The sequence below is a fragment of the Vombatus ursinus genome, unplaced genomic scaffold (genome assembly GCF_900497805.2).
Source record: "Vombatus ursinus unplaced genomic scaffold, bare-nosed wombat genome assembly UNPS02014798.1, whole genome shotgun sequence".
Lineage (NCBI taxonomy): Eukaryota > Metazoa > Chordata > Mammalia > Diprotodontia > Vombatidae > Vombatus > Vombatus ursinus.
Genome location: NW_020954576.1, coordinates 83,024,182 through 83,168,360, shown reverse-complemented (window position 1 = coordinate 83,168,360; position 144,179 = coordinate 83,024,182). Strand labels below are relative to the sequence as shown.

Genomic DNA, 144,179 nt, shown 5'->3' with positions numbered 1-144,179 from the left:
CAAAGACCATATTTTTTCATTTCTTCATGTCTTCAGGACTTAGCACAGTGCCTAGTACACAGTAAGTACTTGACAAATGCTAGAGGTCTTTGCTCTTCCTGGAAGGGTCCTTCACTCACCTGTAAATACTCAGACTAACAAGTAATTGTGTATAAGACAGGTTTCACTTAACTGGGAAGAAAATACAGACTCTGCTGCCAACATAGAGGATCTTGACAGTCAGGAAAACTATCCACTCCTTCCTCAGCAGCATCAAGAAACCCTCTTTTTCCAGGGATCCCTTAACACCTATTCATGTACATGACTCTGTACCAGTGAAGGCATACATCCAGTAATGAACTATAGTGTATACTATTCCTTCCATGATTCTAGGTTCTCCATCTCCTCTCCTAGCTTCTTTCACTGATATTCCCTCTACCTCCTTTCCTAACTTCTCTCAATGATGCTCTTTCTCTCTTGCCAAGCCTCCATCTGGCACCATATGATAGGATCACAATCTACCAGGGCTGGTCTCCACTGTTCAACATGGGTTAAGAGTGTGTGTGTGTGTGTGTGTGTGTGTGAGAGAGAGAGAGAGAGAGAGAAGAAAGAAAAGAGAAAAAGGAAAGGATGGGGGAGAGAGGAGAGAGGAAAGAGAGGAGAGAGAAGTTACATGACTCCTTTTAGAGTAGGAAGTCTTCCAGTGGAAAGAGCACTAACTCTGGAGTCAGAGAACCTTGGTTCAAATCCTGCCTTTAATGTTTATTGTCTATGTGACCTTGGGAAAATCATTTAACCCCCTGAGGTTCAGTTTCCTTATCTGTAAAATGAAGCAGTTGGACTAAATGCTCTCTGAGGTCCCTTCTAGTTGAGATCAATGATCCTATGATCTGTAAATTTGGGATAACAGCAATGTTGTGAGGGTCAAATGTTGTAAATTGTAGAGCACTAAATATCAGTTATTATTGTTGCATAAAGTTAATCAGTTAACTGAGGCTTTTCTATGTACCTGACACTTTAAATTCCTGAATCTTCCTCTTCTAAGGCAAAACTTTAGGGCCTCTTTAGTCTTGTTAGGGCCTTACTATTTGTTGTTTGACCTTCATTTTCAAAGAAGACCAGTGATATCACGGGGTGATGTCTTGACTTTAGAGTGAACTGGATTTAAGTGAGGCAGAGTTGCACAAAGATGTCAGCCTCACTCTCTCTTCCTTAGCCATTGAAGTCCAGCGGCAGGACAAAAGTCAGGAACCAGTGATGGTCCAGGATGCAATGGGGACCTTGGTGTCTTTGATGTTTGCCCAAGTTCTAAGCACTCCAAAGTGCCTTCTTCAGCCACCTTCGTGGCTGTTGGAACAAATTACTCTCATCTGCCCATTTGGCCAGGAAGTCTTCACGTGCTTGTTGTAGACATCCCCCTCACTCACCTAAGGGTTTGAGGCTGTCAGTTATCCTCCACCTGGTTTAGCCTGTCTTGCAGTTTTACCAGGGTGTGGCTGCTGTGCTGTTGGTAATTAGTGTGGGGGAGGGGAAGGGGGTTCCCTTTCCAAATTCATTTACATTCGGGTTCTCTCTATTGGCAGATGATGCTCCTATCAGAAATGGATTTCTGTATTGATTTCTGAGTAAGACTTCTGGAAATTGAAATCAGGATCCCGAGGGTTAGATCCTTTTTGTTTTTTGCTTTGTCTCTAATGTCACAGAGACAGACCTCCCTCCGTCAAGGCAGCACAGTATTTTGTAGCATGGGGAGGGAGACGCCCTAGCTACGGAAATAGTTACTTCCAGCCTTGGGACTTGGGTCCTCTTAGAAAACCTGAAACCCACCCAGGAATTGTCCTCCTCCGCTGCTTTCCTCCTCCCACTCTTTCCCCTGACTACAAGTCAGCTTTCTCTAAAGTGCAATGTGGCAACTCTGCCTAGTAGACCAAGCCAAGCAAGCCCAGGACGCCCATTTAAAGTGTTGGCAAGAGCAGGAATTCCAAACAAGCTGCCGCTTGGATGGAACAGGAGGGCAGCCTGGACGCTAAGAAAAATGTTTTCAAGGTCTAGAAAATGTGGCCGTTTGGGGTCCCTCCTATCTGGGAGTAGAGGGCTCGGCTCTGCCTATTCCTTAGACAGCAGATCCTTCATAGGACCCAAGAAGGCATCTGAAACCAGAGCATCCCGTCAGGGGGCGATCTGCGGTTAGAAGGGGAGCTAAGTAATTGAAGGGCTGGGGCAGACTTCTTAAAAGCATTTAGCAAGGCTAATACGTCCCAGTTGAAATACACGCTGTCTTCCTATTACAGAAAGGGAATTCAATAAGTAGTCTTCTGGCATCCTTTGAAGGGTATCGATTTCGAGGGAAAACTGGAAAAACAAAGTCCCACAGAGCATAGCAGGAAAGATGAGATGGGACCAGAACTGGCACCTTTAAACAAAAGAGCATTCTAGGTGCCTGATCCTTCAGGGAGTGTGGGGGAGAGGTGTGCAAAGGATGGCGGCTGAACTGCCACATCAGGACTAGAAGGGAAAGGCTGGTGTCACAGAGCTTCCAGGAGCCCTCAAGGGACAATGGGAGACGATGGTGTGCTAAGTTCAGTGTCTCGTAGCTCCAACCCTATACCAGAGTGCCTTCTGGAAAAGCTGGATGACAGTGTTGACTCTCCAAGGACCAGAGTTCAAATCCCACCACTGCTACTTACTACCTGTGTATCTTAGGAGGTAGTCTTTTAATTTCCCTGGGCCTCAGTTTCCTTATCTGGAGTTGGACTAGGTGACTTCTAAAGCCCCTTCCAGATCTAAATCTATGATCCTCTGACTTGGGAGTAGGGTGGGATTCTTGCCAGTTCTGGGGGTGGGGAGAGGTAGGTATAAGTATACCCATATGTCTTGTTTAATCTCCTAGGATATACATTCCCACCCCTTCTCAGACATGGTGAAAAGAGCAAAGGATTGGCAGTTAGATGACCTGGGATCTTGTCCTGTTTTTTTATCACTTTCTAGGTATGTGACCCTCTTAGGTTCTCTGTTTTCACACCTATAAAATGAAAGGGTTTAAGCTCTGTTTAGGGCAGCTAGGTGGTGCAATGGTTAGAGTGCCAGACCTGGAGTCAGGAGGACCTGAATTCAAATGTGACCTGAGACACTTACTAGCTGTGTGACCCTGGGCAAGTCACTTAAAGCTATCTGCCTCAGTTTCTTCAACTGTAAAATGAGTGGAGAATGAGTGGCAAATCACTCCAGGAGCTTTGCCAATGAGGTCACAAAGAGTCAGACACGACTGTACAACAACAAACATGTGTTCAAGTCTGGACTTTCTGGAGAAAGGCATAGTCACACTTTGCTGTGAGGCACACAAAGATTAGATGTTTCATTGACAGTCTCACATGTCAGGATTTATGAAATCATAAACTGTTAGAACTGGAAATCTCTTTAAAGACTACCTAATCCAACCCTCTTGTCTCAGGGATGAGGAAACCGAGGTCCAAGGAGGTAAACAGTGACTAAGGTTTTGTCAGTAGCGAAGCTGGAATCCAGATCCAAATCCCCTGACTTTCCACTAACTATGCCAGAGAGGCCTCAGACTTTCATGTTTTCATATCAATCAGTGAACCAATCAATAAACATTTATTAAAAAACCTACTATGTGGGCAGCTAGGTGGATAGAACACTAGCCCTGGAGTTAGGAAGACTTGAGTTCAAATCCAGCCTTAGACACTCACTAGCTAGGTGACCCTGGGCAAGTCACTTAACCCCTCTTGCCTCCCCCCAAAACCCCCTACTATGTGCTATGCAGCATCTTAGATACATGGGAGGGGAATGGCATAATCTCTACATTCTATTGGGGAAGATAACATGTGCACATTTATATTAATATACATAAACATATAATTGTATGTATATATATGTATATATATATTTAATACAGATAAGGATAGTGATTGGATGTATAATTTCATTGGTTCCTGGAACACTAGGATGAGGAAACTCCTTTTGCCGATATAGGTTGGCACCTTCTCTGCAATTTATAAATTTAGAGAGCTACCTAGAGCATTGAGAGCTAAGTAATTTGCTCAGGGTCACACAAGTTAGTATATGTCTGAGACAGTACTTGAACTCAGATCTTCTTGCCTTCCTGACAATATCTCTATGTACTATACTGCCTCTGTATATATAGAAAAAATACATTGTAATTTTTGAGGGGGAGTTACTGACAGATGGGAATTGAGGGGACTTATCCAGGGTCACACAGCTAAGGCAGGATTTAAACCCAGGTCTTCCTGGTTCCAACTCTAGCACTCTATCCACTATACCACAATGTGTTCCAGGTGTAGGGAACAACCTGTCCAAAGATATGGAGATGAGAAATGACATGTCATTATGAGGAACAGCAAGGAGGACAATTTGGCTGAACCAAAAAGGGCATGAAGGGAAGAAATTTACAATAAGGGTGGAAAGGTGGGGTAGTTAGGTGGCACAGTGGATAGAGCTCCGGCCTTGGAGTTAGGAGGACCTGAGTTCACATTTGGCCTCAGACACGTGACACTCGCTAGCTGTGTGACCCTGGGCTAGTCACTTAACCCTGACTGCCTCACCAAAAGGCCAAAAAAAAAAAATCAGGGTGGAAAGGTAGGTTATGAGACCCAAGTAAGCAAAGTATTACTAGGCTCAGGTGGTACCATAGGACCTTTTGTATCAATGGTATTCTAGTAAATGCCTCTGAAAAAAATGTACTTGTGACATGCTTTTAAGTTTAATCTGTATTATTAAAACTTTCTCTATCACTTTCTTATATTTAGACAATCAACAAAACAATAAACAAATATCAATAATGTTAATATTATCAATATTAACAATAATATGAATAAATTATGTTATATATTAAATAAATAGTAAATCAAGCCCCAATTTGTAGCATTTGCAGATTTCTGAGGTATAAATATTTGCGATGAGAATTTCACAATTGGCTCAAGGTACAGGCTGTCTCTAGTATCCCCTTGTCTGGTACCCACCTTGCTACTTTCCCAGCCTTTCTCACTGGTGCCTTCCCATAGATACCAAAGCTCAAGGCTGCCTCTAACAATAAATCATATCCTGGAAGAGCTTCATCTCCTTCTCTTTGGACTCTTCAAGGCCTCCTCAAGGCAAGCTGGAAATGGGTTGCCTAGAATTCTAGCAGGAAATATGTGTCAGATTTAAGGGGGAAAAAATTACAACATGTATTTCCTCATCCATCCTTTTTGGGGTCAGCTGAGAGTGGTAAACAGTGTATGCTCTATGCAAGTGGAAATTCCCGAATGGGATTGTTTCTCTTTTAATTGGTCGTGGGACCGAAAGGATATCCTGGCATTAATCTGTGAGGCCTTCACTGACTGCTCCAAGTCTATTCTGGATGTGGTGATAGGCTGGGATATATGGGTACTGTGTAGTCATTATGCCTCTCAGACCAAACCAACTCCTTCTCTAGTCCAGGGCTGAAATAGCATAATCTGATAATAACAGAACCAGCAGTGGTGGGAATAATATAATAAATTTTCATTGCTTCAAAAGATGAATTATTTCACTAGTATTGGTGTTTTTCCAATTGCACAAATCAAAGATCCTTCCAATTCAATTTAAGTCAACGAACATTTAAAATATTTTTTTTTTGGAGCCCAAAGGAACTTCATTTTATTTTTTTTATAGGAGTTTACATTCTTTTTTTAAATAGATAATGTTACATTTTAAAGTTGTCAATATGTGACCCACAAGGATCCTTACATATGGATTAGTGGCCCCCTCATTTTTATTTGAACATTTTTTTTTAAACATGTGTTTTTAAAACTTTGGGTTCCAAATTTTCTCCCTTCCTCCCTCCCCACCCACCTTCATTGATAAGGCAAGCAACTAAATATAGGTTATATATGTGCAGTTATGCAAAACACTTCCATAGTAGACATACTGTGAAAAACTAACTCTATTTCCCTTAATCCTATCCTGCCCTCCCATTTATTCTATTCTTTCTTTTGACCCTGTCCCTCCTCAGAAGTATTTGTTTCTGATTACTCCCTTTCCCAATCTGCCCTCCTCTCTATCATTTCCCTACTCTCTTGTCCCCTTCCCCCTCTATTTTTCTGTATGGTAAGACAGATTTCCACACCCAATTGAGTGTGTATGTTATTCCCTCCTTAAGTCAAATCCTATGAGAATAACATTCACTCATGCCCTCTCACCTTCCCCCGTTTCCTCTCCACTGTAAGAGCCTTTTCTTTTCTTTTTTTTTTTGTGGGATAATTTACCCTGTTCTACCTCTCCCTTTCTCCTTCTCCTAGTATAATCCTCTCTCACCCCTTAATTTTATTCTCCAGATATGACCCCTTCATTTTCAACTCACCGTGTGCCCGCTATCTATCTATCTATATCTATATATAAGTATATATAATTTTTTCCCCTCCAACTACCCTAATACTGACAAAGGTCTCATGAGTTACAAATATCATCTTTCCATGCAGAAATGTAAACAGTTCAACCTTAATAAGTCTCTTATGATTTCCTCTTTCCTGTTTACCTCTTCATGTTCCACTCGAGTCTTGTATTTGAAAATCAAATTTTCTCTTCAACTCTGGTCTTTTCATCAAGAATGCTTGAAAGTCCTCCATTTCACTGAATGACCATTTTTTCCCCTGAAGGATTATACTCAGTTTTGCTGGGTAGGTGATTCTTGGTTGTAATCCTATCTCCTTTGCCCTCTGGAATATTATATTCCATGCCCTGCGGTCCCTTAATGTAGAAGCAGCTAAATCTTGTGTTATCCTGATTGTGTTTCCACAATACTTGAATTGTTTCTTTCTGGCTGCTTGTAATATTTTCTCCTTGACCTGGAAACTCTGAAATTTGGCTACAATATTCCTAGGAGTTTTCCTTTGGGGATCTCTTTTAGAGGGAGATTGGTGGATTCTTTCAATTTCTATTTTGCCCTCTGGTTCTAAAATATCAGAACAGTTTTCCTTGATAATTTTTTGAAAGATGATGTCTAGGCTCTTTTTTTGATCATGGCTTTCAGATAGTCCAAAAATTTTTACATTCTCTCTCCTGGATCTATTTTCCAGGTCGGTTGTTTTTCCAATGAGATATTTCACATTGTTTTCTAATTTTTCATTCTTTTGAATTTGTTTTACAGTGTCTTGATTTCTCATAAAGTCACTAGCTTCCAATTGCTCTATTCTAATTTTTAAGGAAGTATTTTCTTCAGTAATCTTTTGGACTTCCTTTTCCATTTGGCCAATTTTGCTTTTTAGGGCATTCTTCTCCTCATTGGCTTTTTGGACCTCTTTTGCCATTTGGGTTAGGCTATTTTTTAAGGTGTTATTTTCTTCAGTATTTTTTTGGGTCTCCTTTAGCAAGCTGTTGACTTGTTTTTCATGATTTTCTTACATCACTCTCAGTTTTTCCTCTACTTCTCTTACTTGCTTCTCAAAATCCCTTTTGAGCTCTTCCAAGGCCTGGGACTGATTCATATTTTTCTTGGAGGCTTTGGATGTAGGAGCTTCGACTTTGTTGTCTTCTTCTGGTTGTATGTTTTGATCTTCTTTGTCACCAAAGTAAGATATTATAGTCTGACTCTTTTTGCGCTGCTTACTCATGATCCCAGACAATTACTTAAGCTTTAAACTCTTTGTTAAGGTAAAAGCCTGCTTCCAATGTGAAGAGTGTACTGTCCAAAGCTTCGGGGGTTTGTACAGCTGTTTTCAGAGGTACTTCTAGGGACCTGTAAATTTTCAGTTCTTCCAAGGTGGTATGATAAGGGGTGAGGTATTTTCTCTCCACCGCCGCAACAAGCTCCACCAGGCCAGCGCTCCTCCTTGCCCCAGGACCGCCCCTCAGAACTGTGACCCAGATCCAAGTGCAGGCAAAGCAAGAGATTCCTCAGCCCTGGCAAAGAGATCCTTGCAATTCCCCTCTGATCAGCTACTCGATTCCCCTTTAGTCTGTGGGCCAGAAGCTCAGGAAACAGTCACTGCCCCAGGCCACATCAGAGACTTGCCGCTGAGACCTAGCTCCTCTCTCACCGCAGTCACAGACTTTTCCCACTGACCTTCCATGTTGTCTTTGGCGTCCCTGGGTTGAGAAGTCTGGAAACTGCCACAGCTGCCCGCGATTCAGTCCTCTGAGGCCTGCTTTAGGGTCACTGCAGCCTGCGCACCCATGCCTGCACTCCTCTCCCCTCCCAGTGCGATATACCTTTCTGATCAACCATTCAGGCTGTCTTTGGCTGGAAATTCATTTCATTCTGTCTTTTTGTGGGTTCTGCTGCTTTAGAATTTGTTTAGAGCCATTTTTTTAGGTATTTGGAAGGCTTTGGGAGAAAGCTCAAGACAGTCACTGCTTTCCCTCTGCCATCTTGGCTCCGCCCCCAAATATTTAAAATATTAAGAAACTATTATGTATAAGGCAAGAGGCAGCCTGGTAGTGTGGCTGAGGACTAGCTTTGGAGTCAGAAAGACCTGGGTTCAAGTCCTACTTTGGACATATATGGTTATCCCTTCCACATTGCAACTTTCCCTATTGGAATTTCAACGTATCAGGGGTCGGCATAAGAAATTCAATGGAAATTTTGGGGGAGTTTTGCAGAAGCCACAGATGACATGTGAAAGCAAGGAGATAGCAGATAAGTTTAAAAACTCAGAAATGCATAAAATATATGTATAATATATAATACCAATGTATTTTATCTTTTAATACCGTAATAATTCAGTCTTCTCTGGTACAAAGGTAGGGCAAAAATTTTATGCATATTTTCCAGATTGTGGAGGGGTGCCATGCTCCTAACCTCTGAGATGTGGAAGGGATAACTGTATCGGTTGTGTGACTGTTTACTGTGGTCCCTTCTATATGTGAACCTCTCCATCCCTTTCTTATGTTGGTTGTCTTTCTCTGAGTGCTCTCCAGCTTTGAGTTGTCACTGAAGCCCTCGGTCCCTCCTTCCCCAGGTAACTTTCTAAGATTCTAACTTATAGTCCAATGCCAATCTACACTGCTGAAAGGAGTTTCCACACTGAGAGATCCCGATGAAATCACAGATGAAATCTTTCCACTGACCCCCAATGTACGACATACTTTGTCAGGGACAAACAGACAAAGATGAAATTGTCCCTGCCCTCAAGGTACTTACATTCTACCTTAATAGGCAGTCTTTATGAGTTACTGCTGGTCAATAACCTTCTGGTGATGGGCTATTCCAAACTCAGCTAGAATGGGCCTTGGTTTGCAGGCCAGTTTCCATACTGGAGACCTTTCCAGCTTGGTAAGACCTGCTGAGAATTTGTGCTCTACTTGAATGGCCTTTAGGAACTCAGGCTTATCTCGAAGGTGCCAAGAGGCATTGGAGTAGGAATGATGATAATTACCATTATCAATAATAATTAGTAAAATAATAGATGGAGAACCCCCTGTTACAAATATACCCCCAAAATATCCTCTGGAATTCAGCAAATAAACCATATTGGCATTGCAGGGTTTTACAGAGATAATTGCTGCCTACAATCTCAGTCAGGCACATAAGAACAACATTTTAAACAGATGCTGCCACACTGAATGCTCATAAATTCCAAACTTAGTGGAATGACAGCTCCCAAAATAAAAGCAACGTAGGAAGAGAAATCAAAACCACGTGGGACAGGAAATAGTACATATCATCCATCCTGTCCATTATTGGAGTTGTACCAAAACAAGCTTCCAATGAATCTACAGAAGATGAGTTTACATCCGAGCATTTTCATTCAATTACAAAAACCCAAAATTACCCCAAGCAATTATCCACCTGCACAATAGTCTGCCAAATATTAGATATAACAGAACAATAATAGGAAAATGATTTGTCCTGGGATCATTCATATCTGAGCTCCGTGGAATGTGAAAAGGAAATGAATGAGAACAACAATTATGCTTATACAGGATTTGATACTGGGAGGAACACCCATATTGAGGAAATCATGGAGTTTTTGAAGTTTTAGAATTATGATTATTTCCCTTCCCCCCTCTTCAAGTAATGTTGTCATCCCATTAACTATTTAAGCCCTCAGGGAGAGGAGGGTTTTTCTTTGTCTGACAGGTGGCAGTGAATACTGCTGGTGTCCTAGCCACTAAGAGTCTAGGTTCAGTTCTGCCTCTCAGACTCATTGTTGCCAATTTATCCTTGGTTTTCGAAGAGGACCAATGACATCATGAGGGTGATGACTTGCATGTAAATACTAGATATGTGACCCCAGATAAATCAGTTTGTATCATGCAAAGACCGTTGTGGAATGAGAGGACTCAGGGTTCAGATCTTGCCTCTGATGCTTATCTGTAAACAAGAGGTGTGGCTTAGATGGCCTCTGAAGAGCCTTCTGGTTCTAGATCTGTGATTCTATGAGTGACTAAATCTTAAGTAGCTGGCAATCTCTGTCAGTGGAGGGAATTTCATGCCAGGAGATCCCCAGCTCAAAATCACAGTCATGTATATTTGCAAATGACAAAGTATTTTCTTCACAACTTTTTGAGTTGGTATAAAACTTATCACTGACATTTTAGAAAAAAAAAACTTGAGCCTTAATCTAAGTAACTTGCCTGCACACACACCTCAAAAAGTGGTAGAGACCCATTTGAACCCAGGACATAGTATCATAAGCACAGAATTGGGAGAGACCTTAGAAGTTATCTAGACCAACATGTTTCTGAACAGAAATCCACTATAAAACATCCTTAATGAGTGGCTCTCTGTTGTCTCGGGAATCAAATACAAAATCTTCTCTTTGCCTATTAAAGCTCTCTGTAATCTGGCTCCTTCCCATCTTTCTAGGCTTCTTACTCCTTACTTACATCAAGTTGATTTCTTGCTGTAGACACTAGTTGGGAAGCATAGGATTAGAACTGGAAAAGACTTTGGATTTTGTTATATAGAAACTGTAACCTGACTTACCTAAGTGTCTTATCAAAGGTCACATAGTTAGAAAGTAGCAGAACTAGCTTTCAAACCTGTATCTTCTAACTTCAAACATCAGGCTCTTTCCAATACCGCAAGTTGCCTCATTGAAAGGGCAGCCCAATTTCCCAAATGCTGCCAAGCCTTCTTTCCTACTGCTACGTAATGGTTGCTGAAACACATACACACACACACACACACACAAACACAATATACATGTTTACCTATTACATATCTTGAACTAATTTGGCAGCTTGCCCAGTGAATTGAACGCCAATGTCTGGGCAACGTGAATTTTTTTTTCCAGTTTGTTTTTCCATTCTGAGTGACTAGAACAATTTCTTTCACATTTCTTTGGATTGCAAAGAACCACAGATGAAGAGTTGCAATGAACCTTTGTCCAACTCTCATTTTACAAATGAAAAAACTGAGGCCCAAAGAGGTTAAGTGATTTGCCCAAGTCACTGCACAGGTGGTAAGTGGCAGATTCAGGAATTGAACTCTAGTCTCTGGACTCCAGTCCAACACTCTTTCCACTGATTCATGGTGCCCCCAAATAGGAAGTTTTGCAGCATGTCATGACTCGACACAATTATTACTATATTACCTGCAAACAGGATCATTTAGACAAGCTCTCCACCAAAAGAGAATCCTTTTGTTTGGCCTTTGGTCATCTTCCATGACACTGGGGAACATATTATGGGAGACTATCTCTGTTTTATGACTCATTTTATGTCAACATTCAGGGGACTCTTGAATGAAGTTATCTCTATCTGTCACATCTTCTATAATTTTAATTTGTGTAGAGGAGATAACCTTGTTCAAGATTTCATTTGGTTCTACTGAGCCAGATGCTTTACAATTATTTTCTTTTCTTTTATTGTAGACTGGGTCTCCTATCTCACCTAGGCTGGATGTACAGTGGTCACTCATGGGCCTGACCCCATCATTGATCTACACAGGAGCTTTGACATTCTACTTCCTACCTCATCAACTCATGCCTCGTTAAGCAACTTGATGGTGTCCACACCCTCCAGTCCCCTTCTAGAGGCCCTCCATCTTGGTGCTTTACCTAGTAAGGACAGTTGATCAGCTTTAGCTCACTGTAGTTAAAAACTCATGAATTCAGGTGATCCACCAGCCTAAATAAGCTTCCCAAGTAAGCAGGTCAGGGATCATAGCCTCATACCTCAACATCTGGCTACCAAATGCTTTTTATTATTTTTAAAATTAAGTTAAAAAAATTTATAGTTATTTATCACAATTTATTTTGTAGTCATAAAATGCCAGCAAAAGAATAGACTGAGTCAGCCAGTCAGGCTGGACAAATACTTGATTGTAGCCATATTTTCATGGCCAATGGGCAGCAGCACTGAATTCCTTCCACCTTCTGGCAGAACTTTGTTGTTATTGTGGTGGTGGTGGTAGTGGTGGTGTTATGTCTAACTCTTCATGACTGAATTTGGTGTTTTCTTGGCAAAGATACTGGAGTGGTTTGCCATTTCCTTCTCCAGCTCATTTTATAGATGAGGAAATTAAGGCAAACAAAGTTAAGTGACTTCCCCAGGGTCACACAACTAGCAAGTGTCTGAGGCCAGATTTGAATTCAGGAAGATGAGTCTTCTTGACTCCAGAGCCGGCCCTTTACCCGCTGTACCACCCAGCTGCCAAAACTTTGTTATACAAGGCAAAAGGAAGGGCAATTTTGGATAGTGGTTTGAGCCATGCAAGAATAACCACAAATGATAGAATAACAGGTGTACAATAAATATCTGATTGCTGAATCTTGGGTTGGGAAAAGCAGAAAGAGAAATTAAATACCAGGACAGAAGGCAGTGATTGAAAGGCATTTGCAAGTTAGAATTTTTTTTTTTAAATTATATGAGAAATAGATCTTTTACAAAAAGTCTCCACACTTGCTCCTTTTGTATGGGGTCAGCAGAGTCCAAAGATAAACCTCCTTTTTTCAAATCTGATTTCACTCCCTTGACTACATTTGAGGGAAAATTTGAGGGAAAATATCTTCTAAAGCTCTGGAGTTTAGAAATGATCAACAAACAATATTTATTCCATACCTCGCAAGGAAAAGCTAAAGTGAATATTATTGTAAAGCTTTCTTTTTAATTCAACTCTATACAGTAGAACATAAGTGCCAGTCTCCACCCCCAGATAACCACAACAATGCTGATCTTATCATCATCAACCTTAATCCATTCATCTTGTTTCCATTTTTTTTTTATCATGATACACAATGGCATGAGAAACTAGATCTTCCTTGAAGTGTTAGTACCGCTTGTAGGTCATAATAACCATGGTCATTAGAGGCTACAATTATCAGGAAAAGAAAATGTTTTTTATTTAGCTTCCTTCTGTGAAACACTGTTTTGGCTAGATGTCTTTGCTTGTTTTGTCTTCTAGATCCTTGATTTTTCATCAAAAGAGACTGTTTTTTCCCTAGAGATTTTGATATACATAGTTCTGATACATCCAACATAAGAGGAAATTTAACATCCTTAAGACTTTGAGCATTCACATATTCCTTCTCTTTGTAAAAAAAAAAAATCAAACCATCTGAATAGTAGGGTAAGTAGACAGCACATCTTGGAAGATTTTATGTACAAAGCACTTCTTTGCCATGCTGGGGACTGCTTAGTAATTTCTTCCTCAAGTCTCAAAGTCCTGTAAAAAAGACATTTGGCTTCTTAATTGAGAAAACAGCTGAACTGAGGCTTATTTCCCTTTCCTATGGCGACGTTCTCTTCTCCAGCTTCTGTACATTTCATAATAATTTCAAACTGAACATCAAAGTACTGATCAATTAAACTTTTCTTTTAAGCAGGTGCTGCTGCTGCTGGTGCTGGTGATTCACCTTCTCCATGACAGATTTGTTGTTGTTCTTCAGTCATGTCTGACCCTTTGTGACCCCATTTGGGGTTTTCTTTGCAAAGATACTGGAATGATTTGCTATTTCCTTCTCTAGCTCATTTTTTTAAACCTTTTTTTTTTTTTTGGAGAGGCAATGGGGTGAAATAACTTACCCAGGGTCACATAGCTAATAAGTGTCAAGTGTCTAAGGCCAGATTTGAACTCAGGTCTTCCTGAATCCAGGCCCAGTGCTCCATCCACTGACCGACCAGCTGCCTCTTTCTCTGTAACAGAATCACCCTCTAAAGCATCCGGTTTTTCTTGCAGCACTCTACATTCATTGGTCTCCTGATGAAGATACTATTCTTGATCACCTTTCTCTGCAAACTGTGGGAAAGTCATATGTAAAATCTGCAATAGGTGGGATTCTGGAAAAGTTTCATCTCTGGAATTTAACAAATCTCTGAGGGTTGCAGTAATGTAGCATGTGGAGACCATTTCTTTTGAAGCTTGCAGGCGTCGACATAGAAATGGCATCTCTGATTTCTGGCACGGATGGTTACTCTGAGCCATTGCATGCTTGAAACAAGTGTAACCACTGTAGCATTTGTGTAACAAGCCATACGGTAGTTCCTTAGCAGATGCTTGCTGTTCTGTCATGTCTTCTATCAAAATGGTGCTAGCTACAGGTTACTTAGGAAAGGCACCTGCTGAGCCCATCATTAACAGAGGCAAATCCACTCTATCCTGATGTTTCCCCAAACATCATCCTTCAGAGTACATCCTTTCACCAGCATGCTGGACTCCAGTCACTGCAAAAAGCTGAGTGCTGAATACCACCAAAGGTTCGTCAGTATTCTGCTCTTCCCAACAAACTTCTCTTTTCCTCATTTTACATTAGCTGAGAAGAGTAACATGGCTGAAGGAAGAAGTAGAACGGTAAGGCCAGGCCAGCTGGCTACTGAGGAGTGGAAGGAAAAGGAAGAGAAGGAGCAGAGGAGGAACAGCTGCAGCTGGGGATGTAGCCATCTGGCTCGGCCTGGGTACCAAGTGCAGTTAAATAAAATCAATGAACGGGGGTAGCTAGGCAGCACAGTGGATAGAGCACCAGCCCTGAAGTCAGGAGGACCTGAGTTCAAATTTGGCCTCAGACCAAACACTTGACACTTACTAGCTGTGTGACCCTGGGTAAGTCACTTAACCCCAATTGCCTAAAAACAAACAAACAAAAAAAAATCAATGAACAATGGATGGAATAGGATCTCATAATTTCCACGTCTTTTAGTCCGCTTGTGTGGCTATAAAGTTGCAATCTGCTGTGGAAATCACCTATGAAAGCCTTCCTATTCTCTTTTCATGTTTTTATCAAAGATGCCTATCATGCATGCACAGACTGTTCTCATAAAGATTTTATATATATAATCTATATATCTATATATGTATATATAGATATATAGATATATATAAAAGAAGGTTCACAAGCGCTTGTTAAGTACCTATGCTGGGTCAAGCAACTGTGCTAAGTGCTTAGGGACACAAAGAAAGGCAAAAACACAGTCCCTGCCTTCAAGGAGCTCACAGTCTAATGGAGGAGACCATGTGCAACTATGTACAGATAGACTACATACTGGATAAATTGGAGCTAATCTCAGAGGGAAGAGAATAAGAGTATGGAGGAACAAAGCAGATGAATATTGATGTCTTCTCTGTCACTTTAAAATTAACAACAGCAACAGCAGCATTATCTGTAATCTTTCTCTTTTAGAATGCTCCTTGTTGTGGACTTTTTTCTACATTAATATTTTAGTGCACTTGTGGTCTCATTAATGTGCTTACTTGGTCCAGGGGTACAGATTGCAATCTATCCATGCAACTTTCATTGAGGTTCTCATAAATTTTCCATGAGGAAGTGCAACCAATATACTGGGGACCTTGTGGTAGATCAAGAGTTCTTAACCTTTTTTGTGTTGTGGCTGGGGGGATGGAGGTGCCTTTGGCAACCTGGTGAAGATTATGGAACCTTTCTCAGAATCGCATTTTTAGGTAATTGAAAGAAGCATTCATTTAAGTTCAAGGTTAGTGAAAATAAAGATGGATTCTTCCTCCCCTTCATCTCATCCAAGTACAAAGACCCCTTGAAATCTATTCATGGACTTTTTTGAAATCTGTGGATCCCAAGTAAGGAATGTGGGCTCGAGGTAACAATATTTCAAGAATACCAATGGGACACCAAAAACTACCCATTAGTTGTCTCTTAGTCTTGGTAAGTGACTGGTGCTTTGCTTTTTTTTCTTCCGGTCATACATCCCTTTCCTAATGTCCTTTACAGCTACACAATTCTTCATGTGATGTGTCACAACCTGCTCATGCTGACCGTGACCTTCTCCATTTCTCTTTGGATGACTCTTAATTTTAAATCTTCAAAGAATGTGGTATTACATGACTTGTAGCTTCATTTGTAGCTGGAAAATGTTTAAATGTCAAGAGTTCATTTTACTGAGAAACTTGGAATCCTGAAAAGTTTTATATAATTTCTCAAAGAGAATCAATTTGTCTTGTCTACCTCCTCCTATTCAATTCTGGGCCTAGTCCATTGCCCATTTGTCTATCTAAGATAAATGTCCTGATGGAACACTTCAATAGATTGTCCATCCAACGCTATTGGATGAGTTGGGGGATGGGGCGGAGGGCCGGGGGAAGAAGTTACAGCTAACTTCAGGAAGGTAATCCCCAGAGAGATTCTTTAACTTATACAACATATGAGGTGGCTGCCAAGAGTTAGTGGCCCTGTCTGCTGAACCCCTCCTTCTAGTTTCAGTAAATTATCAACTGCTCATTTTTCTCAGCCTGACCTTATGATACCCCTGACATTCCAGATTTAAATCATGTAGTCCATCTTCCCTGGAAATTGGAGCTGGAAAAAGCCCTATTTAAATCAGATCAATTGGCTTGTCCCCCTGGGCCAAAACTAGATTATTCCCTGCTGCTCTGAAAAACTTGTTGAATGTTGGAAGGGTGGGGGCATGTTTTATCATCTTGAAAGCATTCCTCTGAGGGCCAGGAATGATGCTTTGATTGCCATGGAGTCATTGGGGCCACAGAAAGCCATAGAATCCTCAGGCTGAAAGAGAACTTCAGGCTGCTGCCATTCCTGATCCAGGAACTTCCCAAAGACTATTCCATAGGACCCAGGCATTCCGTGCTGTGAATCAGGTTTCTACAAGAAAGAGTTAATGCTAGTGATATTTTTCTTGTTAAAATATTAAATATGAAATAATGTGCATCTCAAAATTATCTTAATATGACTTTTTTTCATTGTAGAAGCAGATTTAATTTCTTTTTTTATTTAAAATTTAAGATGCTCCAAAATTTCCCTACTCCCTTTTTTCATGGTTGTGTTCCTGTATTTATAGATGCCCTCAATATATTTAAATCCCTAAAGAAACATGTGACTGTATTAGTCTAACATTAAGAAGGGTAACTGGGCCTATAAGGCTGAAATGCTATACCTATTCCTTTTCCCTTAAGGGGTCCATCTGCTTTGGACCCATATGTAAGGCCTGGACCTGGCTCAGTCACGAAGGGAGCCTGTTCTTAGCAAAAGGGTTAGGCGCCCTTTTCTCACAATCTTTGGTTTGTTATATACCCCACCCTGGCATTCTGTGAAAAAGCTGCTCAAGACTTAGGTCTGGATTCATGTCAAGCCCCTCTCTACAAAGGGGCAGGTAGTCAATGTACAATATAAATCATATATGAGACAGATATTTATTTCCTACAGGCAAAAAAATGCCAAAAGACACAAAAGACTCATATCATACATTGAACAAAACTTAACTAGTCAGTAACTTCTAACATGCAATATATGTCATACTCTGCTGGGAGGTGAAATCATAAACCCTGAAACATAATCAGATTGTGGAACACCAAACAAACAGTCTACATTTCAAATCAGCTGTGAACTGTCCAAACAACTCCCAGTCTATATCTTTTGCCAATCTTGGCCAGGGCTTGGTTTGGGTCATTTTTTCTAAGAGTACTAGAATAATGGCTGAGGACTTCAAAAGTACAGACATCATTGACTGAGGAGCCTGGTCCCCAGATCTCTTGACCGCAAAGATTTTCTCCAAGTCTGGACACTTTCAATCACTGATATTCAGGGAAAAAAAGATATACAAGAAGCAACCACAAACCAGGATCAAGCATACCAAAATGTCCACTTGACGAAGACACAGAGGCCAGTCACAAGTGGCTTCATTGTCCACCCAGCTGCACCCCTCTAGATTTCTCTTTGATTGAGTACTTTCTCTTCTCCCAATTTTTTCAGCTTCCTTTTGTGTATTGTCTCCTCTTATTAGACTGTAAGCTTGTTGAGGGCAGGGACTGTTTTTCTCTTTCATATTTGTATTTCTAATGCTTAGAGCAGAGACTGGTATACAGTTGTTGTTGTTGTTTGTCCTTTGTTTTTTGAAGAGGACCATGACTTAAGGAAGGAGATGTCGTGACTTGTAAGTGAATTGGATTTAAGTGAGAAAGTTCTGTGCAAAGTCACCAGCCTCATTCTCTCCTCTGGAGCCATCTGTGTCCACTGGCAAGATATAGATTAGGATGACTGGATATGGCCTGGGATGCAGTGGGAAGCCTTGACCTTTTTGAGCTAAGGTCTTTCCCAGGTCTCAGTTTATCTGAGGCAATGCCCATTCAGTGATTAAGGCTAGGTAAAAATGAGGCAAAGAGTGGACTCTTTTATGTAGTTAAAAAAATAAAATCAGTCAGGGAGGGGAAGACCCTCAGGGTTTCAGGCCAAAACAGAAACAACTGATATTTACACTCACTCTGAGCCATCAGAATCCAAATAATGATCAAGTGAGGCTTGGGCTGGGACCCATTGTTGGCCAATCAATTAGAGCCAGAGTGATTTGAGTTTAAGGCATGGTCCATAAAAAAGATATCTAGCCTGAAAACCCCAAGGTATCTTGCTAGGTTTCAGTGATCAAAATTTATATCCCTTTGGGCAGAGCACCTGAAGGTAAGGGTATGATTCCCTATGTGGACAGAGGGAGAGGAGGGAGAAGAGGAAGGAAAGAAAGAAGTAAAGAAAGAAAGAGCTGCATTGCCCAACTGTAACTGGCCAGTTGGGTCCCCAGTGGGGTGGCTACTACTACTCACAGGTTGTTGTTTGTCCTTTGATCTGGAAGAGGACTATGCTATTAGGAAGGAGTTGTTAGGACTTGCAAGTGAATTGGATATAAGTGAGGTAGGGCTGTGCAAAGTCACCAGCCTCACTCTCCTCTAGAGCCATCTGGGTCCAGTGGCAAGATATAGATCAGGATGACTGGAGATGGCCCTGGATGCAGTGGGAGACTGGTATATACAGTATATGCTTAATAAATATCTATTGACTGAGTAATTAACTCACCTAGGCAAAACATTGGCTTTAGGCTGTCTAGTAAAGCTCTATGGATTCCTTCTCAGAAAAGGATTTTTAAATTAATAAAATAAAACACATGTTATTGAAAAAGAAACCAATTATGTTGAAATAAAGATGTAATTTTTTTTCCCTGTCCAAGACAGAAACTCCCTCTAAAGGGACGGGTAGATGCCAGGTAAAGAACCTCTGTTTTAGGCAAATACACTAGAACCTGGATCAGATAAATTAAGGTCCTCTTGAGAGGAATCACATGGTACCCCACCACATCCACTTCCAAATGTAACAGAAGCCTCAATCTTCTGTGGCCATTCATCTACCATTGATGCCATGCCAGCAGCCAGTTCCCCAGAAAACTTAAGCCATATAACTTCTTTCCTGAGATATTTCCGGACTAGCCAGCCAATGTTCTGCGCTTGATAATCCCCTTGAATCTCCCTTTGTTCAGTTTCATCCCATTAATTCAAGTCCCTGCAGCTGAGCCGGTCCCAAACAAATCTCTAGTGGCTAACCCCTGGCCTCAGTCCTGGGGTTTGTCTGCCAGGGGTCTGTCTTACTTCTTCCAGTTGCCCCGCACCGACTTCTGTTCTCCCACACCATCTCCCTTCTCCCTGCTAGCAGAAGGCAGCTGCTCCTGTCCGTTTTGTTGCACCCTTTCCTGGTTTGTGCTCCCTGAGCCTCAGCCATGTTCAATCTGCCATCCTGGTCAGCTTTGGCTCTGCGCCCCCAGTCTCCTGGAGTTAGGCAGGTGTCTGATTTTTTTTTTTTTTAAAAAAAGAGGGCTACTAGGGAAACATTGGTGAGGACGAGGGTTTTTCTCAGCTCACTAGGAAAGGTGAGGGGGAGAGGGATGGAAAGGGTAGCAGAGCTCCGTTAGCAGTTGAAAGAGAGGAAGGAAAGATGAGCTTTCTCACATGTGGGCTCCACTCCAGCTGTGTGTTTGCATGCTTCCTAAGGTCCACTTCCATTTTACGGTGATTAGAAAGTGGTCACATCATCCTCTGTCCATTACATCCCTCAAAGCCTGGGAGCTGCTTTTCATCCTCTGACTTGGGGCAGGGCTAGGGCTTGATGGGAAAAGCAGCTGGATCCTCATGCTCTCACACTTGCTCAGGTTTCACACTGTTGTGATTTAGGATTAGCAAGACAGATTCTGATCAGATGTTGTGGCCATTAGAGGATTTTCTCCCTCCTGGTATCACCCTCCCTTTCTTGTGGTCTGCCCTTTCCTCCCAGCTACTCACCCATCCCTTAGCCCCTGCCTAACCTTCCTCTTGGGTTCACTCTCCTCTCTGAAACTGGGTCCACCCTTCCTTAGGAAATTCAGACTTTTGAGGAAGCCACAAAGGGTTTATGTTTCAGCCCTGGGGATGTGCCTTTCTGATTTTAGATATCCTCTAAGCCCTAGCTCAACTCACATTGTTATGGGATAGTTATTTGATTTTTTTGTTCATTTTTTGTTTGTTTGAAAATGTTTTGGGGTTTTTTGCTTTTAAGTTGCAGCCAACCAAGCTTTGGGCGGTCTCATCCAGGTAGGGTGTGTGTGATATGATGTCTTTGGGAAGAAGAGGTGAGGCTCTGGTTGAAGGAGAAGGGGTTGTTCATAAACTTGGAATAATAAACCCTAGAACTTTGACATTTATCCACTTTAAAAAAGTTATTTTTTAATTTATATTTAATTTGTTTTTAATTTACATTTACCCACTTAAAAAAACTCTATTAAGTGTTTTCAGCATGAAGAAATATATTTAGGAATTATGGGACAAGTTGATTTTGTGGTGGTTTTTGGACAGAAACCTTGGGACACTTTGAGGCCATAGCTGGGAGGACAACCCACTTCCACTGAATCATTTCATCGTTTCCTGGTTTTAGCCAATTATTCTTGATAATTCGGTAATGAGTCATTTAATCACTTTAGGCATCCAAGAGGACTGATTGATTATTCAGAGGGGTGGAGGTAGAATAGCGTTGCTGTTGTTTGTCCTTAGTTTTCTTGCAGTTACAGATACTTTTGGGAAGGGGGTGGAGAAGGTTTGAAGTTACTTTCACTCCCAAACCTCTCAATATATCTTTTTTTAGAACTGGAAAGGACCTTAGGAGTCACCTAGTCTAACTGCTTGATTTTATAGAAGAAGAAACTGAGGCCCTAGAAAGAAGAAATGACTTACCTAAGGTCACAGGTGTTGAGGTTAAGTGGATTTAAATGCAAACCAGATCTTATAGACTTACTGTCAGAGTTAGAAGAGATCTTTGAGACTGCCTTGTTCAACACCCTCACACCACAAAAGAAGAAAAATCTAAAGTTGTTGTTGTCAAAGCAGTGACCTGAGCCCAGATTTACTGACTCCTAGTATCCCAGTAGGCAGCTAGATGACTCAACGGATAGAACTCTGGGCCTGGGAGTCAGAAAGACCTAAATTCAAATCTGGCCTCAAATACTTACTAGCTGTCTAACCCTGGATGAAATCACTTAACCTCTGTTTGCCTTAATCCACTGGAGAAGGAAATGGCGAACCATTCCAATATCTTTGCTAAGAAAACCCCAAATGGACAGTATTGGTGTCCTATGGTGCGCAGGCCTGTGAAGAGTCAGACGTGACTGAACAAGTATGCTAGGGTTTTTAAGGCAAGGTGTTGAAATTAGACCTCTCTTGGTGCCATGGGGGCACTGGCCCTTACAAATCAAGTGCCTCTGATCTCATGACGTAAAACAATAAACTGAGCAGAGAGGGAGGGAGGCCCTCAGTTCTTTCACAGCCCAACGGCTCCAAGGTCCTCCCTCTCCCACCCCAACCCCACAGTTTGCGCTGCCAATTAATGTTTTAACAGTTTGGGAGGGGGAAGCTTTGAGGGAACAAAAATGGCCCAGGAATGGAGGTATCCCTGGGAAGGTATTGCCCTCCAGCAGGTACTGAGGCCTGTCTCCTTCCCATGCCTTGCTCGACCTGAAGCACTGTCTTCCCACGCCCATCACTTCTGTCTCAGGGCAGACAAGACAGCCAGTCAAGTACTCTGAGGCTTGGGAAAGCCTTTGCCCTTCCCCAGGGAAGCCTGGTCCTTGTTCCCCACAGGACTTCAGAGCGTGTGGAGGCCTGAAAATCCTCCTTCTTGACTCACATTGTGGCTCCCCTCGCTCTTTCAACTTAGCCCTCCTGCCTACCCTTGGGTCCCTGTAGGTCTTGGGAAAATTTGAGAAGTCAGAAAGAAGAAAACTTCAAAAGAAAGTAAAGGCCCCTGGGAACAGGGAGGCAGAAAACAGCCCCAGAAAGGAGGCACAGCCCTTCCATCCGAGCTGTGGTGTTGTGTCTCCTCCCTTCCTTAGCATTCTGCCTTAATCCTCCCTCGTCCCCCCCCCTCCCACTCCACCTTCTCTAGGCCCATCACTCGTGGGGCCTATCACTGATATAGGGGCTGCTTGGCAACTGTTCCACTGCCTTTCCTTGTCAGCCATGAGGAGAGGGGAAGGGTATAAACATTTATATAAGGCCTACTTTGTGCGCAGTATGTGTATTTTTTAAACTGATATTTTATTTTTCTCCCCAATAATATGTAAAAATAGTTTTAACAGTTTTTTCTAAGTTTTGACTTCCAAATTCTGTCCCTCCCTCCCTCTCTTTCCTCCCTCCTTCCAGAGACGGTAAGCAATCTGATATAGGTTATACATGCACAGTACATATTATCTCATTTGATCCTCACAACCATGTTGTGAGGTAGATGCTAATATCAGCAATTTACAATTGAGGAAACTGAGGCTGACAGTGGTTAAGTGACTTGCCCAGCGTTACACAGCTAGTAAGTGTTTGAGGCCATATTTGAACTCAGCTTTTCCTGACTCCAGGTCCAGCACCAGCTGGGACAAGACCACTTCTATTGTATTTTTTCCACTGCAGAGAAAATAGGAGCAATAATTTTGCTCCAACTGTTTCCCTCTGAAGAATAATTTTCTGGCCCTTTAGATCTCCACAGAGATGAAGAAATGGATATAAAACTGGTAGGCTGTTTTTGTATATAAGGATCCTTTCTATCTTTGGCTCTCCTAGACCCCAGGAGTGGGTTCACTGGGTCAAAAAGTATAAACATCTTAGTCATTTTTCTTACATAATCCCAAACTATTTTCCAGAATGGTTGGGAACAAACCACAGCTTTACTAATAGAGTATTATTAGTGTATATGTGTGTTTTCCTACAGTCCCTCCTAGTTTGACTATTTCCATCTTTTGTTATATTTGCCAATATTCTGGGTGTGAGGTAAAACCTCAGTGTTGTTTTAAGTTGAACTTTTATTGTTAGTGATTTAGAGCATTTTTTCCCCCTACATGGTGTTGAATTCTTCTTTAGAGAATGTTAATATTCTGAGATCACTTATTTTAAAAAATCTTCTTTTTTATTATGAGCCTAATCATCAACAAATGCAAACAATTCAACATAAAAAGGTCAAAAAAGAGGATAGCCTCTGAAATGATGAATTTCTGTTACGTGCAATTTATTTTGTATTTATTGAATTTAACATGCTAGTGGTAATACTGTCCTTTTTCTTGGAATTTCTTGATTTATTTTTTCTTTTGAGTTTTTCAGATATTTTGCCATTGCCCTTGTCTTTCCTTCTTTTTGTTTCTCCATCCCAACCCCATCAAGCAAAATACATCATGGTGACTGTGTCAGAAAAGGTAGGTTTAATTCCCCTAGTTCTCTAGATGACACTAGTCCTCTACGTAGACCCTCTAGCCCATCCCTTCTTTGCCAAGATGCATGCTTTACCACTTAGTTTTTGAAGTTATGAACATTGATTTTATTGATCAGAGCTCTGTAATCTTTCAAAATTGTCTTCCTTTATATTATGGTCATTGTGTAAAATGTTTTCTTGATTTGGCCCACTTAATTCTGTATCAGTTAATATAAATATTCCCAAGTTACTGAGAATCATTTATATCCACATTCATCATTTCTTATGGTACAATAATATTATATTACATTTACATGTCACAATTTGTTCAGCCCAATGGATAAGCAACCACTTGGTTTCCAGTTCTTCTTGGGCCATTTACCTATTGGGAAATGGCTCTTGGTCTTGTGTATTTGTGTTAATTCTTCATATATCTTGGATAGCAGACTTTTATCAGTCATATTTGAGATAAAAATTTTTTCCCATTGATAATTTTTCTTCTTATTCTAGCTGCATTTATTTTGTTTATGCAAAGGATCTTTAATTTTATGTAATAAAAATAATCTATTTGGTCATTTGTGATAGCCTCTATCCCTTATTTGGTTAAGATTTCTCTTCCTATAAGTAGTTGTAAATGAATCATCCATCATGTTCCTTTTTTTTTATGATATTGACTTTTAAATTTAGGTCAAAAAGTTCCCTCCTTTTCAGAAAGGGGCTCAAATTTTTTTCTTAGCTCCATGTGTTCAGTGATTCTTTTCTTTCTCCTCTATGTGAAATTATTCAAGCCTCTGATTATAGGAAGGTGAGCTGTTTCTTCACCTCAAGATTCTCCTCTGCTATCTCAGGTGCTTTTACTTCTTGATTTTCATTCTGAATTCCTCTAGTTTTGAAAGATCATGTCTCCTGATATCCAGTAGTGTGGTGAGATGATCCTCATGCCAAATAGTGGGGACCTAAATGGAGAAACATCTAGGAAGGGGATGGGAAGACAACTACTAAGTTTGGTGATGGTTAATTTTGAAAAGTATTTTGAAAACAAAATTATATTTCTGGGATGATTTTCTATTTTGAAATTTCTATTTTGTTTTTAGAATAGAATAACTATTTAATATTTCTATTTTGAAAATAAAAATTTTGGAGAAATTTCTATTTCTGGGAACATGACCCACCTCCCACATGTGCTAGGGGCCTGGGATTTGTTGGGCAACGATAAACCTAATGAGGGCCAATTCTTTGAGAACCTCAGTCAGGAAAAGGACTACAAAGGGAGCCTGTTATTTGTGTCTTGATATCCAGTGGAAACTTGAAATATCTGTTTCTTCCCACTCCCCTTCTGTAGAGAGGCAAGGGTGGGCCTAAGTGGAGTAGGGGGTTGTCCATGTAGTATGATTTAAGAAGGATCAGAAAGGTGCCCTTTTCCTCCAAATATCTTCCCTACGTATATAGAATTACATGCTATAATTAGAACGTCATTCTTATGTGACAGAATCTTAGAGTAACCCTACAAATCATCTTCTTCAAAAACTTCATTTTTACAAATGAGGAAACTGAGACCCAGAGAGGGGAAATGACTTATCTAGCCCCTTTGGATTCAAGTAATTGTTTCCTCAGACCTTTTCTGTTAAAAATGTTTATGTAACTGGAAGGGTAACATGTTTTGCCCTCCTCTCTTTTTAATACTTTACCAGGAACTAGTTGAGTAATTATTTTCCCAGGTAGGAGATAACTAAGATTGCCAAAGGGATCAATGAGTGACACAAAAAAGGTTGAGAACTCCTGTTCTAGGCTCCGCAAGAGATACAAAAGTAAATAGAACATGATCTCCATTTTCAAGGAGTTATTATTTGTTAGGGGGTGAGGAGGGAAGGAGAGAATGAAACACAAAGATCAAATTTGTTGTTGTTCCGTTGTTTTAGTCATGTCTGACTCTTCATGACTCCAGTTGGGATTTTCTTGGCAATGATACTGGTGTAGTTTGCCATTTCCTTCTCATTTTGCACATGAGGAAACTGAGGCAAACAGGGTCAAGTGACTTGCCCAGGGTCACACAGCTGGTACATGTCTGAGGCCAAATTTGAACTCAGGTCTTCCTGACTCCAGGTTCAGCGCTCTATCCACTGTCTCGTCTAGTTGCCCCTTAAAGTTAAAATAGTAAGGATCTGAACAGGAATATAAAATATTACAAGATTAGTTTACTTGTCAGAATTTGGAGATGAAGAAGACCTTGGAGACCACCTTATCTACTTTTTTAATTTGAAAAAAAAATGATTGATGCCTTATTTTTTATATCACATTTTTGCAAATACTCCTCCTTTGTCTACTCCACCCAGATTGAATCCTCCCTTATGACAAAGAAACTATGAAGCAGAAACATCCAATAGAATGTCTTCATCTAAAAATGTATATGACACTCTACCTGATGGCTTTCCGTCTCTGCCATGATGAGGGAGAGATATGCCTCATAATTTGTTTTCCTTTATTGGTGATGTTTAATTTTAGCCAATTAAGTTTTAAAAACCTAATTGGTTTTTTTAATTCTTCGGAGCTGGGTTTCCTTTTACATTACAACATTCTACATATTCATTTTGTTGTAGTCACCATATATTCAGCCCCTTAATTTTATGATGAGGAATCTGAGGTTCGTTCGGGGTGTGCCCAGGCCACACTGGGAATCCTCTTTCACTGCACCATGCTTCTGGCTGGGGAGAGCAGCATCTCCTTGCTCCAGTCTATCCAGTTAAATCTCCCCTTTTTCACCTTGTATTGGGATGAAATACCTGCCTATATGTTTGGCTTGTCTGGTCTGTCCTTGACAATTTTATTCCTGCCTATTTTGCTTCCTTTGTTTATTGACTGTCTCAGGCAGAATTATGAGCCAATAGGGTGTAGTGGAAAGAGCTCTGGCCTATGGAGTGATGGAGGTGCCAGCTTCAGCTCTGCCCCCAATTTTCTGTCTGGTTGAACTCAGTTTCCTTGTCTACATGTAGCCAGTAGTCCCTTGAAAGCTATACCTAGGTTACAAGGTGCTCTACCGGGCAATTTCTATTCCAGTTGATAGCTCGTAAGCCTTCATTCAATGTTCCCTGTTCTTAGACCAAACCAGATAACACACAGATACAAAGAAAAAGACATTTAATTGTGGAAGGGGCATGACCATGTGTAGGATTCCTGGAGTGAGCATTTTTGTTCAGTCATTTTTCAGTACTGTTTGACTCTCTGTGACCCCATTTGAGATTTTATTTTTTTTTATTTTTTTATTAATTTATTTTGATTTATCAACAATCACTTCCATATGCTTTTGAGTTTAAAATTTTTCTCCCCCTTCCTCCCCACCACCCTCCCCAAGACAGCGCACAATCTGATATAGGCGATACATATACATTCCTATTAAACATATTTTCACATTAGTGATGTTGTAAGTAAGAATTAGAACCAATAGGAGGAACCACCAGAAAGAGGAAACAAAACTCAACAGAAGAAAAAAAATAGCAAATAGTATGCTTCGATCTGCATTTAAATTCCATAGTTCTTTCTTTGGTTGTGGGTAGCATTTTCCATCACAAGGCCTTCGGAGATGTCTTAGATCCTTGTATTGCTAGGAAGGGTTAAGTTTATCAATATTAGTCATCGCACAACATGGCTGTTATTGTGTACAACGTTCTCTTGGTTCTGCTCACTTCACTCAGCATCAGACCATACAAGTCTTTCCAGGTTTTTCTGAAGTCAGCCTGTTCGTCATTTCTTATAGCACAATAGCATTCCATTACATTCATATACCACAACTTGTTCAGCCATTCCCCAATTGATGGGCATCCTCTCAATTTCCAATTCTTTGCCACCACAAAAAGAGCTGCTATAAATATCCCATTTGGAATTTTCTTGGCAAAGATACTGGAGTGGTTTGCCATTTCCTTCTCTAACTCATTTTATGGAAGAGGAAACTGAGGCAAATAGGGTTAAGTGACTTGCCCAGGGTCACACAGCTAGTATCTGAGGTTGTATTTGAACCCAGGAAGGGGAGTCTTTCTGACTCTAGGCTTGGCACTCTAACCACTCTAACTTCAACTAACTCTAACTTCAATTCAAACTTTCTAACTTCACCTGGCTGCCCTGAAGTGAGCATACTCTACAAGGCAAGTGTGGATGAAGAGGCAGCTAGGTGATGCAGTGAAGAGAGCACCGGCCCTGGAGTCAGGAGGACTTGAGTTCCAATCCAGCCTCAGACACTTGACACTTACTAGTTGTGTGACAAGTCAGTTAACCCCATTGCCTAACAAAACAAACAAAAAACCCGAAAGAATGGATGAGGGAAAGAAAAAAGGAAGGAGGATTTTTTTCCCTCTCAAAATAATAAATGATTTTATTTCTCAGTGAGCACATAGTTAAAGACTCTGTCTCTGAGAGAAAGAGGCACTCTTTTTGAGTTTTAAGCTTTCTGTTCTTTCTTTCGTGTACTGGACTCAGATGAAAGGAACAAATGATGGTGCATAGCCAAACATAAACAGATCTCCTCATCATTCAGAACTGCCACACTCCCATCACTTCCAAGATCTTGAACTCTGAAATCTCTGTCTTTAGCTACAATCTTTAATCCTTCCAACTCTCCTATCTCCTCCTCTTTGAAGTTACTTTCTGCCCTTATTGTGATCTGTCCATCAGCCTTCCCCAAGGGTGGGGAACCTGCGGCCTGGAGGCCACATGTGGCCCTTTAGGTTCTCAAGTGCGGCCCTTTAACTGAATCCAAACTTCGTGGAACAAACTCCCTTAATAAAAGGACTTGTTCTGTAAAACTTGGACTCAAAGGGTCACACTTGAGGACCTAGAAGGCCACATGCGGCCTCAAGAGCACAGGTTCCTCACCCTTGGTGTTCCTCCTCCTCCTCCTTCTACTCCTCCCCTTCACTTATCTGCCCACTCTGCCTTTACCTCATGATCATCCATTTCAGCTGCATTCTCCCGAGCACCCTAGAGTCCTTTGACCTTCCACTAGTCCTAAGCTACTGACCCCCAACCACATAACCTCAAGCACTTGCCTTCTCATCCAGTGCTGATAGAGTCATGAACCCCAAACCACGTCGATTGGTTCTGGCTTAAGCTGGGCTCTGAATGATGTTCACTGACCTAATTTAGCTTTAGTTGACCTTCTTCCCAATTCCCAAAAGGAGCTGTCCCAAAGCCTTTCTATTCTTCTAAAGTCTACAGCTCCATCCTAGCTAGGCTACTGTTGTCACTTATACCCTGTGCAGCAGTTTCTCTCGTGTTACCCCTTCCACCTCCATCACTCAGCACTCTTTTGCCTTGTAGAGACTATAAGGAACTCAGAAATTTCACATCCCAACGTGCTGTCTAATACAGAATCTGATCTGCTGATCTGTCTGACTTACTTAGATCTTTCAATGGATGCATGATCTCACTGATGTCAGCATCCCCTTCGACAGTGAAGATCCCATCCCATTGGTGCTTTCTTATTTGGTGTGATTCTCATTCATGTCTTCTTGTAAATCTCCTACAGGGTGGTCTACTTAATTCAATAGGGATCTTCCTCTAGATCTCTAATCATTGAATTGATATCAGGGGAATAGAATGTCTATCAGTTGTCCCATTCCTTAACTACTCAATCTTCTTTTCTCCTTAAACAGGCTCCGATGACTTCTTATTTATACTGCCTCTTTCCATCCTCATACTGCATAATTCTATGCTGGCAATGTCAATCAGTTAATCAGTAAACATTTGTTAAGAGCCTACTATGTTCCAGACACAGTGCTAAGCCCTACGGATACAGAAAAAGGAAAAAGACACTCCCTGTCCTCAAGGAACTTACAATCTAATGGAAGTGATGACATGAAAACAACTAAGTATAGACAAGCTATGTATGGGATAAATAGGAACTAATCAATAGAGGAAAGGGCCAAATATCCCTTCGGTCAAGGATATCAAGGTCTAAAGAGGAGGAGAGAAATTTAAACAACAATGTACAAGTAAGATATATTAGGATAAATTTGAAATGGTCACTAGAGAGAGGACACTACAATTAAGGGGAAGAGGGAAAAGCTCCTTGTAGAAGGTAGGATTTTAGCTAGAATTGGAAGGAAGCCAGAGAAGCCAGGAGGTGAAGATGGGGAAGGAGAACATTCTAGGCATTGGGGAGAACCAGCTTACTCATGTCCACTATACTTCTCTCCATTATCCTTTGAGCGATGACCAACATTAATTCATTGAAGGCTGTGGTGTTCCATACAGATATTAATATGGAAGCACAGGAAGAATATTCGTGCATAAAAAATGCATCTCACTAATACACAGCTAGAGCTGTAATTTGATACAACTTTTTTGAAAATCAATTTGGAATTATGTGAGAAGATTCATTAAATTGTTCATATCTTTTGACCACTGATATCACTATCTGGCATATACCCCAAGGAGGTGTAAGATAGATCCTATATATACCAATGTATTCGTAGTAGCACTTTGTGTGGTAGCAAAAAAAAAAAATTGGAAACAAAATGGGTGCCCATCAATTGGGAAATGGCTGAACAAATTTTGAAAATGAATATGATGGAATATTATTGTGCAGTAAGAAACAAGGAATAAGAGGAATTCAGAGAAACATGGAAGAGTTGGGAAGAGCAAAGAAAGCCAAACCAAGAAAATATATACAATGATTACAATAAGCAAAAACACACTAAAAGGAAGTCAGACATAGATTAATTGCAATGATCAATATTGATCCAAGGTAAAAGATGATGAAACACATTTGTTTCCTTTCAGTTGAGAGATGGGAACTATGGATTCTGAATATTTCATTATAATATCAGACACAATTGCCTTGTTGATTAGTTTTGCTTAACAGATTCTAATTTTTATTATTTTTTTTTGTTACAAGGCAGCATTCAAAGTGTGTGTGGGGAAATGATTTTGGACAAGAAACAACTGCAGTGGGGAAAAAAAGCATCAATAAACTCTGATAAAAATAAAATATTGGTCTTTATTTTAGGGAAACACTCGGAGTTATTAAAAGCACTTGCACAATTTCCTAAAGGCAATATAGGCTGTTCACCTTTTTCTACTGAGTTGAGGGCCCAGTTTGTTGATCATTTTCAGTGTCTGTCCAAGATCTTTGGATTCATCTAATTGCATAGCCTAGTCTAGGTATTCTTTGTCCTCTTGGTTTTTCCTGTGTAGACAGCTGAGCAAAATTCTTTTAAGTAATTATGAACCACATTTAGGAGGCTTTGCATGGTTCTGAGATTCAAGACTGGCTTATGAAAACAGTTACATGGAAATTTCACCATCCATAGGGAATGCCTCTTCTTTGCCATCTTCCACTCTATTGACATATACTTTTAGGGAGCAAATATCTCACTGTATTATGCTTTGTTTGCTATTAATAATCAGAGGCTTCAAACAAAGTTTCTTTTGTAGTTTCAAGAAATCATTTAGACTTTTGACATGTATGCATGGGATATACCTTTTTGGAACAGAGCTTTTAATGTGGTGTTTTACTTTACTTAATCCTTTTATAGTCAACAAACATTTAACCACAATGTGACCTTGCATTCGCTGTACCTTTCAATCATTTGTATGACTGTAAATATATGATCTGCTATAGAAAATAATTTGCAAAAGCCTACCTTCTCAAAACTTCAGTAGGAATGACTTTGTGTATGTAGATTATTAAAACAAAAAATTTGAAGACCTAGGCATATGGTTCAGCAGTTACTGATGTTCTCTTGGTCACTTTTTTGGGGAAATGGGTAATAATAAAAACAGAGGTTTTTTCCCCCCTGAACTTTCAATACCTTTCTTATTTTCAAATACTTTGCTTTAAGAGTCAGCCATTCAATGCCCTCAAAACTGTACACTTCTAGCACAGTTCTCCTCTGTGGGTACTTAGTATAGTCATGCTGCTGTTCCAATTTTCGTTTCTTTTACTGTCATTTATATTTCTTCATGCAACACATTAAAGACTGTGATTTTAGAGTTCAACTCCAATGATAGTTGCACTGTCATTGATGGAGAAAATAACTTCTTATAAATATCTTACCATATTCTACCCACCCCCTTTTTTGTATGTTTGTTTTTCTTCCAGTTTTATCCTTAAATGGCTGTAGGATGAGTTTGCTTAATTGAGTTTCTTGCTAAACTTTCAGTAAACTTGTTTTCTCCTTCACTGCTTCTAGCTGTTTTATGAGGTAACACTGCTTGTAATCTTCAGTCATAATCCTCTATGAGATTTATAAATGAGTTTATTATAAACTAACATAGCTTTTGGCTGCCAAATCACTCCTCTTGGCAGGAAGATCAAGTGTTTGTTGGCTGGGGCAGTTTCTAGACTCTTTTGATCTTATAGTGGTGATTGATTTACAACAGTTAAGCTTTCTTAAGAAATAGTGGTAGCCTTTGTCGAAGTCTGTTCTTTTATCCATTTCGCATTTTTAATGTCAATAATTTGCTTAAATATATATTAGAATTGTCTCCAGTGTGGTCATTGGCTAAAATCAACTCTGTCGACTCCTTGATTTGCTTCTCTAAGGACGACTTTTGAGCCATCTTACTATTCAGCTTCAACTACCTTTTGACTTTTGTCTCATTTATAGTGATAATGTCAAATTTGATACAATAGGATCTTTCATTTAAAGTGCCAGTAGCTAAGTTAATGCTTATCATGTGACTCTTAATACCCTCCACCTCATTTTTCTGCCATTTTGTCATTGTCCCTAAAAGTGAATTGCCCAAGATTAAGGATCATTATGGATGTTTTTTGTTTGTTTGTTTATTTCATGGCTTGTAATAGCCAAAAAATTCATATGTGAACAGTTTGTGGAAAAGAGCAGAAAAAGAACTTTTGTGCATGAAAAATTAATAAAAATCATGTGCTTTTTATGGTTTTCTGTTAAAATGTTGGAGAGACACAGGTTATAAGGAAGACTGGATATAAAAGTGAGAGAATTTGTTTGAGTACAGAATAATGACCGAGACCACAAGGCAGCCATGGTACCTCAGCTCATTTGCAAGTGACTGTTGCAGAAAGCGGACTATGAGGAGCAAAATCTTAAGTGATTGCTTGAACCAGTCCATTGATAGCAAAGAAGTGAACTCATTTATCCATTAGTTATGGTGAAGTTGGAAGTAAACTTGGTGGGGCTAATGCTATGTAGAAATTGCTTTAAGGGGGGCAGCTAGGTGGCGCAGTGGATAGAGCTCCAGCCTTGGAGTCAGGAGGACCTGAGTTCAAATCTGACCTCAGACACTTAACACTTACTAGCTGTGTGACCTTGGGCAAGTCACTTAACCCAGATTGCCTTGCTAAAAAAAACAACAAAAAAAAAAGAAACTGCTTTAAGGTTGATCCTACTCTTCCTTGGATATTAACCAAACAACAAACATTTATTAAATACCTACTACATGCCACACACAGAGGGTAAATGACTAACAAGGGAGCTGATACACATGATAAGTAAGGAAAGAGTGAGAGGACACTCACATCAATTACACCCTTGTAAATGGGTAGGTGGGATTCTTGAACCACTCTCAGTGGAAGGTCATGGAAAATGGGAGAAATACCAGAAGGGTAGCTAGGTAGCATAGTGGATAGAGTGCCAGTCCTGGAGTCAGGAAAACCTGAGTTCAAATTCAACCTCAGACACTAGCTTTGTGACCCCTGGATGAGTCACTTTAACCCTATTTACCTCACTTTACTTGCCTGTAAAATGAGCTGGAGAAGGAAATGGTGGACCACGCCAGTATCTTTGCCAAGAAAACCCCAAATAGGTTTACAGAGAATCATATCTGACTGAAATGACTGAAAAATAACAATCAGAGGGTTAGGGAAGGGCTAACATTCAAGTTTTGTTTTTTTTTTTAAAGGGAAGAGGTCAAAGTCTGTAAACTATATGCCAGGGAGCTTGATTTTGATTCTTGGGAAAATTCTCAAATGGATCATTAAAGAGAAGGTTAGTCTACATCTAGAAAAAGAAGCAATGCTTACAAAGCAAGATTTCATCAAGGATAAGTCAGCTAAGATGGAATTTATTTCCTTTTTTTGATAAGATTACTTAACTAGTAAGGAAGTGTTCAAGTATTTCATAGTGTTCTTTCAGAAAAGATAGAGAGATATGGACTAGATGATAGTACAATAGGATGTTTTCAAAATGTGTTTAATGGTTGAAAAAGGATTCACTAATAGTTCAATGTCAGCTTAGTAGGAGGTCTCCAGGGGATAGCCCATAGATCTGTGGTTGGTCCTGTGAAGCTGGGAGGGATCATGCACACACTGGAAGACAGAGTCAGTATCCTAAAGGATCTTGACTGGCTAGGGCAGTGGTTGGCTTGTCCTCCAGGCCAAGTTTGGCCTGCTGCCTGTTTTTTGTACAGCTTATGAGCTATGAATGTTTTTTACATTTTTAATGATTGGAAAAAATCAAAATAATATTTTGTGACATGAAAATTTTATGAAATTCAAATTTCAGTGTTCATAAATAAAATTTTATTGAAACACAGCCAAACTCATTAGTGTGCATATAGTCTATGGCTACTTTCACACTGAAATGGCAGAGTTAAGTAATTGCAACAGAGACTATGTAGGTCGCTCTCATTGCTTTGCATCACTGCTTGGCACACTGTAAATCTGCTCCTTAACGGTTGGGCTTTATGGCAACCAACTTTAGGAATCCATTTTTGGTCTGAAAGTCTATTCCAATAATAACTTTATTTGAACTTGGCTCACCAATAAGGAAACTGTCATCAAAACCCATGTGAGAATGCTAGTAATTAGCACATGTTTCCACATGGGAACATTTTGCTAATGCGGACACCATGTAAATATATGTTTTCATTTCTAACAGTAAATAAAAGATGATGATAATAATAATAATAAGGTGGTAATGCCTTATATTTATTTAGAACTTTGTATTTTCAAAGCCTTTTTCTACAAGTGATCTCATTTGATATTTGCCTTAATACAGATGTAGCCTAAAGGAAAAGGGATGATGATTTGTTAAAATGTCCTCTGTCTCCTTGGACCTGCCTCCATTCTTTCATAGAAGGAAAAGGCTCATTGTTTAGAAGGATTTCTTTATCACTATCCATAAGATTATCTTTTTCTTTTTTTTCTTTTTTACTGGGGGAGAGTAGAGAAGGAACATACATCTGCTCCTTCTGACTAGGGGTGTTTTCCAAGTGGCCAGACAACTGCTTGTTGGAATGTTCGTGAAACATTTATGTAACACCAAGAATGTGTGATTTTCCAGGGGAAAATATCATATGTACCCTGGGGGAGATGATCAGATCACGGGCCAAGCCAACCCAATGCTTCACATGAATAGGATTTACTCAGGAATGTTTGGGTACTGGTAGACTTGTTGTTCAGCCATTTCAGTCATATCCAACTCTTTGTGACTCCATTTGGTGTTTCTTTGGCACATATACTGGAGTGATTTGCCATTTCCTTCTCCAATGCATTTGACAGATGAAGAAACTGCGGCAAGCAGGGTTAAGTGGCTTGCTAAGGGTCACACAGTTAGTAAGCGTCTGAGGCCAGATTTGAACTCAAGAAGATGAGTCTTCCTGACTCCAGGCTTGGTGCTCTAGCCACTGCACTACCTAGCTGATATTTTTACTCCTTCCCAAGGAATAGAGAAATAAATCAAGCATTTCCTCAGTGGAGAAGGTGGAGGGGGGGAAGAGTGAGAACAGGGAAGCCTGAGATTATTTCCTCCTCTGCTCCTTGTTCTTTGTTTTGATGAGTAGAGACAAGTCACTCTTGTGAGTAAAGGCAGAAGGTGCAGGCACCCTACCCTGGGACCATAGTTTGCCACTGTTCTCTGCTGGCTTGGACCTGAATCTCTCTAAAGCTTTTTAGCTGGCAACCCGTCGATCACGAGAAGGTCACAGAGTTAATTTTGCCTTGAAGGCAGGTATCATGCCTGCATCTGTGCATGGATTTGGAACACCACCAAAGCTCACCGTGATCCTGCTCTGGCGGAAATGGCCTTGACAGGTAATGCTTCTACCAGACATAGTGATTTTCCATGTCCTCAGAGGCACAGTAAACCTCAAGAGGCCTCCGTGACTGGGGAGAAATGCTTCAAGAGATCGCTGAATCCCAAGATGGAAGGAGGCTGTGGTCACTGAGGGAAAGAATGCTTGATTTGGAGTCAGACAACCTGAATTCAAATCTTGACTCTGGCACTCACTTTCTGTGCAACTAGATGAGGTCACTTACCTTCCTTGGGATGTAATCATCTCGTATGTAAAAAGAGAGGGCTGAATTAGATGAGCTACAAAGCCCCTTCTGGCTCTAACTCTGCGATCCTTGGACCCTGAGACTTGCTGGAACAGAATTCAGATTGCCATGAGAGTTTAGACAGCTTGCTCTGATCACAGCGCTGGGACTTGGAGCCATGTGTATGCTTGTATCCCACCCCCTCCCCATACACCCAACACTCTCATGCACACACTGTAGGGACTGGCACTGAGCACATGGCCTCTGATGTAAGAGAGAGTGGGTCAAGGCCTTAAGCCCTCCTAGGGTCTGTGAAATTCTAACTGGGGCAAGAGGGGAGTAGCAAGAAGTGTAGAGAGAGAGAGAGACAGTGAGACTGAAAGACAGACACAAAGGAGAGACCGAGAGAAAGAGACAAAGAAAGAGACAGAGAGGTAGAAAGACAGAGAAAGAAAGACAGAAGTGCCAAGGGGTGGGGGGAGGTATGGAGAGAGACAGAGGGACAGAAAGACAGATACAGAGGAGAGACTGAGAGAAACAGAGTCAGAGAGATAGAGAGACAAAGACAGAAAGACAGAGAGACAGAAAGACAGAGAAACACAGAAAGACAGATGGAGGGAGAGACTGAGACAGAGAGATACAGAGAGAAAGAGAGAGAGAGAAAGAGAGAGAGAGAGAGAGAGAGAGAGAGAGAGAGAGAGAGAGAGAGAGAGAGAGAGAATCCCATTATCCCATTAGGAAGGTAGGTACTATAGCCCAGGCTTGTTTTCTGTTTAGTTCTCTTCTCATCATTTTCCATTTACTTGGGGAACTTCTGTCAAATTCCAGCTGCTCATGGGGAGCTCCACCTGCTGCAGGGAGTGGCTCATACAGAGCTGTCACACTTTCCTTTGGATTTACTCCATGAGGTTCCATTCCATCCCCCAGCTCATTCTTAGGCGTCTCACCCTAAATGACAATGACAGTGATGGTGATGATAGCTTGCTTTTCTGTAATGCCTTATGCTTTCTGAAGCACTTTGGTAATAATAGCTCAGTACTCAGAAATTTACAAAGCCCCTTTCCTTACAGCAAGCCTATTAGATGGGCAAGGCAAGTATTATTACCCTCATTTTACACATAAGTAGACTGAGCTGCAGAGAAATGAACTTGGACCCTGCTTCCTCATCCAAGGCTTTTCCTACCCCACCCTCCTGTTTACTGAGGAAGAAATAAGTTATTAGGCATCTATTGAGAATTGAGTCTATGTGAGTGTGTGTGTGTGTGTTGCTGGGGGAACACACATGTACAGCCTTATACCTTGGTTGTTGGGGGCAGAGCTGTGGGGTGATGGTGAACGGTGGGGTGAGGGTGGGGTGAAGGCTGTCATGATCTCTTCTTCCTACTTGCAGTTTCCTAATCACTCGGTCACATCTACCATGTGTCCTTGCATCTAGGAGCAGCCCGTTGGGGGGTGTTGTTGGTGTTCGAGGGTAACTGTGAGGTGTTTCCTTGGCTTCTCTTCAGTTCCCCCCCTCTACAAGCTTGGACGCTCCTGTTGCGTCTTTGATACTCAAGTGAGTTTGATAGGTCTAAATGACAGTTATTATTTGTGCTTTTTAAGTGGTTTTCTCCTGCAAGTTCTGAGGCCTCTGTCACAAGTAACAATAGCTCCCTGGGGGTCACTGCTCCCCTGAAAGCCTGTGAAAAGACATGTCTAGGCTGCTGAGAGAGACTGTCATGCTTGAGGCCAGCACTGGAGCAGTCTTGCATCTTTGCTTCTAAAAAAGAAATGTGGTATTTTTTTTTGGTGGAAATAAGTACTCTTCTATCAATCAATTAAGAAGCACTTATTAAGCACCTACTATGTGCTAAGCACTGGGAATACAAAGACAAAAAGATAACAGTCACTGAACTCAAGAGGAGATTATAGTTTATCAGGGAGACAGCATGAATGTATATAAGTATAGAGAAAATAAATATGAAGTGGTTTGTGGAAGGTGGAGGAACAAGCATTTATTGAGTGCCTACTATGTGCCAGGCTCTGTGCTAAGCACTTTATACGTATTATTTCATTTGATTATGAGGGAAGGGTGGGCCCAAGTAACTGGGAGTGGAGTGGAGCAAAAGGAGGTTTAGAAGCAATGATTATCAATTAATTTAATTATCCACACAGCACCCATGGTTCTTGAGCCACTCCTTTCACAATGTCTATTGTTGGTGACCCCTTTTCTTCAGCTTTAGGTATACATCAAGGGGCCAAATGTCAAATACAACAATGAGGGTGGGCAGCAAGTGGGGAGGGGCCATGCATACCTGGCACATCTTGTTTCTATGGCTAGAAGGGAAATGGAGAGAGAGTCTCCAAGGCGATTGATTATGAGTTAGATTGGAGGTGTTGAGACGTTGCACAAATATACTGGAACCTCACTGTCATACTGCCCTCTAGGTCTGCTTTATGGGATTCAATTGGACAAACATTTATTAAGCACCTACTATGTGCCAGGAACTGTTTTTGGAGTTGGTGATACAAAGATAAATATAAAACAGCTCTTGCCCTCAAGGAGTTTGCATTTTACTGGAGGAAAGCAACTTATACATGGATAAAATGGCTGTTTCTGGCCCCACTCTCTCAGAGCTTGCCCTATTACTTTTTTCTCTCTAAGGATTCTCAGGCAGGAGTGTGGGATGTCTCTCTTCTCTTCCATTAATATGAATCCCAAATGAATTTCTTCTTATTGAATTCAACCTATTGTTTTATCCTGATGATATCTCTTTGGAACCTTAGCTCTGCTATCCAATGCATTAGCTATACTATCGTTACTCCAATTAGAGTTTGAACTCCTTGAGGACAGAGACCATCTTTTGACTCTTTTTGTATCCTCAGCACTTAGTACAATGCCTGGCACATAATAGGCTTAATAAATGTTTATTTGTTGATTGATTATTATACCTCCCAATTTTTTGTTATCAGCAAATAACCAATGGAACCAATTTGAACTAATTGGCCAGTCAGAATTATTCTCTTTTTTCAGGTCTCAGTTCAGATACCACTTCCTTGGGGAATCATTTCCTGATTCCCCCAACTGTTAGTGCTCATTTATGTATCTATGCATATGTTGTATCCCCTAGTAAAATGAATTAGAGTCACAGATGTAGAACTAGAAGGACTCTTAGATGTAATCTAGTCTAACTCTCTCATTTTGTAAGACATGAAACTGAGATTAAGTATTTGTCCAACATCGTGGATAGGGATTAAATAGCAGAGCTAGAATTTGGATCCTTCCCAATCCAATGTTTTCCACTCTATAATGTTACCTTCTCTAATAATCTCTTTGTGGACAAGCAAGGGGAAAGTAGTTAGATTAAAGGAGAGGAAAGGCTTCGTATAGAAATCTGAGGATTGAGCTAAGCCTAGAAGGAACTTAGGCTTCTAAGAGATGAAGGTGATAAGGGAGTGCACTCCAGACACAGGGGACATTGCCAGTGCAAGGGCAGGGAGATGGAAGATCGAGTATCATGTCTAAGGGACTGTTAAATGGCCACTTTGGATGCGCTATAGAGTGCAGGAAGGAAAATAATGTAAATAAGGTTGGAAAGTAGAATGAGGCCAGTTAGTAGAAGGCTTTAAATGCTAAATAGGAGTTTATTTTTGATCCTAGGTAAGGGGAGTTTGTTGAATGGGAAAGAGGAGTGGCAAGGTCAGACATTCACTTTAAGAAAATGCCTCGGATGGCTATGTGAAGAATAGAATGGAATAGGCACATACTTAAGGCAGGATAACCAATTAGAAGGCTTTTTTCAACCATCCAAGCAAAAGACTAAGCTTCTAAACTAAGGGGTGGCAGTGTGAACAGATGAGAAAGATGTTGTGGAGGTAGAAATAACAAGGTCTGGCAACTGATTGGATATATGGGGTCAGGAAAAGTAAGGGGTCAAGAATGACACTGAAGTTGCAGACCTGAGAGACTGGAAAAAGTAGTAATACCCTTGACAGAAATATGGAATTTCAAAAAGGGGCACATTTAAGGAGAAAGATGATGAGTTTTGTTGTGGTTACATTGAATTTGAGGTGCCTATAGAATATCTATTTGGAAATATTCATTAGGTAGCCCAAAATTCATGACAAGAGCTTGGAAGAGAGAAAAGTGCTAGCTAGAGTCATCAACATAATATAATATAATATGATATGATATGATATAATATGATATGATATAATACATAATATATTACATAACATAAATGTAATATGATATTAAACCTATTGAGAGCTGATATTGTCACTGAGAAAGAGAATAGAAGAGGGTCTACAAGAGAGCTTTGGAGAACTCCTACAGTTAGGGATTGTGATATAGATGAGGAACCAGGAAAGGAGACTGACAAACATATCTGACAGCATCATGAAAACCCAGAGAGCAGGGAGTATCTAAAAGGAAATACCAAATGCTACAAAGAGAACAAGAAAGGTCAGGACCAAGAACAGGTCATCACCTCTAGCAACTAAGAGATTGTCTAGTTCCACAATACCTCCTTGTTCTCTATAATCATTCTAAGGTTGTTGACAGTGGCTCGAAAATTACGTCTTCTCATTCTTTCAGTACTTTAGAATGTAGCTTGGCAATCTTAGTGTCTTGAACTCATCAAGGTCAGCTAGTTGTTGTTCACTTACTAGCTTATCACTTTACCATCCCCATGTCTTTCTTCTGTACTTTTCAGCACAAAAATCATTTGCTATCAGCTGCTCTGCTTAACTTCAGCTCCACTATCATCTTTACTGTACTCTTCCCAGGATAAGCTCATCACCAGGAAACTCATCATCATGGAGATTGTTTCAACTTTAGTACTCAGACTTCATTGGTACCCTCAGTTACTTCTGCCCCTCTCCCTGGAGGGCTAGAAGGTGCAGCAAAAACCTTCTCCCTTATCCTCCCTTTATGGAGGGCTCAGAATGCTAGCCCTCTCTTCATTTGCTCTGCTTGGGTTTGGCTGTGCCATCTTTGAGTACTCTCTGTGTCAAGTACTCTCTGGTGGGTTCCCCCATTCCAGCTTCCTTTTACGTGTTTTGCTTCCCCATTAAATTGTAAATTCCTTGAGGGCAAGAACTATCTTTCTTTTTCTTGTTTGTATCCCTAATGCTTAGTACAGTGCCTGACATCTAGCAGACACTTAATTAATGTTTATTGTATCCTTAAGATAGAGAAAAACTAACAAAATAAAGAGTAGAATAGCTAAATCTCCTCTCCATTGTCAGATATCATGGTCCCATCTGCCCCAAGCAGCAGTCCTGATTCTCCCTCTTGCTCCACCTAGCAAATTGCTTAAAAAACAAAACAAAAAACCCCAAAATACAAAACCCACAAACCCCCTCTTTTTTGTTATCCTTGGCATTCTTTGCCAGCCTCAACTTTTTTGGTGTTCCTGACACTGTTCTTACAAGATTATTCCACTCTTATGTCATTTTGTATGATGTCAATTTGACAGAAGTGAACATGGGTTCAGAAGTGTTTCCCCCCCTGTGATAAGACAACCTCTTCTGGAGGGCACACATTTTCTATACTATGACAGTTTCCCTTCTAGCTTCTGTACCAAATCTCTATCTTTATCCACCATGAGCCCCATCTAAGGGTGGGTTTGGGATTGCTGACTATTGAGCTCAAAGAAATCATTGCTCTTCTTCACTCTGAAATTTCTCCTCGTGGAAAGAGCATTGGTCTACAGCTAGACGTTGTAGTTTAGTCACTTCAGTTGTGTCCTACTAGGTCTAAGGATGCTAGGAACCCGGAATTCAAGGGCAAACGACATGGGTCCTGCCTCAAATGAATCTGACCTAAGCCTTCTTTCAGCTAGAGACAAGGTTTATTAAAACACTGATTGAGGTGGGCAAGATTTTAAGCTTCCATGCTGTCGGCCAGATTTTAAGAATCTGAACCTTTGTAATGAGAATACAGCCGAGCCAGACTTAAGGAATCTGAGCCCTTTAATAGAGGCAAGATGGACCTTTTATAAAGAAGATCTGGATGTGATCCAGGAGTGGCCAAGTAGTCTGGGGGTAACAGAGAAGGACCCAGAAAGGCTGGGTACTCCAGGTGAACACCAGGGACCTGGGCCATGTGGGAAAGTCCATGGCCTTTCAGGGGTTCATCATTAGTGCCCCAACAACCCTATTTGGAATTTTCTTGGCAAAGATACTGGAGTGGTCTGCTATTTCCTTCTCTAGCTCATTTGACAGATGAGGAAACTGAGGCAAACAGGGGTAAGTGACTTGCCCAGGGTCACACAGCTAGTAAGTGTCTGAGGCTGGATTTGAATTCAGGAAGAAAAGTCTTTCTCACTCCAGGCCCACTCTATCCACTGTGCTACCTAGTTGCCCTGCAGTTAGAGGACCTGAGTTTAAATCCTAACCTTTGTGACTTTGGACAAGTCACTTAACCATCCTGGACCTCAGTTTCCTCATCTGTACAATGAGTGGGTTGAATTAGATGGCCTTTGAAGTTTCTTCCAGCTCTAAATCTGTGATCCTAAGATTCTGCTATTCTGTGCTCATTATGAAGTCAGAAGACTTAAGTCCAAATTCTAGGTTTGGTCCTTTGTTACCTGTGTGACCTGGGACAAGACATTTAACTCTCAGGGCTTCCGAAGTCCTTATCTGTGAAATGAGGCCATTGGCCTAAATGGCCTCTAAGGTCCTCCCTAACTCCAAAATCACGTGATACAATTCCCCTGCAGCTACAGAACCCATGGGGTCCCCTAGATACCACGAAGAGCTGGCTGTCCGATGTTGCACTGAAAATTCAGACGTACAACGTTTTGTCTGAGTTACGGAAATTGAGGAGAAGGGATTGCATCATACTGCTACAACTGGGAAGAGAGAAATGGTAGCCCATTTTGTTTTTTACCATAAAACCCTAGGAGGCCTCCCTGTCTTTAATGGTGTCTGGCCCTCAGCAGAAGTGCCTATGTGTCTTTGTGTGCGTGGTGGTATGTAGGAGTTGGCCAGAAGACAGAGGCTATTCCTGCTTGGGGATAGTTTGTCTGTTGTGCCAGCCTTCTTCCCCAGGCCATCTTCCTTTCTAAATTATTTGCATGTAGTTTCACTCATTTGTCCTTTTCCTTGTGCCAAAGGGCTAACAATTCTATTTTCAAAGGCCCGGGTAGCACCAGTGGCCAGGTAATTACTGCCAAAACAAACAGAGGTCTATCTGCCCCTTTTCTACTAATAATCTATGATTTTCCACTTCTCTTCCCATTCCTCAACCTCAAGCCCTTCCCCCACCCCTGCTTCCCCTCCACCTGCCACCTTCCTACCTCCAAATGAGTGTGTCTTATCGCAGAGCTCAGTACATCTCACCAGAATAGACAGAATGGGTGGGATGCAATTTAAGATACCAGAGAGCCGATGGAAGGATCTTGGAAACTGTAAGACTTCAGTTCCATTAAAACTTAAGTGAAATATTTCTCCTGGTTTCCCTCTTCGAGGATTTTTATATAGAAGGTGATTTTTTATAACCAGATATTAAAAAAAAACCCAAAACAGAACCCCCCAAGGCCCCATAAAGCCCCCTTTCAGGTTTTGTCTCTTCTCTCCATGCTCGTGTGGTAGGCAGTGGGTTTGTTTTTCTGAGTGATATCCATGCCTATTTCTGGGCCTTCACATTTTTTGTGTATGAGCGACCCATTTTGCACACAGTTTGGTTCTCTGACCAAGGCTGCAGGGTAAACATTTTTAAACTCCAGTATCTAGCTTTACTTACAAAAGCCCATGTGTTCCCAGTTCTTAATTTATAAACTAGTTATTAAGTGTGATGGAGGAGGGGCTGGTGTATACTGGGATGTGAAGTGCTCAGTCAGGGGCTCTGAGCCTCCAGGGCCAGGTTGGTTAATCCAGGATGTTTGCTATTTTCCCCCACAGAGAAAAGCTGGCTCCCTCAGTCTGTTTCTACACAGTGACCAAAACAACTGGTGATGTCTGAACAAATGATGAATTTAGTCCCTCTCAAATAACCCTCCCCCCTCAAATGATCACCCAGCAAGTAAGTGTCTTAAGTGGGAATCATACTCAGGGCCCTGATTTCAAGTTCAACATTTTTAGCCGTTCTATGCCAAGCCACCCTTGAGCACATGGAGAAACTGAGGCAAACTGAAGCGGAGAAAAGTCAAATCACATATCCTAATCAGGATATGCTAGTGAGTGACTTGTTAAGAATGTAAGTCTTCGGGGCAGCTAGGTGGCGCAGTGGATAGAGCACTGGCTCTGAAGTCAGGAGGACCTGAGTTCAAATGCGGCCTCAGACCAAACACTTGACACTTTGGAGCTGTGTGACCCTGGGCAAGTTACTTAACCCCCATTGCCTAAATAAATAAATGAATAAATAAATGAATAAATAAATAAATAAAAGAATGTAAGTCTTCCTGACTCCAAGTCAATGCTCTGTCACTCCATGCTTCCTCTTTGGGGAATCCATTTGGGAAGCCATCTTTGGTCTTTCTGTCTCACTTTCTCTGTACCAAGCCTATGCAATATTTCTGTGGTCTGATTCATCCTCACTCTGTATGTGTTGTTTTTTTTTTTCCCAGACAAGTCTCTGGCCTGGCAGTATCCACTGTTAAGATGGTTAGAGACAGTGCTTATTTCTTATCTGTAGGCACTTGGATTTTCAAGAGTTTAAGAGGTCCCTCTTTTCTTAGCATCTCAGTCACTTCGAGGATGATGAGGGTTTCTCGTCTTCCGCCTGGGCTACTTGGAACTTGTTGAAAAGAATCTGTGGGTCTGTGTGCACGTGACTGTGGCTGTGACATCCCAGGTCCTCCAGCGCTTTCTGGGGTAATTAGTGTTCTCCTGATTAGGACAAATGGTTGCTTCATTATTACAAAGTGAGTCATTAATATGTCATTCCAGTTAGCTCTCACAGCAGGGGCCAAAAGGATAACTGCGTGTTCTCTCTCTATTACAGGATTTATAGTAATAGAGACTAGGATCTTGAAGGGACCTTCGAGGCTATTTAAGTGAAATGGGGATATTCACTAGCCTTCTGATCTGCTCTGGGTAGAGCACACCCCTCGACATATTGAGCCTACACTCTGGCCACTTCTGGCCAAGCTCTGTAGGGCTTGGTGCTTTGGGATGAGGTAGCAAATTCTGGGTGGTCCCTTATTCCCAGTGATGTGCTGGAGCCAGCTCGAATCAGCCTTGGGGAAACCAGGAGATGTATTTAACTCTGCTTCTCCTTTGGGGGCATCATGGACTAGGATTTAAGTGAGTTATCAGGTAGAGATGGGAAGGTGCCTATGGGAGGCAGTTACTCGATGCTGAGTAGAGAGTAAGGGGAAGAGCTGGGGTGGCAAGAAAGGATGGAGAGACTGCTAAATGTTAAAAGAAGAAAGAGGGAATTGTACTACACAGAATTTCACAAGTCCAGTAACTTCTAACCAGATATATGTGCATGTGTATAAATGCACAGTTAAGTGAAAACTCTGGGTAATATCAACATGGACCAGCTATGTTGAATTTGAGAAAAACAAATAGAAAATTGCAATATTATCATCACTAAATTAGCACCATCCAATATCAGTACTTATTGCCATATTGAACATAGGGGGATGGCTCAGATTGTTCAAAGTCCAGTTAATGAGTATGCCCTTTATTTGTTTCTCATAAGAATGAACATTAGCCAGACCTGTCTTGAAATTTAGCCATAAAATTAGCCACTTAATTACGTTAACATTGTAAAACAAACCATCTTATTAAGTCAACACTGGTGAGTTTAAAACAATTAAGATAACCCCAAACCATTTTCATTCAGTTCAAATAGAAGTGAGACAACGAATTTAATTATTTTTGAACTTGCTATTTTTAGCTCATAAAAGTGTGCATTTCCTTTACTTAACCTCACTTTATTACTCTTATAGTTTACATTAACTAACATCCATTAACTCACATTTATTTATATAGTACCCAAAGATTTACAAACTGCTGTAGCATCTCATTTGCTCCTCAAAACAACCCTTTGAGGTAGGTATTACAGATATTATCATCTCCATTTTACAGATGAGGAAACTGAGGCCCAGAGGGGTTAAGTCACTATGGTCATACAGAGGTGGAATTAAAATACTGCTCTTTTACTCATTCTAAGTCCAATATTCTTTTGTTTCTAAGCAACAAGATGAAGCTATGGATAGAGCTCTGGGCCTGGAATTAGGAAGACCTGAGTTCAAATCTGGCTTCAGACACTTACTAGCTGTGTGACCCTTATAGTCACTTAAGTCATCTAACCTTGTTTGCCTCAGTTTTCTCAACTGTAAAATGGGGATAATAGCGCCTACCTCACAGGATTGTTCTACGGATCAAAGGAGAACATTTGTAAGGGGTTAGCACAGTGCTTGGAACTTAGTAGGTGCTTAATAAATACACATCCCCTCCTTTTCCCTTCCCTACTATACCACATTGCCACTCTCTTCCCACATTCAGGGAGGGGCTCAGGCTAGAATCTATAATGAACTCAGGCAGATCCTATTGCCAGTTCACAAATAGTCTGATTGTTGCCCAAGTGCATCAACACAGACTCGAATGTAATCTGTTCATGCCCATGAAAGTGGGCTGGATTTGTAGTCAGAAGAAATGGCTTTGAATCCTGGTTCTGCACTTGTCTGGGCTTCAGTTTACTCATTTATAAAATGGTGGTAGGAGATGGACGATTGTGTCTCTAAGGTTCCTTCTAAATCCGAATTAGCATCTGACAGAATTTGTTGTTGTTGTTTGTCCTTTGTTCTCAAAGAGGACCATGGCATCAGGAAGGTAGTGCCGTGACCTGCAGGTAAATTGGATTTAAGTGAGGGAGGGCTGTGCAAAGTCGCCATCCTCACTTTCTTCCCTGGAGTCATTTAGGTCCAGTGGCCAGATATGGATCAGGGTGACTGGAGATGGCCCCTGACAGTATTTGTATTTTCTGGGAGAAGGTAAGGCTGAATCTATCAACCAACAGCTATTTGTTGAACGTTTGCTAAGTGCAAGGCACTGTGGGAGCCATGAAACACAAAGATCTATGTTTTTTAGTGTGTGAGGGAGAGGAATAGATACAAAGAACTATGAACCCTAGTCTCTGTCCTCAAAGAGCTTACAATTTCATTGGAAAGATGGGACATAAAAACAGTAAAATTCAAGCAACATACAAGGCAGTCAGTCCTAAGAGCCAGCTAAGTGGTATAGATAGGAAATACTAGAAAAGTTCGGAGTAGAAAGAGATAACTGTTGCCTGGGGCATTCAAGGAATGCTTTAAAGAAGAGATGGGACTTGGGGTGAACTTTGAAGAATGAGTAGAATTTGGATAGGCCACGGGAGAGGGGAAGGCATTTCAGGCAAGCATATAAAGTTTAGGGGAGAAGGGAGGGAAAAACAACTTGATCGAGATGAGGTGTAAACATGCAAGGGAGATGTGGGGCATCTAAGGGGGCCACATTGGCTTGAGAAGAGAGTTCATTTACGGAGCATTAGGAGATAAAGTGGAAGCAGCATTTGGGGCTAGCTTGGGAAGTGGCCCATTAGCTACTTCCTTGCGGGTATAAGAGCACACCACGGCTGCACTCTGGAAGAATGGATTGCCCAACTATAATCAAGAGTGAGAGTTCATTTGCTTTGATCTGTAGGCAGCAGGGCAGGGAAGGAGATTACCTGGATTATGGAAGAATCTGCAGTCAATACCAACGGTCCTTTTCTCTTCCTCAACTAAAGGATATGCTGGTGTGTATGGCCTTAGAGAGATATGAAGCTGAGCTTCTTGTCTCCTTGCTTAGGCCCAGGGGTTGGCAGAGGGCTAGGAAGTGACTCTTTGGATATATTGGCTGCTGTTGCTTTTTCCCCAAAGGCCTTTCGAGAACATAAATACCCTCAGATGAGGTGTGTTTTTCTACTGACCTGGAAATTCTTACTGCAGGGTGGAAGGGGAGGTAGAGAGAACAAGTATGTAAGTGTCTCTGGGTAGGTGAGGGAAAAGAAACCCTTTTTCTAAGAAATAGTGGGCTGCTAGCCAGTCTTTCCAGCCTTTGGCCTGCACTGAAGCAAGGCCCCTGAGACCTTTAGTGAAGAGACCTGCAGAATCCCAGGCTGCTGTGACTGACTTCCCCAGAGCAGCTGTGGTGCTGCCGGCTGCTTCTGTATTCGGGGGGAAGTTTCCTCTCTTATCCTCCCCCCAATACAACCACAGGAAGAACAGAGAAGGGCAACCAAACTAGAAAATGGCCTAGGGAGTCATAACCAGGGATTTTTGAATTTTAGGTAATTATCAGACCTTTTTATATCAGAAAATATTACTGATACATCCTTATGGAGAATACATAAGTCTTCCCTTGACTTATTAACGTCTGAAGCCGTCTTATTTGTTTGCTCTATCGCTCCCCTTCATACTCTCTCTAGTCCAGATAAAATGGCTTTCTTGTTTTTCACATACCACATTCCGTCTCCTGTTTCTATGACTGCATTATCTGTGTCTAATACCTGGGTTGTTCTTCCCCAACAACGCCTTTTAGAATCCCTAAGCTTCCTGCAGAACTCGGTTCAAGCACCACCTTCTCTCGGAGGCTTTTCTTGATCCCCTGCAGCTGCTGGTACCACCTTTCCAGAAGTTATTTTGTACTTAGGAGATGGAGACCAGATCTATGAATTCGTTGGTATAGAGAACTTCCAGGTTAGGAAATTCCTTCTACCAGTGGAGAGGTTAAGCAACTTATCCACGGTCACAAATTCAATTATGTTGTCAGAGGCAAGATTTAAAACCAGGCCTATTTACTACACCATACTGTCTCTATTCCTTGCACTTAACTTTATATATACATATATATATATATACACACACACACACACACACACACACATATATACACACACATATATGTATGTGTATATATACACATATATGTAGATATACATGTGTACATATGTATACATACATCCACACACACTTATACACATAAGTGTATATTGTATATTGTAAGTATATACATTGTCTCCTCCAATAGAATTTAAGGTCCTTAAGGACTGTTTCATATTTGTCTTTGTATCTCCAGAGCCTAGCACCATTTTTATATACACATACACACCCATACACACATATATGTAACTGTGTATATATGTAACTGTGTTATATATCTATTTAATAAATGATTGCTGATTCTTTGATCCCCACCAGAAAAGCATGCTAGAGATGGTTAGCACGGCACAGTGAAACACTGCACTTGAAGTCAAAAGATCTGAGTCTGAATACTTGGTCTGCTGCTTCCTGGCTGGGTGATCTTGGTCAAATTACTTCACCTCTTAGCCTCAATTTCCTCATCAGTAAAATGGGGATACAAATACTATCTCTGTGGGCTTCAGTTTTATTTTTGAGTTGAATTGACTAGAAGATTTCTAAAGTCTCTCTGAGCCCTGTCAGAACCTTCCTAGAATATATGATGTCTTTGGTGGAGGTAGGTTGGGCAAAAAAATCTGATCCTGGGAAAACCAAGACTGTAGATTTGCCCATGAATGATCCTCTCAGAGTCACAGAAATAGCTGCTCCTCCTAACAACAAATATTTCCTCAATAAAATAATTCACAGATTATATATGTGGAGCTGGAAAGAACCTTAAAGGCCATTCAGTCTAACCCCTTTATTTCACAGAAGAAGAAACTGAGGCTAAGAGAGGATTAAAACCCAGGTCTTCCTGACTCTAAATTGAGTGCTCTCTTAACTGCTCTGATTTACCTCCATTCTACCTGCATAGCCTTAGAGGAAATGATCTATAAGGTAACTTAGAATATCTATGGGCTATAAAGGTAACACCGCTTTGAACTCTGACTCTTGGATTGGGGAATCCTGTCTTCCCCAGCCACAGTCTGCTCTTCTTAGAGCTATTCCACATGAAGCAGCTAATGGGCTTTCTGACCCACTCTCAATCTAGCCCCAGACTGCTGTTTTCACTTTATTTCCCACAGCTCTCCACCGTGAAATCTCTATTCTAGCCAACGTGGCCTCCTTAGATGCTCCACATATCCCTCACATCTATACCCCTCTGTCTCACTCAAGTCCTCCTTCCCTCCCCTCTCCCCCAATCTTTATACCCTTGCCTGGAATGGCCTCCCATGTCCCACTGCCTATCCAAATTCTCTTCATTCTCCAAAACATAACTCAAATCCTACCTCGTCTTCCAAGCATTCCCTGAAGTTAGCTGCTGTAGTACAAAGAGCCTATGAGTTTGACCTAGTGTCTAATCTGAGTCCATCATGCTGTAGTTAGTTAATTTCCTCTTGTATTTAGTTCCATGAAATGAGCATATATGTATATATAATATATATCGTATATATGTATACATACACACACACATGAATGTCTTCATTATGAAGTCAAAACTCTAGCTTTGCACTCCAGAAGTTTCTATTTTGGGAGCTTGGACATAGCCCTAGACAGTGGGACCTAGAGTTTGAGTTGTTTCTTAGGTGTAGCAATGGGTTGCCCTGGGCCATTGCTTTCCCCCTAGTTTCTCCTTGTAAGGGAGGACCACTTCAACAAGATGCTGGTTATGGAACAGTGTTTCCCAGTGAAGTGTTGTGTCCCCAACCCCACTTCATAGGAAGCTTGTTTATTTCATACTTAACGTATTAGAAGGAGGTTCTAGATCTGAGGCCCCAGAGTTTAACTATTGGCCACCATGGGTACAAAATTCTCTAGCCCTTTCCTGCACTATGGAGTCTTCTCTCTGCTCAAGGTTGTCTTGGGCAGTCCCTGCAGACCAGAAGTTTCTCCACCGCCCTCCCTTGTGGGTCAATCTGCTGCAGAGCATTCTCTCTTCTCTATTGCCATAAGAAGTCCTGTCCACTCTATCCTGGTCACCCCTGCTTTCTGGGGACCAGGAGAGAAAGAAGAGTTGGGGGCTTTTAAAAGGAAAGTGTCATAGTGCTGCCAATTCCTCTCAGGCTTGTAAAATTCCAGGGCTGCATCCAAGCTCCTAAAATAGAAGTTGCTGGAGCGCAGACTTCCTGACTGGAGGGCCCTCTGATGTGTGCAATGAAGCTGTTGGCTTGTGAGGTCCAAGGAGACAGACAGAAGGGTGTATTGGGGGAGGGAGGGAAGGAGGGGGCGTGGGGGCTGTGGCTGAGTGACTGGGAATGAATAGATCCCTTCAGCACCAGGGCCCTAGGGAAAGGGATCTCCCTACATTAGGGATGGTGACCATGGCCATGAGCAAACATGCTCCAAAGGGGCTCTCACACATCCAAGAAACACCCCGCCCCTCTTCCCCCAGCTTCTAGCCTACGCTACTGGCACCAAGGACTTAACTATTTTTCATGACCTAAGGAATTTGTGAGATGGCAATAGGGCCACTGGAATTCAACAAGCATTCAGATCAATAAGATTTATCAATGAAGCGATCAGTCAGCATTTATAAAGTGCCTCTTAGAGGCCAGGTGCTGTGCAAAGACAAAACAACTAACAGACCTGCCCTTAAGGGGCTTATAGTCTACTGGAGGATATAAACATGTGTACAAATAAGTAAATAGAAGCTCATTTGAGGCAGTGAAGAGGGCTAACAGCTACAAGGAACATTACCCAGAGGAGGCAGCATCTGAGCTGATCAGTGTTCCTAAGGGGGAGGTGAGAAGGGAGTGCATTTCAAGCCTGGGGTCAGCATTGGAGGGTAGCCTGTCAAAGGCCCAGCGACAGGAGTGGAATGGTAAATTCAGGAAACACAGAGGGCATCAATTTGGATGCAACATAGAGAGTGTGAAGGGGAAAAACACGAGATAGATCTGGAAAGGCAAGCCAGCACTAGATGGCGAAGATCTTTAAATGGTAAGCTAAGGTGTATGCATATTATTCTAGTTGAATTAGATTTTTTAGTGGTGTGGTCAGATCTCTGCTTTAGGAAGATTTGGGAAGTAGTGTTGTGGAGGAGGGATTGCGTAGTGGAGAGACTGCAAGCAGAAAGATCCATTAGAAGACTATTGAAATAGCCCAGAAAAGAGACAATGAGTACCTAAACTAGAGTCATCCTGGTCATACAAGCAGAGAGAATGGGATGGATGGAAGATGATGGTTAGGTAGAATTTATAAAGCTTGGCAACTGAGTAGATGTGAAAGGGAAGGGAGAGAGATGGGAAGTCAAGGATGTCTCCAAGGTCACCAGCCTGAGTGATAGGATGGATGGTTTGCTCTCAAACCAAATAGTGAAATTTGGAGGAAGATCAGCTTTGGGGAGGGGGGAAGATGATGAGTTCCATTTTGAACATGTTGAGTTTGAGTTGACTGTGGGATATATAGGTGGAATTAACCAGCAGGTAGCTGGTGATGTGGGACTGCAGCTCAGGAGAGAGACCAGGACTGGTTATGTGGATTTGGGGGCTGCTTGCATAAAGGTTAAGATTGAAGTCAAGGGAGCTAACAAGGGCACCATGGGATACTTGCAAACTTACAAAAATCCTATTACTTATCCTCTGATGATTTATAATCCAGGAGAGACAATATTGGTTGGAATAACCCAGAGGAAAATATACTTGAAGAGAGCTGGTGGCACAAAAAGGGCAGTTTGGTGCAGTGGCTAGAATGACTGGACCTGGATTCAAAAATATGAATCTAGTCCTGGCTTTGCTGTTACCTGGTGGCAGGACTTGAGGCAAATCATTTTACCCTTAGGATTTTTTAAAAAAGTAATTAAATGGGGGAGATGGTAATAATTACTCTCATTATAGAATTGTGAAGATATATGACTGTAAAGTGTAAATGTGAGCTACTATAAAGTACTAGCTGACCTTTTCTTAAAAATCTCTGTTCACAAGAATATATGAGAGAATAGTCTATTATCCAAGCATGAAACAACTTCTTATCTTTGTGAAGTTTATTAACCCAAAAAGAAGGGAAATGAATCCATAATCTGGACCTTATTGGCACTGTGTTGGAACAACCAAAACTTGGGATACTCACAAGGACTGATATGAGATTCCTCATATATAAAATGAAAGGATAGGACTAGATGATGAGCATTTATATATCACTTAGATTAGCGAAGTACTTTACAAATATCTCATCCTCACTACAACCCTGAAAGGTAAGTGCCATTATTATTCCCATATTATAGATGTGGCAAATAGAGTTTAAGTAATTTACCTAGAGTCACACAGCTAGTAAGTGTCTAAGACTAGATTTGAACTCAGATCTTCCTGACCCTGGGTCCAGAGCTCTAACCCCACTGCCCCACTCTATGATTCTGTTGTTCCTGTAATGAGATCTCTTTTGCACTTGAAGATTCATTAACCTTCCCAAACTTTCCCTTCTTTGGACTAAATGAATCCTGTTCCTTCAGTTTACATATCTCATTTATTAGATCATAAGCTCTTCGAAGGCAGGAACAATGTCTTATATAGATCCTAGAACTAAGTACAGTGTATCACATGTAGTAGTCACTCAGTATTAAGTAGTATTTATATAGTGCTTCAAGATTTGTGGAGTACCTTATGTATGTCATCTCATTTGATTCTCATAACAACTATTTGAGGTGTGTGCTATTATAATCCTCATTTTACAGATGAGTAAACTGAGGCTGAGAAAGGTTGAATGACTTGCTGTGAGTCACACAGCTAGTAAGTATCTGAGGCTAGATTTGAATTCAGATTTTCCTGACTTCAAGTATGGTAGTCAGTATACTGTGTCACCTTGTTGAGTCATTTTTCAGTCACGTCTGACTCTTTGTGGCCCCATTTGGGGTTCCAGGGTCACATAGCTAGTAAATATCTGAGGGTGGATTTGAACTCACAAAGATGAGTCTTCCTGACTTCAGGCCTGGTGCTCTATCCACTGAACCACCTAGCTGCCTCACTATCACCTAGCTGGCTACAAAAATAGATGTTTGTTGAGTGAATCAGTACCAAAGATTATTGGCTAACTGACTAGTTGAGGATATTATTAAAAAAATTCCTGCTAATGACCCCTGAAGTCCCTACCAACTTTGATAGACTGTGATTCTGAATGAATGATGGTTAGCTTATAGGCTCTGTCCCAGAAATTACCAGGGTTAGAGGTATTACTACTCAATCAGCCCAAATGTATAATATTTAGCATCTCTATGACCCAATTTTTGCCTAATTTAAGCAAGGTGGTAGCAGGAAGAACATAGGACAGGCCCAGTAGCTAACCCTCAACTTCCAAAGATTGTCAAAGGACCCTTGCCTTCTCCCCCCTTTCAAAAATCTTGTGAAGAACCTTGTCCGTCTGGTTTGGAAAACCCCACATAAACAGAATTGTATTCTGATGCTGATGATGTGAACACATCATAGGTTTATGTAATTATTATTGTTATTTCAAATCTTGATTTCCTCTCACCAGACATAATGTCTAAACAGGAAAGTCCCAACCTTCCTGTCTGGAGATAAGCAACTTTCAGAAGGGGTCTAGTTTATAGAGGGTTTAAAAAAAATTCTGCATTTCTTGTGGTTTTCTATTTTTTTAACTTTTTTTTTTTGAAGATGAGAGGAAAGACCAACAATAGTCCCTGTGAAAGGAAGGGAAATCACAGGATACAAAGCAAACAGACATGGCTGGGACCAGATAGCCAGGCTCCATTCCAAGAATTATCTTTTGTCCCTTAGCAAGTCGGGGCTGGGGTGATGGGGGAAGCTAAGACCATTCTTCATTAGCAAGGAGAAACCATGGCCTCTTGATGACCCCAGCTGGGATGAACATAAAATATGTGGGTTCCTGATGTCCAGGGCATGTTGCTGTGGTTCAGTTGTGTCTGACTCTTCGTGACCCCATTTGGGGTTTTCTTGGCAAAGATACTGGAATGGTTTGCCATTCCCTTCTCCAGCTCATTTTACGGATGAAGAAACTGAGGCAAATAAGGCTAAGTGACTTACCTAGGCTTACTCAGCCAGTAATTGTCTGAGTCTGGATTTGAACTCAGGAAAATGAGTCTTCCTGACTCCAGGTCTGCCACTCTATCCACTGCACCACCTTCTTGCCCACTGGGGCTTAGTCCAAGACTAAGGAGGTGATGATCCTGCTGTATACTGCTCCAGCCAGACTGCCTCTGCATTGGGATTTTGCTTTCAGTTCTGGTCTAGAAGGACGCTGATAAACTGAAATTTACCTAGAGAGGGTGGTCTAGAGTGGGGTGGTCTAGAGCCTTGAGATTATGTGAAAATCAGTTGAAGGAACCAGGGGTATTTAGCTTGGAGGAGACAGCGTGATAAAGGAATTTAAGTTTTTGAAGGCCTATCATGTGGAAAAGGGATTAGACTTGTTCTATCGGGTCCCAGAGGGCAGAACTGGAAATAACAGGTGGAAATTTCAGAGACATAGATTTTGGCTCTAACTTGATGGTTGTTCAGTTGTTTCAGTTGTGTCCAACTCTTTGTGACCTCATTTGGGATTTTCTTGGCAAAGATATTGGAGTGGTTTGCCATTTCCTTCTCCAGCCCATTTGGCAGATGAGAAAATCGAGGCAAACAGGGTTAAGTGACTTGTCCAGGGTCACACAGCTAGTAAGTGTCTGAGGCTGGATTTGAACTCTTTCTGACTCCAGGCCCAACACTCTATCCATTGTGCCACCCAGCTGCCCTATTTTATATTTATATTGCCTATATTTTGCATATAATTCCATTTCTCCTCTTATTGAACGTAAGCTCCACAAGGGTAGGGACTGTTAAGTTTTTGTCTGTACTTCCAGCACCTAACACAGTGCTTGGCATGGTAGATGCTTAATACACGCTTGCTGATTGGTTGAATGGGGATAAATAGTGACGACATATCTGAGCAGAATCAGGAACCCTAGGTTCAAGTTCTTAATCTGCCAAGGATTAGACATTAGTGTGTCCTTGGGTCAGTTCCATCTATCTTTTGGGTTTTAATCTCTCTCTCATCCTGAGGTGCGAGGGGCAAGGAAAGACCGAAGGAGAAAAAGGATGTTTTCCCTTTCTATCTTGGAAAAAGCCAGGACTTGGGCAGATGAGGTAATGTCTATGCTGTCTCCTAGGAGGGAACCTGGGATAATGCAAAGTGACACCGTGATCAGCTTCCCCTGGCTGGCTCAGGGTGGTGGAACTGAGCTGTTTTCACAGGGGATGGATTCCGCAGCATCTAGCCTAGGTCATCCCCCATGCGGAGCCAAAGTTACCTGCAGCAAGCTGTTCCGGATTGCTTAATGACAGCTGGAGAGCTGACCTTCCCCCTCCAGCTCCTCTCCATCCACTTTGCAATGCCCAGATAAAATGCTAATTATGCTGAAATGGGCTGAGGGAACTGAGAGGGAATCGGATCGATAGTTGCCTTTTATTTATGGGAGCTGGGTGAAATCTATGGGTTTAATCCATCAAAGACAATCACCTGATTGGATGTTTGCTGCAGAGGTCATTCCTACAGTGGGGGAAGGCTCTGGGGTGTGTGTGTGTGTGTGTGTGTGTGTGTGTGTGTGTGTGTGTGTGTGTGTGTGTGTGTGTGACAGAGACAGAGACAGAAACAGTGAGACAGAGAAAGAGAGACTATGACTGAAACAGCCAGATACAGAAAGACACAGAGAGTCATAGATAAGCAGAAAGATACAGAGACAGAGAGACACAGAGGGTCAGAAAATGACAAAGACAGAAAGACAGAGACAGAGACAAACAGAGACAAAAAGACAGAGGCAGAGGCAGAGAGACAAAGAGACAGAGAGACACAGAGGGACAGTGACAGAGAAAGAAACAGAAAGACAGAGATAGATAGAGACAAAAAGACAGAGGCCAGAGATAGAGAACCAAAGTTGAACACAGGGGCATCCTAGTTGCAAAGCACACATTTCTTTTCAGGGGATATAAATTCTCTCACTGGACTCCTGAATTGTTTTTTTTTCTTTTTTGTAGGCAATGGGGTTAAGTGACTTGTCCAAGGTCACACAGCTACTAAGTGTCAAGTGTTTGGTCTGAGGCTGGATTTGAACTCAGGTCCTCCTGACTCCAGGGCCAGTGCTCTATTGCACCACTTAGCTGCCCCCTGGACTCCTGAATTATTAAAGGCTCTTAAAGCAAAGGGGGTCCCCAAAACAATAGAATCAGAAATCCTTAACAAGATCACAGCTAGAAGGTACTAAGGAGCCTAATTCAGCCCTCTGGTTTTACAGAGAAGGAAACTGAGGCCCAAAGAGGTTCACTTGCCTGAGGTCACACAGAGAGAAGTAGGATTTTAACTGACCCCCTGACCTCAGAGTTAGTGCCCTTTCTCCTATACCTTGGAGGAAGGTTAGTGAGCTCTTATAGAGGCTGGAGAGGTCAGGCATGGGGTGGTAGGCATCAGGAAAGATGGAGAGGAAGACAGAAACTTGGGTTAGTTTTGTGTGTATTAAGAATTTACATATATATATATATATAAATAAAATTATATGTATGTGTGTCTGTGTATCTATTTGTTTTCCACCACAACCCTGGGGGGGAGGAGTAAAAGCAATATCATTCTCCTTTCACATGAGGAAACTGAGGCCAAGGAGAAAAGCATTTATTAAGCACCTACTGTGTGCCAGGCACTGTACTAAGCACTTTTTACTAATATTATCTTATTGGATCCTCACAATAACTCTGCAAGATAGATGCTTTTATTATCCCCATTTTACATATCATGAAACTGAGGTGAGCAGAGATTAAGTGACTTGCTTAGAGTCACACAGCTAGTAAGGGTTTAGTAAGCTAGTAAGATTTCAATTCAGCTCTTCCTAACGCCAGGCTCAGCACTCTATCTACTACTACCAGCTGTCACAGGCTGAGAGGTTTAAATGATTTGCCCATGGTCAAACAGGGACAAAATTTTAGAGTTCGGCTTCATCACCTCTCTCCCAAATCTCCTGACTCCTGGATGGCGCTGTATCTTGAGAAATGCATACTGGCTCTCCAGGGAGGCAGGGGAGAATGGCTTGGGGGCCAGGAATTTCAGCTTTTATCAATTCTGTTTCTACCTTAAGGGTTCTGTAAGGTACCCTGCTAGTGTTAGAATGGGTGAAGTCCTCTCATTCCAAGCCTACTAGATTTTGGGGGTGCCTAATGCTCACAAAGCAGTTGCCTCAGGCATGGGGTTACTGAGCATTGTGGGAAGAGTAAGGGCAAGGTAGAAGAGTGGCCAGTAATCTCAGCAGGTACCTAGTCCAGCTTTAGCTTCAGAATTGCTAAGTAGGCATTTCAACTGAGCCTTTCTTTTATAGAATCAATGCACAAAAATTGTTACCTGCTGTCTGTTTGTGAATAACTTCTAAACTACATGACCAGTCCACCTTATGGGATTTCCTTTCTTTGGGGTTTGAGGAGAATGCCAGAGTAACAGTTCACGGTCAGAAAGTCGGGTTAGAGGCTTAAGATTCCAGTCCCTCCCACTCCAGAAAAATTAGTAGCAGCCCACAGTGGGCCATAACTGAGTGTCAGAGAGGAGACAGCATGGCAGTCAGTGCTTCTGGGTTCTCTAGTCAAGCATTTCGTTGCTGAGAGTGGATGTGTGGGTGGGAGCATTTTTGAACTCCAAGGAAAAAAAAACAAGGGCAGATTGTCCAAATTTAGAATCATAAAAATCTTTTTTTTTTTTTTGAGAATCATAAAAATCTTAAGAGAGTTGGAAGAAACCCTAGAGGTCATCTCATCTGACCTCCCACTTTGTGCTGGAATCTTCTATTGTAACATTCCTGACAAACGGTCGTTTAGCCTTTCCATGGAGGGGCTTGGTGGTCTGATTGGACAATGCAATAATTTGGATAGTTAGGAATACGAGCTGAAATATAAGACCCTTAGGCATCTAACCCCTTTATTTTACAGTTGAACCCAAGATTAAGAGGTTGAATTAGAGGCCCAAGGCCTTAGCACTGATTAGTGGCAAAACTGGAATTGTAACTTAGATCCTCCGACTCCCAAATTAATGTTCTTTCCAAAACCTACTGGAAAACAGTATTTGCCCACAGGTAGCCTCGAATCTTGTAAAGGTTCTGAGTCTTAGAGGTCAGGGCAAGCAATGTGGGAAGAATAGGCAGGTGTGATATAAGTACCACCCAACCCCCCAAATCCTTCCCAATCATCTTTTAGTGTGTCTGAAATTCTCGCTGCTAAGATGTTTCCTTAGGCAAAAGCAAAAAATTGATTCTAGAAAGATTCTGTTACAATAGATCTATGTTATCTGAGGTAAGGATCCTGGGATCTATAGACAGGGCAGGGATTGAGGGCCTTTATGTGGTATGACTGGCATCCTAGAAGAGCCTCCTGCCACCCCAGATATGGTTACTCCATCTCTGGGAAGGCTGATTTCTTAGACTGTCTAGCTTTATATGTCACCCCATTCTTCCTTTACCTTCAGTCACCGATCCAATGTATTTTTCTGTTGCCAGTTTTTTTGGGTGCCTCCAGGGTCAGATTTCACATCTGGTCAATAGGGCTAGCAGTCCTTGTCTCTTACTCTTTCAATGGGGAAAAAAATAATTGTTTCCAGCTGAACCACTGGATTCAGCACGTTTCAGCCCAGTTTGGCATCAGTGGTACAAATATAAAGCCCACAGACCAGTTTTGAAGCTCCATTAGCCCCTTCCATGTGTGCTGAGGCTGACCCCCTTGAGCAACCCTACAGTAACACCAAGTCTGGGCTCAGAGATGGAATGTAGGTGGAGTCTGTGGGCTGTTAACTCTTGCCAGATGGCTCAGGCTGTGCAAAAAAAAGGCAAGTGTTTCTTTCTGACGACTGTATTCAGGTTCTGAATAAAGGTGAGGCACTCATCCTGTCTTGGGGTTTTCTCCCTGAGGTTTGTGTGTATGTATGTATGTATATGGGGATGGGGGGAGGGGAGTAGAGAAGGTTGGAAATACCAGGAGACACAATCCAGAACTCTGTCTGCCTTGTTAAAGGCAACGTCACCGTCTTCCAGCGAGCAGGGACAGCTGAACAACATCCAGGGAGCTGAGAGGTGGGGGGAGTGCAGGATGATAATTCTCCCAGTCCTGGTTAAGTGGACAATGCCATCTCTTGTGTCCTAAGGTTGCAGGGCCAGATTAAGGGTTTGGACGTGTGCCTTGATCTGGAAGCCTTCGTGCTGGCAGAAAGTCAAACCTGAAGTTTAAAGTGTAGCCTTTGGTCCAAGTTTTTTCAGACTATATTCAGAAAACAAATGCTTTCTGTCCAAAGGGGCCCCTGGTTTGGGCACAATTGGCAGTGGGAGGGTGTCTGAGACTGTGGTCAGTCCTACAGTGCCACCTGGGGGCTAATGTGTAGAATATCAGGGAAAGTCATTCAGTTGGATTGGACTTGGGACCACATGGACAAGCAAGGCCTGCAAATCTCAGTGGTACGACCCCAGCCTGACCGAAGCCTCTCAACTGACCCTCCGCAGGTGAGAGCCCCCAAAGGGGGCTTCCTCAGGACATAATAGTCATGACTCTGGGCCTCTGACCTGAGTCTATACATTAGGAACATTAAGAGGAGATGGGTCATATAACTAAAGCTAGAAGGGACCCCATTAGAATGTAAGCACTTTGAGGGCAGTGATTATCTTTCTTTTTGCTTGTACATATTTGTATCCCCAGCATTTACCTTAGTGCCTGACACATAGTAAGAGCATAATAAATACTTGTTGACTTGACTTGTGTGAGGTTGTAAGGAGACAGGAAGAATAAGTTGAAGAGGGATTTCCTGTCTTCATCTCTATTAGTGCTTCTTTTCCTCCTGAGTTAAAATGTTGTCTTTTAAAATAACTTACTTTAATTTAAAAAAATATTTTGAACTTAAATACCAAAGAAGAGCATTTCCATACACACAGCAGAATACAAAAAGAGGATTATATATGAAAACATGAATCGCTGTATCACATTGCTTGATTTTTAAAAAGTATATAATAGGGCAGCTAGGTGGCACAGTGGATAGAGCACTGGCCCTGAAGTCAGGAGGACCTGAGTTCAAATCCAGCCTCAGACCAAACACTTCACACTTACTAGCTGTGTGACCCTGGGCAAGTCACTTAACCCCAATTGCCTTAAAAAAAGAAGTATGTAATAAATTCTACATCTTACTTTCAAAACTATCCTGTTTTGAGTTTCCTTCTGAATTTGCTTTCTGCTCTTTCCTGTGTGTTTTTAAACTGTTGCAATGGTCCTCCTTTTTTTTCATCATTATTGTTAACCTTCTTCCCCTCCTGATTACCCCACCCCCACAATTAATAGAGAAAAAGAAAGGGGGGAAGCTTTGTAACAAATATGCATGGTCAAGCAAAACAGTTTCTGCAAAATAGCACAGGTTTGTTCACCTTATGTCCAACACCTCTCTGTCAAGAGGTGAGCAGCATGCTTCAACATGGGTCCTATGGATACATGCTTGGTTATTGCTTTGATCAGAGTCCTTAAGTCTTTTAGAATTGTTTTTCTTTTTTTTTGTTCAGTCATTTTCAGTTGTGTCTGACTCTTAGTGATGCCATTTGGGATTTTCTTTGCAAAGATACTGGAGTGGTTTGCCATTTCCTTCTCCAGTTCATTTTGCAGATGAGGAAACTGAGACAAATAGGGTTAAGTGACTTGCCCAGGGCCATACAGCTCCTAAGTGTCCGAGGCCAGATTTGAACTTAGGTCTTCTGGACTCCAGGTCATGTGCTCTATCTACTGTGCCACCTAGCTGCCCTGTTTTTCTTTACCATGTTGTTATTCTTGTATAAATCATCCTTCTGATTCTGCTAATTTATTCTGTGCCAGTTCATACTGCCCAGAATTTTCTGAAATCATCTCATTTCTTACAGTGCAATAATATTCCATTACATTGACAAATTTGTTTAGCCATTTTCCAATTGCCTAAGAGGCAATCTAAGGCATCCCCTTATACTCTAAGTTTCCCCCCACCCCTGCCTCTTTAATTTTTCCTTCAGGATCAGATAATTTGTTCTGCTTGTGATTATTTCCTTCCTAGTATTATCCTCTTGTTAACCCCCCCGCCCCAGCCCCTGGACCCTTTCCCAATAGTTTCCTTCTGAAGTTCGATGCATTTCTGCACCAGATTTTGCTTGTTTGCTTGTGTGTGTGCATAGATGCATGTGTGTATGAGTGTGTTCAACCCTCTTTGGTCAGTTTCAGATAAGAATGAAGTTCCTCTGATGCCTCCTTCTTCCAGCGCTTCCTCTGTTTATGTAATCTTATGCATCCCAACTATGAGAAATAGCAAGTTCTACCTCTTTCTTCCTCCATTCTACTCCTCTTTTCTTTTCCCTTTTAAACCCTCAGAATAGAACCAACTTCTCTCTGTCTCTCTCTGTCTTTCTCTCTCACTCTCTGTCTCTCTCTTTTCTCTCTGTCTCTCTCTGTCTCTCTGTCTCTGTCTCTCTCTTTCTCTGTCTCTCTCCTCTCTGTCTCTCTTTTCTCTCTCTGTCTCTCTCTGTCTCTGTCTCTGTCTGTCTCTCTTCTCTCTGTCTCTCTTTTCTCTCTCTCTGTCTCTTTTCTCTCTGTGTATCTCTTTTCTCTCTGTGTGTCTGTGTTTGAAAATTGCTTTACATGCATTATTCCTGAGCCTCACAACATCCCTGGGCATGTAGGAAATCACAGTTTTAGAGATGGAATGGCCACTAGAGGTTACCCAGTTGAGTGATGTCAAACTCAAATAAAAATGGGAGCCAATCATCTGTACATTAGGATCCCTGCTGACCGCATATTCACTTAGTTTTAAAATTTAATGTTATCTATGCTTTATTATATTTTTATTTATTTTGTTATATATTTCCCAATCACATTTTAATCTGCTCTGGGCCACATTTGGGAATGTTGTAGGTGGCATTTGATGCCCTTGATCTAGTTTAACTCCTTCATTTACAAAAAAAGAAGGAAACAGGTCCAAAAGGTTAGGTGACTTATCCAAGGTCACACAGATAGTGACAGCAGCAGGATAGGAACACAGGTCCTCTGACCTCAGATCCAGTGTCCCCACTACACCCTACCTGCAGAATGACAATAATGTAATTCCTGTTTTCAATACACCTTACTATCTAGTCAAATATGTCAATATTACGGTTTTCTTGGCAGGGACACTTCCATATGTGGGTCTGGGAATTACTTATGCAGGTCCAAACTATCTAAAACCGTGCTTGAATCTGGCCTGCCAGAGGAGGAGAGCCTGGCCAGGTGCCCCAACTCCAAATTAAGCATCCTACTCCCCTCTAGGATCTAATCAAAGAGAGCCCCCATTGCCATATGCAATGACTTTGGGTAAATGAAAGAACGAGTGCAAACTGACGTGCTTAATAAATGCTGGTTGAATAGAGTATTTCAGAGCCATTGGTTGAATTCAATTGAAATGGAAGAGTGTGCTTCCTTTAGAAAATAATGAGGAAATTCCTCTGACTCAAGTTGAGGGCTCATGTTGGACAATGGGAGAGGTGGGTTGTTGTCCTTCGTGCTCAAAGAGGACCAAAGTGACACGACTGTGTTGGGGTCCAGGTACGGTGTGTCGAACTGTGGTGGATCAGACCAATATGAGCTCAGAAGGCTCTACCACAGGTTGGGTACAAACAGTCCGTGTGAACATTTGGGGTGGATATCTCTGCACATCTCATGTTTCTTTTAAACAAAACAAAGTAATTCTGCTTTGCTCAGAGATCACAGCACTTTCTTAGATACAGGCATGCCATGCTGGACAATCCTGTATCAGTGTCTCCTATGTCTCACAATCCTTCCAAAGTTCTTCAGAGAGACCTTGAGACTGCCCTTCTATTGCTTTTTCTGACCTCTGTGTGAGCACTTGCTTCATGTGAGTTCTCTGTAAAATGGTCTTTGAGCAGACATGACCAGCCCATCAGAATTGTGCTGTAGAGTTTGAATTCTTGGCAGTTCAGCTCAAGAAAGGGCCTCAGGGTCCAGTACTTTATCTTGCCAGGTGATCTTCGGAACCTTCCTAAGACAATTCCGATGGAAGTGATTCAGTTTCCTGGCGTGGCACTATTATGCTGTCTAGGTTTCATAAGCATGCAACAGTGAGGTCAACACAATGGCTCTGTAGACCTTCAAATCCCTCTTTTCTCTCACACTTTGCTTTGGCTTTGAACATATTGATGGACGCCTTGTTATAAGGTAGAAAGAACACCCCCTTCGAGGTTGGGTGATCACTCAGGAGTGGTTCAAATCCTGCCTCTGACATTTATTACCTGTAAAACTGTGGACATGTCACTGACCTCCCTGGGCCTCAGTTTCTTCATCTGTAAAATGAGAGGGCTATGCTACATGACCTCCGAGGACCCTTCTTAGCTCTAGACCCATCATCCTAAGATAATGTCATTCATTGAATCCTGGGTGCATGAGGCAAGTGCATGGGTGCATGAGGAAAGGAATGATCACCAGGTGGCGCTAAAGTAGCAGAACACCCAGGCTATTAAACATAGTCTACTTACTTAAGGCCTGAGGGACATTAGGCTGCGCTTTGAAAGTCATCCTAAGGCCACAGGACTTGATGCGGCTGTAAGAGACCCTGAAGGTCGTCTATTCTAACGCTGACAGAAAGGCTGGATAAGAGCCAGGAAGCGCACATTCTTCATCCTGGTTCGTAGAATGATATGTCTAGAGCGGGAATGAAACTCATGGTCCGTTTGGTCTAACTCCTACTTCTTACAGATGAGGAGATTGAGACCCACAGAGATCAAGCGACATCCAGCTACATGAGACTTGGACCAATGGATCAACAGCCCCAGAAGGGCAGCCTTTCCCCATGCCCCTGGGGCACAGCCTCCAACAGCAGGCAATGCTGGTCATGACCCTGGAGCTCCCACCTGAGCCTGCACATTAGAAGTATAAGAGGAGGTGGGTCATAGGCTCATAATCTCATAGATCTAAAGATGGAAAGGACCTCAGAAGGTGTCTAGTCCAGCCCCCTTCATTTTGCAGATGAGGAATTTGAAGCCCAGAGAGGTTAACAGACATTTGGTTGTGTGAGACTTGGGGCCTGCACCAAAGTAGGTATCATTTCCACGTCCTCACTTTCTCTCACCCTCCATGTCCAATCTGTTGCCAAGGCCTGAGGATTTTACCTTTGCAGCATGTCTTAAATATATTCTCTCCTCGGACACTGCCATCACTCTGCCCCTCATCACTTCATACTGGGACTATTGCAATATCCTGCTGGTGGGTCTGCCTGCCTTAAGTCACTCTAGTGCATCCCCCATTCAGCCACCAAAGTGATTTTCCTAAAGCAAAGTCATCCACTGCATCCCAGGCCGTCACTAGTTGTCTTGACCTATGTCTTCCCACTGGACTTCCATGACTCTGGAAGAGAGAGTGAGGCTGATGACTTTCTGCAACTCTGCCTCTCTTAAATCTAATTCACATACAAGTCAAGACATCACCCCTGATGTCCCTGATCCTCTTCAAAAATGAAGGGTGTACTTACCTCACTGGGTGATCTCATCAGCTCCCATGGATTTAATTACCATCTCTATGCTCATGATTCCCAAATTTATCTATCCTGCCCCAATCTCTCTGCCGAGCTCCAGTCTTGCATCTCCAGTTGCCTTTCAGACATGTTGAACTAGATATCCAGTAGACATCTTATGTTCAACATGTCCAAAATGGAACTCATTTCCCCACCTAAATCTTCCCTCCCCTCCTACCTTCCCTATTACTGTAAAGGGCAACACTTCCCTCTCAGTTCCTCAGGCTCACAACCTAGAAGTCATCCTGGATTCCTCACTATCTCTCCCTCCTCCATTTGTAAGCTGTTGCAGAAGACTATCGATTTCACCTTTGCAACATCTCTCAAATACGTCCCCTTCTCTCCTCTGTCACTGCCACCACTCTACTGTAGCTCTCATCCCCTCACACCTGGACCTTCGCAATAACTGCTGTTGGTTCTTCCTGCCTCAAATTCCTCCTCACCTCCAATCCATCCTTCATTCAGTCACAAAATTCATTCCCCTATTCAATAAACCCCAGTGGCTCCCAATTGCCTCCGGGATCAAATACAAAATGCTCTGTTTGGCATTGAAAGCTCTTCATAACCTAGCCCCTTCCTACCTTCTTACACTTTACTCTCCAACATAAACTCTTGGGTTCAGTGACACTGGCCTCCTGGCTGTTCCATGAATAAGACGTTCCATCTTTTGGCTCTGGGCATTTTCTCTCACTATTCCTCATGCCTGGAACACTCTTCCTTCTCTGCTCTGACTATGGACCTCCCTGGCTTCCTTTAACTCACTTTATACAGGAAGCCTTGCCCAACCCCTCTTAATTCTAGTGCATTCCCTTTGCTAATTATTTCCCATTTATTTTGTATAAAGCTTGCTTTGCATATATTTGTATGTTGTCTCCCCCATTAGATTATAAGCTCCTTGAGGACAGGGACTTGTCTTTTGCCTTTTTGTTGTATCCCCAATGTTTAGCATAGAGCCTGGCACATGGTAGGCATTTAATAAATTTTTATTAAAACAAAAACAAAAACAAAATTTTATTGATTGATGGATTGATTCCACTTTTGGACAGCTTTAAATGCAAGGATGATTTTCTTTGAATCTAACCTAAAGCTCTCTCTGCTGTTTACTCTTTGTGACCTATAGTTTGCAGCTGCTACCCTCTTCAGGTTTTTCTCTCCTATTAAAAATCAGAACATTTACCTTTCTATAGTCTTTTGGAATCTCTAGTTCTCCATGATTTTTTCAAAGATCATCATCAGCAGTTTAGCAACCATTTTTCCCCCACTCCCTGAGATATATCTTGTCTTGCTTGGTAATTTGGATTAATTAATGACAGCTAGCGCTTCTTTACTATCTTACTCACATTGGTTTTCAACTCCCTAATAACCATATTCTTTCTCAATCCTAAGATCATTGTTCTCAGTAGAGAAAATAGAACTAAAGTTAGAATTGAGTAGTTCTGCCTTCCCTCTGCCATCCTTATCATCATTCTATCCAATCTCAGCAGCAGCAAATCTCTGTTCTTTCATCTTTGTCTTGCTCCTATCTTAGCTAAGAGCTCTTTTTTTGTTATTCTTAAAATTCAGCACCAGACACAAGTATAGTGACTCTGACTGTTCTTACATGTCTATGACATTTTCATATTCATCCTCAGTTACCTGTCCTTGCTTAAATGGTCTGTTGGATTTGATTAGTTATTCATCTACTTTGATGTCATCGCCCATTTCTAGGATGCTTACCACTCACATCTCCATGTTCATGTGTTGAAACTTTGTCATCCTTCAAGACCCAGCTCAAAAGCAATCTCTTCACCTTTTTAAGTAACCAAGTTATATCAGATTTTTTAATGCATATTGTTGAATCCTGACTCAGACACTTACTGTGTGACCCTGGACAAATCACTTAACTCCCTGTCCCTCATTTTCCTCATATGTAAAATGAATTAGGTTCAGTGGTTTCTAAGGTCCCTTCTAGATTTAAATTTATGATTCTGTGTTTGACTTGGGGAAAATGCTATTGATCCTGTGACATATTTAAATTCCAGAGGTGCTGTGATGTGGTAGAAAGAGTGCTGGATTTGAAGTCAGAAAGACCTAGGTTCAAATCTCACCTCTGACACTTATACCTGTTACACCTTGGAAAAGTCATTTAATTGCTCTACATACCTCAGATAAGTCCTCTAAGCCAATCCACCTAAATTAGAGTAGGTCCTTCTCAGTAGAGAATTATATAGATTCAATTATATATATATATTACATATATATAATTATATAGATTCAAGTTCATATAATAGTAAGCCACATTTTAATGGGACTCTGCTGTATTGTAAATTGCAAACAACACATTGGGATCTTCCAGAATGAAGGCCAACAAACACGTCAAGATGACCCTTCAAATATTCCATTTTCTATTCACTGAAACTTGTGGTAGCAGAGAGTTTCACTAAGCCCTCAAGGTTAGTTAAAAAGCCTGCCCCAAGACCTGAAAACCTTGTGCCTCCATCTTGGGAGTGAGTTAATGTTTCTGCAGGAGCTCCCATGCTTTCGAGTTGCTAAAATCCCTGCCATGAGGCTGTAAGATGAAGGAGTTCAGCTTTCCACTGGGCTGACTTCTTGTTAATGGCGAGCAGCTGTAGTTGACAATGTCTCCGGAGCTTTGTGGTGAGACCCATATAATGAGGGCAGTTGAAACAAACACTGGGTAGAAAACACTCCCCTCCATAGGTTCAAATGCCGTGTTTTAAACTTTCATAACATTTGCAGGCTTTTTCTTTCAGGCTGGCTGGTTATTTCTCCTTAAAGATATCAGACCCAACCTTGCCAAGTTTAGTTTATAGCTCCCCTGTTAGTGAGTTATATGGGCATAAAATAGGTCAGGGTTTTTTTTTTCTTCTTTTCCTCCCTTTTTAAAGAAGGAAAGTGTGTATGTGTGTGTGTATGTATGTATGTGCACACATTTTCCAACATCTCATTGCTCAAAAAAACAGTTGAAGCAATTTTAGCTCATTCTTTCCTGAAAAGATTCAGCATGATGGCACTGACTCACAATATGGAACACTCTTTGAGGTAATTTTTTCCACGAATGTTAAGTGCAATTAGGAAAGGGGAAGCTTATGGGAGAAAGAATTCTTCAGTGTTAGCTGCATGTTAATTATATCTCAATCTAATATACATGTGCCATGTGCCATGTGTACTTGTGTCTAGATTTATGTGTTTGTATACTTACACATCTGTGTTTGGCATTTTTAGCTAATTCATCTTACTGGTTTATTTATTTATTTTTTTAATGGATAAATTTTGTTTGAACAAAATAAATGTAAAACACACAAAACCAAAGTTTACTTCCTGAGAACAGTTAAGTGAAACAACACAAGAGTGTGATTGCCCTGACTGTACATGCAACGAAACATTTTTATAATTTACTGTTTGTCAACAGAAAATTATCTTATTTTAAAAATTATTTAGTTGATGCTTTTTACACATATGTATATTTATTTGCATGTGTATAGGTATACATACATATACATATATATTCAAATGTGTCTGTGATCTCATAGATATGGGACTTCCCTTCATTGACATAGATCATAATCCATCCATGCCTGCCCATCCTATGGGTTTCTTATCTATGGTCTCCCAAAAGTTTGCCACATGGGGTCCACCCAATGAATTCCTTGCTTTCTCTTGACATCACAAGGCTACCAGGGAAGTACTCTGGCTGTCCATCGGCCATCCCACACACATGGTCAGCCCCTCTTTTCTTCCTGTCATATGATTCCTTGATGGGACCCCTTACTCCTGTTCTTCTTTAGAGTTCCTTGTTGGTTTTATATTTGTTTTATATTACAGCCTGATTTTATATCCACCATGTGCTTTTTTGGTTGATCTCTGTCTGACATTCACCTTTAGTTCTTCAGAGGCAAAGGTGTTCCTGGTCTCACTGACGTATAGCAATACTGGTAAAATGTTAATGCTGAAAGGAGAGACTTGGACTTTCATGGGAAGCCTGGGGTCAGTAAAATAACTGCAATTTCCTGAAAGCAATTCAGCTAGCTCTCTTCTTCCTTTTCAACTCTTGGACTGATTGCCATTCCCAAATATACATATTGTTAGATAGGTTTTATAAGGTGCCCATTCAAATGTATATTTAAATCTGGTCAATAGATTTTCTTCATCCATTTGGTCCTTTTTGTGTGGATGGACAGGCTAAACTACTTTAAGTAACTATAAATCTCTTCCAGCAGTCTCTGCAGTGTCTTGGGACTTGATGCAATAAACACAATGTCATCTGCAAACAAGAGCATATTGAGAACCTCACCAGCTTTATAAGGAATGAATAAATGCTTTTTAAAATAATCAATAGGGGCAGCTAGGTGGCACAGTGGGTAGAGTTCCAGCCCTGAAGTCAGGAGGACCTGAGTTCAAATTTGGCCTCAGACACTTGACACTTACTAGCTGTGTGAACCTGGGCAAATCACTTAACTCTGATTGCCTCACCGAAAAGCAAAAAAAAAAGAAAAAAAAAGATCAATAAACACAATGGGATCTCACATCTTTCAGTTAATTTTGAGATAGTAAAGCTATGTTCTATTGTTGAAGATGCAAAAAATCCTCAATTTGTACATAGATATCTTTCATAAAGATTTTGTGCAGATGGGAGAATAGGCATATCAACTGGTAGTTGTTGATATTCTTTTGCATTCAATCAACAAGTATTAATTAAGCACTTACTATGTTCCAGGCACTGTGCTAGGTGCTGGGGATAGAAATACAATCAATGAAAAAATCCCTTCTTGCAAGAAGTTCACATTCTGAGGGGTGGGGTGGTAGGATGGTGGTGGAACGAGTACATATAAGTATATACAGAATAAATATGAAATCATGTTCATATGCTATGCATTCATATGCCACAATGTATTCAATGATTCCCTAATTATTGTGCACATCATTTGTTTCCAGTTTTTTACCATTGCAAATGGTGCAGCTATGAATATTTTTGTAATAATAAATCTCTTCCTTCTAGAGTTTGGGAAAAATAAGATTCCATTGGGGAGGGGGAGAGAGGAGACTATGATTAAAGAGGGGAATTTCAGAGTTCAAGATAATGGACTTCAAGAAACTTACAGTCTAGTTGGGGAGATTCTTTTCTCCAATGAAGATGGGGAGCATATCAGAAGTCACACTTATTTCTATAGATAAATATACCAGCATACTGTAATATCAACATATGTATACATGTGTTTAATGTGTATGTCAAATTAAATACCCCTTGGGGATAGGACCGATTTTGGTGCTTTGCAATATGGGGTATTCAATAGTTATTGACTTACATATACACATTTTTAGTCTTTGAGATGTAATTATTGATAGCTATCAATGATAGACATCAATGCCAGGTACCCTTTTCCCACCTCAAATTAATGAAGACCCAGGCATTCCTATAGATTCTGTTTTTTGGGGTTTTTTTGTGTGAAACAATTGGGGTTAAGTGACTTGCCCAGGGTCACATAGCTAGTAAGTGTCAAGTGTCTGAGGTTGGATTTGAACTCAGGTCCTTCTGACTTCAAGGTCAGAGCTCTATCCACTGTGCCACCTAGCTGCCCCTTAGATTCTGGAACAAATTCATGCCAACCTCTGGGGCAGGACTTTGAAAGATTGGACAGGTTCTCAACAAGAGAAAGGAGAGGACATTCCAGGCATAGGGAGAAATATGAACAAAATCAAGGAATATGAGAGCACATAGTATGTTGACATTGGGGATGGGTAGGAAGAAATCTATTCTGAGGAGAATTCATAGTGTATGGAAAGGGATAATATGGAAGAAGGCTGAAAAAGCAGGGTGGTACTAGATTTACCAGACTGTGGAAGAAATGTAGTTTCAGGCAGCAGAGTTCCAAGGAATGGTGTGATGTAATAGATAAAGCACTGGACTTGGAGTCAGGAAGGCCTAGGTTCAAATCCCACCCTGGATAATACCTGTGTGATACTTTATTGGGCCTCAATGTCCCCTAATGTAAAATGAGGAGAATGGACTCAATGACCTCCAAGTTTCTTTGTAGTTCCAAATCTACACTCCTGTGAACTTTGTAGGTGATAGGGAGCCCCTGGGGACTTTTTCTTTTCTGCCCCTGGAAATTTTTGAGCAGAAAAGTGACATGACCACTAGGCATACAATACAAACTTTTGTTATTGGGTTGAGGAAGGTAGGTGGCATAGAGAATAGTGTGCTATATTTGAAGTTGGGAAGAGCTAAGTTTGAGTTCTTCTACCTTACAGGAACAAGCTAGTGACGCCTAAGTGACCTTGTCAAATCACTTAATTTTCCTCAGTCTCAGTTTCCTCATCCAAAAAATGAGACACTTCTCACAGAACTGTTGGAAGGATCAAATAAGATAACCTATATAAAGGGCTTTGCCAACCTGAAAGTGATATGTAACTGTTACTATTATTTTATTATGATTAAGAAGATATAAGAAATACCACTCTTGCTGCTATTTAACATTATGGATAAATATATGCAGAATTCCTATGTAAAAATGGGAATTCGTTATTGTTTCCTATTGGTTTCCTATTAGAGCAAATTCAGTTAGATATTCAGACTCACAAAAGAAAGCCTGAGTCTCAAATTCATATAGTTAAAGCAACTGGTGTGGATGAAGGAGAATGGAAAGAAATTTCAATTCAGGCTAATAACATTTTCTTTAGGGCTGGAAGCATGTAATTAGGCAGATAAATCTAATCTTAAACATTGACCTCTCCAATGGTCCTAGCCAGTGTTTGTAATTGGAGAGTTAAGTGGCAGAGCTGATACTAGCAGGCTTGAGAGGCACTTTTTAGCAAAGGCAACACCACTGGTCAGGGGTCAATCTTCAAAAAGGAGAAAGGTCCTGAAAAGAAAAAAAAAATCCACATATTGCCTGAGGTACAGGGCTGTAGTTTGCCTAATGCAAAGATAAACTGTTTTAACATTTGACGTCTGAGAAAGGAGACCTTCTAATGGGCGTTCAGCTCATCAGTTTTGCTGCTTTCTGGATCAGGGACGAGAGCTAGAGGGAATGCATTTCCCTAGTGCTCAGAAGCTTAGCTCAAGAAGAGGCTCAATCTCAGGGTAGGAAGGAGGAAATCCAGGAATCTGAGTGTCTTCTCACTTGTGGACAACTCGAAAGGATTTGAATGGAAAGTAATGATGCCACAGATAAAGGCTGCTGAACACCACCACTTCCTTCCACTCCACTTAACAGCAAGAAGAGCTTCAGGAAGGGGTGTGAGGCAATCAATTAATATCACAGTTTACTCCTTTCCACACACTTCCTTCTAGCGACGTGGACCTCCTCTTTGCTACTTGAATGAGACACTTCAGCTCTCAACTCAGAGAGAGAGACACAGAGAGAGAGAGATAGAGAGAGAGAGACAGAAAGAGAGACAGGGAGAGACAGAGACAGAGAGAAAGAGACAGAGAGAGAGAGAGAGAGACGGAGAGAGAAGAAGGAGGAGAAGGAGGAGAAGAAGAAGAAGAAGAAGAAGAAGAAGAAGAAGAAGAAGAAGAAGGAGAAGAAGAAGAAGAAAAAGAATTTGGGGGTATGTCCCTAGTTAGTGAGCAGGAGAGGGATAAAGGTCCACCAAAGGCAACTGAGGAGTAGACAGGTAAGAAGAGAACCAAAAAAAAAAGTAATATTACAAAAACCCTGAAAGAAGAGAGTGTGTATCCAGAGGTACAGGGTGAGCAACAAACGCTGCAGAGGTATCCAGAAAGATGGATGAGACAACCGTCCCAGGCTCCTTGCTAGAAATTGGATCCTAATATTCTAATTTATGATAATAATCTACCTCAGATCTCAGGATGCGCATTTCTAGGTTCCATCAGCCTCTCCTCTGGAGATGTCTCCTTGTCTCTACTCCAAAGCCTTCTTCCCTGGGACCCTGAAATTTTTGAGCTCCTGGGTACTTTCTACCTCAATAGAAGAGGTTGAGACAGCTAGGTCACACAATGGATAGAGTGCTGGACCTGGAGTCAGGAAGATCTGAGTTCAAATCCTGCCTTAGATACTTACTAGCTGTATGACCCTGGGCAAGTCACTTAACCTCTGTTTGCTTCAAATTCCTCATCTGTAAAATGGAGATAATAATACTACCTATTTCACATTATCGTTGTAAGGATAAAATGAGATCATATTTGTAAAGTTCTTTGTAAAATCTGAAGTGCTATTTACATGTTAGCTATTATTATTAACCCAACAATGAGTGCTGAGTGAAAGGACACCCAGGAGACTGCTTCTCCCTGAAATCCAAATCCTTTTATTCCAAGACTTTTTGGAGTCAGGTTGGGCCCTTGTAGACACCAAATCTACCCCTAACTTGAATTGTTAGTGCATTGGATGTGAATCTTCACTACGAAGTCAAAGTGTGTGTGACTTTTGAAAAGTCACTGACCCTTTCTAGATCTCACATTTGTCAGCTAGAAAACGCTGGGCATTGGACTAGATGACCTTTAATTCCCTCTAGCTGTAAATCCTGGGCTTCTGGGAGTAATACAAGATCTCCCTTAGAAAAGCCAATGCTCTTGGTCACAAGGCACAGCCTCCCCTCCCCTCCCAGGATAAGCACGTTCCAGGTGAGCTTGCTTCTCAAAAGGCAGCCAGCGCTGGGAGCTGAGATCCTTGAGAAGTTGTCAAGCAAAAGGGTGAGTTCTCATCCCTAAAGCATTAATCAATCAACAATCAATAGAGGAGCATTTTTAAAGCGTTTACAATGTGCCAGGCACTGTGCTAACTGCTGGGAATACAAAGAAAGGTGAAACACAGTCCCTGCCTCAAGAAATTCGTAGTCTAATGGGGGAGACAACATTCAAAACACTATGAACATAGAAGATACAGGTACCTTAGAGTGGAAGATACTATCATCTGGGGAATCAGAGAAAGTTGGTGTCTGAGCTGGGTCTTAAAGGAAGCCAGGAATTCTAACAGGCAGAATTGAGGAGGGAGAGCATTAAACAGAGAAAATGAGGGCGCTTTACAGGAGCCTGTCTAACAAAAGAACACCACACTACAATGGAGCGGTATCCCCAGAAATGCCTCTGAATCCAGTGGAAACTGTCAGTACCTCCCTAGACACAGTCCTCATGACCGAGGCGGAATATCCAGGCTGAGTCCCATCGGGGCAAAACCAGGGACGACTTGGAGCAACTAGAAAGAACCATGAATAACTTTCTGAGTGGATGGTGGCTCACAAGACACAAAACTGAAGCCCCATATCCAGCCAGAAAGAAGCTGGCTCACCCACAAGAGACAGCATATGTACTGGGCTGGGAGGACACATGCACTGATTTGAGGACTCCTTTCAACTTGTGTTCAAACAGAGTTACGGCTTTTCATTTCCCTATGCTACCCTCCTCAGTTTGAGGGATCAATGCCCCCAGATAGGGGCACTGGCACTGGCTGGTAGTTTCTGTGCCTCTCCACCAAGCAGATGTCCTGCAAAAACATAGTGAGGCATAGGATTCTACTGGCCATTCAGGGGTGGGGAGCCTGCGGCCTCGAGGCCCCATGTGGCCCTCAAGTGCAGCCCTTCACAGTGAAGTTTGGATTTAGTCAAAGGGTCACACTTGAGGACCTAGAGGGCCACATGGGGCCTCAAGGCCGCAGGTTCCCCAACCCTGTCCACTATTCCCAATAAAAAAATAATATTTTAAAGCCTAGCCAGGCCTGGCACATCATACAGGCTGAAGTAGCTTCATTAACACAGCTGCAGCTGGACAGGGAAGAGTGAGTCATTAATAAGTAAGGTCATTGGAAAAAAATAGGTAACCAGCTTCAAGTGCTTGTCGCTGGGGGCTATTTGAGTGCCAACTCCTCCCCCCTTTTAATTCATGTCAACTAGGAAAGAAAATCTAGACACATTTTTCACACACCTGCTTTCTGAAGGCCTCTTGGGGCCTTTGTGATAGTATTTCACTTATTTTTTTAAATTACATCTCAATAAAGAATCATTCCCATTTAATGGGTGGGAGAATTGAGATGTCTCAAAGGGACATGGATGTGCTGGGGGAAGAATGTGACCCATTCTCTTGGAAGTGACCATGGGCGCCAGTTTGTCCTACTCTCCCTCACTTTACAGATGTGGAAACTAAGGCCCAGGGAGGTTAAGCAACTAGTTCAAGGTCACATGTCAGTGCTCTTTTCAATGTGGTAGACTTAGAATGAGAAGCTTCCAAAACAATGCTTGCAAATCTGTTTCCTGTATCATTGTGCTTTGGGAGGGATTGCAAATCCTGCAGGCCACAAGGAAGTTTACTTTGGGGTCAGGGTGACTCAGTTCTTTAAAAGGTATTTTCAAGATTAATTGTGTTCAAGGTGACGGGAATAAGGGCTAGAAGCTCATTCTCAGCAAGTTTGGTTTCCCAATCTGTTATGGACCACTGATTAATCAGTTTGGGGGTATACTGTCAACCTGAGACAAGAAAGATTGCCCATGGGCAGAGCTCCTGCCTCTGGAATGAACCCAGCAGCTACTCACCTAAGTAAATGTATTTGTCAAAGGACCCTATGACCGCAAGACTTTATTAACAGGTGCCAGCTGTCAGTCACAGATGCATTGTTGTCATGAGTAGAGGTCATTGTTGCTGACAGTGATTGCTGGGTCAGTGAGTATGAGAAAGCAGACTGATCCATGACTGATCCTGCTTTTCCCTGGTGCTCACACGAGAGCTTTTGATTTGTGGCCATAACTGCTGCTTACAACAGGGCATTTGGCCTTCCTGTTACGATACCATAAACTTGAAATAAGATGCCTTAGCAGCAAGACACAGCGGAAGGAGTGCTGAACTTGGAGTCAGTGGATCTGGGCTCAAACCTTGATTCTGCTACTTATTAGCAGGAAGACGTCCCTGGGCCTCAGTTTCTTCATCTGTAAAATGACAAGGTTAGATTAGATAACTTCTGAGCTATAAATCCAGTTGTAAATCTGTGATCTCATGAACATAAATTCCTACTACTCCACCTCTCTTTATTTTCTGTAGGTTGAGTCACTCTGTCCTTAGTTTCACCACTTTGGTTTCCACTATGATTCAATGTCCTCTTGTGGTTTTTTTTTTGTTTGTTTTCCTGCCCTACCTGGCTATAGTGCCTCCTTTCAGCTCACCACCCAGCAGCTGCTTAGATAATAACTGATACTCATTTAGCATTTTAAGATTTATAAATTACTTTCCTCACAATAACCTGTGAGGTGGATAGTATGAGTATTTCTTGCACTGCTTTACAGATAAGGAGACTGAGGCTCAGACTGGTTAAGTGACTTTTTTCATGATCATACAGTAAGTGGTGGAGGTGAGATCATGGCACCACCCTGCGTGGTGGGTATGATCGAGTCCCAGCATCTTTACAGCCCCAGGTTCTATTGCAGAGACCGTTAATTCAATTCTGATGGATAGCCTCCAATCCAGGACATGGTTTTAAAGAGGTCAAGAAGAAAGAGTATTAAAAAAGATCATTAGATTTGGCATTTAATGTTAAGTGTTGCTTGGAATTAAAATGATTTAGAAATGGTAGTGAATTTAGAAACTATAATAATTAACATTTATATAGTGCCTACCTTGTGCCAGATACTGTGCTAAAGGCTTTATAAATATTATCTCAATTGATCATCACAATACCCCTAGGAGTTTTTATTATCCCCATTTTATAGTTGAGGAAACTGAGGCAAACAGAGGTTAAGTGACTTGCCCAGCTTGTATCTGAGGCCATATTCAAACTCAGATCTTCCTGACTCCAGGCCCAATGCTCCATCCATTGTACCACTAAATCCCAGCACTGCTACTTACTACCTAGTTTAAGTTAATTCAAGAAGCATTTATTAAGTGCCTACTATGTGCCAGGCCACTGCTAAGTGCTGAGGATACAAAGAAAGTCAAAAAACATTCATTGCCCTCAAAGATCTGATAATCTAATGGGGGAGACAACATGTAACCAACTATGTACAAACAAGATATATAGAGGATAAATTGGAGACAATCTCAGAAGGAAGGTATATTAATTAAGGCAGTCTTGGAATACTTTCAGAAGGTGGGCTTTTAACTGAGACATGAAGGAAGCCAAGGCAGTCAAGAAGTGGAGATGAGGAGGAAGAGTATTCCAGGCATGAAGGACAGCCAGTGAAAATACCTGGAGATGGAAGATGGAGAGTGATGTGCAAGATGGAGCAAGACGGCCAGTGTCAATGGTTGCAGAGTATGTTGAGGGGCATGTAATACAAGAATACTGGAAAGGTAGGAGGGGAGAGAGCTTATAAAGGGCTTTAAAAGCCAAATAGAGGATTGCATTTTTGATCCTGGTGGTAACAGGGGGCCACTGGAATTTATCGAATGGAGAGGAGAGTGACATGGTCAGACCTGTGCTTTTGGAAGATCAATTTTCCATTTGAGTGGAGAATGGACTCAAGTAAGGAAACGCTTGAGATAGGGGGACTAGCCAGAAGGCAATTAGCCCAGAGGTGAGGTAATGTGGGCTCACACCATGGGGGTAGCAATGTCAGAAGAAAGAAGGGGGCACGTATGAGAAGTAGAAATGGCAGGACTTGACAACTGATTGTGGCGACACTTGAATCACAAGCTTGGGATGGTGGTACCCTCATCAGGAAAAGGAGTATTTTTTGTAGGGGAGATAATGAGTTCAGTTTTAGATACATTGAGTTTAAGATGTCTATGAGATATAAAATAGGCAGTCAGAGATGCAAGACTGGACATTAGCAGAAAAGTTGAAGAGAGAGATCTGAGAATCACCTCTACATAGAGACAGTAATTTAATCCATGGGAGCTGATGAGATCTCCACTGTAAAATAGTATAAAGGGAGAAGAGGAGAGAGCTCAGGACAGAGCCTTGGGGGATCCATGGTTAGCAGGTGAAACCTCGATGAAGATCTAGCAAAGGAGACAGAAAAAGATGGTCAGAGAGGTAGGACGAGAACCAGAAGAGCCGAAGAGTCATGAAAACCCAGAGAGAAGAGAGTATCAAGGACAAGAGAGTGATCAATAGTGTCAAAAGTCAAGAAGAATGAAAATTGAGGGAAGACCATTAGATTTGGTCATTGATAATTTTGGAAAGAGTAGCTTCAGTTGAATGGTGAGGTCAGACAGCAAAGAGTTAAGAAAAGAGTGAGAGGAGGAAAAGAAATGGAGGTACCAATTATAAATAGTACTTTTCAAGAGGTTTAGCCATGAAAGGGAAATGATATAGAATAATGGCTAGAGGGGATGGGTAGGTCAAGTGAAGGTTTTTTGAGGAAGAGGGAGATGTGGACATGTTTGTAAGCGGTAGGAAAGCAGCCAGGAGACAGGGGAAAATTGAAGATAAGAGAGGATATGATGAAAGAGGGGGCAATCTGCTGGAGATGGGATGGAATGGGATCACTTGGTGCATGTAGAAGAGTTTACCTTGACAAGAAGGGTCATGTGGGACTAGGGTAAAGGAAGAGATCTGAGTGTTGTGGGAAGAGGTGGAGGGAAAAAGAGGGAGCTCTCAGCAAATGGCCTCAAGATTATTTTTTTTTTAGTGAAATATGTGCTTAGCTGAGAAGGAAGGGGAAGGGAGAGTCATGGGATATTTGAGGATAAAAAGCTTTGGAAAAGCCACTATAGCAAGCAGTATAGAGAACTGATTAGTGAAGTGTAAATGGATTGCCTTGTCATGTTGAGGGCATGTATCAAAATTTTTGGAGGGGAGAGCAGCTAGGTGGCACAGTGAATAGCATCAGCCTTGGAGTCAGGAGGACCTGAGTTCAAATCTGATCTCAGACACTTACTAGCACTTACGAGTGTGACTCTGGGCAAATCATTGAAACCCAATTACCTCAAAAATAAATTGAGATGGACCCCATCAGCAAGGTTTTGTGATTTTCTTCTGTCTTTTTTTCAGCAGCACAGAAGTAGGAGCAAAGGAAGCAAATGGTGGGAGTAACCCAAAGCTTTGACTGGGCAAGCTAAGATCATCAATAACAGAAAGGGATCAGGAACTTGAGAAAAGCAGTCAAGGTAAAGTTGAACTGGTTCACCAAGGGTTTGAGACGGGCAAGGAAGATGGAAGCCAGTGCAAGGGTAATGACTGGGGAAAGAATTGTGTAATGGAGGGATCAGAGGTCATAGTGAGGATGAAGAACAGGGTAAAGAAATGCAATGCAGAGGGAGAAATGAAACACTTGTGGGTTATGACAGTATTGAGGGTATGTCATCTCTATATGTAGCTGTTGTGGGGTGGAGGAGTAGGTCATGGGAAATGAGTAAGTTGAGAACTTGGGAGGTCAGGATGTTGAGGGAGAAGCAATATGTAGGTTGAATTACTTTAGTATGAGAGTAGGAGAAGGGGAGGAAAGAACCACTGTTAGCCAGGCACTGAACTTATCAAGGAAGGAAGGAAGGAAATTATCCTGGAGTGGTGATTTTGGGTAGGTCAGCTGAACCCTGGGCCTTAGTTTCGTCATTGACAAAATGAGGCCCAGCTGACCTCTCTAATCCTTTCTATTCTAAATCTATCATTTTATGATCTGGTTTAACCTTCTCATTTTACAGATGCATCTGAGACCCATAGATGTTGGGTGACGTGCCAAGATCACACAGGCAGAAAATAGCAGACTCAAGATTTGAACAGAGTACTTCTTTCTATTACACTGTTCAACAAATGAAGTTGCTGTTTAATTGGAGGACCAGCCTAGTTAATATCAGAGTAGCTCACCACCAGGTTGGATGGAGGGTAATGACATGTTTTGAATATAGCAAGTTATAAGAAACCATTTAATAGTGTGTTTTGTCTTCCATCATTAGATTGTAAGCTCCTTGAGGGCATGGACTGTCTGTATTTGCATCCTTAGCATTTAGTACAGTGCCTGGCACATAGTGCTTAATGAATGTTTGTTGGCTATTGACTACTATTAATAAGGCATCAGAGAGTTGCTGTCAACATCAGTATAGAGGATCCACTTGACAAACACTGAGAACTAGCTTGGAAACAGAGTTAATTGAACTACTTAAGAAACCAAATGGAATGGCTGCGGCAGGTCCTGTAGTCAAGGAGGACAGAGCAGTTGAAAGAGGGCTAGATCTGGAGTCCAAGGAACTGGATTCAAATCCTAGCTTTGCTCCTTACTGCATCCCTTTGTCTCTCCAGGCCTCAGTTTCTTTTGTAAAATGGAGTTGAGCTAGATGACCTCTTTGGTCTATTCCAGTTTTAAATCTAAGATCACGATCCTATGATGCTGTAGCATGTGATATGTTTTCTTCCTAGCACAGCCACTTCCCTCCTAAAGGTCTCAATTTTCCCATCTATTAAATGGGAATGATGCTCTATAAAGGTGACAAAATGAATGAGATGATATGGCAAAGACCACCACATAGGACATATTTTTTGCTAGGTCAGTTTTCTTTCTTAGTGGCCAAATGAAAATAATGACTAAGAAAAAATAATTACCCTTTTTACTTTGTAGAGCATTAAAAAATTTTTTTCCAAGGGCTTTGATGGTTATTATCTCATTCTCTTTCCACAGCATCTCTGTTAAATAAGTGGGGGTATTTTGCACATGAAGAACAGAGATCAACAATTACTGCATTTTCATGCTGCTCAAATCCCAGTCCAGTGTTCTTTCTACCAAGTCACTTCTTGGAACTGAAAATGCTTGTAATTCCAAAGCCAAAGATTTGATTCATCTGTGTTTTCCCATGAACACCTTGTACCTGGAATTGATGACTGCTTGGGGATGAGAGAGGGTAACAGAGATGGGAAGCCTGTTGTAACTCTGCACGTTGCATATGAGGAGGTGCCAAGGAGGAGAGGGCAGTTGGTTTCTAGAGGAAAAGCTAGGAGACAGATAATAAAAAGAAATGGTCTTCTTCAGGGCCCATGGTACAACCCAGGGCTTTTTGCCTGGTGGGGCCTATAGGAGCACCTGAAATACTAATGACTCTTTAGGGTTAATCAGTTGACCTCATCTCCAATTAATCTGTAGCCTAGCTCGGGGAGTTTGGGAGGCTTTGCAGATGTAACCTATGATGTCAGTGCAAAGAAATGTGCACTTTACATTTACAATCTACAATTACATATTGCAGATGTAAAGTACTATGTCAGGGAAAGGGGCTATTCGAGACTTCTAACCAAAGACCTGTCTCTGCACAGTCAAAGCCAGGTCTGCCTTAAAGAGCAAAGTGTAAAACACACTTCAAAGAACATGTTGGGTGACTTGGTGAGCCCTAAGTTCTACTCCAGAGTTGCTGAACCTTGGTCATCTGATCCTTCAGTCTTTTGCACAGAAGTGCTAACCTAAGTGGGGAGGAAGGTTGTCTTGAGTGACCATACAGAGATCAGAGGTCAAACGTTGAGTAGGGGAGCTGCTAATGATGCAGTTTGGCCGGAATGTAGCATGTGAAGCAGAGTAATGCAAAATAAAATGGGAAAAGTAGCTTGGAGCCTGACTGTCAAGGACCTTAGGTGCCAGGGTAAAAGAAAGCAGAATTGTTCTGCTTTCAGCAAAAGCTGGATGGCCACCCACCCAACCACCCATCCACCCACCCATCCATCCATCCATCCATCCATCATTTATTGTTATTGTGAATAATAGCTAGCATTTATATAGCCTTTTAAAGTTTGCAAAGAGCTTTACAGATATTATCTGATTTTATCCTCACAATAGCCTTGGGAGGTACATGCTATTATTAGCTTCATTTGACAGATGAGGAAACTGAGACTGACAGAGGTTAGGTGACTTGCCTGAGGCCACATAGTTTTTCAGTGTTTGAAGCTGTACCTTAGGACTTGGACTCAGGTCTTCCTGACATCGGGTCCACTGCACTATCTACTGTTCCACTTGATTACTCATCATGAGCTGAGCATTGTACTAGGCACTGGTGACACAAAGACAAGAGCGAGACAGTCCCTGCCTTCACGCAGCTTACAGTGTAACAGGAGAAACTACCTGTATGTATATAGGTATACATAAAACAGAGCAGCTAGGTGGTACAATGGTTAGAGTGCCAGGCCTGGAATAAGGAAGACTCATCTTCACGAATTCAAATCCAGCCTCAGACACTTGCTAGCTGTGTGGTCCTGGGCAAGTCACTTAACCCTGTTTGCCTCAGTTTCCTCATCTGTAAAATGAGTTGAAGAAGGAAATAGCAAACCACTCCAGTATCTTTGCCAAGAAAACCCCAAATGGCATCACAAAGAGCCAGAAGCAACTGAAAATGACTGAACAGCAACAAATATATAAAATTCATGAGTAGGTAGATATAAAAATATATAGAAAACAGATACAAAAGGGCAATCAGGGAAGGCCTCATGCAAAAAGATGGGGTAGGTTGTAGGAAAGAATTCTTGTTCTTGTATGAGTTAGACTAGGGCCCACTGAGGTCCCTTCTAAATGAGATTCTGAGCTTGGAGAGGAAAGGTTTAGGACTAATTGCCTGGCCTGAAGAATAACCCGCATTCTACAATAATAGATTTAAAACTAGAAGTGATCTTAGAGGATGCTGCATCCAACCCACGCCTTTAGGAAACTGAGGCTGAGCAGGGTGCACTTACTTGCCAAGGGATATTGAGCTAGGAGGTATCCGAGAAAGGTTTTAAACTCAGGTCTCACCTGACACTATGCTATGCAGCATCCCACCTTAAAATCGAGCAGCACAACTGCGTCATGCAAAGAACTATTGATAATAGACTAATGAAGTTAAAAAAATTTGTAGTGTGACATAATCAGTCAACACCTTCAGCATGTTAACTGAGCATCTACTTACTTTAGGCACTGGCCTAATTCCTGAAAGCAGCACCAAAGATACAATTCTTATCACTATGATAGCACTTCAGCTCAGAATTGAAATTTGGAAATTCAAAGGGAGGCAAATTCTTTCCTTTCCCTAGTTTAATTTCTCTCAGATCTTCCTTGGAAGTTCTTCTGTAAGCAGTGTCCAGTGGTTTTGACCTTGAGTCTTGTTGATATAAACACTGTGATTTCACCTTTCCAATTCCAGACCTTAAATTGCACTTAGAAAGAATATGACCTGAGAGCAAGTGAGAGGTAAGGTCTGAGTATTGGTTGGGAAACATGGCTATATCCATAGCTCTGAAAATTACTTCATGCTGATTGAGGGCTCCCTGCCTCAAATTGGTTGTTCCCATTGTCAATGAAGAGCAATGACTGTAGGTGCGGTGAAGGTTAACTTTCGGAAAGCATCACGCCATAAGAGCATAGATCTAGACTTGGAAGGAATCTCAGAGTCTAACTCCATGATTTTACACATGAGGAAACTGAGGCCCAGTGGCTGCAAGTATAAATGTCAAAGGTGGATTTTAACCTGCTCCTCTGACTACCCCTTTGTAATGAACCTTACTCTAGCTGTCCTTTCCCACCATCACACCTTGACTCAGGCTGGTTTCCTTCTCTGGTCATGTCCACCAGTCTAAGTTCCAACCTTCTTTCGAGACCCAACTTCAGTTCTAACACCTCAAAAAAATCCTCTCCTAAACTACCACGGCCCTCAGTGATTCTTTACTCTTCCGAACATCTTTGGCATTTGTTGCTTACACCACTCACTGACTCCTTGGCATTGATTACTATATATATATATATATATATATATAAATATATATACACACACACATATATATACACATACACATATACATGTATATACATATACACATGTACACACACACACACACATGTATATAATATATGCATTTTCCCCCATCTACATTCAAAGACATATTTTCTGTCTCTTTGTGTTCCCTGTGCCTAATCTATAGATGGTACTCTAAAAAGGTTTGATGTTCATGATAATGATGATGTATGACAGATTTCCCAAGTGAGTCTTACAGTCACCTTTTCTTTGAAGGAAATGTGCCAGAAAACCTATATAGTACCACTGTAGTAAGGAGAAAAATATGGCAATCTAAACACCTAACTATTCCATTCCATCTCCTTTTAGATCTACAATCTTGCTTGAGATTGGTGGCTCAGACAATGGTGTGCTTAACACCATGTCAAGCGAGGCACCATTCTGCTGAAAATAAAACAGGATTAGAAAGTAAAGAAAGAAGATCCTCTCTTCTCTTCTCCTGCCTTCTCCTCCCTTCTCCTCCCTTGCCCTCCCCTCCCTTACCTCCTCCATCTCCTTCACTCCCCTCCTCTGCCCCTTCCTCTATCCCCTCTGTTACTCTCCCCTCCATTCCTCTCCTCTCCTCTTGTTGTGGGAGCCTAGCAACAAGGAATGCCACCAGTTCCACAAAACTGAATATTGATGCAAGAGCATCACTCATTTGTTCCCTTTTCCAAGCTTCCCTCCTCATTCTTAGCATAGTGTATGTGACACCAAGAGAAAAATTCATGCAAGGCCATTAATGCTGTGTCCTAGAGGATGGTATTGGAGAATGAGGGCACTCTAAGTCTTGGTCTGGTTTTTAGGGTCAATTCCAATTTTCTAAATCATTAATTTTCATTTTTAAGTCAGCATAGCAAATCATTGTATGAATATGAAAAACAGAAGGTTTCTCTCTTTACTTTGCAGAAAAATCCAATGAATAATAATGAGAACTAACATTGATCTAGCATTTTAAGGTTTACAAATTGCTTTATAGAAATTATCTCATTGGATCCTCACAATAATCCTGTGAGGTAGGCTTTATATGATCATCCTCATTTGACAGATGAGGAAGCTGGATCTGGAAGAGGTAAAGCAACTTGCCCAAGGTCTCACAGCCATCCAAGGTCAGAGACAGGAACTCAATCTAACTCCCAATCTAGCATACTATCTATTCTGTCAACTGGCTGCTTCCAAAGAAACAGCCAGACATATGTAATGCAAATATAATGAGAAGAATAACTTCTGGCAGGAGTTGAGGTTGAAATGTCTTCTTTGGCTAGGATATGGTTGCTACAGTTTGCAAGGGGATGTTGTTAGATTTCTTCTTTTCTTCTTTTTTGGTGAGTATGCATTGGGAGAGTTTATTTAAGAACCAGCCAACATCCTGAAGGTCCTCAGGCCACCTCAGGTATGGTTGCCTCTGCACAAAGACTCGAATAGGTGGGTATTTCATCAACTGATACTGGGAGAGGGATCCAGCTACCACCATGATAAGGACGTCTTTAAGATCAGAGAAGTATCTGCTCTGGGCGAAATTGAAAGCTTCAATGCACCAACCATCTTTGAGGAAATGCCTCGTCACAATGCAAATAGTCTTCCTGCTACTCCAAATGGCGTCCTGGATGTTGCTGATGTGGTCCTCTCCTGGGAGGAAGTCCCTTTCCTCAAAACACAGGTTAAATCTATTTTCAGCATTGTACCGGGAGTCCAAGTGATTGAGGAGTGCATTCTGGACCCATCCAAAGTCTTTATTACTGAAGCACAAATATGCATCATATTTGTGCTGGTCCTCTTCTACTCCCTGGGGATGGTTTTTGAATGACAGTCTCAGGACCATCTTATGCCAGAGGGAAAAACAGTGCCCACGGAATTTTGTGAACATCATAACTGCTGTGAGGAATAGAGTCAAGGTAGTGGTGAAGAAGATGAAAAGTGAAAAATTAATTAATTTTAGGGCTTCCTCTTCATCACAGCCCTCTGTGGAAATTGAATAGAGTGAGACCCCAGAGAATGAGTCAGGGTATGTGCAGTAGACATCCTCAGGGGACCCCAACATGGTGACATTGGTTTGGTTCAGCCAAAGGATAAAATTTCTGGTTTCACACTCACAGATATATTTGTTGTGGGTTATAGCTAGGTGGCTCAGTGATGCAAATATGGTAGGGTCAGGGGATAGCAGGTGGTTGTGGGATAAAAGCAAGACTCTTAAATTTTCAGGTAGAACACCAGGAGATAGAGAGGTCAGCCTGTTGCCATCCAGGCTAAGGATTTGTAACACAGTCAGATCACTGAAAACACCAGGTGGAAGGAAATCAAGGTAATTATTATTCAGGAAGAGGACTTTAAGATAAGGAAGTCTTTTAAACACATCCCAACATGATCCTGCTTGCCAGACCAGTTGCAGCATATTTTCTGAAAGATAAAGCTGCTCTATGGTATGGTTCTTTGAAGGACCATACTGTTGGTGACAAAAGGAAAATCGATTTTGATTTAAAATGAGAAACTTCAGACCTGGAATCTGGAGAAGAGTATAAAGATCATTCAGATTTTCCAACCTGTTTTGTGCTAAATCAAGGAATTCAGCAATTATGTGGACATTTTGAAAATCTACCAATTTATTGCCACTTAGGAAGCTCGTATTTAAATTGGGAAGAAAATTAACTGTTTTAATAGCATTATCACGAAGATCCAAAGTTTCTAAATTTTTCAAATGTTTGAATGTCTTCTCCTGAATCATCCCAATATGATTTCTTTGTAGATCAATATAAGCAACTTTATGCAGTCCATAAAAATCAGATTGGTAGAGTTCTCCCAGCAAGTTATAGGACAGATTGAGAACCTGGAGACTGTCAAGGCCATAAAATGCTTCTTTAGCAATCTTGTTTACCTTGTTATGTGAAATGCTTAAAACTTTCAACTCTTTGAGGGTCTCAAACAGATGAAAGTTTAGGGAGAAGATGTGGCCGTGTGAAATATCCATGTTTATCACTGAACTCATGCCCAGTGCAGCAAATGTGTCTTGGTCAGGTTCCTTTAGGTTATGAAAACCAAATCCTGCACCCATGACATGGTAGTCAAGAAGCAAAGAAGAAATCTTGGTTGCATTGATAGCACGACCAAAGTCTCGCATGATGTCTACTGTCCAGCCATTGTCTGAGACATCCAGGATCTCAAGGAACATACTTTTGAAAGGATTCATGCACTCTTCCCAGTTGACTGAGATGCTTCTGTAGAGGCTATTGGAAGCAAGATTAAGCAAAGAGAATCTTTTCCCTTGGAGGGGCTCAAGATCTCTTTCACATACAAGCGATATTTCATTCAGAGACAAGTCTATGGATTCCAAAGATTCCAGATCTCTAAAAGAAGGATGAAGGTGGAGACTTTGGATATGATTTTTAGATAGATCCAATATAGCCAAAGAACTTAAATTTCTAAAATAACCATCTTTTAGAATGGAATCTGAGAAACCACAGTAAAATAGCCTTAATTCAATCAAGTTGGGCAAGCCTTGAAAAGCATCAGTATGCAAAAACTGAATGTTACTATGGCCAATATCCAATACTGTAAGTTTGGGCAAGTTTCTGAAAGCTTCTCTCTCGATTATCAGAGGAGTGTACTGAGTTCCTAGCTCTAGCAACTGAAGCTTCTCCAATAGAGGGAATGAAGCGGCATTCACTACCCTGATGTGGTTAAAACTTAACAACAGGTTAATGGTGGTGTTTGGCACTTGGGGAACTTGGGTGAGGTTGCAGGAACGATATAAGGCAATTTGTCCGTCGGCTGAGCAGGAAGGAATTCCGAACACAGAAGAGGCTTCAAATACCAGTCCCAAGAGAAACGCAAGGAGGCGGCCCATTGCAATCCTAGAGAGAGTAAAGGAAAGATCAAAACAGACTAGGCTATATATTAAGAAGATCATAGGAAGGGTAGGGAACGCAAAGTTAGATGACGTGATTCCTGCAGACAGTGACGCTCGGCTTAGAGAGCACCCCCGGAATTTGAGGACAAAGTCATAGAATGTCACCCTCTGAAATGGAAGTTAATAAAATAAGAATAAAACTGATGAAAAGAGGCAAACTCCTGAAGGAGCCAATGTGACTTCTCATGTAAGAAATACTAGTTGTAACTAGGAGTCATCCGCCACTCACAAGCTTTTTTAGAACAGTGAGTCACGAGCACAAGGAGTCATGAGCATGCTTACCACAGGGCATATGTCAAATTGCATGTAAAATCTTGGCACATGCGCAAGACCAGTTGGACAAAGGATTTCTGAATTTTAAATCATATTTCCTGTTTGCTTCTTGAATCCCATTACCTTCATATTGTGGACTTGTTCTTCCTAACCTTGGACACTTCACTTGTCTTTGTCTTATATTTGTTTGGTAATTCATTCTGTATGTTTTGAAAACTGACCCTGCGCCCTTTAAATTACATACCTCTTGCATCCAGCCCCTTGAGCATTGAGATGCTACTTTTGTGACATATTCTGCCAAAAGCAGGCTAACATGCTGGCACTGTTACCTGTACCTGGGAAATAGAACACGAATCTAAAGGATAGTTTGTTGATGAGATCTGAGTAGTTTGTAAAGCATCATGGGATTGGATGGATCTTCTGAAACCTTAGCAGGGGCAATAGCTATCTAACATGTAATAAGTATAAAACAAATTGTGATTTAGCTCATTGCAACATGTTCACCATGAGGAAATGTTGTCCCAACAGAAGGATGATGGTCTGCATAGGGTCTAAAAAGAAAAAAGACAAACTAAGAGTAGGAATTTGTAAGTGTTTATCCATCATGGGCTAATGGAGGGAGAGGCTTCCTTAGAGAAGAGTATACTCAGAAATATCTGTGATGTAAAAATTAAAAACATTAGTAAGACTTAAAAAGTCCCTGGATCACAGAAGGGCAATGTAATAAGAAATCACAGATTAACAAAAACATATTTCCATATTAGCCATGTTGCAAAAAAAAAAGGCAAGAAAAATAAAATGAAAAAACTATACTACTTCAATTTGTACCCAAAGTTCAACAGTTCTTTCTTTGGAGGTGGATAGCATTTTTTTTATCATGAGTCCTTTGAATTGTCTTGGATCATAGTATTGATCGGAGTAGTCATGTCTTTCACAGTTAATTCTCATCTCAATATTGCTGTTATTATGTACAATGATCTCATTCTGCTTATTTCACTCTGCATCAATTCATATAGGTTTTCCCAGGTTTTTCTGAAACCAACCACCTCATCATTTCTCTCTCTCTCTCTTTTTTCTTTTTGTTTGGGTGAGGCAACTGGGGTTAAGTGACTTGCCCAGAGTCACATAGCTAGTGAGTATTATGTGTCTGAGGGCAGATTTGAACTCAGGTCCTCCTGAATCCAGGGCCAGTGCTCTATCCACTGCTCCACCTAGCTACCCCTCTCATCAGTTCTTACAGCACAATAATATTCCCTCACAATCATATACCACAACTTGTTTAGCTATTCCCCAATTGATGGGTATCACCTCAATTTCCAGTTCTTTGCTACCACAAAAAGAATCGCTATAAATATTTTGGTATATGTGGGTCCTTTTCCTTTTTCTTTGATCTCTTTGTGGCACAGACCTAGTAGTGGTACTGCTGGGTCAAGGGGTATACATAGTTTTATAGCCCTTTGGGCATGGTTCTAAATTATCCTCCAGAATGGTTGGACCAGTTCACCAGTCCACCAACAGGGCAAGTTTCCCAATTTTTCCACATCTCCTCCAGCATTTTTCATTTTCTTATTCTGTCATATTAGGCAGTCTGATAGATGTGAGGTGGTACCTCAGAGTTGTTTTAATTTCCATTTCTCTAATTAATGATTTAGAGCATTTTTTCCATATAATTATTGATAACTTTAATTTCTTCTTCTGAAAACTGCTTGTTCGTATACTTTGACCATTTATCAGTTCAGGAATGGTTCTTATTTTTTATAAATTTGACTCAATTCCCTTTATATTTGAGAGATGAGATCTTTATCAGAGAAACTTGATGCCAAAAAAAATTTTCCCCCAATTTCTTGCTTTCCTTCTAATTTTGGCTGCATTGGTTTTATTTATCCAAAACCTTTTTTAATTTCATGTAATCAAAATTATCCATTATACTTCCCATGATCCTCTCTATCTTTTGTTTAGTCATAAATCCTTCCCATAGATCTATTGTCTTTCTCTGATTCCTCCATCTTATTTTGTACACAGGTTTAAAACTTTGCATTTATCCCTATGGAATTTCATCTCATTAGATCAGTTCAAATTCTGTAGCCCAGGGATTGGCAAACTATGTGTGTGGAACAAATCCTGCTCACTGCCTGTTTTTGTATGCAATATGAGCTAAGAATGGTTTTTACATTTGTAAATAAAGCTTTATTGTATTTAAAAATTTAAAATCATTATTAGCAGTGGGCTGGTTTGGCCCATGAGACATAGTTTACCTGCTTTAGCCTGTGAAGATTATTTTGGATTCTTCCTCTGTAATTCAGTATATTAACTATCCTTCCCTACTCCATGTCATTGGAAAATTTGATGACTATGTCATCTCTGCCTTTAGCCAAGTAATTGATAATGTTAAACAACACAGGACCAAGCACAGATCCCTGGACTGATCCACTAGAGGCCTCTAGACACCTTGACATTGGAGCAAAAACAACTACTTTTTCAGTACAGTCATATAATCAGACCTGATCTGTCTGATTATATTATCATCTAAATCATATCTTTCCATCTTCTCCACCAGAACAGTAGTATGAAAGGCTTTATTAAAAGCCATGCTGCCCCCAAAGACCCCTGATATGACTAAGTATCCCAAAGAAATCAAAGAAAGAAGAAAAGAATTCCTATGTACTAAAATATTTATAGCAGCTCTTTTTGTAGTGGGAAACAATTGGAACCTAAGGAGGTATCTATTAATTGGGGAATGGCTGAACAAGTTATGACATTAGTATAATGGAATGCTATTGTGCTATAAGAAACTTAGAAATTGATGGAAATACTTATATGAAACAATGCAGAATAAAGTTGATAGAATCAGGTGGAAAATATACAATGACATCAACATTATAAAGACAACTAAATTTGAAGGCCAGAGGAACTCTGATGAGCACAATGACCAATCAGGATTCCAGAGGACTTAAGACGTAGAATGTGACACACATTTTTGGACATGGAAATTGTGGGAATTTATTTTGTTTTACTTGCATATTTGTCACAAGGGTTTTATTTTCCTTTTGAATTGGGGGGAGAAGAAGTAGGAAAGAGAAAATAAATGCTTGTTAATTGAAAAAATAAAATAAGATTAAAAAAAGAGCTTTGCTAAAATTTAGGTAAAGTATTATCTACCTCTTTTCCCTCATCTACTAGTTTAGCCATCCTACCAAAAAGGAAATGAAATTAGTCCCAATGTAGCCTTACTTACTCTTTGTAATTAATAATTTTCTCTCTAGATGTTTGGTGACCATTTTTTTAAAGATACATTCTAGAAAGTGGTCCCTAGAATTGTAATCAGATTCAATGACTCGTAAAGTTGGCATATAAAGTTCTCTTTTTTTAAAAAAACCAGTACATTTACCCTTTTTCAACCTTGGATTACCTCTTACATTTCAAATTATGTTTTCAAATATCAATAACAGTTGCTCAGCAATCACACCTGCCAGATTTTTTTTTTTTTTTTAGTAAATGAGGATGTGCCATTTGGATGCAGTGACTTGAATTCATCGAGGACAGCTAGGTCCTCTCTTTCTCTTACCTTACTTATCTTGGTCATCTACTACCTCCATCAAGACAGATTAACACATTATTTGCATCTTATTTATGGTCTTAAGAGTGTTTATTGTTATAACGAGAGGTTAAGGGGCTTTTCCAGGGGTCACAAGGTAGTATGTGATAGGTAGGACTTGTTAGTTTTTTTTTTTTAATCTGAGTCTGATTCTCATCAACCAAGCCATGTTGCCTCTCTCCAACACCATCTTTAAGCAGTCAGATGGTCTCATACCTGACCATTTAATTAACTGAATGGAACAGCTTCAAATTCCTAGCAAGTGTACCTTCGAGAGGGAATAAAACAGGCCATCTGATGGAAAGGAATGTGCTCAGTTCCTTACATACATTTGTCGCTTTAACTTCACGGCTGTGAGCACTGAACAATTCTGCCTGGAGTTGGCAATAACACAGCACACCTGGTATATCTGTACAACTCTCAGCACTTTGAGGAAATGTTGTTTCTAAGAACCATGGATCTCATTAACTAGGGAATGGACGAACAAATTGTACGTGAATGTAATGGAATAATGATGAGTCTGTGGTGTAAATAGGAAAAGGCAGACCAATGAGTGACTTTGTTAAGTGCTTATTATGTTCTGGAGATACAAATAGAGAAGTAAGACAGTTCCTGCTCTTATGGGGGAGACAACACATATTTTAATTGCAAGTCAGATGGCAATGTCCAATGGTCCTTAGGGTGCAGTGGCAAAGCAGATGGTAACGTCTCTTCTTAAATGCCATTTCCACTGTTATAATTTTATTGGTTTCTAATGTTGAGTCACTTGATGGTGCTAAGGACTTTGGTGGCAAGAACTTACTTTTCTGAACCTTCAGTAGCTGTGGCTATAGCATTTATAAGAGCAGTGAGTTGCCACATTGACTCTCTACAGGCTTATTATTATTATTGTTGTTATTATTATTATCATTCCTCATTATGATTGCTGTCAGAGAAGCATTGGAAAGAGAAATGAATCTTCTTCAGAACAGGAATGGATCCTCACCCCGCCCCCACCCATGACTGTTAGCAAAATATCTATTTTGCTGCTTTCCCCAGCTTCCCTTACTGATGCCTTTCCTAGGAGCTTAGATCCCATCAGAGGGAATCCCCTTTGCAGCAATAAAACAAATCTCACAGTAAGTTCAAGAAATAAGCCTCCCAAATTACTATACTTTCCCTTGCTCAGATATTATGAAAGGTGGTGGAGAATTGGCTTTCTTAAAAATATGTTAATTGTTCAGAACAGATGGGCAGTGCTAGCTTCCCTGGCCAAAAGGAACAAAAATACCCCCCCCCCCCATTTATGTTCTTGAATTAAAATGCAAATATTTTGAGTTGTAAGTTTAGGAGGGAAATGCAGATAATAGCAAGGAGGTGGTTTCTGTTCCAATAGCCTTTTTTGGGGGGTGGGGGGGTGGGGGGAGGAGAGGAGAGGATGAGAAAGAGGAAGGCATAAGAGAATAGTTCCAGGACACTTCTAAATCTGTTTGGCAGATATGTGAAGCAATGTGTTTCAACTGAGTCCATATTTGGACTTAAGGCAAAAGGAAGGCTAATCTTCAGTGAAAGGAAATCTTTCATATATATAGCAGCAGTGTTTTCTAGCATTATATGTATGCCCTGGTCTGATTCTCTCAGGGTTGGGAATGTGACAAATCCCTCTCAGGGTTCTCAGGTACTCCAAACAGTTTGGGGCTATTTTTTCTCTGCCATTGGCTTAAACTCTCACTGGCTGTGTTCCCCTCCTTTGTTAGGAGGGGATAGTGACTAACACCCTAGGTTTATTTAACCACTTAATACTTAAAGCTTTTATGAATGGATGTTTACTTCAAAGATATAGTAAGAACAAATATACAAACATCTCCCCTAACACCTCAGGGACATAACCCCCACCCTTCCCGTATCATCTCATTCTCTGCTTAAGGAGACTAGGGTAAAAGCTTAGCTCAATTCCTAGATAGCATCAGCTCCCACCAAGTTCATGTCCAGATGTGGCATGACTGCCAGGTGAATCTTTCCACTAGGCTAGAGTCCTGAAGGTCATTCCTAAAGGTCATTCCTTGCTCCTTGGGACATTGATGCTGGCTACAACACTTGGACTGGATTCACATGACTCACTTTCCCAGTCTTTAAATTCCCAAGGCTGGAGACTCTACTCCTTGTACCCAGATTTAAAATCCAAAGATGCAGCTCTATTTCTTGGGGCCTTTCCCTTTATTTCATAGCCTTTCATAAGAGACATCATGCCACCAGGGCACATCATAAGATGATGAAATGAAGAACAGCAAGGAGGAAGCAGCTGAAGCCAACAGGTCTTTTTGAATGCCTTCAAAGCCAATCAGACAGACTCAACATGTGGTTAGCCAACCAGAACCAGAGAAACTCACGAGAGTTTCCATTACCCAGGAAGCAAGGTCCCAGGCTTTTCACCTGGGAAAATGCCATCTCAGGTGGTCTGGGCATGATTCAGGACCCTCATATTTCTTGTGGTCTTCTCCCGTGGAGCTCAGAAATTCTCTCCTGATAATATCTATTTTATATGCACATTCCAGGTAAAGAGCACCATAGAATTCCCACCTTATGGGAGCAGGGACTTCACAAGGCCAGAAGCTTCAGCAGAGATTTGTTATCAGTCATAATGCCACATCTGGGGCAGAAGAGGAGCTTAGTATATATAAAATTCTGACTCTTTTTATTTATTTTTATTTAAATTTTTTTTAAAAATTCTAACTTTCTAGAAATAAAATTCTGGCAGTGATGTCCTTACAGGGTCTAGTGTGGCAACCTTGCTTAAAACAGCCGGTGAATGGAGTGAATATTATGCAGCCCAAAGGCCAGACCTCCAGATGTCCAATGAGCAGTATGTCTGGGAGATGACAATAAAGATGATGATGACATTTCTTTATCATAATGTCTTTTTAATCTGTATTTAACACTTTATATTTCCAGATACAGTGCAAATATTATTCTCATTTTGGAGATGAGGAAACAGGCTCAGACAAGTAGAATGAGTTGCCCAAGGTCACACAGCTAGTCAGTAGCAGAGCAGATAATAGAATCCAAGTCTTCTAGGTCTCAGTTTTGTCCTTTTCCTTGCTACAACTAGCTGCATCTGCAACATAAACCACATCATCACCATCTGGCTTATCTTGATACCTCTGCCTGAGAGAAAAATTCACTCTAATGAGAATCATTTAGTTAATACCTCAATGGATCCTGAAGGGAAATGTGCTCCCCCAGTAAAAGCAAGTAATTAAATTTGCTTCCCGACAAAAAAGGTCAGGAACTTGGATAAAGAAATGAGAAAAGTCATAGAAGTAAGCCACTGATTTCCAAATGGTTTAACTTAATTTTCAACACTATTATTTTGCTAGTAGAATAGACTGTCCAGGAGCATCAAGGCAAAAACATGAGTAGGATGACCGATACTGAAGGGCTGAAACTGAAGGGCAACAGATCCTTTGTACGGCATGGTAATATTTCTAGGCAGTTATCCCTGCAAGTGCTAATCAGACACAACCCTCTTTAATTTCCAAGAAGAGACTCCTGACATCAGATTCTGGATTGTCTAGGTGACCTTTTATTGGCTAGGACTTTATGTGACTGTTGTGATCTACCTCACATTGATCCCAAGGGACTACTGATAAATGGATTTCTATCTGGAGAAGGATAAGTGAGGGATCAAGCCCCTGCATGGGATTGGATCCATTTGTTATTTATTGTACAGTTAAAATGAGAGTCTTACTCTCCCCACTGACTCCCCTAGCCCCATTTTGGTGAGATTCCCTTTCTCAGTAGAAGATACACTTTGTGTAATACATACCTTGCTGCTTTTATATATAATAGTTTCCACTAAAGTCAATCAAAACTGATTATAACTTCTTAACTGGTCTACTAAAATCTCAATAGTTGTTACCTCTTTCCAGCTTTCACAAAAACCCCCCAAACTTACTGTAATCTAATGTTAGTTCCTTCCATGGTCACTCTCAGGACAGTTATTAGTACTTCCACTATGCTGGCTGCCTACCCTGAGATAACAACCACCTCCCAAGGTTATTGAATTTGGGTCATCCTTTTACTAATTGTGAGAAACTATCCTACATAGGTCTCCCTTTCAGATATTAGCTTCCTGTGTCTAAAGCTGCTAATGCTGTTGAAGGTGTCCTAAAGAATAGTTATGAGTTCTGACTTGTCCACAGCTCATTGATTTGCACATACCCTAACCAATTAAGCTCCCCAAACCTTTTAAGGCCAGAAGGGAAGTAACTTTCCTGATAAACTGAAACCTTTTCTTTATATACACAAGAGTAAATTTGCCCTTAACTTACATTCTGTTGAAGCCGCCCTACTGCTAAAGGCCCATGCTGGCGAGGATCTACCGTTTCCTGTCCCCACAGATAAGTGAACTGGTGAGTCAGCATAGACCTGAGAGGCAGTTTCATCTTAGAACCTTTCTCCACCTTCTTGGAAATCAAGTGGCTCTGCTATATCCTTCGATGAACCCCAATTATATACATAAGTTATGCATTAGACTCTCACTTTTTATTGGCCTAATGGCATTATCTGCCACACAACCATTCATTTAGAGACCATTTGCTGCTAAATGTTGGGGAATGGACAAGGAAGACAGATCACCTCTCCAGACTCTGAAATTATCCTCTAGAAACCAGGGCAAAGATCAGGTACATTCAGGATCACCTGGCTATAAATGACAATTCAATGTTGTGCTACCAAAAAAAAAAAAAGGAGAAAGAATTAGAGTAAAACTGGGCGATCTGTTTCAGGGATCTTTCCTTGTCCATTTTGACATTTGCTGTTTTTCAAATCCCAGGCAGGTGGACCTTTTGGTTTTAAATAGCAAATCTGCATTCTCCTTGTAAAACTTTCCACATAAAACTTACTTTTCCTTTCTTTTTTTTATATTAAAGCCACTTGAATACCTCAGCAAGCAAGGCTTTTTCTAATAAAACTCATTCTTACCACTTATTTTACAGGTGCTTATTGTTCCTTTGCTGTAGAAGGGAGTAATTCATAACATATAAACTAATTAACATTGACATAATAAAAAACCATTGAAATGATAGCCAGTCTGCTACTATATCACAGTGACAATAACTTCTACCTGCAGATAGTATTTTAAGGTTACAAAAATTTTTCGGAGCAGCTAGGTGGTGCAGTGGATAGAGCACTGGCCCTGAAGTCAGGAGGACCTGAGTTCAAATCCGGCCTCAGACCAAACAGTTGACACTTACTAGCTGTGTGACCCTGGGCAAGTCACTTAACCCCAATTGCCTAAAAAACAAAATTTCTTTTCCTTACAAGAATCGTATGGGGCAAATAATGCAAGTAGCCGGAGTAATTGACGCAGAAGTGACTGGAGCTTTGACTCAGGCCACTGACACAGGACGGGTCTCTTTTCCTCTCTGCTTACTCAATCCTTTAGTCTCCGTCCCCCCAAGTCTCTCACTGTCATCCTCTGTGTCCCATTATTTTTGCACCCCTCTCTCAGATCCAACTTTTCTCATTGCAGCACCCTCCCCTCTTGCCTGTGGCTTTTCCCAGGCTCCATCTTTTCCTACTGATTGGGGGATGTCAGCCCTGAGTACGGGGGCACAACTTTGACACTTTGGGGGATGGGCTGCTCTTTCCTGGCATAGCTGCACCCAGGATGGACTCTCTTCTACACTGAACCCTACCGAATACCCAATTATGCTGTTGGCAAGAGTTATTATATTTCTTTTTTCAAAGGAGGAGACTGAGGATTTGGTACAGTAAAGTGACTTGCCCAGTCACATAGCTGGGAAGTATATCAGCTGGGACTTATATACCCAGGGTACAATATGTATTGGAGGCCTTAGATTTGTAGTTGACACCCAGGAAATAGGATGGTGAACAGTTTGACAGGGTTAGTAGAGTGAATTTAAGATAATTTTTTGGAAATACTTGGCTACTTTATGCTATGGAAACTATGATTCCAATATTATTCAGATATAGTAATTATACACACAAGATAGTATAGTCAATTATGTAAGTGAAAGATCACCAGTTATTGTCTCTCCCAAATAAAATCAAAATTCAAAATGACCTTGATAAATTGAAAAATTGTGAGAAATAAACAGAATGAAAATTAGTGAAAACAAGCACAGGACATAGAACAGCTGTGGGGAAAACCAGACTGTATAATAATTGACTCTTTGTAAATAAAGTAAGATTTAATTTTAAGATTTAAAGAGTTACTGTGAACCAAGGTTGAATCATGCATCATTATTGCAAAACTTTTTTTCTCCCTTAAAGCAAGCCTAACACTGGGATTTACGAAGAATTGAATAAATGGGAACCCTGAAGTCATTCTCCTATTATGCCCAGCCATGAGAAGGCAATGCAACTTAATGGCTCACTGAAACAAGAATGGAAAGACCTGAGTTCTAAACCTATCTCCAACACCTACTAGCTGTGTGACTGAATGAACTCCTTAACTTCTATATACTTTATCTTCCTCCTCTGTAATATGGGAATAATGCATACACTACCATGGTGCTATGGAATAGATGTGGATTTGGGGTCAGTGAATCTTGGTTCAAATCCTAGTCTTGCTACTTGCCATCTGTATGACTTTGAGCATGTCAATAACATCCTTGGGTCTCAGTTTCTTCATCTATAAAATTAGGGGATTGAACTAGATAGCCTTTAAGGTCTCTTCCAGTTTAGAAGTTGATGATTCAATGATACAAATAACTGCTTCACAGGGTTGTTGCAAGGAAAACTAACCTTTAAGTGCTATGTAAATATGAGTTATTATTCTTCCCAGTTTTATTGTCGTGCCTTTCAATAAATAACTTTATTTCCCTTGGTTTCAGTTTCCTCTCCTCCTTTCTAAATGTGTATGTGTGTGTGTGTGTGTGTGTGTGTGGGTGGGTGGGTGGGTTGGTGGGTGTGGGTGTATGAAAAGGTCCCTTCCAAATCTAAAGTTCTGAATTTCTATCATCTTAGCAGAGATATATCCTAAATTTGGAGAGGATTCAGAAAATAGCCTTCAGAGAAGAGCATAAGGATAACAGATTCATAGATCTAGAGGTGAAAGGGACTTTGGAGGTCTAGTCCAGAGTTGTTAAACTCACAACCCACAGCCCAAACAGTTTGCAAAACTCAGGAGTGTCCAGGAACCAGATTAAACTGTAATTGGGAAATGCTTAACAAATTTCTTTTCTCTTTTCTTTTTTAAATTTATAGAATAAAACAAGCATTTCAATAACATAGTATAAGGGAAAAAAAGATGGTTGCACATGAAACTACAACTCTATTATGTACAACTTGCTATTCCTTTTAAATATATAAAAAAGTTATCAAGTAAATTTCTCTTTTTTTGTCCCCTCCTCCACTGCCCTACAGATGGTTACCATTAGACACAAATACACACAAGCACACACACATACACACACTCACGAAAAATCATTCTAGAAATACTTCTTTTTCTTTCTCTACATGCAGATAGCACCTTCCTTCATGTGCCCTTTGTAGTTAATATGGGTATTTATAATATTCACAATGACTTATTTGCTCAAAGTTATACTTAAGACAATATTGCTGTTACTGTATACAACATTATCTTGGTTCTGCTCATTTTACTCTTCATTATTTTGTGCAAGTCTATACGTGGTTTTTTTTCCAAAATCATCAAGCTCATCATTTCTTATAGCACAGTAGTTTTCCATCACAATCATATACCACAACTTGTCTCACCATTCCCCAATTGATGGGGATCCACAAAATTTCCAGCTCTTTGCCACCACAAAGAGAGCTGCTATAAACATTTTAGAACATATAGATTCTTTTCCTTTTTTCCTAATCATCTTTGGAAATAGACCTAGTAGTGGTATTGCTGGGTCAAAGGGTATAGGTAGTTTAATAACTCTTTGAGCATAATTCCAGTTTGCGCTCCAAAATGGTTGTATCAGTTCACAATTCCAACAATGAATTCGTGTCCCAATTTTTCCACATCCCCTCCAACATTTGTTGCTTTTCCCTTCAATCATTTTGGCCAATCTGATAGGTATAAATGATATCTCAAGGTTGTTTTAATTTGCATTTCTCTAATCAATAATGATTTAGAGCATTTTTATATGAACACAAATTGTTTTGATTTCTTCATCAGAAAACTGATATCCTTTGACCATGTATCAGTTGGGGGAATGGCTCATATTCTTGCAGATTTTACAAAGTTCTTTATATATTTGAGATATGAGATCTTTATCTGAGAAACTGTCTATAAAATTTTCCCCTCAATTTTCTGCGTTCCTTCTGATCTTGGCTACATTTGTTTTACTTGTACAAAATCTTTTTAATTTAATATAATCAATATTATCCATTTTACACCTCACTCTGCTCTCTATCTCTTATTTATTCATAAATTGCTCACCTATCCATAAGTTTGATAAGTAATATGTTCCATGTTCTTCAGATTTTCTTGTAGTATCTCTCTTTACATCTAGGTCACGTAAATAATAAATAAAAATGCAACATAGATAATGTTAATTTGTGGTTTTCTAAGTAGATATGCCACATCAGGGAATAATTATCTGAGAAGAAGTCCATAGATATCACCAGACTGTTAAAGGGTTCAATGACACACACACACACAAAGATTATGGAAAGTTTTACAGAACAAATCCTTTTATTAAGGGGATTTGTTCTGTGAATTTTGGATTCAGCCAAAGGGCCCCACTTGAGGATCCAAAGGACCACATGTGGCCTGGAGGCTGCAGGTTACCCACCCTTGCACTAAAGTGTTTACCAGGGTGTGGCCACTGCTCCTATCACAAGTTCTTGGAACCGGAGGTGAGAGTTGGGTGAATCAGGTGGACACAGAGGATGGAAAGCAACTCGGAAAAGAGCTCGGCAACCTTCACGCCAGAGGTACTAGTCTTCCCTAACACTTGTACACCCCAAAGCATTAAATATGAATCCACAAATCCCATCAAGACTCATTATCTTTATTTCCGAGCTGTGCCTCTTATAGGAAGGGTCTAACAAAGAGAATGAGATTCTGCTGGGTGACCAACCATACTTCCTTAGCAATTCTGGGGACTAAACAAGATAATGCCTCAATTTGTAGAATTCTTTATTGTTTACAAAACATTTCAGGGCAAGCGCTTATTACCTCTCACCTGGACACCTGGTCTCCTTCTTCTAGTCACTCCCTTTTTTTTAATCCATTGTCCACTTAGCTGTGCAATTAAGCCTACTAAAGCAGAGGTCAAATCTTTATTGGCATAAAATATAAATTCCTCCACCCAGCATTTAAAGCACTCCACAGTGTGGCTGCCACCTACCTTTGCAGTCTTAGGTCACATTATTTTTCCTCCCTTGTTCTATGTCACAGCTGAAATGGCTCATTAGTTGTGACCAGAGCTCAGCCCTCTACACCTTCCCACAGGTTGTCCCTAATGTCTGGAATTCACTTAGAGAGTCCCGGAATTTTAGAACTGGAATGGGCCTCAGTCACCAACCAACTAGTCTACCCCAAACCTTGGGGAAGAAAACAAAACAAAATCCTTTTAAAACATGCCAATTAAGGGGTCATCCAACATTGCTTGTAGATCTCCAGTGCAGGGCAACCTCTTACCTTCCAAGAAAGCTATTCTGCCTGTGGATAGCTTTAGTTCCAAAGTAAGGTATTTTAAAAAATCATGTAATCCAGGGATTGTTAACCTTTCTGTGTGCTTAGGGACCCCTTTGGCTGTCTGGTGAAGCCTGTGCACCTCCTTTTCAATTAATATTTTAAATGCATACAATAAAACCATAGGATAACAAAGGAAACTAATTAAATTGAAATATAGATCAAAAAAGAAAGAAAAAAAGCAAGGTCATGGACCTATGGTTAAGGACCACAGCTCTAGAAAAAGAAACTGAGGCCCAGAGAGAGTGAGTCATTTATCAATGTTACTAACATCACAGTAACAGCTAATATCCTGCAGGAAATATGCTTCATGCATTTTAACAGCTAACATCTCAAAGGCAAATCGAAATACAGTAGAACTGAATTTGAGAATCTCAGAAACTCTCTGTAAGGATTATTACCATAAGAGAACACATTAAAAATTATGGTTTTTATGTTGTTATTAGCTACTAAATATTCTTTCAACTTAGCCTGTATGTATCTTGTATATACATAGTTATTTGCATGCTGTGACCCTCATTAGAATGGGAGCTTAAAAGCAAGAATTGTGTTTTTGCCTTTCTTAATATTCCTATGGATTAGCATGGTGCCTGGTACATAGTAGGCGCTTAATTAATGCTTGATGATGATGATTGTGTAGCCTGAAATTATAGAATTAGGAAAGAGATCTTAGAGATAATATGGCTCATTGCCCTCATTCCGTAGTTGGGCAGTTGAGGTCCCAGAGACAGTAAATATCTTGCCCAGGGTTATATACACAGATAGTGGAAGAGCCAGGATTAGAACCTAGTGTTCTTTCCAGGATATCATCCCACAAGTAAGTTTCTCTTAGATGTAAAGAATTGTAAGAGGTTCAATTTACACAGGTGACTGGGTGTTGTTGTTCAGTCATTTCAGTTGTGTCCAACTCTTTGTGATCCCTTTTGGGGTGTTTTCTTGGCAAAAATACTGAAATAGTTTGCCATTTCCTTCTCCACCTCATTTTACAGATAAAGGAAACTGAGGCAAGCGGGGTCACACAAGTCTGAGGTTGGATTTGAACTCAGGTCTTCCTGTTTCCTGACCTGGTACTCTATCCACTGCACTACCTAGCTGCCTTAGATATAAATATATATTATATATAATATAACAAATATAATATATAAGATTATAATATATTATATATAAAATAATAAATGCTTTTCATCATTCATTCATTCATCTACTTTTCCATTATTATTTCATCTTGCTCTGAGCACAATTGATCCCTCATTTCTCCAATACACTCCCATCCTAATTCCTACCTCTTAGAATCTCTAGCAAAATCCAAGCAAACTCATACAATCAATGTGAGCTTGAACCAATGTCAAACACCCCCTGGATCCCCTTATGGATGCCAGGAAACCCTGAAGGGAGGGGCCTCCTGGCAGTGGAGCCCAGGGTGATCACAGTTACAGAACACAACAGGCCTAGAACTTCCCTACGGGTGGATGCTAATAATGCAGCCTAAGATTACATCATTCATCTGCCATGTCAAACCACTGGTTCACACTGAGTTCTCAGGCCATTAACCATGCCTCCCCCCAAGTCCCAACCAAATTTCCTTCACACTATTATCTAGCTACACCTTCCTCATGCTGAACCTGTGAAGTTGTTGATTTTTCAAAACTTCAGTGTACAATTTGATGGAGGCAGATTAGGTGGTGCAGTGGATAGAGCAAAGGGATTAGAATCAGGAAGACGAGTGCAAATTGGCTCTCAGATACTAGCTGTGTGACTCTGGGTAAGTCACTAAATCTGTTTGCCTCAGCTTAAACTATAAAATAGGGATAGTGATACACACCTATCTCACAGGGTTGTGAGGATCAAATAAGATAATATTTGTAAAGCACTTAGCCCAGTGCCTAGTACATAGTAAAAGCTTAATAAATGCTTGTTCCCTTCCCTTTCCATTTATCCCTATTAAATTTTATCTGCTTAAATCTGGGCTAGTGGGCTACTCTTTGCACTGTGATTCAGAATCATAGGACCTCAGAGCTGGAAGTAACCTCAGAAGCCAATGTAGCATCCCTGAAGAGGAATCCCTTCTTCAACATCCCCAACAAGTGATTATCTAGCCTTTGTTTGAGGGCTTCTAGTTGGGGTTTGGGGTGGGGGACATCAACCCCAAAGGCAGTTCAATTCATCTTTTGGATAGCCTTAGTTATTAGAAAATTTCCTTCCATCAAGCCAAAATCTGTCCCTCTGATTGTTAAGAAGTCTGTTCTCTGGAGCCAAACAGACCAAGTATAATGTCTCTTCTAAATCCCCATCCTCCTTCAAATTCCTGAAGATAGGTATCATATTGCCCCAAGGAGGGAATGGAGAGGAAACTTCAGCTGTGTGCTGAAGTCCAGGAGGGTTTGCAGCTGTTCCTAGTTATTGAATACTCTCCTTTCTTCTTCCCTATAATGGGGCAATTAGGAGATTCTCTGGACAATGGAAATCAGTGGAGTAGGAGGAGAGAGTGTCAAGAATGGAATGTGTGGAGAATGGATGACAGCCTGATCGTTAATGTTGTGGTTGTTATTAAGACTAGGGGTCTAAGAAAGGGTGAGAGAACCCAGTGAGTTGTGAGTGACTAGGGTTGTGTCTGGGAGTGGAACCTGGGAAGTCTGCGGGCATGTCCGGCATAGATCCATACACAGTACTGTGGGCATCTCTGAGTATGTATTCTCAGACATTTGGAGTTGACTGCTAGGGTGCAGTTTATTTTAGGGAGTGTGGGCAGGAGGATTATTAAGGTGGCATTTGGAGGTGGGTACCTCTATATTGAATTAAGGAGACAGAATGTGTGTGCTGGTTCTGGTGCCCGCCCATGAAATTATTATATCAGTTGGTCAGTCAGTCAACAAGCATTTTATTAAGCACTTACTATGTGCCAGACACTGTGCTGCGGATACAAAGAAAGGCAAGAATAGTTCCTGTCCCCCAGGAGCCCATATTCTAAAAAGAGATATGACATAAAATATCTACGTGCAGATAAGACATGTACAGAATAGATGGGAGGTGATCTTGGAGGGAAGGTGCTCCTTCCCAGCAGAGGAGACCTGGAAAGGGACCTTCCTGCAGAAGAGGGCACTTGGGCTGAGTCTTAAGGAAGCAGGAAAAACCAGGAGGCAAAGGTGATATAGGGTCCTGACAGATACCTGAAGGGCTAGCCTTCACATGGGAAGAGACTGCTAAGGGATGCACAAGCATATAGAGAGTGGCTAAGCTCTAGTCTGTGTGAGAAGGTCTATTGACACATAAATCTTTGCACCACATTAAACATTCCCAGTTCCTACAATGCGTCCTCCTAGGGAATCGTCTCCAAGCCTCTAGTCGTGCCAATTACTGTCTAACTTGTCAACGTCCTTCCTTAGATCTAAACATAATTTTCAATGTATGGCCCAACCAGGGCAAAGCACATTGGGATTGTTACCGCCTGTGCTCTGGATACTATGCCTCTCTTCACGATGCCCAAAATCCCATTCGTTTTTTTTTTTTGTCTGCCTGTCCCATCATTGACTCACATTGAGCTTGCAATTTCATTTCTTTCTTAAATGCTGTTATCCATGACCCCTATGATTCAGCCATGCTTAAACCTTGTACTTAGGAATTTGGTTTTTTAAAAACTCAAGCTGAGGGCTTCACACTTATCTCTATTAAATTTAAGCTTATTAGAGCTGACCGAGTATTTTATCTTTGGGGATTCTGATTTTATCATCTGAAGCTAACTATCTCTCCTAGTTTTGTGGCTTCTGTAAATATAATACATATGCTCTTTATAATTCCAGCCTGGCTTCTTCCCACCTTTCCAATCATATTGCAGTTCAATCCCCTCTATTCACTCTATGAACCAGTGACACTGGTCTACTTGTAATTCTTTGAACACAGCACTCCATCTCGGGCTCTGTGCCTCTCCTCCGTCCTTGGAATTCTCCCTCTCCTCACTTACTTTTCTCACCTTCTCTGGCTTCTTTCAAGACTCAGCTCAGATCCTACCTTTTTCAGAATTCATTTATTTATTGGTCACCTTGCTTCTAGTGCCTTCCCTTTGAAGTTAATTCCTGTCTACTCTATATGTACATTATTATTTAAATGTTGCTTCCCCTATTAGAAGTGTGCTCCTTAGTGGCAGGGACTGTGTTTTCACAGTGATTTGTAATCCTGGCATATAGTAGGTACTTACTAAATTATCATTAATTGAGCTGAATCACTGATTAAAAAAGCAACAAACAAGAACCAAGGTAAATTGATAACGTGTCCCTGTAGAACTTTCCTAGAGACCTTCCTCCAAAATGATATCAATCCATTCATGGTTACTCTTTGGGTCTGGCCATTCAACCTATTCCGATTTACCTAACTATACTATCATCTTCTTATTCAGTTGTTTCAGTTGTGTCCAATTCTTTGTGACCCCATTTGAAGTTTTCTTGGCAAAAATACTACAGGGGTTTGCCATTTCCTTCTCCAGCTCATTATAGATAAGGAAACTGAGGCAAACAGGGTTAAGTGACTTACTCCGTGTCACACAGCTAGTAAGTATATGAGGGCCGGATTTGAACTCAGGAAGATGAGTCTTCCTAACTCCAGGCCTGGCACTCTAACCACTGAGCAACCTAGCTGTCCTATACTATTATCTAACATCCATCTTTTCCAAAATAGTAGCATGAGAGACTTGGTTAAAAGGCTTTGCTGCAATCTATGTTTATGACACTCCCATTATCTACCAGTCAAAATACTGTATCACCAAAGTAAATGAGGTTAATCTGGCACAGCTTGTTCTCAAGGAACCCACACTAGCTCTTAGTAATCATAGCTTTTCTTCCTAAATACTAATAAACCATTAATTTAATAATACGTTCTAGGATTTTGCCAGGTATCTGTTAAATTCATTGATTTATAGACTTCAATCTTCCTGTCAGTGCAACATTTGCCGTTCGTAATGATCACTGAACTCATCAGTCATACACGCTGTTTCTTTCAGTACCCTAGAATGCTGTTCTTCTGGTCCTGAGACTTGAACTCACTGAGCAAAGTTAAGTACTCTCTTACCATCATTTTGCTTATCATGGGTTTTAATTTCCAGTTATCCAGTTTTGTTTATCCTACTCTGAAGATCCTTCTTTTTGGTGGAGAAAATAGATGCAAAACAAGTGTTGCTTTTTATCATAGCTTCATCCACACCAGGTAGCAGTCTTTTCTCTTCTTTGAATTCCCTTAAGGACCTGATTTAACATTTTTTTTTAAAAGCCCTTTTTTGATGATCTTTGTATCCATTGTAAGCCTCATTTCACATAGGCTGTAGTTTTCCTAACAATATCCCTACCAGAATCTGGTATATTTTTGTGTTCATCTTCAGTTACTTGCTTTTATACACATACATTTTTGAAATCCAAGTTAGTGATGAGTTTCCTATGTATCCACATCTGTTTCTTTAGACAGCTTTTGCTTTTTTTCCTCATCGGAATTATACGTCTTTCTGTTTTCAGTTGTTGTTGCTCAGCATTCTCCTTTCTTATCTATCACAAACCTTAAGATGTTGTGTTTACTTCCTCCCAAAGTTGCTGCCATTTTAAAATTTTATTTTGTTTTTAATTTATGGAATAAAACAAGCACTTCCATAACATAGTATAATAAAAAAGATGATTGCACCTTCTGTATGCACAGTTATCATTAAAGCAAGTGGAAAAATTAATAACTAGTCAACTTTTAACCTTCACGTCTCCAGTAGACATTCAAATAGTTAAAGTCCCCAATAATAACAACAATCTACTTTTGTGCCAGTTTCTAGAAGCAACTTTGCAATCTGTTTCACTTGGCTAGAAATATCTACAATATTGATTCTGCTTTTCCTGCCATTGATCCTTACCCTAAATGATTTACATTAAGTTTTCATCCTCTGCTTTGCGGATTTCCTCATAGGAGGCTATCTCCTTGACAGCACACCACTCCCCTTTTATCTGTTTCCCTTTATACTAAGATATAACTTTCCTTTGCCATAGTCTAATCATGAGTCATATCCTGCCAAGTCTCAGTAATGCCTTAAAGGTTGAATTTATCTCCTGTAATTGAGACCCCTGGTTCATTTTGTTTATTGTCCATACTCTGTATTTGTGTGGATAGACAACTGCAGCTATGAACAGTATTATTGCCCATCTTCCTAGATTGAGTTCTTCTATTAAGCTTGTCTATTGGTATGTGTATCTTGGATAGATAGAGCAAATGGACAATGAACTAGGCCCAGAATTGAAAGCAAGAGCAGGCTAGATTGTCTTTGAGAAATCTTATAACAACTCTAAACTTCTCCCTAAAATAAAGGCCCATTTTTTAACACTCATATTCTTTTGGGGACATTATATAGCTGTGAACCACAGACAACTAATATCTAAAGAACCGATGTTAAGGATTACCCAAAAGGCAATGGAGAGACACACGATGGGCATTAGCAAGCTGAAATACATTATGAAGTTTGAACTAGACAAAAAGAAATAGTATAAAGATGTCTTTGGAGGAATCCGTGAAGGAGAGGGAATAAGCAATAAAAATAAAGCTAGTCGCTTTACAAATATTATTTCGTTCAGTCCTCACAGGCACCCTGAGAGATGGGTGCTATTATTATCTCCATTTTACAGTAGGAAAAACTAAGGCAGACAAAGGCTATGTGACTTGTCTAGGGTCACACAAAAAGCATCTAACATCAAATTTGGACTCATGTCTCCCAGTCTCTAAGCCCAGCTCTCAACACAGTACGTTGTGCCACCTAGCTGAAAAAAAAAAATGGGTAAGTCTACTAGCAAGAATGAGGAATAATAAATAGCTGTGTAATGCGTTCCCTTAGTACCCATGCAATATCAAGAGAACTGGTGGAAGGCCATTAGCATGTTGGGTGAACCATGCATGGCAGATTTAAGGAAGTATATGGATAAGATTTGTGCAAGATAGGCAGAAACAGATGGGTTGCAATCTGCATTGTGGGACGAAGTACCTATGTTAGTGAGATCACAGGTCCAGCAAAGATGTATCTAAACCTTCCTAGAGATTATCTCTTTTTGAGGTCTCGGGTATTTTCACAGCTATTTTTATTAATAATAACTATTATTATTATTGTTAATATTTATGTAGCACTTCTGTGTTTTCAAGGAGTTTGACATTCCTTATCACATTTCAATTTAATACCACTAGCATTTATTACGGGCCCAATATTTACCAGGCTTGGTACATGCTGTGAGGTATGCAAAGACACGTGTGCAGTAATCCCTGTCCCATAGGAGCTAGCATTCTCCTAGGAGGAAATGACACGTACCTAGAAAATTAAATATAAAATATTAAATTTCTTGGAGAGGACTCCTGCCAAATACGAAGGGCAGTTTGTGAATAAAAAAACAGCCGTACAGAGGGCAAAGGCAAGGTAAGGCAGTCTGGGTCAGGGACATGAAGAATGAGGCCAAGGATAGGTACAACAGAACAAGGAGTGTAACAATTTAGAGCGATTATCCTACCCTCCAAAGCAGCAAGGGTAAGGTTGATCTGATGATCAATTCTGGAGCAAGAGGTAGGGAGGCAGAGAAAGCTTACGTTGTAAGGGCATAGATGGTGAGTCTCTGGTCCTGCCTGACGACCAAAGGACAGAAGAAATAAGAGACTCACTCCCCTCCCCTCGTAATCACCTTGGTTGAATGGAAGCTCTTTGGGGGCAGGGATTATTTCATTTTCACCTTTTTTATTCCCAATGTCCAGCACAGTATCTTACACAATGAAGACACCTAATGGATATTTGTTGAATGGAATTGAATTAGCTGCTGATGCCAACTTTATCAAATGAGGTAGTATTTATAAAGTGCATTGCAAACCTTAAAGCGCAATAAATATTATTATTATATCCAGCTTTCTTACCGCTTGTTACCTCCTTAAGTTTTTGTATTCTAATTTCCTCACCACTTTAGTCCTCACTTTGTTTTGTTGTTTCAGTCACGTCTGACCCCTTTATGACCCCTTTTGGGGTTTTGTTGGCAAAGATCCTGGAGTGGTTTGACATTTCCTTCTTCAGCGCATTTTACACATGAGGAAACTGAGGCAAACAAGGCTAAGTGACTTGCCCAGGATCATAAAGCCAGTAAGTGTCTAAGGCTGGGTTTGAACTTGAGTCTTCCTCACTCCAGGTCCAGCACTCTGTCCACTGTACCACCTAGCTGCCCCTAATCCTCACTACTTCACTGAAATTACCCATTTCTTCTGGCTCTGCCTTCTGGGGCCAAACAGAGCAAGACGAATTACTGTTGTATATAACAGCCCTTCAAATGTTTGAAGATAGCTATCATGTCCACCAAGAGTCTTCTTTTCTCCGGGTTAAATGTGCCCAATTCTGTCAAGCAATCCTTATATGGCATAGACTTATCCTCCTGGATGCCCTCCTCTGGACGTGCTCCAGCTTATCAAATCGTGGTGTTCAGAATTGAACAAAATACTTCACATGAGTTCTGACAAGGGCAGAGCACAGTGGGACCATCACCTTCCTATTCCTGGAAGCTCTGCCTCTCCCAGTGTAGTCTGAGATTGAATTAGCTTTTTTTTTTTTTTTGGCTGTCATAGCACACGAGTGATTCATATGGAGCTTACAGGGAAAGGGAAGGGAAGAAAGCATTTATATAGAACTTAACTGTGTGCCAGGCTCTGTACTAATACGGTCCACTAAAACTCTCAGATTCTTTTTAGAGCTATTTCTATCTTCCCCTGCCTCCCCCATCTTATACCTGTGAAGCTCTTTCTTGGTACTTAAATGTAAGATTTCACATTTATTCAGGGGTTTGCTGGTAAAGGTTTAACAACTAACTCTTATTAAAAAAAAACTTGAAAATTTAATCTGCATTATTCACATTTTCTCCATCGCTTTAAGTCTAGATAATCAATAAAACTATGAATCAGGTCCTGAATTGTAGTTTGCTGATTTCTGAGATGTAAATGTTTGATGATGAAAATTTACCAATTGACTCTCCCAAGCCTGCATGAGCTGGCTCCACCATAACCCTCCATTTATCCTTGTGAAATTTCATCTCACTTAGAGAAGGCCCAATGCTGTCTCCAGTCAGGATCCTGTGGGATTCTCACTTCGTCGTTCAGTATGTTAACTATTCCTCCCAGCTTTGTGTCATCTGTAAAATTGGCCGAGCACAACATCTACGTCTTCATCTAAGTCATTGATGAAAATATGAAGCAGTACAAGCCCAAGCTCAGATTCCCCAGGTACGCCACTGGGGACCTCCTGGCACACTGACATCAACCATTAACACCTGCTCTTTGAGTTGTAGCCTGGCCACCCAACCAGTTCTGAATCTATCAGGTTATCATCTGATGAAGAGCTCTGTTAAATCTAGGAAAGTAGATGCACAGCATGCCCCTCATCTCCTAGCTTTGTGATCCCGTCAAAAAGGGAAATGTGGCTTCTCTGGCATGACCTGGTCTTGAGGAAGCCATGCTGGCTCTTTGTTATCCCTGCTTCTCTTTCTAGATGCTCACCAACCTTCTTTTTAATGATCCTTTCTAGAAATGTCCATAAAATCAAAATCCAGTTCATTGATCTATAATTTGTAGGCTCTGTTCTCTTCCTTTGTTTTGAAAATCAGGACAGTATCAGGTCATCTAGTCCAATCTGTACCTGGACAATAATCCCTTTTAACAATATCTCTAATCAGTGGTTATTCAGTCTGCCTGAAACCCCATCACTGAGAAAAAAGGGATGATCACCCAAGGCAATCTATTATGTTTTTGGATAACTGTAATGACGGCAGTGTGGTGGTTCAGTAGATAGCGTGCCTGGCCTAGAGTCAGGAAGACTCACCTTCCTGAGTTCAAATCTTGTCTTAGGCACTTACTAGTTATGGGACCCTGGGCAAGTCACTTAAAATGTTTTGCCTTAGTTTCTCATCTGTAAAATGAGCTGGAGAAGGAAATGGCAGACCACTCCAGTATCTTTGCCAAGAATGGAGTCACAAAGACTCAGACACAAATGAACCACAACCACCTGAATTATACGTTTTCCTTATGCTGAACTGAAATCTGCCTCTCTGTACCTTAACCTCATTGCTCTTAGTTCTTTGTTCTGGAGGGAGAAGTGAAGGGATCAAACGTTTATTAAGCACCTACCATGTGCCAGGATCTGCGCTAAGCACAGCTGCAATTTAGGAGGACCAATTTTACAATTGGGTGGAGGACACACTGGAAAGAGGAGAGATGTTGTTGAGTTCATTTTCAGTCATGTCCTACTCTTCTTGACCCCATTTGGGGTTTTCTTGACAAAGATATTGTAGTGATTTGCCATTTCCTTCTCCAGCTCATTTTACAGAAGAAGAAACTGAGGCAAAGAGGGTTAAGTGACTTCCTTATGGTCCCATAGCTAGTAAATGTCTGAGGCCAGATTTGAACTCAGGAATATGAGTCTTGCTGACTCCAGGCCCAACATGCTATCCATAGTGCCACCTAGCTGCCCATGAGAAATAGGTGCTGTTTTAGAGTTGAGGAAACTAAGGAAGATAGAGGTTATATGACTTGCCCAAGGTCACGCAGTTAGTAAGTCCCGGAGGTCAAATTTGAACTGAGATCTTCTTGACTTCATGTCCAGTGCTCTATGCACTGTAACACCTAACTGCCTCTGATCCTTCTTCTATATGACAACCCTTCAAAAACAGATCCCTCACCTTCCTGATATTCCTTTTCTGGACTTATTCTTGTTTTTGTAAATGTTCTTCCTGAGGAGTGCCAAACACCAAACACAATCCCAAAGATAATAGTACAGTGGAACTATTGCCTTCTGGGACTAAGCTTTCCTTCCCCATGTTTTGAAGCACTTTGCTTTGACCTTTCTTTTGTCCTAATCACATTCTTTTGTGCTAATCATATTTATTTGTGAACAGTTCTTACCCTCCTATTAAGACTGCAAACTCCTTGAGAGCAAGAACTATGATGTTCTTTATTTTTCTGTTCCTAAACACAGCTAAACACTTAAATCAATTGTGGAATTGATTTGAATTTCCATTGTCTTAACAAACAGGAAAAAAATGAAGAATCAAATCCAATTGTCTTTAAAAACAGCGGAAAAATCAAGACTCAAATGAGTTAATAAAAAACAAAGTGAGAGGCAAATTGTTTTAAAAATAACATTATTTGTGCATAAGCTGTCTTCAAAAGATATAATACAGACTAATATTCTTGATAAATAAATACATGAAATGATGTTCCCCCTACTCCCCACCCTCCATCCCCATCCTGACTCATCATGAAGGCTATGGCAAGAGAACAGTTGCCTTCCAAAGCCTTTTTGATTCCTAGAGTTTGGTTCCTGGTGATGAGATATGTTTTGGTGGAAATGATGAATTCACAGATCTTTTGATGTTAGCTAGTTAACAAGTATTTATTAAATGCCTACTATGTGCCAAGTACTGTACTAAATGCTGAGGATACAAAGAAAGGGGGAAAATAGAAGGAAAAGTGGTGCCTGCTCCTAAGGAGGTCACAGTGTAATGGGGGAAACAACATGAAAACATCCACATACAGACAAGGTGTATACAGATTAAATTGGAGATAATTTAGAGACAGGGCACTAGCATTAACAGGGATCAGGAAAGGCTTCTTGGAGAACGTAGTTTCAGCTGGGATTTGAAGGAAGCCAGGGAAGCCAAGAGGCAGAGATGAGGAGGTGGAGAATTCCAGTCCTGGGTGATGGCTGGTGAAAATGCCCAGAGTTGGAAGATGGAGTGTCTTGTGTGAAGAATAACAAAGAGGAGGGCATCCCAGGATCTCGGAGTACATGGGGGCAGTATCAGGTATGAGAAGAGTGGAAAGGCAGGAGGGACCATGTTATGAAGGGCTTTGAACACCAAATAGAGTATTTAGTATTTGACCGAGGGCTCCTGGAGTTGACTGAATGGTGACATGGTCAGACCTTTGATTTAGGAGGACCAATTTTACAATTGGGTGGAGGACACACTGGAAAGAGGAGGGACATGAGGCAGGGAGGCCAATCAGAAGATATGTTGAAGAAAAAAAGTTTAATTTATTTAAAAATAAATTAAAAATAACCTTGTGAGGTTTTGTGTTTTCCCCCCCTACTCTTTAAAAAAGGAGAAGGTTCTATCCCCAAAGTACTTACTGTTAAAATAGAATTTGGGAGTCAAGGAAGAACTATACCAGGGGTGGGGAACCAGCGGCCTTAAGGCCACAGGTGCCCCTCTAGGTCCTCAAGTGTGGCCCTTTGACTGAATCCAAACTTCACAGAACAATTTGTTCCCCACCCCTGAGCTACACCAAGGAGTGCTAGGTTGGGAAGTAGGGGGAAGAAATCAAAGAAATGGTCAAATCTTTTGGGGATGAAGGAGAAGAAAGTTTGGAGATGCTAATCAATGTTATATGCTTGACAACAGTGAAAGTTCCTTCAGAAAAATGAGGATAAAGGACAAGAATTCATCACTGAACATTGTGTTCCTAAATGATGACACAAATCAACCTCAATCAACCAACCAGCATATATTACGTGCCGGCTACATACCAGGCACTAACTTATGTGTTGGGAATACAAAGACAAAAGTTAAACAGTCCCTGCCCTGAAGGAGCTTACATTCTACCAAAGGAGAGACCATGTACATAAATGAGTATATGCAAAAATAACATACAAGTTAACATGTGTGTTTATCTGATTGTTGCCTGTGTAATAATTTTTGTCAGGTATGGAAAGATTGACTGGTCTACATAGGTACTGCCTAGGGCAGGAGGACTGGTAAGAAAATTCAGTGTGTTGCTGGATTTCTGGTACTGACTAGCAAGACTGGGTTAACTCCTTTCTAGGGCATTGGATGGGGGAAAAATAGGAGAAAAGTGCAATCAATGCAGACCTCAATACTTCTGCCAACTACTGTTAATTAAGTTAATGAGACTAGAGGGAAAAGGGTCACTATCTCTGTCATTAGGGTTGGAATTCATTTAACTTTAATCCTTGCCATTAATTGAGAAGGTTCCCTTTCCTGGCTTAATTGGTTGGATAGCAGAGTTGCCTCTGCCTGAAGCTCTGGGGTGAATTATGGGATATGGTAGTCCTGAAACTAATTCACTCTGTCTCTCTGTCTCTGTCTGTCCCTCTGTCTCTGTGTCTCAGTGTCTCTGTCTGTCTCTCTGTCTCTGTCTGTCTGTTTGTCTGTCTGTCTGTCTGTCTCTCACACACACACACACACACACACACACACACACACACCCTGCTCCTTCATCCTTAATCTTGTTCTGCATGCCCAGCATTCAATCTATGAATCCCTCAGACTGGGCTGGGGGCTGGTACTATGCTAATTTAATGTCTGCTCTTCGGCAAATAATAATAACAGACTTCTGGACAGAGCCCAGAGATCTTGAGCTCTGTCCTGGTTTGTGAATGGTCAGGCCTTGTTGCCAGACAGATGATGTTTATTGATGGTTGCCTTCTGACCCAATAAGCAGTTGGAACTAAGGAATGGAAATTCTGGTTGGAATAGAAATTCAGTTCATTAAAAAATCGTGGCCAAAGGATAATTTTACTTGAGGTTCACTTAAAAATAGGAATCTTTGAATGATTAAAAAGCAAAGACAGTGAAAAGTAATGACAGGGATATATGCCTTTGGCGAGAGCTAGAGGGTAGTAAGGGAGAGGATCTCATTGCATTGTAAATGGGTTATCTAACTGCATAACACAGGGTAATACTGAAGTCAGACAGTAAATGAGATAGTGCTGTTTTTGTTTTTTTTTTTGTAACTGCAGACCCATTATTCTGTCCCTGACAGTCATTCCAAGGGACTTATAGAATAGGATGAATGAATTATATAGAATAGGTTGTTGATTAATTGAGCATGTCCAGAACCAAACTCATTATCTTTCCCCCTAAACCCTCCCCTCTCCTACCTTCTCTGTTGCTGGAGAGGGCAACACCATCTTCCCAGTCCCTCTGGCTCACAACTAGGAGTGACCCTGAACTCCTCACTCTCTCTCACCCCATTCCCCCATATACAAACTATTGTCAAGGCCTGTCGATTTCACCATTCTATCATTTCGCAAATATACCCCATTCTCTCCTCTTACACTGCCACCCCCCTAGTGTAAACTTCATCATCTCATGCTTGGACTATTGCAATAGCTCTACTGGTGGGTCTGCCTGCCTCAAGTCTCTCCCCACTCCAATACATCTTCCATTCAGCCACAAAAGAGATTTTCCTAAAGCACAGGTCTGACATGTCAACATCTTACTCTACAAACTCCAGTGACTCCCTATTGCCGCCATGATCAAACTCAAAATGCTCTGTTTGGCATTCAAAACCTAGCCTCCTCCTACCTTTCCTCTCTTCTTATATCTTGCTCCCTTTCATGTCTCAGTTTAATGGCACTAGCCTTCCGGCTATTCCATGAACAAGACAATCTATCTCTTGACTTTGGGCATTTTCTCTGCCTATCCTCCATGCTTGACATGCTCTCCCTCCTTATCTCCACCTCTTAGCTTCCTTGGCTTTTTTTAAGTCCCAACTAAGGGACTTTCCCTTTCTTTCCCAACTTCTCTCAATTCTAGTGCCTTCTCTCTCTTAATTATTTCCTATTTATCCTGTATATAGTTGGTTTGTACACATATGCATGTTGTCTTCCCCATTAAAGGCAGCTGGATAGGGCACTGGACCTGGAGTCAGGAATACCCAATCTCAAAACCGACCACTAGCTTTGTGATCCTGGGCAAGTCACTTAATCTCTGTTTGCCTTCATCTCTGGAGAAGAAAATGGCAAACCAGTCTAGTGTCTTTTGCCAAGAAAACCCCAAATGAGGTCATGAAGAGTCAGACACAACTGAAATGATTGAACAACGATTATGGCTCCATTTTGTGCTTCTTGAGTTTCATTTTCCATAAATAAATTGAATCTTCTAGGTGCATCCTTGTTATAGGTTTGTACAAGGATACGCTAATGGGTTTTTAATTTTGTTTCTATTCATCTTCCTGTATTTTGTTGGCCTTTTTGCTCACAAAAGCATATTTGATAGCTGTATGGAAGGAACGTAACAACGTGTAGTGGAAAGAGTTGAGACTAACTAGACTTGAGACTAACAACCTAGATTTTAATTCTGGCTTTCCCATTTTCTATTACTGTTACCTTGAGTGGGGGTTGCACTAAATTTTTGTTGGTATCTTTTGTTTTATATAACGTTTATTTCCAAATCTATCCTCTCCTCCCATAGCCAGAGAGCCAATCCTTGGAACAAAAAATTTTTTCTAATATTAATTATTAACATTTAAAAAAAATTTTGAGTTCCAAATTTCTCTCCCTCCCTCCTTCCCGTCACCCACTCACTGAGAAGGCAAGCAATATATCAATTATAGACGTAAAATCATGTAAAACATTTACATATTAGCCATATTGCAAAGCAAACATAAGTGAGAAAAATAAAGTAACAAAACCATATTTTACTTTGCACTCAGAGTTCATCAGTTCTTTCTCTAGAGGTGGATAGTGTTTTTTTTTTATCATGAGTCCTTTTGAATTGTCTTGAATCATTGTATTGATCAGAGTAGATAAGTCTTTCATAGTTGATCATCACTATAATGTTGCTTACTATATACAATGATCTCCTGGTTCTGCTCACTTCACCTTACATCAGTTTATATAAGTCTTTCCATGTTATTCTGAAACCATCCCCTTTGTCATTTCTTGTAGCACAATACTATGTCACAACTTGTTTCCCCAGTTGATGGGCATCCCCTCAATTTCCAATTCTTTGCCACCACAAAAAAAGAGTTGCTAGAAATATTTTTGTACCTCCTTTTCCTTTTATCTCTTTGGGATACAGACCTAGTAGCAGTATTGCTGGGTCAAAGGGTCATAATTTTATAGCCTTTTAGGCATAGTTACAAATTGTTCTCTATAATAGTTGGACCAGTTCACAATTCCACCAACAGTTCATTAATGCACCTGTTTTTTCCCTCATCCCTTCCAGCCAGCATTTGTCATTTCTGATAGGCATGAGATGGTACCTCAGAGTTGATTTAATTAGTATTTCTCTAATTAATAGTGATTTAGAATGTTTTTTTTTCATACCACTATAGATAGCTTTTATTTCTTCCTCTGAAAACTGCCTGATCATATCCTTTGACAATTTATCAGTTGGGGAATGGCTCTTATGTGTATAAATTTGACTCTCTTCCTTATATATTTGAGAAAAGAGGCCTTATCAGAGAAATTTGCTAGAAAAAATTTTGATATTGCTTCATCTATATTACCTTTTATCAAAATGTAGTTTCACTGATTATCTCTTTTAATCAGGTCTATTTTTGCTCTTACTTTGTCTTAAATCATGACTGCTACCCCTGCCTTTTTTTTATTTTAACTGAAGCTTAATAGATTCTGCTCTGTCTCCTTATTTTAACTCTCTGTGTATGTCTTTCTGTTTTCAGTATGTCTCTTACAAGCAACATGATGTTGGATTCTGATTTCTATTCCATTCTGCTATCTGCTTCTATTTTATGGGTGAGCTCATCCCATTTCACATTTATAGTTATGATTTTTAACTGTGTATTTCCCTCCATCCCATTTTCTTTTGTTTATCTACTCTCTCTTTTTATCTTGTCCCTCTATAAAAGTTTGTTTAGCTTCTGACCACCACCTCCCTAAATCTGTCCTCCCTATTGTCATTTTCTCTACCCTTTTAGGAACAAAGAATTAAAAAGAAAGAAAAAAATTGGCAGAACCAATCAACCCTTCAGTCAAAATTCTATAATAAAAGCAATGTTACACACAAACAATCCCTAACCTCTCAGATGGAGGGAAGAAGAAGGGTTGCATTACATTTGCAAAGATAGGGTTAGACCAAAAAAAACCCCAATATTGGTGGAACTGTAGAGAAATAAGCACACATTTATATTTATACTGCCACTGGAGTTGGGAATGGGTACAATCTTTTTGGAAAACAATATGGCATTATGCTATTGGAACTATAAAACTATTAATATCTTCTGATCCAGCGATCCCATAACGATGACTTATATCCCAAGGATAGTATTAGCACGGGGAAAAACACTTATCTGTACAAAAACCATTCATAGAGGCATTTTTCATTACCAAAAAATACCAAAAATCACCCCTGTGAATAAGTATTTGGGAATGGTCAAACAAATTGTGAGAAATGAAAATAATCTAATATAATAATGCTTTAAAAATGACAAATATGAAGGATATAAAGTAATTTGGGAAGGTTACAAGAAGTTATGTAAAGAAAGTAGAATAAGAATGATATTCACATTGATTATATCTGAGTTAAACAAAAAGCAACAAACTCCAGAAAAGTACTCAGAAAATGTTTGAAGGGAAGGTGAGCAAGACCAAACATGTCATGATTATTACTATCTTGTCAAAGTTAATATATGCTGTTAAAAATCTATAAATAGGGGGCAGCTAGGTGGCGCAGTGGATACAGCACCGGCCCTGAAGTCAGGAGGACCTGAGTTCAAATCCAGCCTCAGACCAAACACTTCACACGTACTAGCTGTGTGACCTTGGGCAAGTCACTTAACCCTGATTGCCTCACCAAAAAAAAAAAAATCTATAAATAACAGAATTCACGGTTGTAAGCACCAACATTCTTTATTCTTTCTTATGTGTCTAAATGTAATTTTTGTTGATGGATACTAAGTTTAGAATACACTGTAGAAAACAAAATAAAATGAGCAGTTTAGATCAGATGATCGATGAGACCCTTTCCAACTCAAAAACCCTGATTCATATGAGTCTCAGTTTCCTTTTTTGGGCCATTGCATATAGCTGAGAGCCCATCACCTAAGTCTGTGTGTAAGTGGGGAGGAGGAGGGGGGAAATTGATTTCTTTCATTCCTCCCACCTCCCAAATGTTGAAATCACAGAAGAGGCAGGTAACAGAAACAACAAGATGTTAATGTCTTAAATGAAGAAGTGCAAAAAAAAGATGAGGGTGATGTTTTATTTGGTTATACCATTATGAAGTGTCAAGAAATTTATCCTGATAGAATTAAGAGCAGCTAGCTACTAGACTGTTAAGGTGAGGCCACACCCCTGGTGGCCTTTAAAAACAAAAGAAACCAAAACAAAACAACACACATTTCCTATAGACAGAGAGTCAGTGGACACAGCTCCAATAACTTACAGTACAGAAGAAAGCAATAGACTTAAGAGAGAATAAGTTCAAGGCAGCCAGAGGTCAGGCTGCGGTGAACAGTAGTTGTGGGAGGCCCACCTGAGTGACCTGCCCAGCAGAGATGCTGTCAGGATGTGGGTGGAGGTCAGAACATCATGAAGTCTCTCTGACAAGAAAAGTACATAGGGGCTAGAAGTATAAGTTGCCAAGACCATGTGTTCCCAATGTGCATACATCACTGGGCAGCCAGCTGGCGCAGTGGATAGAGTCTGGGGTGGAGGGTGGGGATTGGGGGGGGCAGCCTGTACTCATCTTCCTGAGTTAAAATCTGATCTCAGATACTTACTAGCTCACTACTCACTAGTGCGACCCTGAGCAAGTCACTTAACTCTGTTTACCTCAGTTTCCTTATCTGTAAAATGAGTTGCAGAAGGAAATGGCAAAACCACTCTAATATCTTTGCCAAAAAGGAGTCAGCTATGACTGAACAACTCATAATCCATCCACCTGCCTCCTTCCCCAACATATGAGCACACACCCTAAATGAGCTGAAGAAGAAAATGGCAATCCACTCCAGTATCTTTGCCTAGAAAATTCCAAATGGAGTCACAAAGAGACAAACAATTGAACAACAACATACCTCACTACCAATGTTTTCTATCTATGTACCTATTCTTCTTACCATTGCTGTGTGTACTGGGGGGAAAGCGTGACCCAGGTTTATGAAGGAAATATTCTGTAGCCGCTGCTCTTACAATGCCATCTTAGGATTGACATTTCCTTTCTAATGTAGCACTGATTTGATTAACATTCCTGTAGTATGAGGTGGAAAGGGGATGGGGAAGTACATGCCCATCAGGATGGCAGAAAAATATCTGGTGGATCTGGGGAGTACCTAAATTTGGTGAAACTAACCAATTAGGAAGGCAGAAAATCATTGGAGGACATAGCACGGCAGAGAGATGCTGGGGTGCAGCATGGTGGGTTTGAGAGGACTTACATATAATGAACTCAAATACATCAAGAGTCTTAGTACAGTGCCTGGCACTTGGTAGGCCTTTAATAAATACTCATTGAATTGAATTAAATCTAAGTCTTGAACAAATGGTACAGATAAAAACTCTGGCCATTCAGAACAAGGAGACATTAATTTCATCTTTCCATTGAAAGCTTCCTAGAGGGAGTAGGACTTTAGCTGAACAGTGAAAAATAAGTAGGATTTTCATGTGTGCAGAAGAAGGTGGAGGACATTCCAGGTATGGAGGGTAAGCACAGGTGAGAGAAAGCTCAAAGGAGCTTAGGTAGGCGAGGTTAGCTTGCCTCAAACACAGCATTACTTGTGTCAGGATGTAATGGGAGGGAAAGGATTGGAAAATGATATTGGGTTAGATTGGAAAGCCTGGGAAGAGAGGCTAAGCAGTCTATCCTGTGGCCAACGGGACTCTAGGATGGTTTTCTAAGCAGGGCCAAATGTCAGTTATTGTCATTTTCTATTACATTTGGTAAAGTTTAGTGAAGGAAGACGCTAACAAATTATCCAGTTTCATTTGTTCAAAACCATGACTATCACCTCATCCCCCAAAGAGCTCCGAGTCAAGAGATGTCTTTGGAACCTGGGTGAATGTGTATTCCATTCTGACTGGAGTGAGCTGCTGCTGCCCTCTATTGACTTATGTTTGCCCAGCATGCATCAGCAAGAAGAGGACCACCCCCCCAAAAAAAGGATGCCCTAAAACATGGCTCAGTAAACGTGACAAGGAGACAGACTCCATGTGTAGGAGTTGGACTTTGTTAGGTTAGCTGCATTAAAATGTGTTAATGCCCACATACTGACCATGTGGCCCTAAGCTACTTAACATATCGGTGTACCCTAGGCATCTTTCTAAATCTGGGATGATCTTAACAGGGGATCTGAGAAGTTATTTTTTAAATTAAAAAGTATATTTCAATATAACTTGTTTTCTTTGTAATCTTTGTAATTAATGTATTTCATTTTATTCAATTAAAGACATTCTGAGAAGGGGTCCATAACCTTCCCAAGGCTGCCAATGGGGTCCAAGACACACACACAAAAGATTAAGAATCCATGATTTAAGCAAATTGCAGAGTGATTGCCAATCTACACTGGTAGGGAGTTTCTTCCCCAGTGTTCCTACACCAATGATACCATTGTTCAGTTCTGGTAAAAAAAATTGTGATCCATTTCTCCTCTCTCTCTCTCTCTCTCTCTCTCTCGGATGGGAACTTGGATGGGAAACAAATTATATGTTCATTTTCTATTGTTTCTAGCTTCCTTTGTAATCCTATGAATTTTACTTTATGCCTTTAAAAACATTATTCTGAGAAGGTCATTCTAGATTTCACTAGACTGCCAAAGAAGCCCATGACACAAAATAGGTGAAGAATGCTGTTCTAGAATAAAGTTATTTGACTTCAGAGCCACTGCTTTCCTCCCCTGACTGTCACCCACAGGGTGGATGGGCTAGATTAACTTTCTTTGGACACTCACATGAAGGAAGGTTCCCAGAAAAGGATTAGGTCCAGCTACCTCCTTTCATGGCAGCTGGTAGTGCAGTAGATGGAGCACTGGGCCTGGAGTCAGGAAGACCTGAGTTCAAAAGTGACCCCAAGCAAGTCACTTAACCTCTGCCTGCTTCAATTTCCTCATCTGTAAAATGGAGATAATAATAGCACTGACCTCCCGTCACTGTTGTGAGGATCAAATATGATATTTGTAAAGGGTGTAGCATAGTTCCTGGCACATAGTAGGCATTATATAACATGTAACATAACATAATATAACATTATCTTATAATGTTATGTAACATAATGTTAGTTATTATTATTTCATGAGTAGAATTTGAGGAGGAAGACTTTGGTATTGGGAAGTCAGGACAAATCGGGGGAGACTGGAAGATGGGCATTGGGGTATCAGAAGAGACACGTCTGCTGCTGGAGAAGGGTTTTCAAAGACAGAGGGAAGCTGGGAGGGTGGAGACAGAAGTTGGAGCAGGGTAACACATGATTTGCACCAGACTTTTACACAGAATGAATCTGAGTCCCCCTCCCCTTCAGTCTCTTCTTGCCCAGGAACTTGTGATTTAAAAGAAAAAACCAAAAACAGGGAAGAGCCTGGGCTTGACTCTAGCACGTCCCCCACTTGGCTGCTAAGGAGGTCTAGCCTTGGTTACATCAGCATTCACATTCACCCATCAAGAACTTGGTCACAAATGCTAGGTGTAACGATGGCGTATCTAGGTGCCATGACAACTTGGCATCTGCACTTTGTTTAGTCCTGATTAATCAGCTTTGAAACATTGAAGCTGGAGGCATGCGAGTGGGGCATGCATGGAGGCTGGACAACAGGAGGTAAATGTCAAGCTGAGGTGACTCCACTCGTTCTCTAAGCTCAAGTGATAAATAGAGCATAGCTGGAGAATGCTGGGAAACAGAAGGCAGTGATGGCAGAGAGAGAAACTTTAGTGGGCAAGACTCAAAGCTGGGGTGGGGGTGGGGGTGGGGGTGGGGGTGGAGAAGCTCACTTTGTGCAAAAGCATCAAAGAGTCTAGGCAAATGAAAAGCCCGTGGCAGCAATAATAATAGGCCCACAAATAACAGCCCCAATCACACACCAAAGGGCATGCTTTGCATGTATTCGGAGGAAAAAATGTACATAATACCTATCTAGCCTTTTCAGTCGCAGACATCATTAGCATTATCTTTGCATATAAATAACTGTTAATGTCCTATAAAGCCCAGAAAGATCAGAGCGCTCTCCATTCTTCTGTTGAACTGTCACTTGCTAACCCATAATTCATTTTGTTTCCTGCTGGCTGATGTTCTCATTAGGATCCGTGGGTATATTCAATTCAATTCAACTGACATTTCCTAATCCTATATAAGATGCAAGGTAATCCACAAGTATTGATGAAATACTTACTATATACTAGGAACTGGGAAAACAGAAACAAAAATGAAGCAATCCCTGCTAGCAGGCTGCTTACGTTCTATGGAGAGGAAATAACGTACAAACATGAGTAGACAAAAAATAAATATAAAATATTTTTATCTCCTTTCGAGGGTTCGGAAAAGTCCTCATGTAGAAGGTAGGGCTTGAACTGACTTTGAATAAATGAATGAAAGAAAAAGCATTTATTCAGCTTTATGTGCCAAACACTATACTAAGTGCTGGGGATACAAATACAAAAGTGACACAGGCCCTGCCCTCAAAAGGCTTATATTCTAACAGGGAGAGATAACATATATGGGAGAATGCTGGCCAGGCAGAAATATTTTGGTTTGGGGAATCACATGAGCAGAACTAGAGGGAGTTGATAAGTCATTTCTAGTAGCAATGGCACTTTGGGTTTGATTGCTGTTTTCAGAGAAAGAGGTGTAAAGGGGGACGAGATACATGCCAGCAGTGGCAAAGCAGACAAGTAAAAAGATGGCAGGGATGGAATGTGAAGAAGAGGAGGAAGAGGAGAGGAGGAAAGAGCCCAAGTACTCTTCCATTTAATTAGTGAAGAGAAGATGAACAGCAGAGGAGGTAGAGAGGTGACAAGTCGAGGAAGGAGGAGAACCGACAGAAAGCAGTATCACAAACTTGAGGGAAGAGAGCACATGAAAAAAGAGGAGGATGGTCCCAGATTGTAGAAATGTTGATGAAGATGAGGACCGAGAAAAAGTCACTGAATGTGGCAGTTAGGAAGTCATTCCTAATCTTAAAGAGCAGTTTCAGGAGCGAAGAAGGGATGGATAGCACATTGCCAGGACTTGAGAGGTAATGAATAGTTAACATATTGACTGTATCTTCTAATTTAGTAAAGGGAAGGAGTCATATAGGACAATAACTTGAAAGAGTGGCATGGTCGAGGGAAATTTTTCTTTTCTTTTTTCTTTCTTTTCTTCTTCTCTTCTTTTCTTTGCTTTTCTCTAGGATAGGTGAGTGTTGATAGTTTTTATAGACAGAAGGAAAGGAGCCGGTACAGAGAGATTGATGCAGGTGGTTAGATTGGGCTCTTTTCCCCAAAGGAGAAGAAGGGAGATCTGGAAATAGAGACAGCTATAATGACTGATGAATATCCATGAGTGCAGCCCCTTGATACCAAAGGAATTCTAATAACCCCTCTATGTTGAACCTTGTCTGACCTATTCATAATTGGTTTATTCAAAGGTCCTGGGGTTTGTTTGTCCTGCATTGGGCAAACTATCTCATTTCCTCAGTAGAAAACCTCAAAAGTCCTAACCATAGGCCATCTGGAATTGGTCTACTAAATGGATAGAGCCAATTTCCTGGGTATGTGGCTTAATTTTCCTGAGCCAGACAAAAGCTGGGACCCAGGATGGCAGGGAGCAGATGCATATTTCTTCTTGTAAGAGTGAGTGTAATACCAGTTGTTTGTATGCTATCAATAAACCCTGTAATTAAATTACTTTTGGCTAGAGGAAGGGTCAATACATTTTAAGGGCTGGTGGGCAGAAGAAAAGGTGGGTGATGATGACCCAGGGACATTTTTAGCTATGAAGACCAGGAGTTAAGAGAGCTCACTGTCTCACTGTGAATGGTCCTATTACTCTGATTCAAATGTTATTTGTTGAATTTAGTATTGAGATAGCTTCCTCTTATTTTTTTGTTTCCCCATCTAATTGATGGGTGGTTGTTTTAAGGCAAATTAAACTCTTCAATTAAATTAAAATATTTATAAACTTCTGAGTGGTGGTAAAGGCCTTTCACAATCAATCTCTAATCTACCTGGCATCATCTATGTTCAAACCGACCCTCCCTGCACCACCACCACCCCCCCACCAGATACCTAGGTCTAAATGATTTCTTAATATTCCTCAATTTTCTTATACTATTTTTGCATTTATCCCATCCTTTATTAAGCCATTAAAGGAGTTTTACAATTTCCCCAAGGTAATCCATTCCACTCTGTTTTTGCGCCCAACTCCATGATCACTTACACATTCTGGTGCATGTCATATTTGGGCAATAAACATTCTTCATCTGCTTGATCTTTCCCATGTGAATGGTCAGGCCAAACTCTTTTGGAGTGGTTGTAGATATCCTCCAGGAGGCACTGCACTGCTCTGGGGTTTGATCTAACAATGTCATTAACAAATAGGAGCATTTGGAGAATTTCACTGAGTGAAGATCCTTCAACTTAGATGCTGCAATGAATCTTTTCCATCACAATGGCAAACATCTGTGGCAAGCATACACCTCTAGGTTTTATGCTTGGCTGGATATTTATGATCAGAGCATTTTTCTAAACAGAATTATTTCTGGTTTTATATCTTTTAAGTCATCTTGAATGATTTTGAAGGGAAGCATTGTGGTTCAGTGAAAAGAATGCTGAAGCTGGAGTGCTGAATTTGAAATCGTGAGATCTGAGTTTGAATCCTGGTTCTGCCTGTGTGACCCTGGGCAAGGCACTTAACCTCTCTGAGCCTCAATATCCTCTTTAGTTAAATGAGGGGTTTGGACTAGATGACCTTTAAGGTCCCTTCTAGTACTAAATCTATGATTCTGTGAGGTATGGTCAGGAGAAACTTTGTTGGAAAAGAGACTTTAAGGAAGCACTTTGTTCTCCTTCTTGGCTCTGAAATCTTGAACAAATCACTTAACTTCTGTCTGCCTCAATTTCCTCAACTGTCAAATGGGGATATTAATAGCACCTGTCTCCTAGGGTTGTTGTGAGGATTAAATGAGATAATATTTGTAAAGCTCTTAGTATACAGTTCCTGGACCATAGTAGGCACTTAATAAATGCTTCCTTCCTCTCTCCTTTCTCCCTTCCTTCCTTCCTCCTTCCTTTCCTTCCTCCCTCCCTTCCTTCCTTCCTCCCTTCCTTCTTTCTTTCCTTCCCCTTTTCCTTCCTGTTTCCTCTGCATCAAATGCTTTTTCATAATCAACAAATAATAAGCAGTGACATCTCCTATTCTCTCCATCTTTCAGTCAACTGCAAAATGGTAAAAATATCAACTCTTGAATACTGCTTGTAAAAGCCTCCTTGTTCCCTACTAACACCCTCAATGAAGCTGTTCTTGATTTCTGTATAAAAGATTTTGTATCTTTGTATATGGGAGAATGGGTCTATAGGTTCATAATTAATGCTTTCCTGTTTGCTTCCTTGTTTTTGGTATTAAGAAGTTCGGAAACTTTTCCCACTGCTTTGGTGCATTTCCTTCCTTTAGATATTTTGTGTATCTATCCCTCAATAACTTCACAATTGTGTCATTTCTAGCGCAGCTCTCCTCTCTATATACTTAGTCCAATTCGGTTACTTTTACTTCTCTTTGCTCTCTTTAGTGCCATTTCTACTACCCCAATAAGGACATCTGTAATGTCAGGATCCAAATACGATGGCCCAACTGCCCTTACCAATACTTTCCTAATTGCCAAATCCAGCAGTCTCTCTTTAGGGTTCATCTTCCTTTAATGACTGCAAGTTTCCCATGGAAACAATAGCCTGCCTTTTTCATATTAACATTCCACTGGTGTTCCTATATGACAGTGAGACATGGAATACAATATATTCCAAAAAGTTTAAAATGAATAACACAGAGAGGATATTGAGAGGAATATGGTGGGTATAAGCAGGATGCAACATATGATCAAAGAGGAATTTCAAAGAATAGGAGTAAAGAGGCTACCAGGGACATGTTTGATGGGAAGAAAAGATAGACTGGTCATATGGTGAGAGTGAGGGATGACAGACAGACAGAGTGTTCCATTGGTACCCTAATGATGTTAAGAAAAAGTGAGAAAGACCTACAACATATTGATTGGCCCTCCTATGTTGAATTTATGGGATGACGTGGATAAAAGCTGCATGCCATGGGCAGACCTGGTTGTGATCTACATTGTTGGAGTTCCCTTGCAAATCAAGGAGATCAGAAATCCATTTTAGTATTCTCTTATACTATACTTATTTGTAGACTTATCTTTCCCCTCATTAAATGGTAAGCCCCTCAAGAGAAGAATCTCACACACACACATACACATACATAAACACACAATATACATATCACACATATCCAGAACACTTACCTTCTTATTCTAACGCTAAGACAGTCAATAGAGCTACCCTATTTCAAAATGCAAATGTCTCTTGTATTAAGTAAACTTCAGATCCTGGAGTGGATGAATATCTTTGGTAGTGATGATGGTTCATATTTCCCTTGTGTGTGATTAGGAGGTTGCTCAATTCTGTTTTTTCCTGGAGAGAAAAGAAAAACTGTTAGTGAGGTTCTGAAAATCAGAAAACATACTGAAGGTGCTCTCATAATATGCAGCATTTTTTCATATCTGGGAACTTAAAAATTCAGATATAACTTTTTGTAGCAGCCTAAAACTGGAAACAAAGGTGACCATTGGTTGAAGAATGGATGAATATACTGTGGCACGTGAATGTAGGGCACCAGTGCTGTTCCATACACAATCATGAATGCAAGGCATGAATGGGGCAGCTAGGTGGCACAGTGAATAGAGCACCAGGCATGGAGTCAGGAAGACTAATCTCTCTGAATTCAAATCCGGCCTAAGACACTTACTAGCTATGTGACCCTAGGCAGGTCATGTAACTCTGTTTGCCTCAGTTTCCTTATCTGTCAAGGGAGCTGGTGAAGGAAATGGCAAACCATTCCAGCCTCTTTGCCAAGGAAGCCCTAAATGGGGTCACAAAGAGTCAGACATGACTGAAACAATCAACCACAACAACAGCAAAAGTCATTTAGGCATGCTTAGAAAGATAGGTGAAGCCAAGCAGAGGGTTTGAATAGAACCAGAAGGACAAATATGCTTAGAGGCTATAATTGTGCAAATTACACTAAAGGGCTGCCCAACTCAGGTTACTGGCATTGACCACCATTGGTCCAAGAGAACAAAGGATAACATCCCTCCCCTCAGTAGAGAAGCGGTGTGGTGGGGGGTTGGGGGGGATGGGGGTGCCCTACAGGAGCAAACTATGGCATATGGGGTCAGACTTGGTCATCTTGTCAGTCTTAGCTGTTTCTCCTTTGGTATAAAGGAGGATTTAATGAGGGGAGGGGTATCACAAGAAATGACTGGTGCGGAAAACAAAAGGCATCAATAAAACTTTAAAATGGTATTTTTTAAAAACTGTGCTTGAATAAAGATAACTACTGGAACCTAAAACATCTTGTTGAAAAGGACTGTGATGGGCCATTCCTAAGCTCAAGAGGGTCACCAATAATTTCCTAATTGCCAAATCCAATGGTCTCTCCTCAGGGCTCACTCTCCTTGGGGATTCTGCAGAATTTGACACAGTTGACCATCCTCTCCTTCCGGATGTGTATATATATATATATATATATATATATATATATATATATATACACACACACACACATACATTTTTTTTCTCTCCTAGCTTTTATAACACTATTCTTTCCTGGTTTTCCTTCTTGATTTGGTCTTTTTTGCCAGTTCACTATGCTCCAACTCTTTACCGTATGTAAAGGATGGACAGGTATTGACAGATACTGGCTCAATTGTAAATATTGAGTGCATACCAGTTTAAGCTGTGATTTGGCATAAATCACAGGATTACCATAGGATCACACATTTCAAATTGGAAAGACCCATATCAGTCATCTGTAAGAGGGGGGTGTCTCATAGCTCAAACCCAATGAATGTAACTAAGAAAATGTTCTGTGTCCTGATTACCTTATCAAAGGAAGATATCTCTTTGATGGATTAACTGTAGGCTGCAAGGGGGGAGGGGGGAGAGAATTAGCCCAAAGAGAATATAACCTTCCCCTTCCCTGACCACTGATCTCATCACTGCAGAAACAGGACCAGTTACAAACAGTGCATCTAGCCTGAGAGAGGATAAAATAGACATATAGAGAGAAGTTCACTTCAGAACTCTTTAATGGTTCCATTTCTTGGGGCCAAGAAGGAAGCTACACATATCTCAGGGGAACTTCATGATGTCTCCATAAAAGGAGACAAGACTTCCATCCAACCAGGAACTGTGAGTTACCCTTTTGCCACATGTGTTCTCTAAGCTTGAGTCTATTTTTCTCTGGACTCTGTATGTACTTGTGGGAGAACATGTCTCAGATGTTGGGAGGATTTTTAAAAATTAGGTTTTTACTATACTTTTATCAGTAAATATCTCTCTGATAATTAATGTTGGGAGAGACTAACTGGTTAAATGTTATTTCTGAAGCATACTCTTTGGGGCTCATGAACTGTAGTATTAGAATACCACACCCAACCTCTCAGTATTACCCTTATGTAAGGAGAAGTAGTTAACTGCTCTCTGGAAACCCAACCTGCCAGTGAGAATGAAAATTGGTAGAGTGAGCCTAGGGAGCCTATGTAACATATCCAAACTCTTTCATTCTACATATATATGGAAACCAAGAATTGCTCATAGACACAAATACAGTGATAAGCTGATCTGGGATTTAAATTCAGGTCTTCCGACATCAAATTCTATTTAGGAAATTTGACATATCTCACCTGTTACAACTTTTTGATGCAATCAACATTAAAGTTGCTTGCGTTTATACATCCTTTGCCCTGTACCTATCTACTCGCTCTGTACCTACCATGCATCTTCTTCTTATAGATGGACTAATAAGGCAGGATCTCAGGAGATACAGAAGAGAGGCTTCCAGGAAAGCAGAGGAGCAGAGCAAGAAGTAATTACTAAGAAAGGATACATCCTCAGCATTATGACTTCCCCTCCCTCCTCCTCATTCACTTATTCTCTCACTCCCCCTTTGCCACTCTCCCCTTCCCCTTATTTGGAGCAGAATGGGAAGGCCAAACCAAAAGCTGGGAAAAGTATGAACTCAAGACTAGAGTCAGAATGAAGCTATTGCCATCACTTTGAGAACAGCCAGTAAAGCAAAGGGATAAGGGTGGAGGGTTATAAATAAAGACAAGAAAAATGTATGATCCCTTTGGAACAAAGCCCATAAGGCTATAAAGCTGTGCGTGCCCTTTGATGTAGCAATACCACTATTAGGTCTGTATAACGAAGATCAAAGAAAATGGAAAAGGACCTATATGTACAAAAATATTTCTAGCAGCTCTTTTTGTAGTGACAAAGAATTGGAAATCAAGGGAATTCCTATCAGTTGGGGAATGGCCAAACAAGTTGTGGTCTATGAATGTGATGGAATACTCTTATGCTATAACAAATGACGAGCTGGATGCTTTCAGAAAAACTTGGAATGATTTACATGAACTAATGCAAAGTGAAGTGAACAGAACCAAGGGAACATTGCACATACAATAAATACAACAATATTGTATGATGACCAACTGTGAATGACTTAGCTATTCTCAGCAATACAATGATCCAAGACAATTTTAAAGGCCTTATGATGAAATATGCTGTCCACCTCCAGAGAGAGAACTGATGAAGTCTGAATGCAGATTAAAGCTTACTTTTTTTACTTTCTTTATTTTTCTTTTTTGGTCTGTGTTTTGTTTTGCAACATGACTAATACGGAAATATGTTTTGCATGAATACACATGTATAATCTATATCAAATTGCCTTCTCAAGGAGCAGGGAGGGGAGGGAAAGAGTTTGGAATGCAAAATATTTTAAAAAACAAATGTTAAAAAAATTTTACATGCTATTGAGAAAAAATAAAACAAGAGAGAAAAAACTATGCTCCTTGTTCCAAGAGATGGGCCATCTGCCATCCCTTTCAATTTTGATAGCTACAGGGTTAAAATTTGTAAGAAGTAAAAAACATATGGGGGGGAGGAGGAGGAGAAGAGGCGTGGAGACTATCCAGCAGCTGGTCCAGGTGAAGGATGGGCCTCTATTGTTTTAGAAATAACCCTGCTCATTTCGGTGCTATTAAGAAATATATAACCTGAGGATTTTTTTTCTTTGCCAAGCATACCAAGCAACTGACTTCTGTGACACCCCCTGTGGAGTAGCCTTTTTGAATCCAGCAGGTGGTCCTTGAGAGGACTGATGACAACAGTCTCATTTATTGAGAGTACTTTTAAGATGTGTGAAACACTTTTTTGTTTAGTCATTTTCAGTTGTGTCTGACCCCATTTGGGGTTTTCTTGGCAGAGATACTGGAGTGGTTTGCCATTTCCTTCTCCAGCTCATTTTACAGATGAGGAAACTGAGGTAAACAGGGTGAAGTGACTTGCTCAGGGTCACACAGCTAGTAAGTGTCTGAAACCAGATTTGAACTCAGGAAGAGGAGTCTTCCTGACTCCAGGCCCAGTGCTTTGTCCATCGTACCACCTACACATATCTTATTTGCTTTTTACAACAACCCTTTGAAGTTGTTCCTATTGTTATCCCCTTTTTTCAGATGAGGAAACTAAGGTGAAAGGGTTTACATAGCAGCTAAATGTCTGAGGTGGGATTTGAAACGAGGTCTTCCTCACTCCAAGTCTATCACTTTGTCCACTGTACCACTCTAAGAAAAAGGGAGGAAGAAATATAGTCACTTATCTTGGAGGTTTTAGGCATAGGCTGTGGAGGTAGTCCAGTGCCTAAGTCTTTTGGGGTCACACATGTGTAGGTAGTAGGGTCACTAACCACAGGTAAGGGGTATAGCTGTACCAGGTCTAACATGAGAAGGGGTTCAAAGCTCCCTCCCCCCGCTACCTGCTGCTCAGCCCCAACCCCTTTGGTGTTGTTGTGGCTACCTCTTCCTGCAGCACCTGTAGGGAAGAGACACTCCATTGTCTTCTATTTCTCTTGCTTTCTCCCTTTTGCCTCACGATGTTCCACAGGTGGGTGGTAAGTAAAGACCGACATGAGGGTGGTGTTTATAACTCAGTCTGTCTTTTTTTTTTTTTTTTAAATTATTTGTTTATTTATTTTTAGTTTTCAATATTCACTCCCATAAGATGTTGAGTTTTAAATTTTCTCCCCCTCCTTCTCCTCCTCCCTCCCCAAGACAGTGTGCAATCTGATATAGGCTCTACTTATACGTTCATATTAAGCATGTTTTCACATTAGTCATGATGTACAGAAGAATTAGAACTAATGGGAGGAAACACAAGAAAGAAGGAATAAAACAAAACAACAAAAGAAAAGGAGAGAAATTAGTATGCTTCCATCTGCATTCAGACTGCATAGCTCTTTCTTTGGATGTGGATAGCATTTTCCATCATGTAACTCAGTCTGTCTCGAAGAGAACTGGGTTATTGTTTTCAGAGGATCATAAAATAATAGAATTAAAATGACCTGCTTTTTACAAATCCACTCCTTTTTACAAATGAGACGCTCAAATAGCTGTGGCTAGAGGCCATGAGGACAAGCAAATGTTGTAAACCACAGCTGAAATTCTCACTCCACAACAAACATAACTCCTCTATAGCCCTTCTATTGATTCATACCGTTACAAGCTTAGTTTAGCCTCTCCTCACCTCTTGCCTGGACTACTGCATTTGCCTTCTAATTGGCATCCCGGCCTCAACATTTTCCCTGCTCCAGTCAGTCCTACACTCAGCGGCTGAGAGGAGTGCTCTAAAGAATAGGTCTGGGGTGATGCAGTGGGTACGACACCAGCCCTGCAGTCAGGAGGACCTGATTTCAAATCTAACCTCAGATACTTACTAACCATGTGACCCTGGGCAAGTCATTTAACCTTGATTGCCTAAAAAGAATAGGTCTGGCCATGTCACTTCTCTGCTCAATGATCCCTGGTAGCCCTCTGTTACCTACAGATCTGAATAGAAAATCCTGTTTGGTTTTTTCTTTTTAGGGGTGAGGCAATTGGGGTTAAGTGGCTTGCCCAGGGTTGCACAGCTAGTGACTGTTATGTGTCTAAGGCCGGATTTGAACTCAGGTCCTCCTGACTCCAGGGCCGGTGCTCTATCCACGGCACCACTTAACTGCCACTTAGCTGCCCTCTATCCTGTTTGGTTTTAAAACTCTTCATAGATTGGTCCTTTCCTAGCTTTCCAGTCTTCTTACAAGCTTCTCCCCCTCTCTCCGTATCCAGCTACACTGGTTTATTTGCCATTCAGACACCAACATGAACCTGATCTCTTGCCTCCATGCCTTTGCAGTGTCTGTCCCACATGCCTGAAATGACTCCCCTCTGCCTCCCAGGTTCCCCAGCTCCCTTCAAGGCTCAATTCAAACCCCAAATCCTGTAGCCATGCCTTCCGAGTCCTCTCTTAATGCCTTCCCCTTTCAGGTTATCTTCTATTTTCTCTGTATTTATCTTGTGAGTACCTAGTTATTCCAATGTTGTCTCCCTCATTAGAATGTCCACTCCTTGACTGTAATATGTGAGGTTTTTTTTTTTAAGGCAGGGGAGACGGAGGGGGAATTTGGGGGGAGAGGGTTGGCTTTTCTTTGAATATCCAGAACTTAGCACACTATAGAGCACATTGGCAAGTGCTTAGGGCAGCAAGGTGGTGCAGTGGATAAAGCACCAGGCCTAGAATCAGGAAGACTTTTCTTCTTGAGTTCAAATCTGGCTTCAAACACTTACTAGCTGTGTGGCCCTGGGCACTGGGCAAGTCACTTCATCCTATTTGCCTCAGTTCCCTCATCTGTAAAATAAGCTGGAGAAGGAAATGGCAAACCACTCCAGTATCTCTGCCAAGAAAACCTCAAATGGGGTCAGGCACAACCGAAAATGACTAAACAAAAAAGTGTTTCACACATCTTAAAAGTACTCTCCATAAATGAGATTGTCATCATCATTCCTCTCAAGGACCACCTGCTGGATTCAAAGAGGCTACTCCACAGGGGTGTCATAGAAGTCAGTAGTCAGTAGCTCTCATAGTAACCTCGACTTTCTGAATATCCAAAGATACCCAGAAATCCTATTAGATTTTACCATTTAGAATACACAGAAAGCAATCAGGGAGAGAAAGTAGTGGACTTGGTCATTCAGTACAGAGTAACCTTGTATAGCATGGTTTGGTTTTGTTTTTTCCTTTTCAAGGAGAAAGGGAAATTAGTTAACCACTTAAGATTTTTGCTATTCCATTTTCTTTCCTTAGAACTGGCTTCTAGAGTTCAAAAAATCAGTGGGGCATTGTCTTTTTGTAGAGGAGAAGAAAAGATGGATAAATAGAATGTATTTATCTCCAAGATCTTCCCACTGGTATACTAACTATAAATACTGTGTAGTACACAAGGAATTCTTAAGCATCTAATTATAAGGGAACAGCTTAAGCTGCATTATTAGCAATAGTTAATAATTAGCTATATTGATTATATTTTAGGCCCTTGGAGGAAAAAAGGTGACTCACTGAGAAGTCAAACACTGCTGAGTGACAGTTCTGCTTGAGATTCTCAGAGCAAAGGTCAGAGAGTGTCAATATTCTAGATTAGAATATTAACATTTGTTCTCTTTGAGGTCAAAGTAGCTTTGATGATCTCCCCGAACACACCTTAGCTAAATCTAGACTGCTGATGAGGAAAGTAAATTGCTAGGGAAGATTGGCTGCTGCAGGGTCGAGGGAGATGATGGCACATGAAAGACACAGTGCTGCATCTTCTGGATATAATGACCCAATCGGCTAAGCGCAGGCCAAGCCATTTGGATTGTGATGTAAATGAGAAAAAAGTTTTTCTGGGGGGAGTAGGAGAGTTGTGAAGGAAATCTATTAAGTTGTGATGAGTAAGGCACAGAGAATGAGAATGTGGAGAAATTAGAAAACACTTGAGAACTATCCAGGGAAGAAATCTATCCACAATGCTAGGCAAGAGAGAGCTGATAACAGAAAGCTCAGACAATCAAATCAAATCTAATCTGTGGCTGATTGGGATTACCCAGCCTGCCTGAGGTGTGAGTGGTGAGGCTGAGAGAGGCCTGGGGAAGGGACAGGAGCTGTGAGAGGGACCGGCACTGCTGATGTCTGAGTGATGGAATTTCAAAAAGGGCTTTAACTGTAATGAACTTAGCTGGAGCAGATGAAAATTGAAAAGTGATTTCATTAGTGCTGATCAGGCCCAAGTGAGTGTGTGGGTAAGGAAAAAAAAAAGGAAAAGAATAGATGGAGAAGTAAAGCTTCCCCAAACAAGAACTCTGCTGAAAATATATAGCCCACTGTTCTGTCCCACTGGGATTGAGTCCCTGCAGAAGGTATAGCAAATATCACTATTTTATGTGTCTAGCTAGCTACTTTACCTGCTTAAGGCAGGAGGGTGTTGAGGAGGCAAAGGAATTATCTCGACCTTCTTTCCCATGGGACAACTGCCAAGGCATAAGAGATCACGGAAAAACCACTGCCTTAAATTCATTAACTAGCTATATGGTCTTAAGCTCATGGACTCATAGACTTTGAGCTCAAAGGGCCCTCAGACAGCAACTTATCCAACCCTTCATTTTTATGGATAAGAAAACTGAACTCCAGAGAGTTGACTTGACTTCCTCAAGGTCACACAGGTAGGATGTGGCAAAACCAGGATCCTCCACTTCCAAATCTAGGGCTCTTTCCAATACACCAAGTTATTTGTCCGTTGTGAGCCTCTGTTTTCTCCTCAGTAAGATAAGGGTATTGGACTGGGGGATCTCTAAAGTTCCTTTCAGCTTCAATGCCCTATGGTTCTAGGACTAACTTGCCCAATAGCGTACAGTAATTACAACCACAGAAACTTAGAATTGGGAGAGACTTTACAGAAAAACAGGTGGGGTTCATGTTGCCGAGAACATGCAGCTTTCAACCATTCTCCCCTCCAGAAAATTTATCTCTGCTGAAGAATGCAGTCATGGGATATGGATTGATGCCTGTGATTACAGAGGATTACAAAAATTCATGGCAAGAAACAGTAATATTAATCTGAGTACTTATCTATCACCTCATTCATTTTACTTAAAGGGCACCTTTCCTCTCTAAAGATTTAAAAGGCTTCCCTTATGTGGCAGTTTTATCCTTAGAGGACAAGACACTTTTTTCCCCCTACCCACACTTCTATTTTACTGCCTGAGCAACTAAAGCACCACTAATCATCATTAGAGTTAACTAGAACTATTTCTGGCATGAACCAATAAGATCAGCCCCCAACTGACCAGCCAATGAATTGAATTCCTCTTAGTTGTCAGTAATGAAGAGAATGCAGCCAACTCAGATCTTGTAGCAAGTTGGACATAAAAACCTATTCCAAAGTGCAAACAGAACTTCCACGTTCTTTAATCCTGGGTTTGCCAATAGTGAAGGGAGAGATTCTAACAGCTACAAAGGGACCAGTACCAACAGTAGGGAACGCCAAGGAGTATATTCATACAAGAAGGGGGTCAGGAGAGAGTAGGACAGAATAATCCATCTTTGACATAACTGCCAAAATCACCTTCCTAAAGCACAGGATTGACCATTTCATATCTCTACTCAAGAAGCTTCAATGGCTTACTACTGTATCTAGGATAAAATATACTCCTTAAATTGGCATTTAAAGATGTCCAAAGTCTGGCTCCAGCCTATTTTTCCAGACATTACTCTCCTTCATGTATACTAACTAGGTCATAGCCAAATTAAACATTTGCTGTTTCATGAACTTGGCATTCCCTTGGGCCCCTTTAAATGGCAGTGCTGCATGCCTGGAATATATTTCTTCTTCTCCTCTGCCTCATGGAATTGTTTGCTTCCTTCAAAGCTAAACTTGGGTTCCTCCATCTTGGAGAGGCTTCCTTTCCTCAGATATTCTGCAAGTGGGCAACCGCTCTCTAAACCGTTGCCTAACTTGCTTAGAGTAATTAACTCTTAACAGATCTCTCTGTGTTTACTGCTCAGAGGGAAGCACTATCCCACAGTCATCAGAAAATGGGCACCCACCAAGAAGGTGAAGAAGGAAAGAGAGAGATTCTAAAGAAGACCTGGACAGACTCATTACAACCATGTCTGAGTCTGATGAGCAGGTGAGACTGGAGAAAAATATATGATGAAGCCTGGCTAGTTACCAGAGTAGTCAGTCTCCTGTCGCTTTATGACTATGCCCAGCATCAGCTTGTAATCATTTACACCCTTTTGCATCTAGTGAACAAGAGAAAACATTTAAATGTACCCAAGGGCCCAAAGAATGACATTAATCTTACTGATTACAACCTCATTCAGCGACAGGTGACTGCTGTGATTGGTGGTGCATGGTGGTGGGCAAACATGCTGCAGACACTCATTTACCAATGTTCTGGGAAGTGGCACCCAATCTATCCAAGTGTCTATACAGCAGAATCCTGGGGAAATGGATACCTGCAAGGTGCTGTATCAAATGATACATCATGGCAGCCTTAATAGATGCCCTTAGAGCAGCTACTCTCATTGACTGTGAGCTCCTTGAAAGCAGGGACTGTCTTTTGCTTTTCTTTGTATCCCCAGAGCTTAGCGAAGTACCTGGCACACAGTAGGCACTTAAAAAATGCTTATTGACTGATTCTTCACCCCCAAACCTACATCACTTAGGAGATTCTTATGGTGTCTACTGTAGAGAGCCAAGAACACCATGGGTACCAACAAAAAAATCCACTCAAGACTCTTGAATCCTAGGGTTTTCCATTTGTCCCTCTTAGATTGGAATTAATATCACGAACCTTAAGAATCAACAGTATTGACTAGAAAACTAAGTTAAATATTACAGTGAGTTTGCATTTGGAACATGGGGCTCAGGATTATGAGATCTAAAGCTTAAAAGGACGGTAACAGATCATCTACAATTTTTAGAGATATCCAGAGGAGAAGTGACTTGCCCAAGGTCACACAGCTATAAGAAGCTCAATGGACAATGCACAGTATGAAAGTAGGATTCAGACCCAGGTTCTATGACTCTAGATGGAATACGCTTTCTCCAGAGAGGTGAAGTATCTCCTCCAAGGTCATACAGGTAAGGAAGGGGGCTGAAATTAAAATCCAAGACCCGTAATGTCAAGTTTGGCACTCTTTCAACTACTTTATATTGCTTTTTTATGATGCCAGCTGTATGACCTTGGAGAAATCACTTAAGTTCCTTGAACATCAGTTACCTTATCAATAAAGTGGGAATTCAGTCTTGACTTCCTCATAGGATTAGAAATATCTGATACAAGGGAATAGGAGTTGTTTAGTCATGTCTGATTCTTCATGACCCCATTTAGATTTTTCTTAGTAAAGATACTGGAGTAGTTTGCCATTTCCTTCTTCAGTTCATTTTACAGATGAGGAAACTGAGACAAAGAAGGTTAAGTGACTTGCCCCAGAGTCACACAGCTAGTAAGTGTCTGAGGCTGGATTTGAACTCAGATCTTCTTGACTTCAGGTCTGGCACTCTATCCATTGTGCTACCTACTTGCCTCAGTTAGCAGATGGGAGAATCAGAATAGAGATAACAAGAGGTGTCCTGCTTGACTCCTAATTCTCTCTTACCCCACCAGTATCTTTCAATCTCTTGCTAATGTCTGTCAATTTTATCTTTGCAACATCTCTTACATATTCCTCTCTCTCCTCTGACACTGCCACCACCCTGGTTCAAGCCCTACCACCTCACTCTTGTATTCTTTAAATAGTCCAGGTCTCCCTGCCACAAATCTCCCAACTCCAGCCCATCCTCCGCTTAGCCGGGAAAGTGATCTTCCTAAAGTACAGATTTGTCCATGGTGATCTCCTACTCAATTAATTCCAATGGCTCCCTATCACCTCCAGAATCAAATATAAAATCTGCTTGGCATTCAAAGACCTTCATAACCTAGCACCATCCTACCTTTTCAGTCTTCTTACACCTTATACGTACTCAGGGATCCAGTGATTCAGACTTCGTTGCTATTTCTCAAACACCTTATTTCATTTGCAGACTCAGCATTTTCCTGGTACTCTCCCATGCCACCAATGCTCTCCCTCCTCATCTCTGCCTCCCAGCTTCCCTGCCTTCCTTCAAGTTCCAGCTAAAATTCCACCTTCTACAAGATGCCTTTCTTGATGTTCCTTAATTCTAGTGCCTTCCTTCTGTCGATTATCTCAATTAATCCTGCATATAGCTTGCTTGTACATAGTTGCTTGCATTAGACTTTGCGCTCCTTGAGAGCAAGGACTGTTTTTTTGTTTGTTTTTGGTGGGGGACGCTTTCTCTGTATCTCCAGTGCTTAATACAGGGCCTGGCACATAGTAGGCGCTTAATAAATGTTCAGTGACTTTTGACTAATACTTGTAGTTCCTCCCTCACTAGGTTGTTATGAAGAAAGTAGCTTTGTAGCTCATAAATTACCATGTAAATGTAGCTATGATTTATAATCACATCTGTGTCACTCAAGTTTGGGGGTTCCCCCCCTAAATTGTGCCCCTTTATCCTCTCTTGGCTGTTTTTATAATATTTCCAGCTGCACACCTAGCTCTCCGGCAGAACGTGAGGCGACGCCTAGGTGGGTCAGAGTGCAATCCCAAAGGGAACATCGGGCACGTTACAAACCTCCAGCCAGCCTCAGAAGGCAATTTAGGAAGACAAGAATTAGGATAATAATTCAGTGTGAAAGTGTTTGGGGAAAAGTTAACCTATGCAAATGCTGAATGCTAAATGCAAATGTTAAATAATAACAACAGTTGCTGTTATTATTATCATTCCTCTCCCTCTAGGGCTAGGTCTCCCAAGGTCTCATTCTTACCTCCCCCTCCCCCACCAAGGTGTTTTCTTTTAGAATAGTATATAGTCCCCAAGTTCTCCCGCTCCCTCCTCCCCCGCCCCTCCCGGTCCACTAGAAATAGCCTCTTTCTCTTCTTACCAGCAAGAAATTACCTTGGGGCTCACCTGTGAATGTGCGTGTGTGTGTGTGCGTGTGTGTGCGTGTGTGCGTGTGTGTGTATTTGTGTGTGTGTGTGTGTGTGTGTGTGTGTCTGTGTCTGTGTGTCTGTGTCTGTGTGTCTGTGTCTGTGTCTTGCCAGGCCCTTATAACTTCCGAAAAGCTTCTGCCAGCGCAGCTCACCTCCAGGGATCATTACTCCTCAGTCTTCAGTCTTCTTTGCTTCCCAGGCTTGATTCAGAGGGCCCCCAGGGCTTGTCATTTTCTACGGGGCCGAAGTCTTAGCCTTGGCAAGCCCAGACTTCAGTCCTAGGTTCCTTCCGGCTCTTCTAAAGGGATGGGTCCTCTCCGGTCCCCTCCCACGGCTCCAAGAATCTATTCAGTTTCGTCCCGCCCCTTAACCGCTGGGCAGCTCTCTGACAGCTGTCCACACCCCCACCCAGCTCCTCAATTCACCTATTCCCAATGCTTTCTCCTCAGTCCTGCCAAGATCCTCTCCTCCCGCGGCCCAAGCAACAATCTTCTCTCCTTTCCAATTAGCCGCCCTGGGGGACTCTTCCTATTCTTCCCTCTTCCAGCCGCCACGCCCAGGACTCCTTCTGATCACCCCATCCGTCACCATCTTCCTCGAAGCTAGCCTCAACCCTATCTCAAGTTCCAAGAAGTGCGGGGAATGGGGGGAGGGGGTGCAGTCTGGGCGGCGGGTCCTAAACTGCTCTTGCCTCGCTGGACTGGTGGAGGTGAAGCCACAGGCCGAGAGGAGGGGAGCTTTGGGGGTCGTCGGTCCCTGACAATGGGGTGAGGAGGGTGAAGCAGAGAAGGAAGTTAGGTTGTGCGTATGTATGTGCGCGTGAGTGTTGAAGTAGGGTGCGGGTAGAGTATGAAATGTGTGGTTGTTCAATCGTTTCAGTCTTGTCTGATTCATGACCCCATTTGGGGTTTTCTTGGCAAAGATACTGGAGTGGTTTACCATTTCCTTCTCCAGCTCATTTACAGATATGGAACTGAAGCCAACATGGTTAAGTAACTTGCCTAGCGTCATACAGGTAGTGTCTAATATTAGATTTGAAGTCAGGGGGAGGAGTGTTTCAGACTCCAGACCCGGCACTGTCTACTGCACTATCTAAGCTGCATGATGAAATTAGAGACAGGACCAAAAGGCTAGAAGGTCCTTGTGCTTCAGTCTTGAGGACCAAGGGGTGAAAGAGAGTCAAAGAGAAAAGGACCTTGCTTGAGCGGAAGGGGTGACTCGGCAGATTAAGCAGTAGTTGCCCCTGGACCTAAACCTAAAGTATAAAGTTAGTGATGTTCATATAACCCCCAAGCTTTCGGTGGCAGTAGCGAGAGGGAAGAGTAAAATTGACGCTTGGAATTGATCCTGCAGAGTTCTAGAGACATCCTGGACTTTTGCTGCAAATTTCCCTTTTTCCTTATCTTCTTTCTTCACCCGTTCAAACGCTAGAATTTTCCTAGTAACCCATAGAAACTTACCAGACCAGTGCAAAGTTTTAACAATTTGAGGTTATTTTATGTTGAAGACTGGGGAAGTGGTTTTCACAACTAAAACCCACTTCAAGGGCAGATATGAAACCTACCTGTCATTGCTAGGCTTAGGGGAAAGATCGGAGGGGGGAAATTTGAGCTAGCAACGGGAAGAGTTTGGGGGGAAGGAGCTGAAGGAGAGAAGAGTGTTCCCCTACCACCACCACTAACCTTCCCTCCCCCCCTTAAAGTCGAGTGCAATCTCAAACCAGCTTATCTTCCTGATCCCAATGCCATTGCCTAAAGCTTGACAAACTCATTGAGTGACAAACATGTAAAGATAAGGGTAAAACAAAGACTTTAACTTAATTATGGAGTGAGAACTAGACTCTTCAGGCAACTTGGTTAAATACTTGTTGATTGTGATCAAAAACTATAAAGTAATAGTAAATATTTTCAAGAAGATTTCCAAAACTTTGATAAGACAGAGGGATGAGGTAGCTTGTTATCTGACCTTCTTTGGGAAGTAAAGTCATACTGATTTCTTTCTTTCTCCTTACCCCTCCTCCACCTCCCTGGCATCGCTGCAATGGTCCACCTTAAGGCAGGAGGTGATCTTAGCCCTTTACCTTGGAGTTGAAAGGATGGTTTATGTGGGAGGCCAGGGGATAAAACTGACAGCCAGAAACTGTCCTGGGAAACGTCAGCTACCAGATTCTCAACACAAAAACCCAAATCCTACTTATACCAAGTGCTCCATTCTGCCTAATGCCCTGTCTCTAACAACAGTTTGGAGGAAAACCTGAGGCTAAATCATGGTTAAAAAGCTCCCTGTGATATTTACTATCGCCTTTTAGTTTTCAATTACAATCAACAAGCATTTATTAAAATGCCTACTATGTACTAGGCACTAAGATACAAAGAAAAGAATCAAACAGTCTTTGCTCTCAAGGAATTTGTTTGCAAGGCCTAGCACAATATCTTGGGTCTGAGGCGCTTAAGAAATATTCGTTCAGTAGAATTTTTTTTAGTAGACTATAAGCTTCTTGAACATAAAGACTGTTTTTGTTTGGTTTGGTTTTGTATTTCCAGTGTCTAATGTTAATAGCTAACATTTACATAACCCTTATTATATGCCAACTATTACCTCATTTGATCCTCAAACCAACACTGGGAAGTAGGTGCTATTATTATCCCCATTTTACAGAAGATGAAACTGAGAAAAAACAGCTCAAGTAACTTTTCCGGGATTATACTGTAAGTGTCTGGGGCTGGATTTGAACTCACGTGTCCCTGACTCCAGGTTGGGTGAGACACTTAGGTGCCTCACCTGGCATTGTGCCTTTTCATTACACTAAGTATGTACTTTATAAATGTTTCAGAGAATTTTAGTTGGAAGAGATCTCAGTAACTATGCGGTCCAACCCATACTTAATAAAGAATTCACTCTATGACATATGGTCATTCTGATTTTGCTTGAAGACCTCTATTGCTTAGTGGAGGTGGGAAATGCTACCTGGCTGGGCAGACCTTGACACTTTTGGACAAGGCCAATTGTTAGGAAGTTTTTCCTGAAATCAGTCCTAAATTTGCCTCTTTGCAATTTCCATCCTATGCCTGTTTCTGCTCTTAGGTCCAAGAAAAACAAATCTCCTTCCTTTTAAAAAAAGATTATTTTTTTAACATTCTTTTCTTTGAATTTTGAGTTCCAAATTCTCTCCCTCCCTCCCACCCTTTTCCCAACCCACTGAGAAAGCAAGACATATGATATCAACTATATATGATATCAACTATACATGTGAAATCATGCAAAAACTATTTCCAAATTAATCATATTTCAAAAAAAAGCAAGAAAAATAAAGTGAGAAAATTATATTTCGATTTGTACTCAGAGTTCATTAGTTGTCTCTCTGAAGTTGGATAGTATTTTTTCACCATGAGTATTTTGGAATTGTCTTGGATCACTGTATTGATCAGAGTAGCCAAGTTTTTCACAGTTGATCACTGTTGCAACATTGCTTGATGTTACTGTCATGCTCATCTCCTAGTTCTCCTCACTTCAGTTTTCATCAGTTCACTTAGGTCTTGCCATGTTTTTCTGAATCATCCCTCCCCCCTCCATCATTTCTTATAATGCAATAGTACTCCATCACAATCATATGTCACAACTTATTTGGCCATTCCCCAATTGATGAGCATCACCTCAATTTCCAATTCTTTGTCATCGAAAAAAGAGTTACTATAAATATTTTTGAACATATAGGTCCTTTTCCTTTTTCTTTGATCTCTTTGGGATACAGACCTAGTAATGGTATTACTGGGTCAGAGGATTTGCTTAGTTTTATATCCCTTTGGGCATA

At 41.0% G+C, this 144,179-nt stretch overlaps 1 protein-coding gene and 1 pseudogene across 3 annotated transcripts; both read right to left on the bottom strand.

Annotated features, from left to right (window-relative positions):
- Positions 1 to 13,037: 13,037 nt before the first annotated feature.
- Positions 13,038 to 14,688, bottom strand: LOC114049473 (annotated as a pseudogene).
- A 54,223-nt stretch (positions 14,689 to 68,911) lies between these two features.
- LOC114049956 (toll-like receptor 5) lies at positions 68,912 to 140,984 on the bottom strand. Of its 3 annotated transcripts, none has more exons than XR_003569916.1 (3): positions 140,521 to 140,967; positions 127,705 to 127,873; positions 68,912 to 69,723 (listed from the first exon to the last, which is right to left on the bottom strand). XR_003569916.1 is itself a non-coding variant. In XM_027871437.1 (3 exons), exon 3 carries the CDS (start codon positions 87,899 to 87,901, stop codon positions 85,322 to 85,324), a length of 2,580 nt encoding a protein of 859 aa, XP_027727238.1. In that variant the 5' UTR covers positions 87,902 to 87,908; positions 127,705 to 127,873; positions 140,521 to 140,984; the 3' UTR covers positions 85,085 to 85,321. The 3 variants fall into 3 exon arrangements, 1 of the variants encoding a protein (XP_027727238.1); XM_027871437.1 differs by lacking the exon at positions 68,912 to 69,723 and adding an exon at positions 85,085 to 87,908 and having other exon boundaries at positions 140,521 to 140,984; XR_003569915.1 differs by lacking the exon at positions 68,912 to 69,723 and adding an exon at positions 94,737 to 94,926 and having other exon boundaries at positions 140,521 to 140,963.
- Between the last annotated feature and the right edge of the window lie 3,195 nt (positions 140,985 to 144,179).

Coding starts and splice junctions, on each gene's coding strand:
- LOC114049956 (XM_027871437.1), bottom strand. CDS start 87,901: ATGGGCCGCCTCCTTGCGTTTCTCTTGGGACTGGTATTTGAAGCCTCT.